Source organism: Mesoplodon mirus (assembly GCF_964341445.2).
Source record: "Mesoplodon mirus genome assembly, chromosome: 13".
Classification (NCBI taxonomy): domain Eukaryota; kingdom Metazoa; phylum Chordata; class Mammalia; order Artiodactyla; family Ziphiidae; genus Mesoplodon; species Mesoplodon mirus.
In genome coordinates, this window is record NC_138989.1 from 24,313,917 (window position 1) to 24,454,771 (window position 140,855).

The 140,855-nt window shown below is 49.8% G+C and overlaps 3 protein-coding genes and 1 long non-coding RNA gene across 13 annotated transcripts; 2 read left to right on the plus strand and 2 right to left on the minus strand.

Annotated features, from left to right (window-relative positions):
- Positions 1-3,426: 3,426 nt before the first annotated feature.
- On the plus strand, positions 3,427-58,089 carry LIMK2 (LIM domain kinase 2). Of its 3 annotated transcripts, XM_082641413.1 has the most exons (16): positions 3,427-3,537; positions 15,854-15,953; positions 42,781-42,916; positions 43,457-43,566; positions 44,129-44,317; positions 45,504-45,609; positions 45,915-46,111; positions 47,111-47,297; positions 48,119-48,205; positions 48,843-48,974; positions 49,219-49,275; positions 51,384-51,449; positions 52,385-52,559; positions 53,287-53,342; positions 54,407-54,564; positions 56,391-58,089. In XM_082641413.1, the coding sequence occupies exons 1-16, from the start codon at positions 3,522-3,524 to the stop codon at positions 56,533-56,535; spliced, it is 1,917 nt and encodes a 638-aa protein (XP_082497539.1). In that variant the 5' UTR covers positions 3,427-3,521; the 3' UTR covers positions 56,536-58,089. The 3 variants fall into 3 exon arrangements, with proteins under 3 accessions (XP_082497539.1, XP_082497541.1, XP_082497540.1); XM_082641414.1 differs by lacking the exons at positions 3,427-3,537; positions 15,854-15,953 and adding an exon at positions 33,679-34,101; XM_082641415.1 differs by lacking the exons at positions 3,427-3,537; positions 42,781-42,916 and having other exon boundaries at positions 15,878-15,953.
- Positions 58,090-59,261: 1,172 nt separating this feature from the next.
- PIK3IP1 (phosphoinositide-3-kinase interacting protein 1) lies at positions 59,262-70,279 on the minus strand. 2 transcript variants are annotated; one of them, XM_082640514.1, is made up of 6 exons: positions 70,066-70,275; positions 69,012-69,128; positions 68,802-68,921; positions 67,718-67,918; positions 67,539-67,617; positions 59,262-60,907 (listed from the first exon to the last, which is right to left on the minus strand). In XM_082640514.1, the coding sequence occupies exons 1-6, from the start codon at positions 70,136-70,138 to the stop codon at positions 60,703-60,705; spliced, it is 795 nt and encodes a 264-aa protein (XP_082496640.1). In that variant the 5' UTR covers positions 70,139-70,275; the 3' UTR covers positions 59,262-60,702. The 2 variants fall into 2 exon arrangements, with proteins under 2 accessions (XP_082496640.1, XP_082496641.1); XM_082640515.1 differs by lacking the exon at positions 67,718-67,918 and having other exon boundaries at positions 70,066-70,279.
- Positions 70,280-70,442: 163 nt separating this feature from the next.
- On the plus strand, positions 70,443-105,181 carry LOC309814538. Of its 2 annotated transcripts, XR_014295722.1 has the most exons (7): positions 70,443-70,533; positions 84,831-84,976; positions 86,156-86,906; positions 90,927-91,142; positions 92,713-92,835; positions 95,725-95,903; positions 104,796-105,181. It is a non-coding gene; the product is annotated as an uncharacterized lncRNA (long non-coding RNA). The 2 variants fall into 2 exon arrangements; XR_014295723.1 differs by lacking the exon at positions 92,713-92,835.
- Positions 95,776-113,161, minus strand: PATZ1 (POZ/BTB and AT hook containing zinc finger 1; the record flags this gene model as incomplete). 6 transcript variants are annotated; one of them, XM_082640509.1, is made up of 5 exons in its annotated part: positions 111,605-113,154; positions 110,159-110,222; positions 103,577-103,748; positions 97,623-97,760; positions 95,776-96,191 (listed from the first exon to the last, which is right to left on the minus strand). In XM_082640509.1, the coding sequence occupies exons 1-5, from the start codon at positions 112,873-112,875 to the stop codon at positions 95,776-95,778; spliced, it is 2,061 nt and encodes a 686-aa protein (XP_082496635.1). In that variant the 5' UTR covers positions 112,876-113,154. The 6 variants fall into 6 exon arrangements, with proteins under 6 accessions (XP_082496635.1, XP_082496634.1, XP_082496637.1 ...); XM_082640508.1 differs by having other exon boundaries at positions 95,776-96,194; XM_082640512.1 differs by having other exon boundaries at positions 96,017-96,194; positions 97,623-97,695; positions 111,605-113,155.
- Between the last annotated feature and the right edge of the window lie 27,694 nt (positions 113,162-140,855).

The window sequence follows — 140,855 nt, forward strand, 5'->3', positions numbered from 1 at the left end:
TTTGTCCTGTTCAGTTTCCTACAACTTCACTTTTGCTATTTGCATCACTGTGGTATTAACAAACTCTTCTCACTCTTGTATTTCCTGTAAATTGGTTGTTAAATCTAGAGGCTTGGCCAGGTTCAGGCTTGACTTTTTTTTTTTTTTTTTTTTTTTGTGGTAAGACTATGTCATGACTGGTAGTGTGTACTTGCTGCATCATACCAGGAGACACATAATGTCTGGTAGTCCCTCTTTGTGATGTTAGCAGCCCTTACTGATCATTGTTTTTTTTTTTTTTTTTTTCTTTTTTTTTTTTTTACCCTTTTTTATGTATCTTTTTTTTTTTTTTTTTTTTTTTTTTTTTGCGGTATGCGGGCCTCTCACTGTTGTGGCCTCTCCCGTTGCGGAGCACAGGCTCCGGACGCGCTGGCTCAGCGGCCATGGCTCACGGGCCCAGCCGCTCCGCGGCATATGGGATCCTCCCGGACCGGGGCATGAACCCGTATCCCCTGCATCGGCAGGCGGACTCTCAACCACTGCGCCACCAGGGAGGCCCCTGATCATTGTTTAGAACAGCACTGTCCAATAGAATTTTCTGCAGTCGTGGAGATGTTCTCTGTCTGCACTGTGCAACACAGTAACCACTAGCCACGTGTGGCTATCAAGCACCTGAAATGTGGCTAGTGTACTGAAGAACTGAATTTTTTGTTTTATCTCATTTTAATTTAAATAGCCACATATGGCTAGTGGCTACCATATTGGACTGTGCAGATTTAGATTAGTTCACAGGGGTTGCAAAATGATATAATTGAAAATAACAATGTGTTAAGAGTTTAGAAACAATACTGCACTTCTGGCGGAATGGGAAAACAAAATTACAGAGAACATGGGGAGCAGTGGGGTTGTGGGGGACAGCTGGTGGTTGTAGGAATGGCAGAATGTTACAAGGGCAGAAGGTATTCAGGAAAAAGCAGTCCTGGAGCGAAGGGAGTAGGGAGAGAAGGCTGTAGGGTGAGATGTGGTTAGTTCTTGAGGGCCAGGTTTGGCTGTTATTTTGTAGGCAATAGGGAGCTATTGTAGGTTTTTGAGCACAGAGGTGACAGAAACATAATTTTGGAACATTAATCAGTCCGTTTTAGGTAGGATGATTCAGGGAGAGGAGAAATTAGAGGTCCAAGACTGGCTTGGTCTGAGGCACATGGAAGTGACACTGGGAGTGTCTGGCTGTGGACCAGTAGACCAGTTCCCTGAGGATGGCAGAGCCAGACCTTAAGGTGTTTGTCAGGGCCCAGGTCCTCATTTCTGAAGGCCCAGAGAGTTGATTGTGAGTCAGGCAGCAGGATCTGGCCTCAAGGACTGACCAAGCCATGGTCAGGTAATCAAACTGCAGACAGGAGACCTGGTACTAGAAACCCAGGAGGCTTTCTCCCTGCGCAGGCCTTTTCTGCCCTCCAGAACTCCCCTTGAGTTCACAAGTGATTTTGGAATGTTCTTTGTGTCCATGTAGAAAAGGTATCTCTGGGTTTTATCATTTCTATAGACCGCTGTTCTCTTCCTTTACATTTCAACTTTCATTTCTCAAAGTTACCTGAACTTCCCTGGGAGCAACCTAGGGGGGAGTTGTTTATCCTCCCGCTCCCTGCTGGTGAAGACCATGAGGCTGGAGGTGGAAAAGAAGTGTAATGGGAGAGAGTGAGGCGGGAGAAGAGACAGACCTGGGTGCCTTGCTGTGGGGCAGAGGGAGAGGGAAGACTCGCAGGGGCCTTGGTTCCAAGGCTGCCAGTGCCTGGGTGTCTGGGAAAATACAGTGTGACCTCTTTCCATGTGCAGGGCAAATAAAAGCCTCACCCCTTTTTGCTAGCCATGAGGTGGCTTGTCAGGAGAGTCCCCTGGATCACCATCACTTTAATTCAATACACAGTTTTGTCTTTACTGTAATCAGAGCAGAGATTTCCTCAGAAAGTAAAGCCGACTGCTGAAGAAGGTTCCCAGGAATGAACAGAAGTCAGGCACATCGCCCACACTGCCCCTCAGCACTTTCTTCACACTCAGGACTTCAGGGGCCACCTACCACACCCAGAGGAGAAAAATCTGACCTGCATCTGGTTTGGAGTGCACGGTCAGAGCAGGAAGGAAGAGGATTGTGCTCACCTTTGTGTACTTGAGTGCTAGGTTGAACTTCGTCCTTGGTGGGAGTGTCGTGATCCATTTCCTTGGGCCCCATCCCTGTCCCTTCCTGGTCATTTGTACACTTTTCTCATGACCTATATCTGATCTAAGGAAATAACAGTTGCCAAAGACCCAGCACAAGAGAATCAGATGGGAGGGACCTCAGGGACCAGCTGATGTGGCCGAACCTTAGTCACACAGAGGACCCCAATCCCCTCCCAAACCAAGTGAGGGGAAGTGGTTCTCTCAAGGCCCCTCAGCCACCTAGCGGCTTCGAGAAACCAACCTGCTGTCCTAAATCCTGGTCCAGGGCTCTTCTCTACAAAGAAGAGTCCGAAGGGCAAATCCAGACCACTGGTACATTTCCTTTGACCTACATGGCATTTTTAGAATTTGAATGTTACCAACATTTTTATTTATTTATTTTTTTTTTTTTGCGGTACGCGGGCCTCTCACTGTTGTGGCCTCTCCCGTTGCGGAGCACAGGCTGCGGACACGCAGGCTCAGCGGCCATGGCTCACGGGCCCAGCCGCTCCGTGGCATGTGGGATCTTCCCGGACTGGGGCACGAAACCGCATCCCCTGCATCGGCAGGCGGACTCTCAACCACTGCGCCACCAGGGAAGCCCCCAACATTTTTAAAAGAGGGAAATTTCACCTAAATACTTGGATTTTTGGCTTATCTTGAAAAATTGGAAGATCTGGTGTTTGGGGTTCATTTATGTACCTACTTGGCCTGCTAAGGATCTGCCACTGAGTGTCAGCTTGCTTATAGTGGCACAGACAAGTGGCTTCTCTGAGCTGGAAGCTTCTAAGAAAAGCCCACCCTCAACCCCCCCCAAAGCTATTTGTGGGTAAACCTGGTTTCTCCATATTCATATTCTTGATTCCAGACACTCTACTGAAAGAGCTTTCGACTGGGGATTAAGAGCCTGTGTTCCCATCCCAGCTCAGCTCCTAATGAGCTGAGCCATTTTGCGGTTCGAACTTGTCCCCTCTGGTCCTCAGCTGTCCCCATCGGTAAAATGGGCAGAGGGTCCTCTGTGTTGAGATCTACAGCCTGCGCAGAATCACCCTCACCAGTTCGGGCACCCACAGAGGGCGCAGAGGCTAGGGGGCACCAGGGCCGCCGCAGAGCCCGAACCAGGGGGCGGGGCTAGGCGCAGGGGGCGGGGCCTTGCGCCGGCTGGGCGGGGCGTCGGCGGGCGGGCCCCCGTGCCAGGTGCGGTTTGGTCCTCCCCGGGCGCCGTAGGCGGCGCATCTCGCTCGCGCCCCGGGCAGAGGTCCTCGCGCGCCTGAGGCGGCGGCAGGAACTGAGCGGAGACGCCGCTGTAGCGGCCTCCTATTCCCCATTTCCGCGCCTCTGGGACCATGGCCGAGCAGGCGGGTAAGGAAGGGCTGCGCCGTCCTGTCCCGGCCCCGGGGCGCCTGAGGGGAGCTGGCGGCCTCTCGGGGGTTTCGGACTGAGTGGACCCCCGTGGGTACCGGCTCCTTAGAGGGAGAATTTGGGGAGTGAGCACAGCGCTCCCCGAAGACTCGGAGGTTGTGGGGAGCGGGGATAGAGGGCTCGCGGGGAGGGCGGGCAGGCGGGGTTGGCGACTTCCCGCGAGTTGAGGTCCTTGGGAGGAAGAGATGCTGGGGGGCCCCTTTTTTTGTGGACCTGGAGACTGCAGGTCCTCAAATTAAAACTCTTTCTAAGGAAGCTGAGGGGACCGGTTTCCTTTGGAGTCACAGTTTGGGGGAATATGGGGAGTACGGCATCCTCAGAGTTTGGGTAGGTTCTGAGGGTATGGAGTTACCCCGTGTTCTGGATTTTCTGTGGGAAATTGAGGAGAGTCTGAGTTTCCCACGGGATCCAAGGCTTCTGGAGGGTATCTTGGTGCCTGCGGTCTCCTGGGTCTTGGGGTTCTTTGCAGGAAGTAGGGCATTGTGGGCTCCCTTGGGGTTTAGGACACGACTGGGGGTAGGGAGAGGTTGGAGTTTCTTCCTGAGGCAGGTACGCCCCCTGGGGCTCTGGGCCCTCCCATGGCCCCTCTGAGACCAGAAAGGAATGTGACCAAACACCTGGAAGGAAGAGTGTCTAAGGGTGAAGGGTAGCTTCAGGGTTAGGTTGGCTGGGCCTGCGGTCCCCTCCCAGTCATCTCACACCACCCTGCAGCTTCCTGCCCTCCTTGCCTGTCCCCCAGTACCAGGAACTTTTTGTTTTCCAGAAAGTTGTGGGAAACACCCACCTGTGTGGGTGGCCCAGCCTCTAGGTCGACCAGGGTCAGCGTCCAGAAGCTTTCTAGAGCTGGCAGGAGGGAATAGTGGAGGAGGGAGGCTGTCCTGGATATCTGCCCCCGCTTCCTGGCTTTCAGCCTGTGGACAGTCACTTCCTCCATCCTGAATAAAAGGAGCAGGCCACCAGTGGGTCACTTCCTCACCATGGGAGCATGGGATTTTCTCCTCATTCTTAATAATAGGCTTTTAGAGAAAAAGGGCTAGGGGTAGACATTCTCCGTCCCTTCCTATTTTACTTTTTTTTTTTAGTTTCCAGAATTCTTTGTCTCAAATGATTTCTAATGATTTTTTCTAACCTTTGAGTAACATAGGTTCCCTGTCTTGAACCTTGATTCTCAGAAACTTGCTAAAGATCTTAGAGTGCAATAGTGTTTATTAGATCTTTCTCTGAGTGAACCAAAAAGCTGTCTAGAGGCATCAGTGCCTCTAGATGCATTCGTTTGTACATTCTTCCATAAGAATATATGTTGGGTACTTCTGGGCCACACACTAAGCCAAGCGCTGAGGAGTATAATGATGAGCAAAACGACACAATTCTTGGCCTTTGTGGTGCTTACAGCCCTAGCGATGTACAGTAAATAATTGAGGTGACAGTTGAGATAAATGCCATAATAACTGAGATAAGCAGTTGAGATATGTGCCGTAAGATTGCACCAGGGGCAAGGGAAGTGGATAGGAAACACATTCCTTTATAAAGCAAGTTTATGCTGAGCCCTGAGGATAAGTAGAAGCTAGTCCAGCTAAGAAAGGGTGAAGAACTTTTCAGGCCGAGGGAACATAAAAAAGCCCTGAGGCAGAAAGGCATGTGGTGCCTTTGAAGACTGAGAGAAAGCCAATACGGCTTTTTTATGGATGAGGAGACTAAGGTTCAGAAATTACTTGTTCAGGGTTCCATAGCCAAAAAAATAGCAGTGGTCAGAGTTCATATTTTCTAGCTTCAAATTTGGTGCATCATCCTCTCTGAATCACAAACACCAGAATGAGGTTGCCCATGGAGTCAGAGAAGGAAGCGGGACTTAAACTTTTACTTGTTCTTGAACACAGTCAGAGCTGTGTTCTGAGACAACTCAGATTCCTGTGTAACAGGAGAATCAACAAAGAAATCAAATATTTGCTGAGTACCGGTGATGTCTTAGGCACTGGGCTGGGCCAAGTGTTACCTGTTATAAATTTTAACAGATGCTAGAGATAATGTAACTCTCCTCATTTTACATGTTAAGAAACTGAGGACTAGGGAGGAAAATGGATTTGTCTAGGGTTACTCAGCTAGTGGTAGAGCCAGGACTAACCTAGGACTTGTCCAGTGCTCTTTCCAATATTCCAGGGTCCTTGAGGCATACAGGGTCTGGCACACAGTATTTGTGGAAATGAATAATATGTGGTTTGTGCCTTTGAGAAATTCACTATTTAGAGTAATTGAGGAAAAAATGAACAAATCAAGGCAAGCTATTATAAGGCCTATAGGTGATAACATTAGGAAATTTCAAAGATGAGGGAGAACCTTATTCATACATTTATCCTACAAATATATATTGAGTTCCTACTGTGTGCCAAGCACTTCTAGGCCCTGGGGGATACAACAGGGAGCAAAATAGATCAAATCCCTTCCCTCGTGGAGTGTATGTTCTGGTGGCGAGAAACAGACAATAAGTAAATACATGAATATCATATGTCAGGGATAAATGCTCTGAAGAGAGATGAAGTATGATAAGGGCATAGGTGCAGTGGGAGGTCAGGGGAGCCTCTCTGGTTGATGACATATGAGCAGAGAAATGAAGCAAGGGTGTGAGCCATTTGCATATGTGGGGGTAGAACATTCTGGACAAGGAATAAAAGAGAATGAGCAAAGACCCTGAGCCAGGAATGTGCTTGGCATGTTTGAAGAACAGCAAGGTGTCCAGGGTGGCTACCAGATTTGGTCAGGGAATGCTTGAGGGAGGTAAGATTTGAGAGGTCTCAGGTAGGTTAAAAAAAAAAAAGGGCAGCGGGGTTTAAGGGGTAAGGAAGAAAACTGTGGGAGTAGGATTGCAAAGGCAGGTGAGTTTCAAGATCTTCACAAGGGGTGGTGAATTAATATGTGTGGTGGAGGCAAAGATTGGGAGGTGTGGGAAGTGGAAGATAAGGCTGAGAGGGTGGGTGAAGCCAGACTGCAGAGAGTTTAATGCCAGGCTTGTAGACTTTTCTGATCTGCAGCAGAGACCATAGGTTTAGAGGCAGGGAGAGTCATGATGTGGGCATTTTGTGTTTATACTATCAATCTGGCTTTGGTGGGCAGGATGGATTGGACAAGGGTGAGGAAGAGCACCAGTCTGGAGGTGGGTGCATACAACGGACCCTGAGCTGAGGTTGTTAGTGATAGGAATGGAGAAGGAGGCACTGACCAGAGGAAAATGCCTCATGTCATGGGCAGGGTTGTGTGACTTGAATGGCTCTGGATATGGGATGGAGGGAGCAAGGTAGGGTCCAAGAAGACCACAAGGTTTTAAAGCTGAATAGAAACCCATCATGTTCAAGAGGCAGTATTAGGCTTTCCACATTCCTGGTGGGTTGTCTGCCTCTTCTGGAGGCTATGCTGATTTCCAGCCCAGGACTGGCCTCTGATCAGTGCAACCTGGGGTTGGGGGCTTGGGCTCAGGCATACTAGGGAGGGGTGGAGCCCACCCCCAGGTATCATTTCGGCATTTCAGTGAGAGGGCGTGGAGCTGTAGCAGTCTCTTACAAGTCTATATTCTTTCCCACTCCTGACCTTCCTTTATACAGTAGCAAGAATTAGACTCTTACCTATTAATTCACATCCAACAGTAGCTAAAACATGAAACCATTGCTTGGTTCTATTAAAGTACAACTTGAGCGTCCATCCTGGGATTCTATTTTGTCAGATCTCTCTACTTGTAATTTATTTTTCCAGTAAAGAAAGTCTAAAATGTAGTGGAAGACAGACTTTGGAGTAAGCAGACCTGTGGTCTAATCCCAGCTCTAACACTTGTTAGTTGAGCAGTTCAGTTTCCTTTTCATTAAAATGGGAACAATAATAGTCCTTTGATACTAGTCCTTATTTCATGGAATCTTTATATTCAATTAGTTCATGCTTGCCTAGTGCTTAGGACACTGCCTGGCATATAATAAGGACTCAAAGTAGTTTTTTCCTGCCATTGACAATGGGTTTAGAACTGCCATCTGGAATTATGAATTGGTTAACCAGTTCTCTGATAAAGAGATTCTTTGTAGGCCTCCCCCTAGATTAGAAAATGCCTGCTCATTCACAGCTAAGTAAACTTATGGTTGGAAGTGAGAACCTGAGTGCCCGAAAGCCGAAAGTGGCAAGAACCATCTGTCTTGTTTGTTTCTCTACCAAGTGTCTTATTATTCTACCAAGCTTGCCCTGCCCCCAGTACCTGGTTTGTCCCTCTCTGACGTGTGTTATTTTTTTACGTATCCTTGCCCCTCATACCCATGAGCACTCGCCGAGGGCCCCATAAGTTCGTGGCCTAGTCTCTGTCTTGCACATGGACACATAGAAGACATTTGCTGAATTTGTTTTGAAAACATTCCCATCAGATTTTAGAGGCTAATGTATTTAATAGCTCAGAGTTTTCCCCAGCCAGTCGCCTAGATATACATGAAAGAAAGAAGAAAAGCTACTCACAATTCAGTTGCCAACTAAGTGCCAGGCACTGTGGGAGGTATTTTCAGGTAATATTATGTTATTTCTCTTAATCCTCTTGGTAATGCTGTAAGGTGGGTGATAACCTCTTTTTAAAGATTAAGAAACAAGGGGGTGAAACAGGTAAAGGGGATTAAGAGGTACAAACCTCCAGTTATAAATAAGCCACAGGGATATAATATACAGCGTAAGGAATAAGGTCAGTAATATTGTAATAACTTTGTATGGGGACAGGTGGTTACTAGACTTTTTGTGGTGATCATTTTATAATGTATGTAAACATCAAATCATTATGCAGGGGCCACCCTGGTGGCGCAGTGGTTGAGAGTCCGCCTGCCGATGCAGGGGATACGGGTTCGTGCCCCGGTCTGGGAGGATCCCATATGCCGCGGAGCGGCTGGGCCCGTGAGCCATGGCCGCTGAGCCTGCGCATCCAGAGCCTGTGCTCCGCAACGGGAGAGGCCACAACAGTGAGAGGCCCGCGTACGGGGGAAAAAAAAAAAAAAAAAAATCATTATGCAGTACACCTGAAACTAACATAATGTATGTCAACTATATTTCAATTATTAAAAATTACTGATAGGAACTGGGGGAGAAAGTTATTTGTTTACTTTCTTAAAAAAAATAAAGATTAAGAGTCAGGCTCAGAGAGGTTAAATAATTTGCACAAGGACACAGAGCCAGGTTTCAAACCCAGATCTAACTCTGGTTCTTCTGCTTGACCCTTACAAATTTTTCCTAATAAACTAAGGAGCGGCAGAAGAGAACAACAGCAAGAATAAAACCTCTGAGATGCCTATGTCTGTGCCTTGACCTGAAAAATGAGAGGCCCCTGTTTTAGTGTCACAGACTCTCAGAGTTAGGAGTAATTTGATCCCTCCTTTTATGAAGGAAGAATCTAAGTTCCAGAGAAGTCCAGGAGCGCCTTTAAAAATCATCTAATCTTTCTTCCTTAGACACTCCCTTTGGTAATATTTGATGAGCTAGTGAGGAGGAAAACTCTTTGGGATACAGGGGAGAATATCTAGAGGAATGTTAATCATTACTGTTAATCTTGTTGACAGTCACTTCATTCAAATGTGATCTCTTCTCTCTTGGTTGTTCCATACCAGTTGCTGCCCTGCCCCTCTGCTTCCTGCTTTATCCTGGAACAAGTTGGATTTATATACCTGACCTGCCAGCTCCCAGGGGGCACAACAGTTACTGTACTTGTTTTGTGCTGCACTGAATTGGCTGGGTTTTGTTCCAGGTTCTCATAGTCTAGTGGAACATGAGAAGCACCAACGATTTTTTGTCTCAAGTGAAAGGATAGGATCTGTGCATGTTGGTTCAGGCCAGGCTTTATGGTCTCACGAGCTCTCAGTGCTTGGGGATTTCTCACCACTTTGAAGCTGAAAAGGACTAGTTTGCAGAAACCCAGTTCTTAGACCAAGATTAAGGTGAATGTAGTGTCTTGTGGGAAACTCACTGGCCCTGAGCTGGGGTACCAGGCTGAGCCCTTCCATGGAATAACTGAGCCCTTTCAAGTCTCAACTTGTCTGAGGCTGCCTAGGGTCATAAAAATGCAACAGGTCTGGTAGTCTCAGAACTTGGGTTTGAGCCCCTCCTGGACCAGCTTTCTGATGGTTAGACAACTCAATTCTTCTCCAAGCCCATTTTTCTTTCAGAAAAATGAAAGGCTTAGGTTTGAGTAGATGATTTTTAAAGGCCCTTCCAGCCTTACCATCCTGCTACCCTAGTGCGTACCCCAGTAGAGTCACAGATTGTTTGAGGCTCATGTCACCAATTATTAAGTTGGGAGAGAGAAGGGTATAGAAGCTGAATATATTTTATACCAGCATTCAAAAGATCCTGAAGGTGAGAAACTTTGTAATGAACCATTTGTTACACTTCTCACCTTGTTTGCATCGCACACTTAGCACTTCTTAAAAGCAACAAGTCCCAATAATAACCATGAAGGCATGGTTTTCTGATTATTAAACACCTGACTAGGGCTCCGTGTTGTTTGAAGCTGCTGGGGACATTTACTTAGTCAAGCTCCCTTTCTAGACTCTGACAATCAGTAGCCACTGTTGATAAGTCTGCAAATAGGAGAGGTAAACACAGTCGAGGGAGAGGTGAACAGCCTGGTACAATGAGGTATTTTCCTAGAGGAAGACTTTCCCAGCCAGACTGGACCCTAGATTGGTCTTCCACTGGGCCTCACAGAAATCTCCAAGACTTTGTATTATTACATTTCTCTTACATTTCCTAGAATGAAAGTTGTAAGAAAGTTAGGATCATTGACTTTTAGGGCTGTGTAAGGGAACTGAAGAGGCCAAGAGTATTTTTGAAGAAAGTCTGGGTTTGGGAGGCTGAAGGCTCTGGGTGAATAGCCTCGCTCGGGTACAATGTGACAGACTGAGGCATGTGCGTCTACATGTAACTTTACCTGGAGGTAGTCACGGGGGAGGCAGGACACATTCCAGGTGAATCATCGCTGCTGACCATTGGAGCTTATCTTTGGAAATTACCTTTATAGCTGGCGGTTGGGTCCAGTTTTTCAGTTGGATTTGCCACACAAAGAAGTGTCAGTTCTGCACCAGACTTCATGCTAGGCCCTGGAGATTTGAAGATGATCAAGATGTAGTCTTTGCCCCTTAGAGCTGGGGGCGATGGATGGTGCAGAGAGGAAGGGAATAAAGGAGACAGAAACATAATGAACTGTAGTTATAAAACAAATGATATAAAACAGGTAATACACCAAGTGAAACAAACACTTCCTGCCTTTGGGGGACCATCAAGGAAGGATGGAAGTCTGATTAAGGGAGGAAAAGGTGGGTAAATAAATATCCTAAACACACAGAGTAGCTATAGGTGTGAATGTTAGGATACAAGACCGTGAATTTGTGTGGCAGGAATAAAAAATAAATCAAGATGTGACTAGAGCATTCGTTTGTACAGCAGGTTGAAAGATAAAGGTTCTTTGGGGCCACCTTGTGGAGGGCCATCCCTTCTTTCAATAAATGTTTCTTGAGGGACTGTAGTAGGCCAGGGACTGGTCTTAGTTCCTTAGTCCTTAGGAGCTAACAAGAGCCAGCTTTAGTGATGAGTGAGGCGTTTGTATTCCTGCCTCAGGACCTTTACACAGATCTCCCCGCCATCCCAGTCTCCAGTGTTACCCTTTCCTCCTCCTTTTGCCTGGTTAATTTCTATTCATCCTTTAGAGCTCAGCTTGGAAATTACTTCCTTAAGGAATATGTTCTTGTTTGCCCTACCCAACCCCATTTGCTTAGTTATGAACTGGATATCTTCTTCCTACCACTTGCCCCAATTATAATGAAAATAATTATGTTATTGTTTAATATCTGCTCTATGTTTAATCTCTCTTGTTTGCTGCTCTTTCCCGAGCATGGTGTTAGACACATAGTTGGCATGCAATAAATACTTGCTAAAAGAATGACTGAAGCGTGTCCATCGAATTTAGCAATAAGTGGTCACTGTTGACCTTGGTGAGACAGTTTCAGAGAAATGGTGGGGGTGGAAGTCAAACTGCAGTGGATTGGGCAGTAAATAGGAAGTGAGGAAGCGAAGGCAATGATGTGTAGACAACTTTTTTTTTTTTTTAATTGAAGTATAGTTGATTTACAATGTATCAGTTTCTGGTATACAACAAAGTGATTCAGTTATATATATATACATATATGTATATTCTTCTTCATATTCTTTTCCGTTATGTTTTATTACAGGATATTGAATATAGTTCCCCATGCTGTACAGTAGCTCCTGTTGTTTATCTGTTTTATATATAGTAGTATGTATCTGTTAATCCCAAACTCCTAATTTATCCCTCCCTGCCTTTTCTCCTTTGGTAACCATAAGTTTGTTTTTTATTAGACAACTTTTTTTTTTTTTTTTTTTTGCTGCGCCGCGTGTCTTGCGGGGTCTTAGTTCCCCGACCAGGGATTGAACTCACATCCTTGCAGGAAAAGTGCGGAGTCCTAACCACTGGACCACCAGGGAGTTCCCTATTAGACAACTTTTTAATATGTGTGGCTGTGATGTGGGGAAGCAAGGGTGGTAGCTAGAGGAGAAAGTGGGGTCCAGGTTTTTTTTTTTTTAATGGGAAAGACTTGAATTTATTTAAATGATAGTTGGAAGGAGCCAGTGGAGAAGGGAGTGGTAGTGGAGACTGTCTTCTGAGAGGTGGGATGGGGTGGAGTCAACAGTTGAGTTCTGTAGACATTGAGGAGTCTGGGTGAGCCAGCTAAGACTGTGCAGCACACCAGGAAAAGAAGCCAAACAACTGAACTTGGGCTGTGCTGAAGGACAGAAGGATTGGAGGGACATTTCAAAGGTGGAACCAGGTGGCTATGAGAGGAGGGAGTAGAGGGTCTTGATTTTTGTGCCCCTAGTGCCTAGCACAGAGCACATAAGTTACATAAGTGTTGAATGGTGTTGAGTCCCTCAAGACTAGAGGGGGACTTACCTGGTGGCGCAGTGGTTAAGAATCCGCCTGCCAATGCAGGGGACATGGGTTCGAGCCCTGGTCCGGGAAGATCCCACATGCCGCGGAGCAACTAAGCCTGTGTGCCACAACTACTGAGCCTGTGCTCTAGGGCCAACAAGCCACAACTACTGAGCCCACGTGCCACAACTGCTGGCACACGGGTGCCCAGAGCCTGTGCTCCGCAACAAGATAAGCCACTCTGGGCTTCCCTGGTGGCACAGTGGTTGAGAGTCCACCTGACGATGCAGGGGACACGGGTTCGTGCCCCGGTTCGGGAAGATCCCACATGCCATGGAGCGGCTAGGCCTGGGAGAGGCCACAACAGTGAGAGGCCCGCGTACCGCACAAAAAAAAAAAAAAGGAGAGAAGCCACACCGATGAGAAGCCCGTGCACCACAACGAAGAGTAGCCCCCACTCACCGCAACTAGCGAAAGCCTGTGCGCATCAACAAAGACCCAACGCAGCCTAAAATAAATAAATTTATATTAAAAAAAAAAAAAGACTGGAGGGCAGGGCAGGCTCTGGAGGGTGTGGCCATAACAAGTTATCTCAAATATCTTCACAGTGGAAAGTCCTGATTCTTTTTGAATTTTGGAAACAACCAGAGGTCACTCAGAGCCAAGTTGTTGAATTGTTGAGTAAGTGGGTGGTCAGGTCAGAGACTATTCCTTGCCAGTTAAAAAGTAAAAGCAAGAAACAAGATGTGGCTTAAAATAATGAGATTTGCTGGTAGCAGCCTGAAAGCCCTTTCATGTAAGAGTTCCCAAACTCTGGTACTTCCAGAATTTGGAAGATTCATTTGGATATCTGTGTTCATTAAAAACCCTCTCACTAAAGGGAACCCTCTTGCAATGTTGGTGGGAATGTAAATTGATACAGACACTATGGAAAACAGTATGGAGGTTCCTTTAAAAAACTAAAAACAGAACTACTGTATGACCCAGCAATCCCACTACTGGGCATATACCCTGAGAAAACCATAATTCAAAAAGAGACATGTACCATAGTGTTCACTGCAGTACTATTTACAACAGCCAGGACATGAAAGCAACCTAAGTGTCCATCAACAGGTGAATGGATAAAGTAGGTGTGGCACATATATACAGTGGAATATTACTCAACCATAAAAAGAAACGAATTTGAGTTATTTGTAGTGAGGTGGATGGACCTAGAGTCTGTCAAACATAGTGAAGTAAGTCAGAAAGAGAAACAAGTACCGCATGCTAACACACATATATGGAATCTAAAAAAATGGTTCTGATGAACCTAGGGGCAGGACAGGAATAAAGATGCAGACATAGAGAATGGACTTGAGGACACGGAGTGTGGGAGGGTAAGCTGGGATGAAGTGAGAGAGTAACATTCACATATGTACACAACCAAATGTAAAATAGATAGCTAGTGGGAAGTAGCTGCATAGCACAGGGAGATCAGCTCGGTGCTTTGTGACCACCTAGAGGGGTGGGATAGGGAGGGTGGGAGGGAGGCGCAAGAGGGAGGGGATATGGGATATATGTATATGTGTAGCTGATTCACTTTGTTATACAGCAGAAACTAACACAACATTGTAAAACAATTATACTCCAATAAAGATGTAAAAATAATAATATAAAAAAGAAAACCTCACTAATTCACTGTCTCACCCATAACCCAGTTTGAATGAGTGTCTCAGACTTTTCTGCCTTGGAGTTTGTGAGGTTGATGGTGCACTGTCCGACCACTACCGCCCAAAAACCACAAAGGCCCCTCCCTCTTGAGAGTCTAGGAAGTTTAGATACAGGAGGTGATACATGTATGGGAGAGGAGCGGGTGGGTCGGGCTTTAAAGCCTTCTGCCAGCTCATTTAACTCTCCTCTGGGCTATGAGGACAGCTGTCTGTGTCCTGGCTGCCCCAGAATGCCGCCAAGCAATCCTGAAGTGCCCGAAGCCGTGCATTGTCTATTCATGGCCCCTGTGCCTGTAAAACAGGGTCCGGTGACTGTCACTGTGCCTGTGGCAGTCTGGAGTTACCCAGAGAGAACAAAGCCGCACACACGGGGCGCACAAGGGAGTCTTGTAACAACCTTGTCCCGCTTTCTAGGGCTGAGTCAGGTACCACAACTTGATCTCAGCTGCCCTTTTATTTCAACAAGTTAACATCTGAGCCACACCAGGAGTATTGTGCTCTGTCCCTTTTGGAGGGATGTGGACTGACTCTGTGCTACTGCCCATGCTAATCTCTCAGCCTACACAGCTCTTCCCCATCCTTTTTCAGCCTGTAGTAAATCTTGTCCATCTTTCAAGGCTCAGCTTTCCCTGCAAAGACTTTCCTGGCTCCCCTGAGTGGAATGAGCAGGAGCTAGAAAGAGCACAGGCTTTAGAATGGGGCAGACCTGAGTTGGGATGCTAACTCTGCCACTTGGCCTTTCACCCCCGGCCCCAAGCTTCAGTTCCCTCATCCGTTAAATGAATATAATAATACCTGTCTCACAGGATTGTTTTGAGAATTAAATGAGATTCGGTCTGTGAAAGCATCTAGCACAGTTCTTGGCATATAGGAGGGATTAAATGTTTGTTCTTTCCCTTCTACCCTTGTAATTTCTTTCTCTGAACTAAGATAGCACTTTGCTTCTACCCCTGAAATAACATCTCAGTGAAAAAGTACAATATGGAAGAATGTTTCTTTTCCAGTGGATTTCCTCTTTGAGGAGCAGGGGTAATTTATCCAACAGCCTCCAATGTAGAGCTTGGACCCATGGGTCCAACAAGAGGACCCATGATGTTGGTTGAATGAATGATGGACCCATTGGGGTGATGGAAAATCTGCACAACCAGGGCTTTTGAGGAGTAGGGAAAGGCAGCAACACGTGTGACCTAGAGAGCAGAAATTTCTGGGTGCTGGCTGGGGACCATTGTAGGAAAGGCTGACCTGAAAAGAAAGACTTTGTTCATTTCATCTACTCAGAGCTATAAGCAAGGGCTGAAGGAAAGGAAAAGGCAGGTTTTGTTTCAGTAGAAAAAGGAACAACCAGAACCGTTATTTAAGAAGTCTCATTTTAAAAAATGAGGCTACTTTTGAGGCCAGGAATTCCCTGTGGTGGGGAGATGAACAGCTGGATGAGCGCTCACCAGGGATCTTGTGGAGGAGGGAACTGTGCATCCAGCAGAGCATCGCCCAGCCCTTTCAGTATGAGAGTCCCGTTAACTTGGTCTTCTTCTACATGGTAGGAATCCCATCCCTGCACCCCTGCTTCTTCGGCCTCTGAACCCCGCCTTGGTTTTGTGTGCAGGTGAAGATGCCTGGAGGTGTCGGGGCTGTGGAGACCATGTCGCTCTGAACCAGAGGTTGTACAGGACTGTCAGCGAAGCCTGGCACAGCTCCTGCTTCCGGTAAGTGGGTCCACACCCCTGTCTTTGCCAGTGCACTGCGGGCCAGTCACTATTTCATCTTCTGGAAAATAAAAAACGAGCTTCCTACTAGAGAGTTTCCATTTTGGGGGAGCTCAGGGAGCAAAGGGATATGCCCAGGAAGAGCACGTGAGCAAACACCAGGTGAAAGTAGAAGAGCCACACATAGGCCAGGTGCAGCTAGAGGTGGGGGGTTTGGGATGGGAGGAGACCTTTCCGGGATGTCCCAGCACCCTCACTTTATAGGTGAGGAGACCGAGGCCGAGAAAGAGCGACTTTCCCACGCCTGCACTGCTGATTACGCAGTTGCCTCAAGGGTTGTTCGTAGTGCAGCTGGCAGAGCCAGCTCCTCTTCACCACGGGATGCCTCCCTAGTTTCCTGCTTTTTGTTATTAACTTTATTATAGCTCTTAGATTATTGTTTGGAGGCAGCTCGGTTTCTTGAAAATAACACAGACTTTAATGTCAGATTTGTTCCTCTTCTCTGAGACTCTGTTTCCTCATCAGGAAAATAAAGGTGTTAATCATCTCTGTCACAGACTTGTTGAAATTGAATGAAGTTATATATGCCAAGGGTCCAGCTCATGGTAGGCACCCACTGAATGGTTGGAATCCTTGAGAGTGGGAGCTTGTCTTTGTATTCTCTAGAGCATAACACAGCGCCTGGCCTGCAGTCATTCCTTGTCGGAGGCTGGGTGGGCATTTGTGGCCCCCCGTGGTCTGAAGTGGCAGGGCTGTGCTGAGATCTGAGAATGAGACAGACTGTAGATGGGCACCATGTGCTGTAAACTCCAGCTCCCACACACAGCTCATGTTGGAAAGCATCCCCTGTGCTGATATCAAGAAATTTAATTGACCTTTAAGCACTTGTCTCCACCCAGGGAATTACGTGGGGGGTTGGCCTGAAGAGCTCTGGCCTCTGGAAGAGTTGGAGCATTTTTCTGCCCTTTCAGCTCTAACTCAGAGCTCTCCAATCTTCTCTGTGGATCTGATTGCTTTGGTTACTCCTCCTTGGTTACCCTCAGGGAATTTGATTCTACTTTTACTTTGCCTTTTAGTAAGATAGGAGCAGAGTATCAGAGCTGCAGGGGCCTCTGACTAGTCTTTTCATTTCACAACTTAGGCAAACGAGCAGCATCAGAACCCAAAGAGTTCCCAGACTGAGACTCTCCTTGGCCTCCAACCCGTACAGTCGTATTTGTTCCTGCCGTTTTCCCATTGGTATGAATATTTTCTAACCAAAATAAGCAGGAATGGGTAGGACAAGCTAATCTTTGGGATTTCTGGATTCTCCTATAACTAGAAGAACCGCCTACTCTATGATACAACTCCTTCATATCACAGATGCGAGGCCTGAAACCAAAAAGTCAAAAAGTTAGGCCATGGATGAAAAGAGCTGGCCCTAGAACTGAAGATGCTAGCTTCTTAGAGTGCACTGTGTGTGTGTATAAAAGAGACAGACACACAAATACATGCTCATAAAGAAGTAAGGCACGTTATCCTGGTGGGAAAGAGTTCAGGCTATGGAAGAGACTGGTTTCAAATCCTGCCTTTGCAGTTTATTAACTGACCGTAGGTGACTTACCTGAACTTCAGGTACCTCATCTGTAAAATAGGGATAAGCATAGTACTCATCCCACAAGGTTGTTCAGGAGGATTAAATGTGATAACCTACGTAAAGTCCCTAGCATAGCATCTGACACATAGAAAACCTTTAATAATAAGCAGTTGTCACTTTATGTTATATTGTGAATGTGTGTCTACATACACCTACACGCATACGTGTATTTCTCTTAACACACTCATTGGTCATCTGATGTGGAGCCTTGGGGATTAAGGTTAACTTTGAACCACCCTGGCACAGTTAAATCAAAGATCATGCCTGTGGGGGAAGCAGGGCATCTCGGTTCAGTCTCTTATTTGCAGCTTTGCCTCAAGGATGGAGTTTTTCTGATCCAGCTCTACTGAAAGGATGCATCTCCTGACTCCTGAGCTTTCCCATGAAAACTGGATGGCATGGAGCCCTCAGATGGAGCCTGGTGATTTGCCCTGGGGAGGCTGGCTGCTTTGGAGCCAATTTGACTTTTTCCCAAATTGGAGGAATATCTTCAGGGCTGGGAAGTATTGTACTTGTCTGGCCTCAGAAACGACCTGGGTTCTGAGGAGCCTGAGGCATTAGCCTGAATAGTCTTTTAAGGTCTCTTCCACCCCAGCTTATCTGTGATTCTCTGATGAATTCAGAGTGTCTGGGTGCAGGCCTGCTAGAAGCAGGACCCTCCTTCCGTGCTACCCAAAGTAATTCATTCTTCCTGACTCCATTCCAGCCTCGCTCTTACCCAGCTGGGCTCCAGTTACAATAAAGGAAATGACTTTTCTTCTCCCCTTCCCCCATACCTTTGTTTTCCTAGTCACAGGGTGGGGCTGGATATTGAATGGAGAAGTTGCTGGAGTTTGGCTCAAACTCCTCCCCCCCGCCTTCTCCTTACACTAGCCCATCCCCTGTCTGCAGCCACATCTTGCCTCTTGCCTCCGATAGCCTTCCGCCAGATTCTCAGGTGCCCAGACAATAGGAAGCCACTTAAGGCTGGGACCTGGGGCTGTACTTTGGAGGCCAGCTAACGTACCTCCTGGAAGTCCGTAATTGTGCTAGTGCAGTTGGGCGCCCAGCCAGGATCTCTCTGATCTCTGGATGCTTGGCTGACCAGCCCTCCCGCTTCCTCTCCTCAGCCTTCGCAGCGGGCCTGTTTGGACTCCGTACCTCTGACCTTCCTTCTTGATCAGTGCCATTGGTTCTAGAGCTGGGGCCATTCTCTCTGAAGCTCTCAGGAACTGGCTCCCTCTCTCTGGGGGAGGCCAGGAAAGCAGCCGGACTGCACATTGTTTGTAGTTGAGGTTAAAATGAGAAGCTATGAATGGTGACCTGGTCCCTTGGCATGTTGGCAAACCAGGGAAACTTGATGAGTTTTCTGACGATTGTCCTTGATTGTCCTTTCCCCCTAGTCAGAGGTGTTTGGCCAAGGAGGAGAGATTGTGGGAGGAGGGGAAAACTGCCTCTATTAGTCTTCATGGCCCCTACCTGGAACTCTGTTGTTTGACCCAATTCCTGACAGCATTATCACAGGGGAAGCTCCACCATTCTTAAGGCTCCTGGGAACTTTCAGGGCCTCCTTTCTCAGGATCGCGAACAGCTTTCTCTTTGGAGAAGTGTTTCCTAATGGCGATGCTCTGGAAAAGGGATGATGCAGATAGAAAGCTGTTGTCGCTTCATCAAGCTACAGACCATTTCCTCTAAATTTGTGACTCCAGGAAAGGCCGGTGAAGAAATCACACACGTAGCGACCGAGACTGGTATAATGGGCTGGCTGACGACAGTGTTTTCTGCGGTGCTGAAAGCTGTGCTCATTTTCTCATCCACACCCCCATCCAAACAAGCGCAGTAAACTGATAATTACAGTAACAGGTACCATTTATTGAGTGCTTACTCTGCACCAGACACTGTCCTAAGCATATGTCATGTACATTATCTCATTTAATTCCTACAACAACCTAATAATGGTGGTACTGGTCTTACTTATTTTACAAATATCGGGAGATGGAGGTTACTTGCTACAGTCACAGAGCTAGTAACTGGCATAGTTGGGATTTGAACCCAGGCGTCCTGACTCCTTGCTTACCAGGGTCTTTTCATTCCTGACTAGGGCAGTCATTTACCCTCCCTGAGGCTCGGTTTCCTCTTCTGTACCTTCAGGGTGAAAAGAAATCACCCTCCACACACTGGTGGTATTGGTTCAAAGGCTTCATGAACTCTCTAGTGTCAATGAAAGTGCTGCTAAATTTCTCCTGGGTCTCTGGCTCCTGGTGTGGGAGTCAGTGGAGCAACCCTGCCCTCTGCTGTTGTACTGTTGCTGTTGCTGTCCCGTTGATTGACCCAAAAGCCTCTGATTCTAGTTTGTCTAGTTTATCTCTAAGGAAACAGCCAGCCAGCAGGTCATTAAGGCTGGCTTCTGGACAGGGGCCTGGGGCCTGCCCCTCAGAGAAGGGGAAGGACAAACACCTGGGCCTTCTTCTGCCCCCACAAGGGACTCCAGCATGAACAGAGTGGGACTTCTAATATGTAGCAGCAGCTTGTGACCTTCAATGTGCCTTAATCCTGCTCTGTTCTTTGGAAAAAGAAAACTAAGACCCCGTAGAAGCCCCACATTGGCTGTCCAGGGCAGAGATGGAGGGGGTGGGGGTGAGGCCAGGGATGGACGACTGATGATTTACTAAGCATTGTATTGGGAATTTCACTTAGATTATCTGATTCAACCCTCATGGTAACCCTACAACCCCATTTTACACAGGAAGGCCCAGAAAGGTAGAGTAACTTGCCCAGGGTCACACAGAGCTGACACTCGAAGTAGGTCTCTCTGGCTCCAAAGAAGGGTCTTCTTTCCACTGTGACTCCCACGAAAGAACAATAGACCTGGAGTCAGAAGACCTGGATTTGAGCCTTAGCTGAGCCAGGCCAGCTATGTAACTGTGGGTAAGTTCCTTAGCTGTGATGAGCCTCAGTTTCCTATCTGTAAGATGTGGTGAAAGTAACCCACCTCATGAAGTCGCTGTGAGGATCACAGAGGTAACAGATCAGAGAGCACTCTGAAAACATTAGGATGGGGTGATGTAAAGGGTCAGCAGCAGCACGTAGCAACACTGTGCTCCTGAGCCGTTCTCATTTCATTTTGAGCATCATCTACTGTTTTAAAGCACCCAGTTAGCTGCTGTCGGGGACACAGATTGGACCTACTGGTCATATCTCCCAGTTGGCTCCCTCAGACAGCTGAAAAACAGGTCAAAACTTGGAGCGTTCCTAATAATGGGCTGTAGTCTGGCTTCCATTCTGTCTCTCCCTTGGAACATTCCCTTGGGGGTGTCCCAGAGGATAGACTCAGCGGTCCGTCCACTGGCCACTCTTCAGTCCTCATCCTGTATGGCCTCCCGAGCTGCCCTGGAGGTAGTCAGGTGAATCAGAGTTTGCAGTCAGGCTGCTTGAGTTTCCATCCCAGCTCCTCATGAGTCACCGCCTTAAACTTTCTTTGCCACAGTTTCCTCATCTATAAAAGAGTGAAATGGTTCCCACCTCAAAAGGTTGTTGTGCAGACTAAATTTGAACATGTATTCGAAGCCCTCAGCAGAGTGCCTGGCCGTAATTAAGACTTAATATATGTTAGCGTTTATTATTAGTGTCTCGGTCACTCTTGAAACGTTCCCTTCCCTTGGCTTCCCTGACATTCCATGCCCCCCTCGTTTCCTCCCACTTCTCTGGTCATTCCAGTTTGCTTACCCCCCTCTATCCAGCTCTGAAACATTGCCATTCCTCCAGGTGGGCTCACTGTTCCCTACCTGGGCAGTCTTACCCACCCCCATGGCTCCTGTCCTCCACACGCTGATGACCACGTACTCCACATACTGATGGAATCGGTGTGCAATCCAGACCTCTCCACTGAGTTCTAGACTAGCTATCCTGCTGTCAACTTCACATGTCCATTCGGAGGTCTTGCAGGCATCTCAGACCCAGCTGGGCCTTCAGTCTTCCCCCCAGAACTGGCTCCTTTTCCATTGTAACCTGTCCCGTTGAATGGCGTCACCATCCACCCACTGCCCAAGCCAGAACCCAGGTGTCCTTCACGATACCTCTTCTTTCTCATCCTTATATCCAAGCCTGTCAGTTTTATCTCCAGATTATACTTTGAATGCGTCCACGTCTTTCCATTTCTCCTATCACCACCATGTTCCAGGTTACCATCATCCCTCACCTGATGACCACAGTAGCCTTCTAACTGTCCATGGTCACTCTGGACCCCCAATACATTCTCCACAGAGCCGCCAGAGTGAGTGATCTTTAAAAAGAAAAAAAATCTGGGCTTCCCTGGTGGCGCAGTGGTTGAGAGTCCACCTGCCGATGCAGGGGACACGGTTTTGTGTCCGGGTCTGGGAAGATCCCACATGCCGCGGAGTGGCTGGGCCCATGAGCCATGGCCACTGAGCCTGCGTGTCCGGAGCCTGTGCTCCACAACGGGAGAGGCCACAACAGTGAGAGGCCCGCGTACCGCAAAAAAAAAAAAAAAAAAAAAAAAAAAATCTGACCACTCTGTCATCTCTCTGTCCTCATACACTTCAACGACTCTCCAGCATTCTTGGATAAAGGCCAAAGTCCTTTCTGTGGCCTGTAGAGTTCCCCATGGTCTGACCTCACCCCATAGCCTCCTGTTTCCTCTACTTCAGCCTTGCTGCTCTTCACAGGTCCAAAACTCGCCCTTCTTCCTTTTGACAAGGCCTTTGATCCTGCTGCCTCTGCCTGGAATGCTCTCTCACCCTCCTTTCGCCTAGTTAACACCTGCTCATCCTTCAGGTCTTTACCTGAATGAGGAACTGATGTCTCAGGGAAATGGTTACAGAATAGGTTGTGGCCCCTGTTTTATGCTTTCATAGACCTTCCCTTGAAGCTTTTTTTGTGGGTTTAATCTCACATTTATTCATTTGCTCATCTCCTTAGTGACATCCTGAGGTCTCTAATATGCTAGCATAACTTGGTCAGGGACCACAGGGTTTTTTGCCCCTTATGTGTCACCACTGAGCACATGTTGGCATGGGAGGCATATTTGTTGAATGAATTGCCTGGGGTGGCCAAGAGATGTGATGAAAGTGAGGCCTTTCCCTGCCCTTCCCCTTCCCCACATCCTTCCCTTTAGCAGCCACCGTGGCTGCAGTTACTGTAAATGGCAGGGAGAAATTGGTTCCGGACATTGGGTTATTTGGGACAATTGCCTACAAGTGTCGAGTGAAAAGTGAAAGATTTGTCTTCTGCCCCCAAAGGAGCCAAAGAGGCTGACCCAGGAGTCCTCCTGTCCAGCAGCAGGTCTTGAGCTGTACTCTGTAGGTACAGTCCAGACAGGAGCAAGCCCTGGAGAAAGAGAAATGTTCAACTGTGGCCCAAACTAGATATGAACTGTCCTGAAATCTGACAAATCCCAATTCTAATCGCAAGTTTTTAAATTTACTTGTTTTTCAAATTTTTAGAAATCTTTGAAGGATGGCATTAGCTAAAGATGCCCATTGAGTATAAAGTGGGGGAAAAAAAGTATCTGTTACTTGTGGGTGATTTATGGCAGGGAGGCGGTGGATGGTTTGGCGATTCCCCAAGAACTTGGAAATGAAGTTTGTCCTCTGGGAGTTAAACTAGTTGGATCTGTGTGTAACAAGAGCAGTATTCTGTGGTAGTTAAGAAAGACTCTAGAAGCAGATTGCTTGGGTTAGAATCCTGGTCCTGCCATTTATTAGCTGTGCACCTTGGGTAGGTTACTTACCCTTTCTGTGCTTTGTTTCCTCATCTATGAAATGGAGAAAGTAGCCTAGTGCCTGCCTCGTCATGTTATTGTGAAGGGTGAGTGAGTGAAGCCATGCGTGGCCCTGGTGGGACCAGGGCTTGCAGAGTGAGTGCCCGTGACTGTTAGCCATTTGTTAGTAGCTCCCAGGGAGCCCAGTGTCTGCCAGGGCTGAGTAGTACATGAATTGGTGATTGTTACATATCTAAAGAAGTAATGATTTTTTTTCAATTAAAAATTAGTTTAAAAACCAGTAGAATAATGAGTGGCCAACAGTGAAACAGTAAGTGAAAAGTCAGGCAAAACTAGAAGTATGCAAAACTAGAAGTATGTCCACATAGAGATACTGAATCTGGGTTTAGTCACCAGAAGGGCGTTCTTTGTTGTAGGCGGGGCTGGTTTGGCTAGCTCATGGCTGCCAGAACGAAATTTCTCTCCATGGCTCCTCATTTCCCTGTATTTTAAGTCCATGCTCACAGTGCAGCCTTCTGATGCCTAACTCAGCTTCCTGGGATTCTTGATGACAGGAAGGATCAGGGAGCAGCACCTGTACAGGGGATGTGATGTTCTGATTTCAAGTGCCAATTCATAAATGGACAGGGGTTAATAAATGGTTAGGATAGAAACATCCTAGAATGTCTGCACCTCTCTGGATACTATGAAGTCCTGTTCCGGGACCTAAAAGGTCAAAAATGAGGCCTGAATTAGGGTCCTGGATTCACCAAGGTGACCCTAGCCTTGGAGAGGTCTCTGGGTGTTCAGCCAGTCAGCATTTCTCTGACCACAGCCCTTCAGCATTGACCTACTGGTGTAGAATGTTTTGCTCACCTAACTCCTTGCTCACCTAACTCCTTCCTCTTTGCTCACCTCTAACTCCCTCCTCCTCCTACAGAGGAAGAAATGGAAGCCCAGAGATGTTTAATGGCTTGCCTTAGATCACACAGCAAGTTTGTTGTCAGCCAGGTTAGATTTTCAGGTCTTCTCTGCCAGACATTTCCCGGAGATTTGTCAAGGTATGGAAAGCACTCTTTCCCCGTGCAGTCAGGGGAAGAATGTGTAAACACAGCATTTGACACTGAATGTTAAACATTCAGTTTTCTAATATTAGTGTTACAGAGCAACAGTGGATAATTATCTACAAGGCGTTGCGACCCTGTTCTTTTATACCTCATGCAGGCAAATCTCAGGTGTTAAAAGGACCACCTCGGTGGAGACGTGGCCTGAGGATGAAGCCGTGGTCTGCTGTTAGTGAACACTGGTTGCCCAGCAGGCTTCAGTGGACGTACACACAGCCAGCTGTGGACTTGAGACAAATGTCTGTTCAGGGAGAGGAACTGGCAGCTAAGGACCAGCGCTCTCTTTGGTGTTTCAGACTTTGTGTTTTCTTCATTGGGAGCCTCTGCTTGCTTAAATACCTCTGATAACTCCTCACCACCTGTGGGTGACCTGGCTCTTGGTGGTCTGCCGTGCCCTCTTCCCCCATCCCAGCCTCCTCTCTGCTCGCTCTTCACATGCACCCTGGGCTGCGGCGGATGGACCTTCCCCTGTTCCGCCTCAGTGCTTTTGCACATGTTGTTCCTTCAGGTGGAATGCCTGTTGTCTGCCTGGCGATCAGCCTGTTAGACTCAGCCGATGCAGCCAGTCCTCTGTGGAGGAGCCTCCCCAAATACACCCACACTCCTCCCCACCAATCGGAGGAGCCTTTTTCTCTCTCTTTGTTACTCTCCTTGTATAACCTCAGTCGTGGCCCTGTCAGTATCTGTTTACACGTCTAACATCACACTCGGAGTATGAAATTCTCTGAGTCCGGAGCCACATCCAGTTCATCTTTGTTTCCCAGAGCTCGGCAGAGTGCCAAGAACGCAGCGGGCACTCAGTGCTTGTTGGGCGAATCATGTTTTTATCGAACAACCATCTTTCTCTTTTGACACTTGGATAAAGCCCTTCCAGTGCACATCATCCCCATATCTTTGTTCTGCAGTATCCTCCCAGGCAAGAGCTCTTCTTCTGAAATGGGGGCATAGAATAAGACCTCTGTCTATAAATGTCATTCTGGAGTCTAAAACCAGCAATGCTGCAGCCTTGAGGGATGGCATGCCTTGTGCACTGACCAGCCCACTGTGCTAATTTGCCTTGTAGTTTTCCCGCAAGGGCTAGAATCCCTCCTCGCTTGGGCAGTGCTGGAAGGGTGCTAACAAGCTCTCTGTCTCCACACTCCTCCCTATTACCAGGGGAAACCTCCCAGTACCTCAAGCCAGGTTTGAATTAGGGTGGTTTTCTTCTACGTGTCAGTCACCTTCTGGTCCTGCCTCGCTGAGGCGGCCTGGTGGTGATCCTGGTTAGAACAGGGGGTGCCCCACTCCACTCCCATCAGCAGCACTGACTCTTGCAGCAGCACCGGCTGTTTTTGTTTTTGTCAGCCCTTGCGTTTTGTTTTGTTAACTTGTTTCAGTTCCAAAGGCTGCCTTTTCATGAGAAGACCCTATATTCTGGAGTCACCTTTTCCCACTGTACCTTGAGCAACACTGCGGTGTCAGTGAGGAAAAGACAGAGGCAGCTACTGTGTGTTACATGTGAGTAAGAACAGCGCCAGGAGGGTGGAAGTCCCCAGCGAGCCAAGGCTGTACAGAATGTCAACCACCAAACATTTCTGTACTTAAGCTGCATCCAGAATAAGAAGATGAACAAGCTGCCTTGCAGTCATTTCCTCATTTGTAACAAGGGGATGCTAGTGATTTGTGCTGCCTGCTTCTCAGGGTTTGTGTGAGGGTAGAGTGGAATCAAGTGGAAGAGCACACAGGAAAGAGGAAAGCGGTGGTCTCAGCTTTCAGCCTGCATCAGAAACACCGGGGCTTCTATAAAATGCAATACTTGGGCTCGCTCTCAGCAATTAGTATTATATCAGCCTGGGGTAGGTCCAGGAATCATCACTTTCAACAAGCTGCCCAGGGGTGTCCGATGCCGCAGTTCTTTCGACCAAACTTCAAAACACCACTGTAAATCAAATAGCAAGTATACAATAGTTATTTGAGGCAACTTTAGTGTCTTGGACCTGGAACCCAAAGTCTTGGGTTAAATCCCAGCTCTGCCAATTCCTAGACCTGTAACCTTGGATTACCTTCTCTTTGGACTTCAGTTCTTCATACATAACAAGGAGATGACATCCCAACCTCACAGGGTTATGAGAATTAAATGAAAGTGTATGAGAACAAGCCCACCCCAGTGTGGGGCTCATAGAACTCGGTCAACGTTTTACAGAAAGGGAGCCACGTGTCCACGACTTCTGGAACGTGGTGTCGTGTTAACAAACACAGGGCAAAAGACAGTCCTTGGCATCCAGCTTAATCAGGTATCCTGGAAATCTGGAGAGAACCTTAGAGATATAGTCCAGTCCCTTGAAACTCGGAAGGGAGTGTAGAAATCCCAAGATGTATGAGGGTACCCAGGCACATGAAATGTGTTTAGATTTTCAGACTGGAAAAATTATTTCCTAATATTTTGAAGGAAGAAAAAGCGGGGAGACCTTATTGGCACAGCAACAGTTAGTTACTTTTGAGAAACTGTGGAGATGGGGTAATACCCCAAGTATAGTTTGTTCCATACCTGCCGTGTACCAGGCGTTGGGGATCTAATAGTGAAATAAGAATGGAGGTCACTAACTGGCCCAGTTTTCAAAAAGGAGGAAAAAAGGAGATCCTGGAAAAAGTGAACTTAGAATTCTTCTGACTTGACTCCTTCACAGAATTCTGAATGGGACTTTGTGGACAAATTCTGGTGGAATTCTGTGGAATTTTGCAGATGATGGAATAGGTAGACAGTGAGCATTTAGGAATGGGGCTGATCACGAGGATTCAGCAGTGGTGGATCAGTCATGACTTGTTAGACCTGACTTCATGTTTTCACTGGGTTGTTGGTCACGAGACCCTCTTGATTTCCACAAGGCAATTGCTTTCATGATATCCTGACAATAAGAATGTGGGCAGAAAATCTAGAGAAATCAGATGGAGGAGTTCAGCATACCCAGCACTTCGGGGCCCTGGGTAGGTGTTGGAGAGGCTGGATTCCTGAATGCCTCATGAGGGTTCCTGTTGAGGAAGGGGCATGGGATTGGAGGTCAGCAAACCCAGCTTTTAATCTCAGTTCTGCACTTCCCCGCAGTAACCTTGGATGGATTACCTAACATCCCTTGGCTTCCCTTGCTCTGTCTGTGCTGTACGTATTCCTTTCGAGGTTGTTGCAGGGACTAACGTGGGTGATGAGCATAAAAGCCCTTTGTAAATTGAAAACGCATTGTAAACCTTAGCTATCACCACTCTAGAATTTGCTCGTAATGGGGGTGCTGAATCATTTACTAGGCATCTGCAAATATCAGGTGTGGGCCTGGTGTGGGCCTAGTGTATTCGATCTGGAGGTAGACAGGTACGGGCTCCGAGCCCCTCTTGTGTGTGATGTGTTGGGGGTGCGTCAAGGAAACCCTTTCCAGAGGATACTGAGTGCTCTTTTGGAGGTGGGCCTGGAAAAAGGAGGAGACAGAGGCTTCCCTGGTGGCGCAGTGGTTAAGAATCGCCTGCCAATACAGGGACATGAGTTTGAGCCCTGGTCCGGGAAGATCCCACATGCCGCAGAGCAACTAAGCCTATGTGCCACAACTACTGAGCCTGTGCTCTAGAGCCCGCGAGCCACAACTGCTGAGCCCATGCTCTGCAAGAAGAGAAGCTACCGCAATGAGAAGCCTGCACACCGCAACGAAGAGTAGCCCCCACTCACCACAACTAGAGAAAGCCTGCGTGCAACAACGAAGACCCAATGCAGCCAAAAATAAATTAATTAATTTAAAAAAAAAAAAAAAAAGGAGGAGACAGATACCAGCTCCTGGCTGCAGGAGCTAAGAGAGCAAAGGCTTGGGACTGCCAGGGAGAGCCTACGTGGCCGGGTCAGGAAGTAGAGTGGGGCAGGAGGTGGCCAAAGTGGTGACCCCAGGAGGGAAGCCGGAGAGAGCCCTGGGGGTCCCGAGTGCAGGGCACCCAAGCAGGCTTTGCCTCTGGACAGGAGCACTAGGAAAAACACGTGAGAAGGTGTTTATTCTAAACCATGGGACTTTTTTTTTTTTTTGGCTGCACTGGGTCTTTGTTGTGGCATGTGGGTTTCTCTTCATTGCGGTGAGCTGACTTCTCTAGTTGTGGTTCACGGGCTTCTCTAGGTGTGGTGCACGGGCTCCAGAGTTCACGGGCTCAGTAGTTGCGGTGCACAGGCTTAGTTGCCCTGCAGCATGTGAGATCTTAGTTCCCTGACCAGGGATTGAACCCGTATCCCCTGCATTGGAAAGTGGATTCTTTTTGTTTGCTTTTTTTTTTTTTCTCTTCGTTGCTGTGCGCGGGCTTTCTCTAGTTGCGGTGAGCAGGGGCTACTCTTTGTTGCGATGCACGGGCTTCTTATTGTTGTGGCTTCTCTTGTTGCGGAGCACGGGCTCTAGGCACGCAGCCTTCGTAGTTATGGCAAGTGGGCTCAGTAGTTGTGGCTTGTGGGCTCTAGAGCTCAGGCTCAGTAGTTGTGGTGCATGGGCTTAGTTGCTCCGCGGCATGTGGAATCTTCCTGGGCTGGGGCTCGAACCCGTGTCCCTTGCATTGGCAGGCAGATTCTTAACCACTGCACCAGAGAAGCCCAGAAGGTGGATTCTTAATCACTGGACCACCAGGGAGGTCCCAGGACTTCTGTTTGTTTTTGTCCATTTATCATTTTAAAAAGCAGCACTTAAGTGTAAGAAAAAATGTAAGCAGTATCAAAAGGTAGAAAATGCATGCTATTTCCTCCATGCTGCTTGTCTCACTACCCTGAAGAGAAACCAACAGCCACATGGTAGAGTCTGCCAGGTGGTCTCTAAGGATTACACGCATAGACTTTGGAAACGGTGGGATCATACTGCACACTCTCTCTAATACCTGGATTTTTCACATAACCCCTTACCCAGGACAGTTTCTGTTTCAGAACCCTAGGGTCTACCTCATTATTATTATTATTTTTTAAATGTTAATTAATTTATTTTTTGGCTGCATTGGGTCTTAGTTGCTGAATACGGGCTTTCTCTAGTTGTGGTGAGCGGGGGCTACTCTTTTTGCAGTGTGCGGGCTTCTTATTGCAGTGACTTCTGTTGTTGCGGAGCACAGGCTCTAGGCGCGGGCTTCAGTAGTTGTGGCACATGGGCTCAGTAGTTGTGGCTCATGGGCTCTAGAGCACAGGCTCAGTAGTTGTGACGCATGGGCTTAGTTGCTCCACAGCATGTGGGATCTTCCCGGACCAGGGCTTGAACCCGTATTCCCTGCATTGGCAGGCGGATTCTTAACCACTGCACCGCCAGGGAGGCCACTACCTCATTATTTTTAACATCTGCGTAGTATTCTGTCACATGGAAGTGAGATTGCATGTAGCCCATCCCTGCTGATGGGCACATGGATTGTTCCTCATCTTTCAGCATGAAACCATGCTGGACACAGGTCTTGGCACGTTTGTAGGAATATTTCTCTGGGCAAAATTTCTAGCAGTAGACTTGCTGGGACCCTCATCTGACTGCTGCTGTAGTATGGAAAGTGAGCTGGAATTGAGGGGGAGCAGAGGCAAGAAAAACAGCAGATGGGGAGGACGCCACTCCCCTTCCAAGGTCCCCGAGCTCCCGTCCCTGGATGGAGTCCTCCCGGCCAATAGAGGGCCCCACACAGACACAGTTCCTTGGGCTTCAGGTTATCCGACCAGAACTGCCTTCTGAGAAGAGGTTGGGGTGATTCATTCATTCACCACTGCTCCCCAGAGCACTCACTTGGGGCCGCTGGCCCTGAAGGCTGTCCTTGCCAGCCTCGCAGCCGCCTTGAAGCCCAGTGTCTCAGCTGGTTCCGAGGAGTCGGTTTGCTGGGCTCTCCGCCAGGTTTCCAACTTGTGAAATGTGCAGGAGATTAGTACCTCCCCTGCCATCTTATCCCGTCCGTCACTGCCAGTCCAAGGATCCCTGCAGTTGCCTCTGGCAGCTGCAGCCTCTGAATCCTGTGCCAGCTGCTCTGGTACCTAGAAGAGCAGCTTTCCACCCAGAACCAGTATCCAGGGGCAGGGGTTGGAAGTACAGCCTCCATTGTGACCTCCCGCCTCCCGGTTCTGGGGGGTTTGGAGCCCTTTGAAGTTGGCCCTGAGGAGCCACACGCTTGGGTCTGATCGGCCAGCGGCTTCTCACGTCTGGTGGTTTCGCATCCTTCACGGTTCCTCCTGCGGTCTGGATTTATGGGGGTCAAGTGGACTCCACCTTGGAGGGGCCTCCACTTCAGGTCAGCACTGGGGGAGGCGGCCGCACCTCTTCCAGGGGGAGGCAGTTTTATGGCACTGAGAGGTCCTTACACTAGTTACCCACACACCCACCCACCCACTGAGTCCTTTGTGAGGGGAGTAGGGGGGATGGAGAGCGCCTGCAGCCTCCTGCTCGCATTCCTAGACACCGACTCACTGCCACTGGAACAGCAGAGCTGTGTGAAATGTCAAGAGGAGTTATGCTCATGGGCTCCCTGGCCCCGTCTCTTTGTGGCTTGCATTTTCTTCCATCTGCACTCTGTTCATCAGATGGAAATCAGAGGGTGCAATTAGAAGATAATTTGCTAGTTCCAGACTTAATTTGGGGCCCCCTTCTTGCCTGATCGAATTACAGGGGAACATAATAGATTTTTGGTGAGAAATAGTTGGCTCTGTCGCTGGAAGAAAGAGAGCTCCCAGCTCTCAGCTGGGCCGGCCTTTGGGTATACTGTGTGTTGTTCCCCCCACCCTTCCACTCTGCCCCACCTCCTCTGTGGCTCTTGTGTGGCCCCCAGGCAAGGATTCTGATCCCCTCAGGGCCAGCTCAAGAGGTTTAAACTCAACTTGAGGCCCAAGGAAAACAAGGAGCCCTCTGCAACCTCATAGGGCTGAAAAACATTGAAGCTGGCAGCTATTTAGAGACCTCACCAAGGCCGAGACAGAGGCAGCGACTTGCTGAAGGCCACATAGCTAGCCCATAGTGGTAGTAACAATAGTCTTAATGATATTAGCAGCTAACATTTATCAACCCTTAATGTGTTCCAGACTCTGTGCCAAGGGCTTATGTGCAGTGCCTTGTCGTATTCAAACCCAGACAGTCTGGCTTCGGGCCCAGGCTGGGCTCCAGCATAGCAATGGTAGAGCTCAGGTTCGACAGCCTGGGTTCAAATCCTGGCTTCACCTCTCACGTGTACAACTGGGTGACCTCAGGCAAGGGATTTAAACTCTCTGTCCCTCTGTTCCTTCCTCTGTAAAAAGGGGGAGATCACAGGACTGCCAGCTGGTGTGGGTTAAAATTCACTTATGCTTGTAATTGCTGCATGTAGGGCTTGGGACAGGGTGAGTGAGGGTGAGCACTCATCCAGCGCTCACTGCCTGCTGGCTGCCTCTGGGGCTGGAGAGTGCGGTCTGTGTGGCAGGAGATAGACGTGGCTGAGTTCTGCAATAATGCCAAGGGCTGGTCTTCATGATTAGAGGCCGGAAACGGTGTGGTTGAGTGTGCTGCCTGTGGAGCAGTGGTCAGCAGACTAGCCCACCGCCTGTTTTTGTATGGCCTGTGATTTTTACATTTTTAAGTGGTTGAGGGGGGAAAGCAAAAGAATATTTTGTGGCACGTGAAAGTAACATGAAATTCAAATTTCAGTGTCCATAAAGTTTTATTGGAACAGAGCCACATCCGTTTGTTTACATTTTATATATGGCCACTTTCATGCTGCAGTGACAGAGTCTGTATTCGTGTAGGCCTGCAAAGCCTAAAATGTTTGCTGTCTGGCCCTTTACAGAAAAAGTGTCCCAACCCCGGCTCTTACTGGATTTGAAACCCAGCTCCCCCACTTACCAGCTGTTTGTCTTCAGGCTAGTGACACAACCATTCAAAACCTCAGTTCCATCATCTGTTAAATGGGGGTGATAACATCTACCCTGTAGATTGGCCATTTAAGTATGATAGATAACAGATGCAGAGCATTTAACACAGGGCCTGGAATGTCCTAAGTGCTTGATAAATGCTAGCTTATAACAGGGTGCAAACACCCTCTCATATCACACTATCCCTGTTCCCAGTCAGTAGAGGAATGGGAAAAGGCTCCTTTGACACCCAGCCACCACCTTCGCCACAGGCTTTCCTGTCACAGTGACAGGGTGACTTCAGTGGAGAGGAGTGTGTGCCTGGTGGGAAAGAGCTGGTGTCGCTCCCTCAAGTCCGGCAATGAGGTCTGGACGTGCCTACGTCTTCTGAGGGCTCTCCCAGTGGTGGGCCCTCGTTTGGTCAGTCCTGCAGCTGGGGCTCTTCAGGCAGGCCCCACTTCAGATCCCTGAACAATCATCCTCACAGACACCGTGGGCCTTGTCCTCCATCGTGCCCTGTTGTTCAGTTTGAGAAGCCTGGTTACCATGGACACCGTGGAAGAAGCACCACTGCCTGCTGAGGCCGATGGCTGGCATTCTAGGAATTAATGAATGAAAGAAGGAAAGAGAGAGAGAGAGAGAGGGGACAGGTGACCTGGGATACAGGCTCTGTGCTCCTCCTACTTGCAGGAGGGCTTTGAAAGAGATCTTTCCCCTTGAAGAGGCAGAATGAAGCTCAGGGCTGAGACCTTCAGCTCTAGAGTCACATGAGTCTGCATTTAAATCCCAGCCCTGCCACTGACTAGTTTTTTGGCCTCGGGTAAGTTACCTAATCTCTCTGTACCTCACTTTCTTTGTGTATACCGTTGAGATAACTCCCATGTCAGAGAAATAAGAGTGTCATACGGTGCTTGCCACACGGAGAAACAGCAGGCGTCAGTTAACACCCTGGGCCTTGTTTCCTCATCTGCAGTGCAGCTCTGCCCAGAAGTGGAGTGGCGGTCTCCAGGCCAGGCAGAGGGAAGGAATGAATGGGGACCCTAGTGCCAGCACCAAGTAGATGCCAGCCCAGAGGGCAGCTCTCTGGACCTGGGTCTCTGGACCAACCTCTCCTGCCAGAGGGGCCCCCCTTTAGGAGGTGTGGCTTGGCCTGGAGCTGGTCTCCTGTGCTTTTCTTCACCTCTGAGCAGAGTTACCGCCCTTTGGGCAGCTCTTCAGGTTGGGGACACTTGGGGCAGATATGCTCACCCCCTCTCCTGCCCTGCCCTTCCCCGAGCTCAGGGACGGACACCCAGCCAGTCCTGGTTATTGTCTGCGGCGCCAGCCTGCAGTCTCCCTCCAGCTCAGCTCCACCCCTTGCCTGCAAGGTCTGTTTCCTAATAGCTGCTCCAACCACACACCTCGTTCCGCGCGGAGCCCCTCCCCTTCCTCCCTCCTTCCCCCGGCAGGGGTGGGGCTGGAGAAGAAGGCTAACTTGACAGCAGCGCCTCTTTCCTGGCTAGTCACCGGCCCCTGCCCAAGAATCCTTGTGTGTGTGTAGCCTCCGCAGAGAGGTGCTTCTCCCGAGTCCTGAGGGGCCATCCAGCCTCCAAGAACTGGGGGGCAGCATCCCAGCCATGAGCCCCTGCGGGTCTCTGCTGGGGGGCAAGGGGCCCGGAGCGCTCACACCTCTCCGGCCCCTCCAGAGGGAGAGGTGAGCCGGGCAGCCAGCCCACAGCCAGCGGTGCCGGAGCCCCGGGCCTGTCATGGTGGCCGACTGCCGGCTAGAGGCCCTGCCAGACAGGTTTGCAGCTGAGCTTGTGTATCTGATGTGGGAAGAAGATGGGGAGTTACTTGTCCGTCCAGGCTTACTTCACCTCCAGAGACCCCTTCCGGTGAGTTGGGCCCCGAGTCCCCTTCCCATCTCCTCTTTGGGCTCCTTGTCCTGAGGGGAGGGCAGATGCCTCCCTGAATCTACTTCTCAGATTTCACTTGTCCTTTGACCGTGTGTCAGGCAGAAGCCAGTGGAAGCTGCTTCCAAGCAGAACCAGGCTGGCGAAGGCTTCCCCCATGTGCTGGGAATGGGAGGTGAGGGGTGGGCCCCGAAGGCAGCTCCTGGGGAGCTTGGCCTCTCCTTCCTTCCCAGACACACCTGGAAGAGCCTCTGAAAGGTGCCGCCGACCCGGCCTGCTCTTGGTGTTACTGCTTCCAGGGGAAGAGCACAGCTAGGGTGCTGTTCTTCCAGCTCTCACACGTCTTACCTGCAGGCTGTGCCGCCTGCCCAGGAATTTGTCCCAACAAGCAGGATGGGCAGGTTTTGCCAAACAGCATGGAAGCTGGCAAGGCCTGGGTGTGGGCAGCCCAGTCCACGGTAGGCACTCTCATTATACACATTTGTTCTCTTAATGGCAGGCACTTTTGCCTCTGGCCTTTAAGGGCTCCTGTGCTCCCTATGAGTGCGGTTGCTGGGGAAAGGCCTGGGCAAGTGAGACTGGGGCAGCTGGCTTTGGAGTATCCTGAGCTGTGGGGCTGGCCCCCATGCCTGCCAGGTCCCCAGGCCTGAGCTGCTGTGGGGCTTTTCAGAGGGAGATGTGGAAACTTCCTCTCTACCTCTGACCTGCCTTTCTCTGCTCTCTGCCCTACCCCCCCTCAACAGAAACTCCCCAGGGGGGTTCTGGCCCTCTGGGTCCCTCCAGAATGGAGCCATTCCTGGCTGGGGTGGGGCTTGTTTTCATTCTTTGGGAGCAGCCTGTTGTTCCAAGGTCTGCCTCCCCCTCACCCGTGGTCCTGGTCGATTTCTCCGTCTGGCTTCCCCAACCCAGTCCCTTGCCCCTAACTCGCTGCTGGGATACGTAGTCAGGTGGCTGTGCCCTGGGCAGAAAAGCAGAACACCATGCGGTTTCTGGGAATTACTGGACCCTGGTAGAGTGGTGGGAAACCCCTGGATTTGAGGGAGGGGGGAGGGAACTGGTCCTCAGGGCTGACTCTTCCAGGCATCCTGCTATGCACTTTATCCTTTGATCTCTCAACAGCCTCAAGACGTTTTGTATCCCCATTTTACAGATGTGGCAACTGGTTTCAACATAGTTAACTTGTGGGGTCTCTCTGGCCTGCCTCATCTGTCTTCCTGAGTTTCTTCTCTCATCCTCAGGAGGCTGCACCTCCCCCTGCACGTACCCCCCACAGGATCGTTCTCAGGTTTGCTTTCCTCTTGAAGCAGAGAGAGAGCAGAAAAAGGGTCCCCGTAGTGTGCCTGGCATATGAAGGGATGGCAGAGATTCTCCTCTGCAGAGCCAGTGGGAAATGATCTTGAGTTGTACCATGTGGAATCAAGATGCCAAGTGTTTGAAGTAGCCACTGGGTTAAGCCAGGGCCTCATTAATCCCTCTTACTCTTAATCCTGGATAGGCAGCTTGGGGGAGGGGTTGTTCCCTTAGAAGCAGGAACATGTGCCCCTTTTAATCTCCGGGGACAAGACACAACTTCTGAGGAGCTAGAGCAGATAATGAACTCTCATCCTGGACCTCTGAGGGCCAGGCCACTGAAACCACCCAGGTCTGCCTGTCCTTTATCTTTTTCTGCCCCAGCCCCTCTGGGCAACCTGACAGTCCTCCCCCCAACTCTGTTTGACCAGCTGGAGTGGTGGTGGGGGGACGACTGACTGACTGGCCATAGACCCTCTCTGCTGCCCCCTCCCCCAAATGGGAGGCCACATTCCTGAAGCCACTTCTGAAGAGCTAGCCACACACGGGGCTCTGTGCCCCACAGGAGGGACCACCCAGACCCTCCACTCTCCCAGGTAGCAGTCTCATCAATCACCACTGTCCCTGCCTGGTCAGAAAGATGCTTCTGCCATCAGCCCTCTCCTTTACTACAGGATGCCCTCATGGCAGCCCTCTGATGCCTCCCTGGGCCTCAGTTTCCTCCTCTGCAGAGCATAGGGACTGGACTTCCTGGGCTCCTGAACATGACCCTTGCCAGATTCATGGAACAAATTAAGTCCTTGACCCCAGGCCTTGAACACACAGGAGTTCTGGGGCTCTGGTTGCAAGGAGAGTGACGCAACCAGATTCCACGGGGACATGATCTGGTGTGACAGTGCGCAGGGGAGGGAAGAGGGCGCTGGGGATGAAAGATGTGATTTCTGTGCCCCCAGCACCCCTGCCTGGCAGGTCGCACTCAGCAGAGGGCACTGTCTTCCGCTGCCGGTGCCACCAGCTTGGGGGGTGAGATGCAGTTACAAGTGTCCTCCCAAGTAAGAAAACACCTCAAATTGGAATTTACAAAAGAGGTAAATTAAGGAGTGACTTTTGTCTGACATCTTTAAAGGTTTTTTCTTTTTATAGCTTTTCCGTTTAATGCCCAACATTGATTTAATGGGTTTGGTTTACACATTGTCTCTTAAAGAAAACAAGTGCATCTTTGTATTCTAAAGCAACCCATGTTTAAAGGGAGAAACTATTCTTAACCCAGCCCAGCTTAGCAGTAACATTTGGCAGCCACCTTGGGACTCTTTTTCTCCTCATCTGAAAAATGAAGGACTTGGATGAGGTGAATGGTTCCCAGCTCCTCAACCTATGTACCTCCTCAGAGACACACAAGCTCTTTTCCATTATTTCCAAATACCGGAGGCTCTACCCTTAACTGCAGCACGACGGCACAAATTGCTTGAAACTATTACAGCCTTCCTGGCTTTTGGTTGGAACTGAATCAGTGCACTCTGGCAGCACTTATTTCTTGCTGATCAGAGGCTCATTATGTGTTTGGTTAATTTTTTCAAACAGGATATCAACATATCCATAATAATTACAGCTTAATTGACAGCCTGTTTCAGTCTACAGGGTCTGCAGGAAGGAGGGGTAATAAAGGGGTCTGTGGTGGTAGAACGCTGGGCTCTGATGGACCAGAGTCTCTAGGCCCCTGTTCTCTCCACAGCCCCTGGGCCTGGGGGAGGCGTAGCATCCCCAGTGGTGACTTTCAGGCAGGGGCAGAGACCTGCCCGCTCTCCCATCCACTCCAGTCACAGCTCAGAGGCAGGGGCTGGAAGAAGCTTCTTCCCAACAGTTTCCTGCTCATTCAGAGGCTAAGGATGAGCATCCAACCAGGCCCTCAACCAGGACATGGGAGGGCTTGTTCTTTAACCTGTGTAAATCCACTGTAATTGTGGCTGTGTGCTGCTTTTACCACATAAGGTTGAAATTTTACCTGTAAACATTTGGTCTGGAGAATTTGCATGTGACTGAGAGCCAGGCCTCTGTCTTATCTCACTTGGCTTCTCCCAGCACCTTGCCTATTTGGTCTTGCACACCCTAGATGCACAGTAACTATTTCCTAATTGGTAGGAATTGATTATAATCAATTGATTTCTAATGGGCTAGATGAATAATTCATTTTGGGACTGTCTCTATTTCCAGAAATCTGTTTGGTTCTGGGCCAAGAAACATGTCCGTATTGCTTGGGCATGGCAGGGCAAGGGGTCTGTCTCCTTTTGCCCTTGGTGTTGTCAAATTAAAGACGGAGGTGGGAAAGTGAACTCTTCGTGGGCACCAGCTGTGGGCCAGGCTCATGCTAGGCATTTGTTTCTCATCATCTCTAGGCATTTAATTCTCATCATCACCAGTGTGCAAATGAGGATACTGAGGCTCAAGAGTCATGAAGTAACTGGCTTTATGTGACACAGATAGTAAATGGCAAAGAAGGAATATGGACTCAGATCTTGAAAAAAGTTATTTGTGAGACTCTTAAATATTATTTTTTTTAACCGGTGTGTTCCCTGCTGACTCAAAAGGCCTCAGCTTGGATCTGAGCTGCCCACTGAACTGACCATCAGGGTTTGGTCCACTTTGTACCCACCCAGGCTCTCCGTAGTGCTCGGGAAAAGTTCTGGAGGTTGTCAAGGCGTGTGGACTGGAGGGTTTCAGCTCCACTCACTGACTGGGAGAGTGTGGTGGCTGATGCCTCCACCCCAGGTCTGGGCTCCACCATCAACCCCACCACCTCTGAGATGGATGCCCTCTGGCCTGCAGCCAGGACAGATGTTAACTTTCACTTGAAACTTTAAAAAATTGAAAGCTGGGAAAAAGCCTTGGCTTTGGGGAGAGCATATTGTGGCCGTAGCCCCTGAGAACCTGAGGTGGGATTCTTTTGAGTCGCACCTTACTTTCCCAGAGTGTGTTTTGGATTCTTTTCTTAAAAGGCAGAGTCTGCTGGGGACCAGCCTGCTGGGGACTCAGCGGAGGAGGAGAGTCGCTGTGCCATTTAACTGTTGGGTCCTTTTGGCTTAAGGAGGAGTGTCAGCAGGTGTTAACACTAGAAGGAACGCGAGCTCTCAGGGCTCCAGCCTCCGTGTTTTCAAAGATGCAAACCCCGAGGCCCAGCTTAGTGGACGTGCTGCATCGTCAGGTGCAAGTGCACATTGGTTCAGATCCCAGCTCCGACATGTGTGTACTGGGCAACTTTGCAGAAGTGACTTGACCCTGCTTTTCAGTCTCCTAGTCTGTGAAACAGGGATGATCCTATCACCTTGCAGGGTGTGGTCAGGGTTAGAGATCATGTAAGGCACCTCATAACAGCACCCAGAGTATGGTTAGCATTCCTGTAACAGGTCACCATAGCTGCTGTTAATGTCTAAGCTAGGACTCTAAGTCTACCCTGGCAACTTCCCCGGTGGCCTGGAACCACTTGTGTTCTGTGACAAAGCAGCATGGGGACCCACAACCAGTCCTCCTATCAGCTGTTCACCTTCCTGTTCTTCAGAGACACCTGTGGTGACTGACTTTGGCCATGCAGCTGGCTGTGCCCGTCAAAGGCATTCCTTGACACAGATATGTGCATCGATGGTGTTGCTCTCTGGCCAGGTGTTCTTCCCAGGAGGCTGGCATGGCTGTCTCCTGCGTGCCTGCACTCGCTTCTCTCCCTGCCTCCTCTCTTGGGCCTGGCCAGGGCTACTTGCAGCAAACAAAAGCAGGATATTGGCAATGGAGAGAAGCACGTGTTTGGTGCTTCTGTGCCCCGCGGCACACATACCATTGCGAGGGTGTGACAGGGCCCAGGCCTGCAGTTGGGTGCAAATTCGTCTGCACCAGCTTTTCTCCCCTGCATACAGGAGAGGGGTAGGGCCTGGTGACCGTGAGCCTTGGAACTCTTGTGCTCCCACCTGGACTGCTGGTTCTTGCCACTCCCACCGTTTTCACTTTGGAAACATTTGCTAAGGGCTTACTCTGCCAGCCCTTTGCAAGGTGCTGAGCCTACCGGGAGTAAGTGGGACACTGTTCCTATCCAGTGAAGGAGGAAAGCAGATACCCAGAAACTTTACATCAGCAGGTGGCAGCAGGAAGGAAACCCCTGCTTCTGGTGCTGGCCCCGTGTGAGGCACCTCACAGCCGTCCAGAACCTAGTTTAATCCTCACTGTTACCCCGAAAGTAGGTGGTGATGTTGCCATTTTCACAAATGAGGAGTAAAGCAGCTAGCCTAGGCTCACTTAGGGGGAAAGTGGTGCTGAGACTTGAACCTTCGATCATCTAGGGAAAACTCTAATCCCCTCATTTTACAGGTGGGGAAACTGAGCCCAGAGAGGGAAAGGGGCTTGTCCAAGGGCATGTAGTCTCTCCTCCCAATTCAGAGCTTATCCAGTGTGCCTTTTTTTTTTTTTTTTTTTTGGCTGCGTTGGGTCTCTGTTGCTGCGCGTGGGCTTTCTCTAGTTGTGGCGAGTGGGGGGGGCTACTTGTTGCAGTGCGCGGGCTTCGGTAGTTGCGGCACGCGGGCTCTAGAGTGCAAGCTCAGTAGTTGTGGCGCACGGGCTTAGTTGCTCCGCGGCATGTGGGATCTTTCCGGGCCAGGGATCAAATCCGTGTCCCCGGCATTGGCAGGTGGATTCTTAACCACTGCGCCACCAGGGAAGTCCCCCAGCATGCCTTTTATGTTGAGAGGAGTTGGAGCTGCAAGCCCAGGACAGGGTCTTCTCTACCTCCTATAATTTGTGGTCCTCACTGAGCCCTTCTGGGCACTTCATATTCTTACTCTTCACACCAGACCCAGCTCTCAGGACCCTGAAGTTCAGCATCCAAAGGACAAGTAGGAAATGCTAAAGGTGGGAATGGCTGGTGGCAGAAGCCCCCATCGTGGCCTCTCACCCTGCATTGTTAATCAAGTTTTGATTAGAATTTCTCTTCCCCAACTCATTATAAAGCTCTTGGAAAGCAGAGTAGGGAACCTTGTATATATATCTTTTCTATCTACAGTGCTTGCCAATTTACTCCCAAGTTACTATAATAATACATTTGCCTTGCCCTTCACAGTTTGCAAAAGGCTTTCCTCTTGCATTAACTTATTTAGTCTTTATAGTGGGTCTTTGTAATAGATGCTGTGAGTCACGTGTTGTCAATGAGGAAAAGCTACTGAGAGAAGTTGTCCAAAAGCCACCCAGCTGATGGCAGTAAGGGGCCGATAATGTGAGCTTCCATTATCATCATCATCATCTTTAACAGCAGTGAACACTTACTGAGTTCCTACTGCACTAGACCTTTTATAGAAACTGTGTATACTTTATTTATTTATTTAATTAATTTTATTTTTGGCCCCGCCGTGCAGCTTGCGGGATCCTAGTTCCCCACCGGGGATTGAACCCATGCCCCCTGCAGTGGAAGCACGGAGCCCCAACCACTGAACCTCCAGGGAAGTCCCAAACTGTCTACACTTTAATACAGATTATTTTATTTTCGCAGCAGTCTATTTTACAGATAAGGAAGCTGGGTCAGAGAAGTGAAGTCACTTGCCCAAGATGACATAACTAGTAAGCAGCAGGGTCAGGATTCAAACCAAGAGGCAGCTCCATCCTGCCTCTCAGAAAGCAAGGATGTGGCCAGTGTGGGTGGTGTGAAGCCTTGACGACAAGAACAGAGAGTCTGTTAACTAGGAAGAAAGAGGTGGGATGGGCTTGTCAGGCCGAGGGGCTCTTAGCACTGGGCGCCAGGATCAGACGCGAGGATGAGCATGTCTGTACAGACATGGCCCAAGAACACCCCCCAGCCTGACCGAAGGTGGAGTGTCACGGTGACTGGAGCAAAAAGGAGGCCTGGGGCTAACATGCATGTATTACACAGTGCCATTGGGGTTTTGGTTTTTTCCCCCAATATTTTATTTTGAAAATTCTCAAATATATAGAAAAGTTGAAAGAATAGTTCAAAGAACACTCATGTATCCGTCACCTAGATTCATCATTTGCTAACTTTAAGCCACTTTGTACACACACACATACACACAATGTTTTATTATTTTTTACTTAATATTTAAAAGTCAGTTGAAGGTTCCCCTTAATTATTACTTTACTATTTTTTCTTCTACAAATTCTTCTATATAGCCAAAGTATCATTATCACATCTAAGAAAATTGACAGTAATTTTACAATATAATCTAATGTATAGTCCAAATTCAGATTTCCTCTATTGTTCCAAAAATGTCACTCTCGTCTGTTTTCTTTTTCCGTCCAGATTCAAATACAAGGTTTAGGTATCGCATTTGGTTTCTGCGTCTCTAGGCTTTTTTAATCCCTGGGCCTTAACTTTTTGGAAGAGTAAAGAGCAGTTGCCTTATAGAATGACCTCCCCTTTCTGGATTTGCCTGACTGTTTCTTTATGCTTAACATATTTTTCTCAAGCATGCTACATCATAAACTGTTATATATAGGATGGATAAACAACAAGGTCCTACTGCATAGCACAGGCAACTATATTCAATATCCCGTGACAAACCATCATGGAAAAGAATGTTTTTTTAAAAAATGTCTATATGTGTATAACTGAGTCACTTTGCTATACTGCAGAGATTGGCACAACATTGTAAATCAATTATACGTCAATTAAAAAGATTTTTTTAATTAAAAAAAGAATGCTACATCAGTGATGCTGTTGGTAATGGGTGGGTTTTTGAGCTTCTTTGATTCGTCGAGATAGCTGTCTAGACCAGAGGTTCTTTTTTTTTTTTTTTTTTTTTTTTGCGGTATGCGGGCCTCTCACTGTTGTGGCCTCCCCCGTTGCGGAGCACAGGCTCCGGATGCGCAGGCCCAGCGGCCATGGCTCACGGGCCCAGCCGCTCCGCGGCATATGGGATCCTCCCAGACCGGGGCACGAACCCGTATCCCCTGCATCGGCAGGCGGACTCTCAACCACTGCGCCACCAGGGAGGCCCTAGACCAGAGGTTCTTAACAGGGGCCGTGAGTAGGCTTCAACCCTTGATACACATGTACCCCATACCTAAATTCTATGCACATTTTCCTCCTATGCGCATTTTTCCAGGAGAGGCTTCTTGGCTCTTATCAGATTCTCCAAGGGCTTCAAGACCCAGAAAGGTTGAGGTCCCCCAACGGAGGCAGGTCATACAGAGCTGGTTTCTGGGGTCCTGTTCACTCAGACTGGCTTCCGTTGGGAAGATAGCAGCAAACTGTAACATTCCCTTGTCCTGGCTCTGGATCAAAGAGGTCCCTCCATTTTGTTCTTACACCTGGGAGCCAGGGGCGGCCTGTGTAGCGTAGTTCCAAGGATCTGGGAGAGCTTCTGTTCTCATCTTGCCTTTCAGATGTTCTGAATGCCAGGATTCCCTCACCAACTGGTACTACGAGAAGGATGGGAAGCTTTACTGCCACAAGGACTACTGGGGGAAGTTTGGGGAGTTCTGCCATGGATGCTCTCTGCTGATGACGGGGCCTGTCATGGTGCGTGAATTCCTCCATCTCTGCCCCTCTTGGTCATCAGAGTCCATTGTCAGTACCTCCAGTTCCCCGTGGCCATTCATCTTCTGGTCTTCCCATCCGCTGAGGCCTCTACCTTTATTTATTCAGTCATTTAACAGATTTTTTTTTAGTACCCATTAAGTGCCAGGTAAGGTCCTTCCCTCAAAGACTTAACAGTCCAGTGTTGGGGTGGGTGGGTAGGCAGGCAGGGAGGAGACACAGTACGATGGCATGAGGGCCTTAAAGGAGAGCATGAGCCTTTCTAGTGGGGATGATTACTTCTGGGAACCTGTTCTCATGGCTGAGACCGAAAGAGTTTTTTGCAATCTCAGAAATGACAGGGAGGCACCCATCTGACCCTTTCTCTGGAAGCGTGAGGGAGGGGAGTGCCAAGGTAGATTATGACTGGGGTCTGTAGATCCTTGATGGGAGGTCCTTCACCCACCCCTACCTTCACTCCAACAGCAGTGACAACTCACTTCCTCCCCATGTGTGTCTACCCTTTTCCCCACCTACTCACAGGTAGCCGGGGAGTTCAAGTACCACCCAGAGTGCTTTGCCTGTATGAGCTGCAAGGTGATCATTGAGGATGGGGATGCATACGCCCTGGTGCAGCACGCCACCCTCTACTGGTAAGATGATGGCCCCGTGTCCATCCTTCCCTACAAGAGTGGCCAAGAGAGAGGGACAAGTGGCACTGTGAGTTGGGCAGAAAGATTACAGGGGTATCAGCATGCTGGATTCCTATCACAACAATGCTCTTAACCAGGTCTGAAAGCTGTGAGCAAGATGAGTAACGTCTCTGCCCTCTGTCCTTACCTACTGGGAGAATAACCACACTGCCCTGCAATCCTCCCAGAGGAAGAGAGTGCCTGGGAGGGCGCTCTCGGAGAAGAATCCCAGAACATTAAAGGCAAAGACCCCTTAGAACTCACACAGTCCAACTGCCTCTGTCGATAAAAAAAGTCAGTCTGAGGCCCAGTTCTTAACTTGAGGCAGAGGCAGAGTGAAGAGAGCCCAGGCCGTCTCTCCCCCAGTCCCAGCCTACCCCAGAGAACCCAGGCTGCTTATTCTTGCCAGCTGGAATCAGGCAAGGGCAGTGAACATGGGGCTATGGATACTGTTACTTGAAGCCACATGGGGGCTTCCAGGTGGGGCTGCAGGTTCTCAGCCCCCTTTCTGCTCCTCCCGCAGTGGGAAGTGCCACAACGAGGTGGTGCTGGCACCCATGTTTGAGAGGCTCTCCACAGAGTCTGTCCAGGACCAACTGCCCTATTCCGTCACACACATCTCCATGCCGGCCACCACCGAGGGCAGGCGGGGCTTCTCTGTGTCCGTGGAGAGTGCCTGCTCCAACTACGCCACCACCGTGCAAGTAAAAGAGTGAGTGTCTGGGGCAGGGGTTCTTGAGCAGAGCCCACAGATGGGCCTTGAGGGGATCGGAACCCCAGAGTCTTAGCAGAGCTCCCCACATCTTCATCTCGTCTCTTCCTCCTGGGCTCACTGTGCTGTCACTGTGCCTGGGCCTTGGCACTGACTGTTCTCCCTGCCTAGGCTCCTCCCCACCGGATACTTAACGCCAGAATCGCTCACCTTTCAAGTGTCAAGTTTCAGATCACGTTTGCTCTTTGAAATTATCTGGCTTGGTTATGTTTGTTTATCATGTGTCCTCCTCACGAGTTCCTTCTGGAACTTAGTCTTATTCAATGCTGCGTGTCCAGGGCCTGGAACAGTGCCTGGCACATAGTGGGTGTGCATGGATTATTGTTTCGTTGGTTGAGTGAGTGAATGGAGGAAGGAGGAGAAAGAGGTTAAGACTCCATCCTAGGTCCAGGCCAGCGACCAGATGGGGGAAGAGTCTGTCTGCCTAATAACAGTAATGAGGCACTGTGGCTGCCAACCCTGCAGACGGTGACTGTGCACTTACTGTGTGCTGGGCACTGGGTGCTCACAGCAGAGGGGGGAGGTCCTGGGGTTGGGGGAGTGAGGTGAAGTCTGCTCTAAGCCTAGAACTGTGTTCAGGGCTGAGGTGGGAGTCTGTGGCTGTGTCTGGGGTAGATTGGGTGGTTGGGAGTAGCCAGAGGGGGTCTGTTAGGTCATGGAGAGCCTGGATTATGAAGACTTCAGCAGGTCTATTGAGGGATTTAAACAACTAGGTGACACAACCAGGTGACCATTTTAGAAGGATGGCTGCAGTCGAAGTGGGACGGGAGAGCAGCAGGCCTAGAGGTGCAGAGACCAGTTAGGAGGCTGATGCAAGATCCAGGCAAGGGATGTTGGTCACTGTGGTGATGGAGGATTCTTCAGGATGGTGAGGGTTGGGGGGCAGTGAGGGAACCCCACATGGGGAGGGTGCTGTCCAAGTTTCTGGCTTAGGCCTCTGGGTGAGTGGGGGTGCCCTTTACCGAGACAGGGCACCCTGTGAAAGGTGTGGCCTTTCCCTGTGAGTGGCCTGGGCCTTGGGGGCCAGTAGGGGCCTGGAGCCTGATGAGCCCTCCCTGCACAAGAGAAATTGGTCAGACACTTTTTAAAGATGCCTTCACCCCGCCTCAACTCTTGTCTGGCCCAGGGTCAACCGGATGCACATCAGTCCCAACAACCGCAATGCCATCCACCCTGGGGACCGCATCCTGGAGATCAATGGGACCCCCGTCCGCACACTCCGAGTGGAAGAGGTACAGTGTGTCCTATGGGGGTGGGACACGGAAAAGACCCTCCAGGAGATCAGGCCATGGCCTTTACCTTTTCCCACCCCCAGTCTATCTCTTTGTCTTGCCAGTGAGCCTGTGACCACTAGTGACCTCCTCTGTCAGCCTGGCACGTTACCAGGGCAGCAGGGATGGCCTGCCAGACTGTCAGAGGGCACTGTGTGGCTAGTGGCAGCTGGAGGCCACACTGGGCTTGGGTCATCTGGACTGACGGTGGGTGGCCTGCAATGGGACAGCCTGTGGAGCCAGCCTTACACTGCTCTTGGCCACAGGTAGAAGATGCAATTAGCCAGACGAGCCAGACGCTTCAGCTCTTGATTGAACATGACCCCGTCTCCCAGCGCCTGGACCAGCTGCGGCTGGATGCACGGCTCTCTCCCCACATGAAGAATGCCAGACACTCGGACACCCTCAGCCCCCTGGACACCAAGGAGAATCTGGAAGGGACACTGAGGAGACGCTCCCTGAGGTGCCACTTCCCACCCCGGCTCTGCGCTGTCCCATGCCCGGCCCTCGGACGAGGTGGAGCCGGCTCTCAGAGGCCAGCAGAGTTAGGAAGGGAACCAGCTGGCCAGGGACGGGCTATGAGGATTGTGCTGACCCAGTTCCCCCGCCCCAGGGATCACAGTTCATAGCCGGGACCCAGCTGTCTGCCAGGTTTCCCTAGAAACCAGAGGGTCAGGCTCTGTCCACTGACCTGAGCTGGACAGGAGGCAGCAGTGCTGGACCCCGGAGGATAGCATGGCCTGTGGGGGAAGCGTGGGGCTCAGAGGCTGGAGAAGGGGCACAGATAGGGTTAATAAGTGTAAAGACGTTGAAAACTAGAAAGCAAGAGGTGAATTAAAGTTTTAGGTTTTCAAGTAGGAACAGGGAATTTCCTGGCGGTCCAGCGGTTAGGACTCCGAGCTATCACTGCTGAGGGCCCGGGTTCAATCCCTCGTTGGTGAACTAAGATCCCACAAGCTGCGAGGCATGGCCAGAAAAAAAAAAATGTCATAAACATAGTGGCTTTATTGCTCTAAAAATCATACACACTTATTATTTTAAAATTCGGGAAATGCAGAGAGGTACTACAAAGATGTGCAAAATATCCGAAATCCCATTTGCTTGTTTGGGGTGGTACTAGGCTGTCGCTCTAAGCCAGTCAGGGCTTAAATCAGGCAGGCACGGAAGGCGGTGGATTTCCATCAACAGTGCTGTCAGCTAGTAGAGTCTAGTCCATCGTTCCAGGTGAGAGATACTCAGGGTTCCCACTTTGAATGTGATTTTACCATGCTTAAATGGGCTGCAGATGTCTGCAGCCCCTAGATGACACATCTGTCTGATGTTAGAGTCCCCTCCCCCATCACAGCACCCTAACTACAGACATTGGAACAGACAGGGCGGACCTGAGGTTCCTGCTTCTAGGCTTTCCTGGCGGGTCTCTGAGGACTGCCCTGTCCCTACCCTCATCCTTCCTCATCATCAGGCGCAGTAACAGCATCTCCAAGTCCCCTGGCCCCAGCTCCCCAAAGGAGCCCCTCCTGCTCAGCCGTGACATCAGCCGCTCAGAATCCCTCCGCTGTTCCAGCAGCTACTCGCAGCAGATCTTCCGGCCGTGTGACCTGATCCACGGGGAGGTCCTGGGAAAGGGCTTCTTTGGGCAGGCAATCAAGGTGAGCACTGGTGGCAGCTGTACCACCTCTCTGCCCCCCAGCCCTCTCACCTTCTTTTGGGGATTTCTCATCACATGGCCTCCCTGATGCCCTGCAGGATACCAGACCTCACTCCTGGCTGCAGGTGATGGTGTGAGGGCCGCACCCCTGCCCTCCCAGGCCACCAAAGGGCAGCATTGCTGCTGAAGTGAGCTTGGTGGACCTGGAGCCCCGGGTGGGGACGAGCTCTCCCGTGGCCCTCCCGCCTCCAGTCAGTGGGTGTCTTTAGGTGCTCAGAGGCCTCGGTGCTGGGAGTGGCTCCTGCCTCCCTGCTGAACAGTCTTGGGGACTAACCTCTCTTTCTCTCCTCCTCCTCTGCTGAGAGCTGGGAGGGGGGGTCAGGTAAGCCATGTGTCTCAGCCTTCGGGGCAGTGGGGCTGGAGAGCTCACTCCCGACCCACCCAGCTCCCTGGTGCATGTCTGTGGCACTGACCCTCCTGCCCCCAGACTCCTTTTCCCCTAGGGGACACGCTTCTATGTCAGGTGACCAGAGACCCTGCTTGGCTTGGCAGCAGCCCACCCCCGCCACCTCCTCCCTCATGTCCCTTTTCTGTATTCTTGCTTCTCTTCTGTGCATGCCCAGCTCTCCAGGGAGGAGGGTGTGCTCCCCTCTTAGTCCCCCCGGGGCCCGTGCTGTGTGTTCTACACATGAGCTCTGTCAGTTTGATCCAGTTACTTCAGTGTGTCCTCCGGGGGATGGGAGGGCCAGTTACATCGATTTTCACACAGTTCCCCAGAACCACCTCTGGTCTCTGCACCAGTAACAGTCACCCTCCTTTTAGGTGACACACAAAGCCACTGGCAAAGTGATGGTCATGAAGGAGTTGATTCGGTGTGACGAGGAGACACAGAAGACTTTTCTGACTGAGGTAAGACGGGGAGTGTGGGGGTTAGGAGTTTGATGTCAGTGTTGGAAGATGGAAGTTGTTACTAAATAATGATTTCAATCCCGGCTTTTGGCACCAAAAAAAAAAAAGATTTCAAGAGGAAACAGTTTAGAGTCGCTTTCTTAAGGCAGAAAAAATCATTTAGAGGAACGTCCCTGCCCCCTCTAAATTACAGCATAATTATTTGTGCAATAAACACTAAAGACAGCATGAGCTGGGTACAGCAAGATGTGGTTCAGAGGAGCTCGTGGAGTGTGGGGTGATGGACATGAACACAGACCAGTTCAGTGCAGCTCGATGCTGTGACCCCACCTGAACGCCGTGCCGGGGGAGCCTGGCACCTTGAGTGTTGACACGGTTCTCCCACCTCTCTCCATTGCTCCACTGGGTGCTGCCCTCCAGGCCTTGGGTCCTCCTACTCCAGTTCCCCTGATACAGCTCCTAGAAAGGAAGGGTCCCAGGGGTGAGGCCTGGGAGGCCATCCCCATCCACCTGGGGCCTTCTTCCACAGCACATGAGATAGGAGGTGGGAGATGCAGGTCACATTTGTCAAGCTGACTCCCTGGAGGGAAGGGGTGAGAAAGAAACCACCCCCCCTCCTTGGCCTCCCCTCCTGCAGGTGAAGGTGATGCGCAGCCTGGACCACCCCAACGTGCTCAAGTTCATCGGCGTGCTGTACAAGGACAAGAAGCTGAACCTGCTGACGGAGTACATCGAGGGGGGCACGCTGAAGGACTTTCTGCGCAGCGTGGTGAGCGTACCACCCCCAAAGTTCCCGAGAGCCTTGGTGGGTTGTCTGTGGGACACCTGTGTCACCACTACTCTGGAACCGTGATGGCCAGAGAGGCCCACTGCTTTGCCTACAAAGGGCTGTGCTGGGTGGGACTGGACACAGGCAGGGAGGGTTTGCTAGCAGATCATGTTGACCCATGGGGCCCGGACCACAAGTGGGACAGGGCCCAGAAGCCTCTGATGGGCATTCCTCCATCCTGTAGGACCCGTTCCCCTGGCAGCAGAAGGTCAGCTTTGCCAAAGGCATCGCCTCTGGAATGGTGAGTCCTGCCAACAGCCCTGCCAGCGGAGCAGGGGTATTGGGATTGGGGGGTCAGGAGAGGTGCAGGAATGGCGGGCAGGCACTGAAAGGCAGAGACCCTGTCCTGGGCAGCCTGCATGGGCTGGGTCCTTCACCTGTTTATCAAGCTTCTCTTTGTGCCAGTGAAAATTGCCCACAGCTGGCTGTTCTCAGCTTACAACTCTACTCTCAAAGAATTCCCAGTCTTCAAGAGCAAACAGGGTATGGGCAAGGCGAACTGGAGAAGCAAACTAGCACGAGGCGGCCTGGCCCTGCTGTCACAGGGGCGTCCAGGTGCTGAGGGCCCTTGGAGAAAGCAGAGAACCTCACTGCCCAGGGATTCAGAGAAGCGGGAATTGTGTTCTAGTTGAGCCCTGAAGGACGGGTCAGAATTCCATGAAAGTTCCTCTTGGCAGAGAGGCCCCAAGGTTGGGGTGATGAGAGCAGCAAAGAGCTGGGAGGAGAGAGGAGGAAATAGTCTGTTTCACTGGGAAAGAATGGTGCCAGTCACAGCGATGGGGACAGTGACAACTGCCGAGTGCTTTCTCCAAGCTGGGCACTGTGCTGAGGGACTAGCACCCCTCATGACAGCCCTGGTTCCAGATGAGAAGCTGAGCTACACAGGGATGGAGCTAGGGGCTTGGGTCAGTTGGTCTGACCCCCCAAACCCGAGATTTTAATGGCTGCTGTTCCATGTGGGGTCCATGAAGACGGTATTAGACAGGGGGGACATTAAAATCCCTGCGTTTAAGCTAAGGAGTCCGGACTTTATTTAGGAAGCCAAAAAGACACACATACAAGATTTTTAAGCAAGAACATTTCGTGACCAGAGCTGTGCTGTTTTGAAGGTGACTCTGGTGTGGTCAGTAGGTTGGCAGGGAGTTGGGAGAACTCAGGGCAGGGAGACCTGGGTCGGGAGTCGTGAAACCTTTCAGGTTTCTGAATTACAGTGGGGCTGTGGGACCAGGAGACTGGGAGGCAGGGTGGAGTCAGAATGGAGACTGGTTGGTAGTGAGGGAGCAGGGGTGGGGGGAGGTGGGCCCGGGGCACCTTGAGGTGCCTAGAAGAACAGTGGTGTCGTTTACCAGACTGCCGGGGGCGGTGGGGGCGGCGGGAGTCATGGTCGGGAAACGGGTTTGGGAAGAGCTAGGACAGGCTAGGCATCTGCTGAGGCTGATGTGCTGGTGGTTCGTGGGGGTGAGCAGTGAGGAGAAGGTAGCTTTTGACATTGAGGAGGCCAGAAGGAATAGACAGGCGTCTCGAGGGCAGGTGTCTCAGGAGAGGCATGGGCAGCCTTGGAGGAGGGGTGGCAGGCAGGTCGGGAAGAGCTCCCTGGGCCTGTGAGCAGCTCCAGGAGCCCAGGGGCTGGAAGCAGTGCTGTGGGGGCTGCAGGGGGCTGGGGGGTGGCTCCTTCCACTCTTGCTGGAGAAGGGAAGGAAAAGGAAGTGGCTCCAGGGTGACAAGAGCCAGAGGCGGAGGCCTGGAGGGGGGAAATAGCAAGTAGAGACCAGCTTGGAAACGTTTGGATAGGAAGAGGGAGAGGTCAAAGTGAGAGCACCGAATCCTCACCACTAGACCACAGGGAGCAGGGAGGGTGCTGAGTCTCAGGGGAGGGGGATGTCGGGAGCACAGAGCCAGCTGGACCAGGAGGAGGCCACTTGCCCTTTCACAGCAGGAAGGATCCAGAGTGGCTGAAGCCAGAGACTGGGGTGAGGGTGGGGGTGTGAGGGGGCAGGAGCAATGCACCCAGGTGGGGCATCTAAGTAAAGTGGGTAGAGGGGATGGAGTCTTGCAAGGGCCAGGGCCCAGGGGAGTCAGAGACTTGAGGAGAGAGCATCCACTGGGTTGGGTCAGTGAACAGAGGATGGGCAGGAGATGGTGTCAGGGAGAGGGGAAGCCCCGGCGGCCTTTGGCTTTCTGTTGGCGTTGGGACAAGGGAGTGACAGTAGGAGGGCTCTGGAGTCCGGGTTGGTTCTGAAGCTGGGTGGGGATGACCTGGGAGAAGAGCAGGTTCTGTGGCCCCCAGTTTCAGAGTCACCATCTGGTTGATTAACTGCCCATTGGCCTCAGCTCATACTTCTGTTCCAGGCCTATTTGCATTCCATGTGTATCATCCACCGGGATCTGAACTCGCACAACTGCCTCATCAAGCTGGTATGTCCCACCACTCTGGGCCTCCCCAGGGCAGTCCTCCTGGCCTCCTTGTCACCAGGGAGACTGTCTCCTATTGCTTTAGACCAGAGGTATCACCTAGGGCTCCTATCTTGCCCCTCTTGCTGTCTCCAATGCCCTCCTCTGTCTTTCACGGGCTTCCTAACACATGCAGACGAATCCCACCTCCTCCCAGTAGCAGCTTTGAAATCCTTTGGTTAGAAGGGACTTGAGAAGTTCCTTAACTGTACAGAGAGCCCTGTCGCTTTTCCTGGTTTTGCCCTGTGATGGTGAAAGCAATTCACTGATGACCCTGTTTTACAGCCTTGGCACCTAAAGCCTCAGCCCGAGGCCACAGAGCTAGTAAATTCACAGTGACTGGTTTGGGGCCAGCCTCCGTCCCCCTTGCTGGTCAGCTTTGGCTGTTACAATGTTACTACTCCTGTTGACTTCCAGTGTGGCTTCCTGGGTGTCCACTTACTGGCCCTGGCTGTGCCCTCTGGACTTACACCAAACAGTCTTAATCCCTTTTCCACATGACTGCCTTGTAGCTGTTTGAAGAGCTTATCTCCCCTACGTCCCCCCACTGAATGCCTCCACCTTGTCTTTTTCTGTCTTATCCTGGTTCTAGCCAGGGCCTTAAATCTTTCTGGGAACAAGGCAGGATGAGAAAAACACAAAACAAAAGAAATCCTCTGTCCTGCCTCTGAGTTCCACTCTCCGGGTCCCAGAATCTTACCCCTCCAGGCTCCAGCGCCTCTGCTGAGAACACCCCCAGGCCTGGGGAGCCTGCTCTGTGCAGAGAGCAGACAGTGAAAAAACAAACGCCAAGCCCCGTTCGCTAAGACACCCCTTTGCTACACTCCTTTTCTCCCCTTCCCAGTGGCTGCTTTTGAGAATGTCCCCACCAAGTGCTAACCTGGCCCTTGTCCTCCCAGGACAAGACCGTGGTGGTGGCCGACTTTGGGCTGTCACGGCTCATAGTCGAGGAGAGGAAGAAGCCCCCAGTGGAGAAGGCCACCACCAAGAAGCGTACCTTGCGCAAGAGTGACCGCAAGAAACGCTACACGGTGGTGGGAAACCCCTACTGGATGGCCCCTGAGATGCTGAATGGTGAGTCCTGAGGCCCCAGAGGGGAGGCGGGGCCGCATCTCTCCTGGGGGCTTCAGGGGAGGCCTGTGAAGTGTAAGGCCAGGTACCCAGAGCTGAGGGCTAGATGGTTTTTATCCCCTGCCAGGCTGGACCTCATAAACTCCTCCCTCCCTGAGCTCAGGCCTGCGAGCTGGCCAGTGGCGCATCCTGGGCCCACGCTGAGGTCTGACTGTGGCTTTTGTGCCCCAAGGGTAGCTGAGAGCTCAGGCTGTTTATTGCCTTTTCTTCTCTCTGTGTGCTGAGAACTGAAGTGTGGCGCCCCCTTGTGGATAATGCTCAAACCAGCCAGAGATGCTTACTGGGATTCTTGAACGGCACAGGGCTGTGAGGCCTCAGAAATGGTCCGATACACCCTTTCTGGAGTCTGCAGCCCAGAGAGGTTCAGGAATCTGCCCAGGAGCACACAGCAGGCAGTGTCAGGGTCCATATGATCCCTGGTCCAATTCTCTTTCACTATCCAATGCAGTTTCATCCTGGGCAGTGTTGTTTCTCAAGATCTCTCTAAGGCAGCCCACCCAGGACTGAGGAAAGGTGATTTTCAGATGGTGTCTATCCAGGGCAGCCTTGGGGCATCCCCACAGAACCTATTCTAACCCTGTTTCTTGGCTGTAGCCTGACCTGGCTCTAGACTCAGTGCAGAGCAGAGAAGGGACTAAACCTAATAGCCTGCTCTCCTGTGTTCCCCAAGGAAAGAGCTACGACGAGACCGTGGATGTCTTCTCTTTTGGGATCGTCCTCTGTGAGGTGAGCTCCGGCACGGAGGCCGGGCCTGAGGCAGCAGGCCCAGCAGCTCGGCCCCCTGGTCAGAACCGGGGCTCCTCCTCCTCCTAAGATGAGTAGCTGCCATAAAATCAACACCAGTGGAGGGCTGTGTAGTTTATCACAGATCTGTTGACACCTTCGAGTCTCATTGGTGCCGTGAGAAGGATTGGGCCGGGCTTATTCAGGTGAGGAAGCTGAGGCTCAGAAAGGGGCAGTGGCTTGCTCTTGGTCACACGGCCAGTAAGGGGGTGGGCAGGACACGAAACTTCACCAGGAAGGGCAGGAGGTTGTCCTTCTAGCTCTTGGGCCAGATGTAGCCTTTCCCTCTGTGCCACCTTCCCCAGGCACTCGTGCTGCCCCCACCCTCAGCCCAACAAGGGGAAGCAGCCACTCCAGGAAGCGCTGGCCCGTGTGGCACATCACTGGGCTCTGTGGGGTGCAGAGTGAGTCACGGAAAGAGTCCTGCCCTCAGGAGCTTAGCTCAGTCTGTCTTGAAGCACTGAGTCGAGTACATACATTCAAAGGCTTCTGTGCTTCCTACGGAGTGAGATGTGGTAGAGGAGACAAGAGGGACGGTTGGAATAATGAAGGAAGGTTTTTAAAAATATTGTTCTCTAACAGAGATCACTTGAGCACCTACTATGTACAAAGCACTGGTCTGGCGCCAAAGGGTTTCAGACTTGAATCAGACCCAGCGCCAACCTTCTCAGGGCCTAAACTCTGACAGGGGACACAGACAGAAGAGGACAGAGCAGGGCAGGGTCGGGTGTGTAGAAGCTGCCCTTCCAGAGGCCAGTTGGGAATATTGTGCTTCTGCTGCAGTGAGGCCTCTTCCAAACCCTCCTCAGTAACCACACTCTCAGTCGAGAGACAAGTCTGGATTAGCAAGATTTGGAAAAACGGGGGAGGTGGAGCCCTCCAAGCTCGGTTTTTACCTCCCTCTTCTGACCATCCTTCCTGTCCTGTCCACACACCAGCATGGCCCTCTCCTGCCATGCGGCTGCACGTCAGCAGCCCATTCCTGACCACTGTCTTCCCACCTGCAGATCATCGGGCAGGTGTATGCAGATCCTGATTGCCTGCCCCGAACACTGGACTTCGGCCTCAACGTGAAGCTCTTCTGGGAGAAGTTTGTCCCCACGGACTGCCCCCCAGCCTTCTTCCCCCTGGCCGCCATCTGCTGTAGACTGGAGCCCGAGAGCAGGTTGGTATCCGCTCCTGTCCCCCAACCCGCATGGTCCTGGGATGCTCGCCCCTGCCTTCAGCCATCCTCAAGCCTTTCCCAGGAACTGGGGTGGCAAAAGCCTTGAGTTCGAGGATGGCTGTCGACCACCAAAGCCGCCTGACAACCCTGACATGCCAGTCGAGGGGACGGGAGACGAGGGTATCATAGCAAGTGACCTGGATATAACCCAGAGACAGCTGTTAAAAGAAACTTTTAACAGCAGGAAATTCACCCAAACCTACACCATGCTAACAGCATAAGTGTCTCCATGTTTCCATATTCCCACGTCCATGTCCAAATACATATGTTTTGTACATTTATAATGTCAAATAGAGAAAAGTTTTACATTTTGCTCTGCATTTTGTCACTACCCAGTATTCCAGATTATCATTTTTGTTGACTGTGAAATTCACTAGGAGACTATGAACACATAATATACATAATGTAGATGTTCAGGTTTTTCCAGTTTCTCCTTACAATAGGTGTTACTACTGTGAGCATCTTTATGTGTTTAGCCATTTTCTTCCTTTAAAGAAATCTTTTAAAATTACCTTTATTCTTCTCAGGTTATAGCTTTTATTATTACCAAAGTTATTCTGAGTCTTTTTAAGTTCATGCATTAGAAAACTAGAACCTTTGTGCTTCTGCTATCAAAAATTATGTTTCTTTTAAAAAACAAATTCAAACATTACCAAAATATATAGGACAGGAAGTATACGTTTTCTATAATCTCCTGAGCAGTGTGCCCCTCAGCACTCCCCACTCCCCAGCTCCATCCCCCCCCCAAGATAACCAGTTGGTACATAACCTTTATTTTTAAATGATTTCCGAAGGTCCACTTTAGACTTGGGATTTGCTGGTGGGAGGCTCTGAATCTTGTTCCTTCATGGACCAAAGGACCAAAATCCTTCAGTCACACCAGAACAAGAGGATGAGGAGAAAATGTTAAGCCACACAATATTCGTTTGCTAATATCCCTTCTCAGTCATTCTAAATGTCTGTCTTTAATTCAGACAATATTACTGAGTGCCTACCACGTGCCAGACGCTGTGCTCATAAGCTCTGGGATGCTGCAGTGAACAAAACCAAGGGGCCTGTCCTCCGGGGACTCACATTCTAACAAGGGGGAGTGATAAACAATAGATATGACAAACTGTGTTGCATATGAGGAAGTGACAGATGCTATGGAAAAAGGGGTCAAGCCGAGGAAAGAGGATTGTTTAGGGTGCAAGTTATAATTTTTAACACGGTGATAGAGTAGGCCTTGCCAAGAAGGTGACAAGATATCTAAGCAGAATCAAGGAGGAGGTGGGAGAGTAAGCCTGAGGTGTCGGGTTTCAGGGCAGCTGAGCTGTCTCCAAGGCACTAGGAGCCGGGAGTTCGCTTTACTCCTTGGGAAGGGCTACCAGAGTCTATGAAGTGCCCCTCCCGGGGCAGATCCATTGATGTGGAAACAGTCTGAGGACTGGAAAGGATCTTTAAAAGGGTACTTAGTCCAGTCCCACCTGTGATGGTTGCATTTTCTCCAAGACCTGGGATGGTCTTTTTTTCTGCTGGACTTGCTTTTTCTGAGCTGCCAGACCAGCCTTCTCCCAGTGTTATTATCTCTCACCTTTACAGCAACATCCTACGCAGTTACACGACCCCTCTTTCCCACAGAGGTACACCAAGGTTAAGGGGCTTGCCCAAGGTCAGACACCCAGGAAGCAGTGGAGCCGCAGGCCTGGGTGCCTTCTAGGCCACCCTTTCTCTCCCCCCGCCACCACCCCCGTATCTCACCTGTCTCCAACTCCTTTTCTTTCTAGACCAGCATTCTCCAAACTGGAGGACTCCTTTGAGGCCCTCTCCCTGTACCTTGGGGACCTGGGCATCCCGCTGCCTGCAGAGCTGGAGGAGCTGGACCACACTGTGACCGTGCAATATGGCCTGACCCGGGACTCGCCCCCCTAGCCCCGGCCCAGCCCCCTGCGGGGGGGCGTTCCACAGCCAGCACTGCCCCCTCTGCGCCCCATCCCTGCTGTGGGCAGGGCCTTCCGTGCTTCCTGTGGATTGGCAGCTTGTTTAGAAGCAGAACCGGCCATCCCTACTACCTCCCCAGGAGGCGAGCGGGTGCAGCACCGGGGAAGCCACCTCCACAGGCTCTGAGGCCTGGTTACTGTCTGTAAATCCAACACTCGCCTGAAAGCTGTGAAGAAAAAAACAAACTAACAAACAAAAAAAAAGCCTGGTCCCCGTGCCAGGAGGAATCTGTTACTCATGACCACGCGGGAACTCCCTGGCAGTGGATTCCGGGAGGCTCTTGCTTACACTAATCATTGCGACCTGGACCTGCTGGGCAGGATCCCAGGTGCACCTGCCTGTGGGCTCTGAAGCCTCTGGTCCAGCTGGTGCAGAAGGACTTCTCATGGGAGCGTGGCGGAGTGAGCGGCCATCCAAGGATGTGAAGTGACAGTGGTGCTACCCCCTTCCACGCCACATCCCGCCCTCCCCTGGGCAGGGTCAAGGGAGTAGGTTTTGAAGGGTCCCTTAGTCGGTTTGTAGTGGGTCCGGCCAGGAGTCAGGGGAAGGGCTGGTTTCTGTTCACCTCCCGGGCCCAGGGGCCACATCAGCTTGAGGGGGAGCTTCCCCCCGTGTTCTCAAACTGAGCTGCTGGAGACTGGCTGGGAACTTCCTTTCTGCCTCCCACAAGCAGTCAGCCACAAGTGCAGGAAGAGGCTGGGGCTGGAAGGAAAGAGGCCCTGCCCACTAGAAAGCTCTAGGATCCTGGCTGCTGTCACTCACACAGCAGTCTCCCGGCCCTGTCCTTGTGGCAGCCGATGCTCACCCCTCACTGTGCCTGATCCAGGCAGCAGCTTGGGTGGCAAGAGGTGGTGGCAGAGTCCCAGAGCGGAGGTGCTGGGGGGGACATCTCCCCGAGCCGGGCTCTCTGGCTTCTACCTCCTGTGTTGGCTGGCCCAGCCCATGAGCTCCTGGCCCCAACATCCTGAGCCACAGCTCACAGCTGTGGGTGCTGAAAAGCCCAGGGGACACCCTCTATCCTGGCTTCCAGAGCTGGGGTGGGGGTCTTGAACACAGGTAGATTTGCCTCCCCATAAGTGTGACCTTGCCCCATATTTAACAGATTAGGAGTGGGTTTGGGATCTTACTGCAATGGTGGTTATATTGGGGGTGGGGGGAGGAGGCGGGTGGGAGTGATGCAGGAGAACGGTTGCTGTTCAGACTATCTTGTTACATCAGTGGGGTGTTATGTGAAATGCTGTACATAGACCTGATGAGTTGTGGGACTAGATGTCACCTCTGGCCAGAGTTTCCTTGCTGTCTAGACCATACTTAAGTGTGGAGTGTGCAGGTTCGCTGTAGGGTTGAGCCCTGGGCTCCCGGCAGCAGGAAGGCCAGCATTGTTTGGCTGGTGGTGCCTCAGTGGTCCCCACAAGTGTGTGGGGGGGGTGGGCCCAAGTGGGGCCATCGAGCAGACCAAATAAATTAAGGAGTTAACATAACCGATGATGCTGAGAGTGAGAAAGTGACTTGCGGCCTGGTTCAGGGAGATGCACGTGGAGGGTGTGCTGGCCACTTTGACCCCACGGCAGGGACTTCTCGTGCCCCCCACCTCTGATTCCCCTCCTTACACAGACACCAGCCTGCTCCAGAGAACATGCACGACCCACCTGAGGCAGCCCCGGCCTTGCAGCAGGTCTGACTCTCACCTCCTGGCTAAGTCATCCCTTCAGGGCCATATGCCGCTGCCCTCTGAAATCTGTGTGCTCCCATAGCCAGGCTATCCTGGAGTCCTCTCTGCAGGGCTGGGTGCCACCTTCATTAAGGGAAGAAATGCAGGCAAGTCACCCCCACCACTGGTGTTTCCCTGCAAGTGCTCAAGGGGAGACCTGTTTCTCGCTTCTGCACATGGGGTCTGTCATGGAGGGTGACGGCTGGGCAAGATGTTGCGATCTGGCTTGTAGGATCCCGGGCACACTAGGCATCCACATTACCCAAAGGTGATTTCTCCAAAAGCTGGAGTCCAACTGAAGGGCAGGATCTGGTTCCTGGAAAAACTGATGCTCTAGGGTGCCCCTTGCTTCTAGAAGTATAGAGCAGTGTCTGGATATGGGCAGAGGTCACCCTAAGTGTTCCTAGAGGCTGAGAACCTACTGCTAAATCCCTGCTAAAAAGCCCAATGAACTCCCGTTGGTAGCTTCTTCTGGAGCCCTAGGAGTCACCCCCACAGGGACCTTCCACAGCCCAGAGCTGCTCCTGGGAGCCCGGAGACTCTTTCCCCATCTGCACACCTATCCCTCCTTCGGCTGCTACAGCACCACCACCCACCACCCCTCCTCCAGCCCCGGCCAGGGGCTGCCTGGATGTTCGTTTTAACTATCTCCACCTCGGAAAGAATGCTGACGGGGAGAGGATTTGCAGTGACCAGCCTCCTTTGGGATGCCACACACCCTCTTTCCTGCAGCTTCGACCTGAAAAGCTCCTGATGGTGACGCCCAAACACAGAGGCTGCAGTTCCCAACCATCCAGCTGCTGCCGCCTCCTAGATGCAGGGCCCGAGTGAAGAACAGAGAGCCAGAGCTTGCCGTGCAGGTGTTGACAAGGTAACCAAAAACTTCCCAACTTTTGGGAGAAGGGTCCTGATACCCCACAAAAACTTGGCAATATGGAGTCGTCTTTTTTTTTTTATTATTTTATAAGTCAAATGCAGAGCAATTTCCTGCACTTTATAGGCAGGTGTCAGAATGAGGTATATAAAACATGTACACAGAGAAATGCTTTTATAGAAAAGTAGAAACCAGTAATGTTCTCTTCTGCATCACTACCAACAAGGGACAACCTGAGGCTAGGTCCCCTCAGCAGATCACTTCCAGGAACGGCCTGCCGGAGAGTCTGGGCCCCACTAACCCCTCTCCATGTGAGGCAGTGGCAGGGCTTTGGGAAGGAAGCTCTGTGGACGGGAAGCAGTGCTAAGGCCTCTGAGTGTGATATCAGGGCCTCAGGGCTGGCCGTGCTGGTAGCTTCCTCTGTGACCCTGAATGTCAGTTTCCACTTCTGGCCCCTGTCCAAAAGGCTTCGGGAACCCTAAGGCCCCTTCCAATGGTTCTATGATTATTTTACAAGTTAGGGGTTGTGGCCCTCACCCTATTGACCCCACAGGAAGGCACTGGCCTGGAGGCTACAGAGCCACCTGCAGATTTGGGCCTAGGCAGGTGCCAAGTCCTGAAGCCCCCTCCATCACCCTGCCTCCGAGTGGGTTTCCAGGTTAACCTCTCAGAAGCAGTTCACAAGGCCTCACCCACAGTGTCATTCCCGTAGGTTAGCTGGCTGCTGTCTCACCCCTGAAGAATGAAAGGTCACTGTCCACCCCGAAGAGAGACCGTCTGGGGCACCCCAGGTCCACTTGGGTCCTGTGGCCTGAGGCAGCTGCAGATCCTTCTTTACCCTCTTCCTAAGTGGAATGTTCGGTGCGATTCTTCCCTTCCTTTCCTTTCAAAACAGGAAGAGTCCCTGGGCCCAGCCCACGGTTGTCAAGGCACATCACTGCCAGCAGCCCCCCGCCTAGATCCCGTTCTCAACCCACAGTTCTGACTTTCGTACAGACTCATTTCCATTTCTCAGAGGTCTGCAGGGAATTGCATCCCAAATATTTAAAAAACTAAATATCTTTTTTAAACACCGCCTCTCGACCTACATGACCTGAACTGTGAATAACAGTGTGTACCCACTCAAGCCCAAGGAGAACACATGGGGAGGCAGAGGCTGAGGCCATCTTGGACAATAAAGCACAGAGGAGCTGGGGGAGCTCCCTGTCCATGCCTGGTTCAGTTCCAGGGCACTGGAAGCCCCTGTTGGCAGCACTGCTGCGGGGACTGCCGTTGCCTCCATCCATGGGCAAAATCCTGCTCCATGGGATGGAGAAACAGCATTGGTAGGACCCCACCCAGCCTCACCCTCAGCCCACAGTGCCACCTGCTTGTCTTAGGATTCACCAAAAACAAACCAAAAAAATAAGTGGGGGGTTTTTAACCACAACAAAAAGTGTAGATCCTCCCAGCTGTAGGTGGGTAGGCGGTCCTGCACCAGTGTCTGCATGGGCTCCTGCCCATCATGGGGGACTCAGGCGCCTGGAGTGCCCGCCTGGCCCATGAGGGGGGCACTGCCCTCTTGAAGGTCAACTGGAGTCTGGCTGGCGTGGACCACAATGGTCTTCTCATCCACGATCTCACAGGTGGGGTTGGTGAAGGCAGACAAGGGCAGGGTGATTCGTTGCATCTCCCTCTCACACACCTTCCGTTCATGCTGCTCTTTCAGGTCCTTGCCCCTGGCAGGAGAAGAGGGAAGCGTTCAGGCTGTGCCTCCTGCACGGCTCTGCTCCTAAGGTGGCATCTTGAGGCCCAGCAGGGGCAGGGGCTGGCCATGGTCACAGCCAGTCAGTGGCTCATGGCCTAGATTTCTTTTCTGCCAGACTGCCTTAACTCAGCAAGGAGCCCCTAAACCTCATCTGCATGAACCTCACACAGCTGCAGTGGGGCTCAATGAAGATACTGTGTAGGAAAGAGACTCTTAAAGCAAGGTGGAGTTTTGCTTTTTCAGCCCAAGGTGCCACAAGACCCAGAGAATTTTCAGCCCTCACCTATAAAATTGTCCAGAAAACTGACCTGACTAGCCTGTTCTGAGACATCTTATTCAAAATTTCCAGAAGCTGTGAGCCCTGGCTAGAAACAGGGATCATGCAGGGGCCAAAAAGGACTCTGAGGGCTGCTCAGGTCAATGGGAGACAATGACCATGGGACCCTGAGTTTTCACAAGCCTTCCAATTCTCATGGTGCTCAGTGACCCAATCAGGCCCTGGTATTGCCCCATTTCACTCACATGAAGTGCTCGCTCCATGCTAAGAGCTTTACGAGTGTTATCTCACTTCATTCTGAACCCTAACGATTAGGTATTATCATTCATTTTATAGCTGAGGAAATAAGTCCAGAGAAACTGAACTCTCCGAATGACATGGTGGGCTCAAACCCAAGTCTGTCAGACTCAGGCTGATGCTCAAGAGAAGTTCTGACCCGATCAGGGTCACCCCCAAAGAAACAGTGGGGCAGGGACTCACCCACCCAGTCTTCCAGCTGCACATGTTCTGCCCACCCCATGGGACCAGGCCACCCCCACTGCAAGCCAAAGGGCTTGGTGTGTGCCTAGCACACTGCACACCAGAACCAGCCCCCAGCACACAGGTCAGCATCGTCTGACACAGCAACTAGACACGTGGGCTCAGCTGTCAGAGGAAATCTTCCCGGAAGGAGCCCACCCCAAAGAGGCCTTGAAACAAGTAGCCAATGGATGACTTGGTGCAGCAACACAGGCCTGTTTCAAACTCCCTGGGGAGACGGCCAAGATCAGATGGATTACACAGCCATCACCATGTGAGGTGCGATGACAAAAGTGTCCAGAGACTGGAGAGTAACACTGAGAAAACAGCAGGGGCTGGACAGGGAAGAGCTGGCACAGGTACCTCATAACTGTTTTTAAATAAACCAGTTGTCTGTACTTGGGGCAGCCCAGCCTTGGCTGTGTGACACTTGGCCTCGGGGAGCCTTGGTTTCCTCATCTGTGAAATGGGGATAATATCTGCCTCCAAATAAGATAATGGATGGGAAAGCATTTCAAAAACAGTGGAACTGCTGTAAAACTCATAGGAGGCTGTTATGATTTGCCCTGACTTGACTCACCAAGCAACGTTATCTTAATCTGGGTTCCCAAGGGAACTCTCCTACTGACCAGCCAAGGTGAGTATTATTTGTGTGACCTCAGCCACTCTCCTTCTCTTGGGGCCTTCATTTCATCATCTGTAAAACAGGGAGTTGGACTTGATAACCTCCACGGACCCTAACATTCTGTGAGATCCCACACATGAGATGTGCCCTGACTCCCTATTTCTCACTGTAAGGTCACAGAAGGCAAACCTGTAAGCTCATCTCCCTGATTCACCCTGGGTGGCCAAGTTTCTGAATGTGTAAGCCTGCAGCTCCTATGCATCCTCATCAGGCTCTGTACTGGACACCACCAACCCCCGCAGCAGAGGACCTCCCAGAGCACCCAGAGGGGCCATGGAGGGCCATGAGGACAGGGCGGTCTGGACCAAGTGCATCCCCACTCACAGGCTGAGATTCACTTTGCCCCTGGGCACTGCTCATTGGTTACAGCTGCGGCCGCATCAAAGAAAACACCTACCTCTGTAATAAAACAAAATGCTAGATTCTTCAAGTCTGCCCGTGTAGGGAGAAACTTGGAAGGTCTGGGTTTAATTTTATTAAGGGAGCCCCCAAGCCAGCAGAAGACCAAAAGGCCATTTACAAAAGAAGCAGAGTATGTGCCAAGAGTCTTGGGCCAGGCCTGAATTTCAAAATCTAAGGGGCTGGAGGAAGAGGGAAAGCAGGAACTCATGCTTCCTGAGGACCCACTAAGGTGCCAGGAAATGGCCTTCCCATCATCCAGCATGAGAAGAGCTACCTATGCACCTACTGGATGTCACACACTTTATACATGTACCATCTTTTTTCAATTTCCACCCAACTTTGCAAGACTGCAAATATCACCCACATTTTATAGAAGAAAGTGAGGCTTTGGAGCCAAAGCCCTGTTTTCCTCAGCTACCTCCTTTATCAAGCATCTAGCTGTGGTCAGCCGAGCTGTTGATAATGGTCAGGCTGCATCATACACAAGTCTTTAGGGCAGGGGTGGGGTCCCCAACCCCCAGGCCGTGGACTGGTATGGTCTGTGGCCTGTTGGGAACTGGGCCACACAGCAGGAGGTGAGCGGCGGGCAAATGAGCGGAAGCTTCATCTGCCACTCCCCATCGCTCGCATTACCGCCCGAACCATCGCCCCCCACTCCACCCCCGTCTGTGGGAAAACTGTCTTCCATGAAACCGGTCCCTGGTGCCAAAAAGGTTGGGTACTGCTGCTTTAGGGGGAAAAAATCAATTTGGATTAATGGGGCAGAGCCGGGCTGGAAGAGCCGCCAAGGGTAATGAAGGAAGCAGGTGCTGGGACTCATCTGGATGACAGTGTCTTCCATTTAGAAGCCTCAAAACACACCCAACCCCACGTGCCTCCTGTTAATGGTACCTTTGAGTCCTGGAGGTGCGGTGGCTGCCCCCAGCCCCTTCTGAGGTCTGAGAGAGGCCAGCAGGCCTGCTGCACTGACCACCAGGTGGCTCAGCCCCTTCTCACCACCTTTTAGGGGTAGGGGGGGCAGCCAGGCCGTTGTCTGGCAGCCAGGAAAGAACAAAAGACTTACTCACTGACTCAGCTCCTCTCTTAAGCAGGCAGAGTGGGGTTGACTTACAGTTTTTCCCTTGCCTTTGTATCAGAAAATAAATACTCCATCCAGAGCCAGAGCACAGACGCTGCAGGGGCAGTGGCAGGGGCAGGAAGCTGCAGACTGGACACCTGAACCTCGTGGCCCAGACAACCAGGACAAAGACCTGCCAGACTGAGCCCTCACCGCCCCCACCAGCCGCCCTGCCTCCCCTGAGAGGAAGCCTGGTACCTGCCTGCCCCTCCCGGCCAGGGGAAAGCTCTCTCCCTGGCCTTTGTGGGGAGGGGGATAGGGGGGCTCATGGCTTGCAGTAATTCTATCCTGACTGCTCTGGGGCCAGGACCAGGAGCTGGGCTGGCCAGAGAGAGCAGGTGTGGACGGAGCTGCTGCCTGTGTCTGACATCCTCTTCGAGGGGGTAATTGGAGGCACCCGAGACCTCCTTCAGGTAGCACGGGTTCCTTCAAATTATTATGTAACTCTGAGCCACTGCTCCCTTCTCAGTCAGAAGCGGTGCTGTGCCACACTGCTGCTCAGGACAAGTTCCTCAAGGCAGCTAAGGTTAGGAACACCAACTGTCTGCCCAAACTACACTAATTTCATCCTCACAACAAACCTATGCGGCATCTATTAGGATCTCTGTTTCAGAGATGGGAAGGCAGATGCAGAGAAGTTTAATCATTTATTCAAGCAAATGGTGGATTTGGGATTTGAACCCAGTATTGCCTGCAGCCACCACCAGGTAATATTGTCTTTTTTTAGGCAACGTTAGAGCTGAGAGTATCATCACTAACCTCCTGGCCCTATTTTACATATGAGGAAATCAGAGAAGGTAAGTGACTTGTCCACTGTCACACCCAGAACTGGGTGTTCCAGAACTAGATCCTGGTTCTTTTAACTTTTAAACCCAGCTATTTTATTTTGAAAGTTCCAATTTTTCCTACTGTCCTATGCAATCCAATGCAAATTGGCATGAAGTTCCTGGGCCTCACTGGACTTTTGGGAGATACTGGCAATCCTTAGACACACGTTATTGGCTATGTAGCTTGGACACAGCACTTCTCTGGCTCTCAGCTCCTCACTGTAAAACGGTGTAAAAGTGGTCCTTCTAGTATGGTCCTGAGGCTTGGGCGTGATCATCAGGGAAGGGCATTCAGTGGGGCCTTGCTTATTAAGAAAGCATACAATAAATGCTGGCAGCTAGTGGTTATTTAACCTGATTGGTGTTGTACTGTTTACACATAATACTTAACGGTAATCTGGGGTGGGTACGTGTGTGTGTGTGTGGAGTGGGGATACAGCCCCACTGAACAGACAAGAAACAAGAAACGGAGGTGCAGGGAAGTAGCAGGACCTGCGCTCAACAGCGCTTTCCAAAACACTCTGTTTTCTGACTCTGGGGAGAGATGGGGGCTGAGAGCTTGCCTCCAGCCCACATGCGGTTTCCTATTGTACAGTCTGTGCTCAAAGCACTTTTGCCAAGGGAAGGGGTGGTCCGATGGTTAGTGACGGGGAGTCTGGTGACTTGGTGCCTCGCCCTGAGTTTACAGGAAAATAAATACAAGGCCTTGGGGCAATCCTGTGACAGCCTGAAGGAACAAATCTAGAAGAAAAAGGCTTGGCTTCCTCATTGGGCCTGAGAACTAAGCTTGCAATTAAGGACGTTTAGCAGTCAGTTCACGCACCTGGAGGCCTGGACACTGTCACGGGATTGGAGGAGAGCCAACTGCTATCCAGTGGCTGAAGAAGGAGGAAATATTTCAACAGCTAGACTCAGCCAACACAGTTTGGGTCTGACTACGAACTGTAACCAGGGCCTCCCCATCATTTCCTCTGACTCTGTGAAATGACAAGCAGGTGCCCCTGGACCTGCCACATCAACCATCCCACTGAGGGCAGCAACCTTGCACTGGGAGTCAGGAGGCACTCTCAGGTCAATACTTCCCCTCTCTGAACCTGTGCTTCCTGAATCACAGACGATCAGAGAAGCATTGGGGTCCGGAGAGTGCTAGTGCAGTACCCACGTATTACAGAAAAGAAAAATAGCTATGGTTTATGGGCCAGGCAGTCGCATGCCTCAGCTACAGCAGTGCCCTGGAGTAGCAAACAGAAGCAACTTGCCCAAAGTCACACAGATCGCTAGTTAGTGGTAGGGCTAAGACTTAACTCCACCAAATGCTAGGTGTGTGACCTCAAGCAAGGTACATATCCTCTCTTGCCTCAGTTTCCTAATCTGTAAACTGGGGGTAATAACAGCATTTACCTCATAAGGGGTGATTGCGAGGATTGAGTTAAAGTGTGCGTATCGTTTGAAGCAGTGCCTGGCCTCTGGTAAATGTTCGCTACTGCTGCTATTTAGTTGTTATTATTCTTACCCAACACTTCCCCTTTTCCATCTGTAAAATGAGGAGGCTGATTACACTGCCCTAAAAACACCTCAGTTTATTTAATGCTGGGTGACCCACTGGGGCTGTGGGCTCAGACGTGGTCTTCACCACTGGAAAATGCAGGTCACCACATCACTTCCCTTACAGGAAGCCTTCCCAGACCATAGAAAAGAAACATCACACATACTCTGGACTAGAAGTCAAATCCCCTGATTTTGCCCAAGATTTTGTAAATAATTTTCCCAGAGTTAGCCAGTGCTGTAAAAATGGGCATAACTCTGGCTTATCATCATGCATCCGTCACTGGCTTTGAGAGCCTTTTCCACATGGCATCTCAGGGGACCTCTCAAAATAAGCATTCCTCCTTCTGCCGTCCCAGCCATGGGTCATGTCCCTGAGTTTCCCAGGTAGCCTCTCTGGCTTTCTCATATGTGGTGTGGAGTAGCTAACAGACTCCCTATCCTCTTACTCACTTCCTTCCTCCTGTCCTAAAGGAGATCCCACTGCTTACGGCTCAGGACATTCAAGCCCCAACTGCAAAAGCAGTGGCTGGGAACTTTTTCGAGTAGCAGAATTTTATAACTCACAGAAAGAATTCAATCTCAGGGCCCCTGCAATGAGAGGCCAGCCTGATTTCTGCAGGGCCACTCACTTCCACACCAGGCACGCTGGATTAGACAGCAGGGAATGTGGTGTCAAAAGAGCTGGGTTTGAGGGCTTCCCTGGTGGCACAGTGGTTGAGAGTCCGCCTGCCAATGCAGGGGACATAGGGTCGTGCCCCAGTCTGGAAAGATCCCACATGCCGCGGAGCGGCTGGGCCCGTGAGCCATGGCCGCTGAGCCTGCGCGTCCGGAGCCTGTGCTCCGCAACAGGAGAGGCCACAACAGTGAGAGGCCCGCGTACCGCAAAAAAAAAAAAAAAAAAGAGCTGGGTTTGAATCCAGCCAGTCCCAGGCAGTATAACCTTGAACAAGCTTACTTCACCTTTCTGATGAAGGCTTCCTCACCTGTAAAATGGGGAACAAGAGCCCCTACCTCAGGAGGCTTTTGGGTGAGGAGTAAAGGCACCCAAAGAAAGGGTTTGTCCAAGGTCACCTGGTAAAGACTAGAACCAAGTCTCTACATCTTGAGCTGGTTTTCCTCTTCCAACACCTCACTTCCTTTATGGGTAAGAATGCCACAAAGGAGTCTGCTTTGACTTTGTGGACCTTCCTCTCCTCTCTCAGAGAGCCCAGAAGAGAAGCTACTGACCTCTTGTAGGTGTAACCGAGGACGATGCCAGCTCCAATGCCGATGATGATCACCATCATGGTAAGGCCCAGCACATAGCCTGCCAAAGACAGGACACAAGGTATACCATTATCTCCACCCCAGATAATCAGCAAATATTTCTCAATAAATCCCACAAGAACAGGGGTGGGCAGTCATACCCAGGGTTCCCAGGTCCTTTTTCTCCTTGGAGTTCACCCGCACCCGCTGGCTGATCCCAATCACTGGCTGCACGGCAGCGGCCTCACTCTGGGCAGGCAGGGTGTTGGCAGGAGCAAACACCTGCACCTCATCTCCTCCTGGCACTTCAGACACCTCCTCGGTTTCTGTTGTAGAGGTTGGCAGGCCCTGGAAAGTGGTCTCTGGAGGTGAAGTGGGAAACAGCTCTCATCAGAAAGTGTCTTGAGTTTGGGGGGAGACGAGGGGGCCCACCTTAGAACGCACTTATTTCAAGACCTAGGGGCAAGACCAGGCCTAAGGGCTGCACCATAGCTGCGACGAGGCCAAGGTGAGGGGAAGGCTATGAGAAAGGGCCTCTCCTGCCTCCCACGTCTTCATATGCTCAAATCCTTGCCATCTTCCAAGGCCCAGCTCAGCTGCCACCTCCTCCAGGGGTCCCCCATCTATGCCAGGAAACAATCCATGACTCCTCTGAGCAGCTCAGGTTTGTTGAGCCCAAGCTTTATGCCAATCCCTATGTTATATGTTTACATATCCCATTTAATCCTAGAGAATCGTCTTGCTGCGCTGGGAGCCACAAGTCTGCACTATGGAGTCTAAGAAACTTGGATTGAAACCTGGACCCTGACACTGCCTTTGGTAAATCGCTGAACTTCTCTTTGAGGCTCAGATCCCCCAAACTGGTTCTTAATGATGGGGGGGGTGCTGTGAGCAGAGTGCCTAGCACACAGCAGACGCTCCACAAGAGGTCAGTAAACGCCCAGGGTCTCACTAAGGGCGTGGACCCGAGACGCGCGACTCTGCGGCTCCCCAGGCCATGCAAGGGGCAGGGAGCTCGGCCGAGGGGATGGGCCTCGCCGCCCACAGTTGTTTACTAGGCGCTCGCGGAGGATGAGCTCATTCCAGGCGGCGGCGCCGGCCAATGGGCTTCGGGCCCCGCGGCCTGGAGACAGCCCTGGCCAATCGGACGGCGCGGGGCGGGGCAGGGCCGGCCGGCGTCGCGCGGTCGCACGTGTGCTGCCGGCTCTCTGGCTCCCCCCTGGGCGCGGGGTCCCGGGCGGGTACCTGGGCAGCGCAGGTCCTTGCAAGGCCGCTTCTCGGGAGCGCCGGCCTCGCCGCTGACGTAGCACCAGGGACCACGTGGGTCCTGGTCCGGGTTCCGGCAGTAGCTATGGTTGCCGGCGCCTGGGAGGGGAAAGAAGGCGCCATGGGCCGGGGCCGGGACGCAGCCGCCGCCCGCCCGCCCGAGGCCCGCCTCCCGGGATAGGCACTCACCCGACTCGGGGACAGATACCGGGCCGCTCTGCGCGTCCAGCCAGTTGAGACAGAGGAGGCCCGGTGCGGGAGAGGGCTGGTCAGCCCGGTACAGGTGGCCGTTGTCCCAGAAGCAGCCTGTGAGGAAGAGGAGTCCCCCGGACAGGACACTGAGTGGCGGGCAGGGGAGCCCGGGCCCATCCCAACTGGGAGACGCTACCCTCATGTGGAAAACCCCGCCTGCCTCGCAGGGTTGTGAGGGGCCGTCAAGAGAAGGGAGGGAGAGCGCGTGAAGAGCCCCCAGCCTGTGCCCGGCCCCCAACGCTCAGTGTTAGCTTTTTTTCTTTTCTTTTCTTTCTGTTTCGTAAGCCGGAAAGCACTGCACAAGTGCAAGGGGTTGCTGCTCTGGAACTTGTGGCCAGTTTGCAGGAGGGTGCTGGGGAGCCCTGGGTTCAGGTCTCTCTGTGGAGACGGTGGGAGTTTTCGGTCGGTGGGCAGCCGGACCCGAAATCCATCCCTGTGTTGTCATTCCATGTTACATAAACTCTGGTGTTCCCTTCTCCGCGGATGTGGCCACACTTCCACAGGCAACACTCCCTCCCAAGAGAATTCTACAAAAGCCTTGATTCAGTCACGGAAAAGAGAGCCTCAGACAGAGGGAACCAGCCTCATCGCTGCCTGGATGTGACTCCAAACTCCCACTCCCCTCAGCAGGAGAGCCGCAGGAAGGGGCTGGGGGAGGAGGGCCTGCGCTCTGGTGACACCGTGCAAAGCCCCTGAAAAGAACAGTACTTAGGAGTAGGGGAGATGAACCCCCAAGTTCCATCCACTCATGAGCCACAGGCAAGGAAAAGGAAAGAGAAAGTGGCTACTTGCCTTTGTTCTTAATGGCAAAGATGGAGCTGCAAGCTCCTGGCAGGGAAAGGAGAAAGGGGAAGAAAAAAAAAGGCTTTCATGGGACAACAGGAACCTGCTAAAAGCTTCGTTTCCTGTCATCTTCCTTCCTGCTTGGGAAATAGGGAGCTCTACCCTTTCTGCTTCATTAAGTTGCAGACAGGAAAGATAGTAATCTCACCTCCAGATCCATAGGCTTTTGCCAGGAGCATGTTGCTGAAGACGAGGATTGTTTGCAGCCAGGCCAACAGCATCCTCACCTCCTTCGTCCTGCAGGTGACTGACCAACCAGGGTCCAACCGGGGTCCCCTTGGCGGCGGCTCTGCCTCCCGTTCCCAGCCTTGCAGTCAGACCTGCCCTTGTTATGCTCTTCTGGTAAACAGCCTCTCTTTAGAACTGGGAGCTTCCCAGCCAGCTTGCTGCAGCGAGGTGGTGTTTTTTTTGTTTTTTTTGTTTTTTTCTCGGCTGAAAGGCGCCCCCTGGGTCCTAAGCCTCCTATGCCAGGCTCATCACTCTACCCTGAGTCAGGAGAGGAACTCAGCCAACCGAAGAGAGGCAGAAAAGTTCAGCTTGTGCTTAGCAGTGGTTCAGCTTGAGACCTGCACTGTCTGCATCCCCGGGGCCTTTCATCTCTTCTGTTTCCATTTGTGTGAGTACAGAAAGAATCATTTTGTCAAGAGGCATCACTGGGGGGTGGGGTGGGGGGTGGGCAGGGAGTTTAGAATCACAGTGACTAAGGCAGAACCACTTAGGGAGAACATGCTAGCTACACAACCAGGAGGAACTTGAGACTGTGGATGGGGCACAAATCAGAGCATCCAGGTGGAAGCAGCTCTTTATACCCATTCTTGAAAAAAAAGGGCCTTTGTAGCTTATACATGTTTATAAACACTGACTCTTTTTTTTCTTTTTTTAAACAGTGTAACTTTGCCAGGGTCAGATCAGTCACATACCTTTGCTTATATTTGGGGTTTGGGGTGTCATATATAGTAGGAATAATAAGTAGGAATACAGAAGGGGTCTCTTTAGTTGGAAACACATGTCTTGCAGACACATTGGGTTATCTGCTCAGCTATATTTAATAGTCTGGCCTTCCTACCAGCCCTGAGTTCCTATAGAGGAAGTTAAGTAAAATGTTTGCCTTTCCCCCGCCACCCCCACCCTGTGGGAATTCCATCTGCAGCCGTTTATATCTGTCATTAAACCTCACCACATCCATAGGACTGAGACCTTCTGGAGTTAGGCAACACAGCTCTCTTCCTGTTTGGCTGACAGCTCCAGTTCCCAGGCAGCCTCAGTAAACTGAGAGATAGAGCAGAGTGATTTGCCAAGATTACCTTGTGACTCAGGCAAATCTCAAAATAGAAATGGGAGACTGGATCTGAGGGCTTGCATCTTGCAGGCAGTAATTTAGGGAGGAGGGAAAAGAAGAAAACTTTACTACATAAATGTCAAAAGTTTTCTCAAGGAAGAAAGCTAATGTCAAAACCAACTAATCTGAAGTGAATTTGGATTCACTACACTCAGATTTCAGACATGGAAAGGACAGAAGGATACATTTAGTTTACTCTTTGGAGATGTTTGCTGACAATGTTTGATTCCTTCCATCCATTAAATAAGACTTGCTGCTTTGTTTTTGCAATCACTCTCCTAACTCCCCACACAAGCTTGTGATCCTCTGACTCCTGACTTGGTGTCCACTGGGAATCACACCATATGGAGTCTGTAAATTTACTCTCACACCCACACATATATACACAGATACGCCAAAATCTTATAACTTAATAATTCTAACATAATATTCAGGTGTCTTTTTAACGCTTTTATTAATTTTACAAAAAAAGAACCTCCTACAACTACATGCTAGATATAGTTCTTTTTTTTCTTTTAATTTATTTATTTATTTTTGGCTGCATTGGGTCTTCGTTCTGCGTGTGGGCTTTCTCTAGTTGTGGCAAGCAGGGGCTACTCTGTTGTGGTACGCGGCCTTCTCATTGTGGTGGCTTCTCGTTGCGGAGCACGGGCTCTAGGCACGCGGGCTTCAGTAGTTGTAGCATTCAGCCTCAGTAGTTGTGGCTCGCAGGCTCTAGAGCACAGGCTCAGTAGTTGTGGCGCATGGGCTTAGTTGCTCCGTGGCATGTGGGATCTTCCCGGACCAGGACTCGAACCCATGTCCCCTGCATTGGCAAGCAGATTCTTAACCACTGCACCACCAGGGAAGCCCTAGATATAGTTCTGGATACTGAGGTACTGAGAATATATCTGCGAACAAAATATTTTGAAATCTCTGCCTTCATGAAGCTTACATTCTAGTTGAGAAAGACAGATGACAAATCTATAAAATGTCAAGTGGTCTTAAGTGTTATGAAAAAAAGTGAAACAGGGTAAGAGGGAGAGAGTAACAGGGTGGTATTTCACTTGCTAAAGAAAGCTTACACTATTTTCAGGGAACCAGTAGGATATTTCTACAGGGAAAAGGCTGAAGGGGAAGGTTCTTTGCACAGTTTTCCTTGCAGATCCTGAATACTCTTACACCACTGCAAGAGATCTATGATGCATATTTTGTTTCATTACATAAAATACATTGGCTTGAGAAAATGAGAATGCAGTTCTAATTTCAGAGAAGCAGGGGGTTCTTTTGGATCCCTCAGCACCTAATCTGTTGCCTTTGTATGCAGTGAGTGCAGTGATGAAATGCTCCTCCTTAGACTTTGAATGGCTACTTCCGCTGGATTGTAATACTCTTCCTTCTGATTACAATAGAGACAGGCTGTACTCAGACCAGCACTTGTACCATTTTCAGTTTATCTACTGTGCCTATGTACGGGTACCAGGACTTCCTCCTCAGAAGCCCAAAGCTTCTTTACCTGTTGCTGTTATCATCTAATTTTTCTGTTTAAAAAACTGCTATCTTCCCTAACTTACACACTTTGATATAACAGCAAAACCATATTTTGTGCCGTGTGTCTTTTGAGGAACAACACTGCCTGGAAGAGATATAAGACAGGCCAGAGGAGATTTTTATCAGCTTAGTCATCTCTGCTTTTTCTCCCTTATAACTAAGACATTTATCAGGATGATTTGATTTTTTTTGAGAATGATGGACTTGTTGCTCAATCCTTCAAAGACATATTCTGTTATAACCAGTTCAGTACCTTCCTTCCTCAAGGAAATCAGATCAGGTTCAGAGATGTGCCTGTCATCATCATTGGTGATGTTTTGGTCTTTTTCTTAGAATACAAATTTGAACTTTGCTTCATGTGTTAGTGCAATATGTCCATATTTTATGGCCTATAGTTATTCTAAATCTCAGATTTCTTCTGAAAATATTACTACAATAATAATGTGATACAGCACTACCCAAATAGTCACTTTGGATTGTTTATATCCTGAAGACAACGTTGTGAAATATAATCATATTTTACTATTTCAGAGATGTTTAACTGTTGGTTTCATATGAAATCAGTGCTAATCCAGAGAGACAAAGCTGTACAGTTAACTCAGGAAAGAGCCTCCAGAGCATTTCCCAAGAAAGCTGGACGGTTCATTTTGAACTTAGAAGAGCTCTAAGGAAGCCATAACGCTGTTAAAAGGCTTAAGAATCCTTTTGTCAGCAAAAGGGCCAAGGTGTTGGTAAAAAATTCTTCGTGGTAAGATCTAATGAGTTGACTCCCGATATTCTCTCCATATTATGTGCTGTGGAAGTGGCCACTGAGATTTTGCTGAGAGATATTTGGGTGTACAATTGCAAACTGGGCAGGAGATGGTTTTATGAAGTTTGTTAAGGAAATCATAGTCCAGCCAAAAGATCTAAACTTCAAGGCCATTTCTAAAGTATGGCCTTCAGTGAGTTAGATTATGTCCATATTGGTACATAGTTAAGTGTTTAATAAACGTTTGCAATAAAGGGAAAAAGCAGAGTATGTGAGGAAAAGAGTCTAAGCCAACAGAGAATAGTAATTTTTTAAGGGTAGGCAATAAAACAGCCAAGAAGGCTTGTGGATCACAGGCTACTTTCAGAAGCAAGACATTCCATGTTGGGGAGATGGGGGGCCACAAGAGCAGGGAACTTGGGAACATCAATCACATCACTGGTTTTGGGAAATAAAGGGAAGAGTAAATTCCTGAATGAGAGCTGATTTTGAGTTAGAGGCCAGTCTTAGAAAACATGGCTTTCACATTGAGGAAAACAGCCTTCAGCGTTGAAGGGAGAGAAGTAGAGACCATAAACTTAATTGGCTGGTAAGACTAGGCTGGCGATGTTTAAGGTAAATTAACTTGGTAAGCTACAATTGTGCTTCTTTTGTTTTTTTGTTTTTTTGTTTTTTTAAATTTATTTATCTTATTTTATTTTTGGCTGCATTGGGTCTTCATTGCTGCTGCACGCGGTGCTTTCTCTAGTTGCAGTGAGAGGGGACTACTCTTCCCTGCCATGCCCCGGGTTGCAGAGAACAGACTCTAGGTGCACAGTCTTCAGTAGCTGTGGCTCGCAGGCTCTGGAGCGCAGACTCAGTAGTTGTGGCATGCGGGCACAGCAGTTGTGGCTCACGGGCTCCAGCGCGCAGGCTCAGTAGTCGTGGCACATGGGCTCAGCTGCTCCGCAGCATGTGGGATCCTCCCGGACCAGGGCTCGAACCCGTGTCCCCTGCATTGGCAGGCAGATTCTCAACCACTGAGCCACCAGGGAAGCCAGCCCTGTGCTTCTTTTGGAAGGGAATTTAATGTTCTCCAATCTCAGTAAACTGGATCTGCAGCTTTCAAAATTTATCAACACCCAGTATGAGCTTTAGCACGGTTATTTAAGCAAAAGAAGCAGTGTAATTAAGAGTGCAGGCTTTGGGAAGACCTGGGTCCCAGTCCCAGCACTACAGTATGACCTTGGGTAAATTACTTAACATCTGTAATTCCAAGTTTCCTTAGCCTCTGATTATAGGGGTTGAGAATACAGGCACAAATGTCAGGATTCAAATCCCAGCTCTGTCGCTTACTAGCTGTGTCATCTTAGGGAAGCTACTAAACTCCCTGACTCAGTTTCCTCATACGGAGGGAGAGAGAGAGAAAAATAGTACGTACATCTTTGGATTGTTGACATTCATTGAGCCCTGAATAATTGTTAGTTTTTAATAATGTGTCAGTTTTTGTGTCAGTAACCTCTGACTTAGAAGTACTGAGCACTTTTGCTATCTTCCAGAAACTTGCAATCTGGTTATAAAGATCAGGCTAACACGTATGAAAATAAAAGCAATATAGGGCATTTATAAGTAGGTGTTAAAGAGTATGACACAAACAATAAAGGTTTATTGATTCACTGATTATTTATTAAATGCTGTGCACAGGCAGGCACTAAGCCGAGTACTGAGGATATAACAGTGACCCTAACCAGGTCCTTGTTCTTGAGAAGTTCACAGTCTTGTGTTAGAGCAGGTACCAGTGGACAGGCAAAACAACACAGAGAAATCAGTGCTACAGTAGGGATTACCATCGGGGGCTACAGGGGCTCACAGGAGGGGCATATGGCCTAGTTTCAGGAGGTCAGAAAAGGCTTATCAGAAAAAGTAAAATCTGAAGGGCAAAGAGTTAAGTGTTCTTTTTCTTTTTTTTTTGGCTGCGTTGGGTCTTCATTGCTGCACTCAGGCTTTTTCTAGTTGTGGCGAGCAGGAGCTACTCTTCGTTGTGGTGCGTGGGCTTCTCATTGCGGTGGCTTTTCTTGTTGCAGAGCACGGGCTCTAGGTACGCGGGCTTCAGTAGTTGCAGCACGTGGGCTCTAGAGCAGTGGCTCAGTAGTTGTGGCGCACGGGCTTAGTTGCTCAGCGTCATGTGGGGTCTTCCCGAACCAGGGATCAAACCCGTGTTCCCTGCCTTGGCAGGTGGATTCTTAACCACTGCACCACCAGGGAAGTCTGGAGTTAGTGTTCTTGGCAGGTCAGACGATGTGCAGAAGCCTGGCAGTGGAAGCTGTCACCGTGGCTAGTGGAGCTTTCAGGGTGGTGATTAAAGTGAGGCCAAGGAACAAACGCATGAAGCCAAAGAGGGAAACACTTGCTGACCAGGTTACGGAGGTCCCTGAATGTGGACTTATCCTGAAGGCCATGCAGATCTAGTAGAGAGTCAGACTGTTGTCTTAGTGAGTTGAGTCAGGCCACAGTGTGGAGGATTAGAGGAAGCCAAGTCAGAGCCAGAAGACCGCAAGGAGACCGCTGCAGTGATCTAGGTGAGAGAACAGTGGGCCTGGACCCAGAACTGAGTCAGGTCACCTGGGTTTGAATCCTGCTCTGCCACTTAGTAGCTGTGTGACCTCATGCAAGTTACTTAACCACCCTGTGTCTCTGTTTCCTAATCTGAAATGGGAGATGATAATAAAATTTACCTTAGAGACTTGTTGTGAGGATTAAAGCACTTAGAACACACCTGTCCAGCTCATAGTCTGTGCTCCGTAAATGTAGGCAGTGAGGCTGAGGAGAGGCAACGCATTGATGAAGAAGAATGAGCAGGACTCTGTGACCGAGGGGGTGTCGGGAACAAGCAGGAAGACCTAAGGAGGCTGGCTTTGGTGTGGGAGCTCGTCAGGTGGTGGTGCCACTCGCTGAGATCAGGAGCCGGAAGAAAAGCAGGCTGGGGGAAGGCTGAGAAAATGTGGCCAAAGGTGCGTAACTGGCAACCAGGAGAGTGTGGGTTCGGGAAGCTGTTTCAGGAAGGAGGGAGGGGCCCACATCGCTAAACGCTGCCAGGAGGGTCAAGTAAGAGAAGAGCTAAAAAGAATACACTGGGGACTTCCCTGGTGGTCCTGTGGCTAAGACTTCCCTGGTGGTCCAGTGGCTAAGACTCCATGCTTCCATTGCAGGGGACCCCAGTTCGATCCCTGGTCAGGGAACTAGATCCCACATGCTGTAACTAAGAGTTCTCATGCCGCAACTAAATATTCCCCCATGCTGCAACGAAGATCCTGCGTGCCACAACTAAGACCAGACGCACCCAAGCAAATAAATAAATTTTTTTAAAAAAGAAGAAGAATAATACATTGGTTGTAGCAGCAAGAAGGCCATCGGTGACTTTGTCAGGAAGGATTTGGGGGCTTGGGGGCTGGGGCTAAATGAATGGATTATGGAAGGAAAAGGAGATGATGAAGGGAGATGTGAGAACAGACAGCTCCTTCAGGAAGTTGAGTGAGGAGGACCGGGGGTGGCTGGAAGGGTCATGGGCAAGGCAGACGCTGGACCCAGTGAACTGTCAGGCGGGTTTCCAAGTGGTGGTGCATCCATTCTGTCAGTAGCCGTGCCAGGGAGGTTTAGAAGGGGAGCTGATTTGGGGATGTGTCATGGGTTTGGCCTCTGTGGTTTTGAATTTGACATAGGGGCAAGGGGTGCGTGTGGAAGTACCCAGCAAGCAGTTTGATATGGGACCTGTGTTGGCTGACTGGACAGGAAAAACCTGAGTAGGACCCAGGTGAGGGGGGATGAACTAGGAAGCTACTAGAACAAAGGCAGGCTGGCAAGAAGGCACAAAGGAGCTTTGGGTGCAGCCTTAGAGTTCATGAGCATGGTGAGGGTGTGTGAACTCCATGAGGCCAGGTGCTGGAGGTAAGGAACCAGGCCTCAAATCCAGACTTCAGAGCTTATCAAGAGCATTCGCCGTGAACAGGGGAGGTCAGAGGTGGAGCCCAGGAGCTGTAAGCTGTCAGGGAGAGGGAGCGGGAAAGGAAAGGCCTGAGTTTGGAGCTGGAGCCAGTGACCTTGGCCAGTTGCTAGGCATAGTCTAGGCAGTCATATGGAGTGATGGGCTCTGTGGGCTGACTTTAGGGAGGCAGCACTTTTGCCGTAACCTTTACTGTGTCTTCAAAATGTAAAAACATTCATCTGTCTATTTCAGGTGTGCCAAGCCCTGATCGTGGTGTTTGCCATGAATTACTTTTAATTTATATGTGATTGTAGTTAGCATTACAATATGTAAATCAGGTATTTATCTGTTAAATCTATCCTGGATGTGGGAATAACAAGGTAGCTGGGAAAATATCAAAATTCAAAAGGTGGGGCACTTCCCTGGTGGTCCAGTGGCTAAGACTCCACGCTCCCAATGCAGAGGGCCCAGGTTTGATCTCTGATCAGGGAACTGGATCCCGCATGCCGCAACTAAAGATCACGCGTGCCGCAATTAAGCCCCCGTGCAGCCAAATAAATAAATAAATATTTTTTAAAAAAGACAAAATGAAGATACTACATTTAAAAAAAAATTCAGGGCTTTCCTGGTGGCGCAGTGGTTGAGAGTCCACCTGCCGATGCAGGGGACGCGGGTTCGTGCCCCGGTCCGGGAAGATCCCACATGCCGCGGAGCAGCTGGGCCCGTGAGCCATGGCCGCTGAGCCTGTGCGTCCGGAGCCTGTGCTCTGCAACCGGAGAGGCCACAGCGGTGAGGCCCGTGTACCGCAAAAAAAAAAAAAAAAAAAATCAAAAAGTAGAACAATTTGAATCCTGGTATTTCACTCCACTGTTGCCGTTCATTCTCTCAGTCAGCAAACAGTTGTTGAGCAGCTTCTGTGTCAGGGGCCGCTCTTCCTTTTACCCTCAGTTCCCTCCTCTCCCTCTCCCGTTCTACACCATCATATGCACTGTTCTCTTCACCCATCTTTTCCCACAGGTAACTCTATCCCATCTCCTCTTAAGAAATATCCTTTAAAGAATTTTTATGTCTGGAAATATTAAAAAAAAGTTGTAATATATAATCTTCAGACTCTTACAGTAAAATGAACCAAGAAGAAGAAAAAATCCCAAACACGATCGTAGAGTGACTGTGGCTGGAAGGAAACGCAAGGATGAGGGGAATGAACATCTTACTACGGTGAAGCCCAGATAACAGAACCGTGCGTGTTAGGGGGGAGTCGAAAGTGGACTCGGTTTGCCCCCGTCATGGCAAGACCCTGACTTCAACGCTAGGAGGTTAAGTACCAGCTTCAAACACTCAATGTGTTCTGTGAGTTTCCAGTGATATTTCTACCTGGCGCTTTCTTCTACATTTACCTTAATGGCTCAGCTGGAACTCAGCCATCACCACTTAATGATCTTGAGTTTTATGCAGTATTGGCAGCAGCTCCTTATTGTCCTGATATTAGAAGTAGAAATTCTACCCAGTTGCAGCCAGGCTGTTGCTACCCAGGCAGTGGAGGGGCATTTCCACTTTCTAGGAGCTTGTCCTTTTCAACACTGAGAGGCCTTTTGTCACCTTCACAAGTCATCAGATTTATGAGAAACCTTCCCATTCCCAGAGTGGCTCTGCCATCAGCCATTTTACTCTGCTTTTTACTCTGACTTTCTTCTCTCTTGGCTATAGTAGGAAAATCTGCTCCAATAAACATGACGTTGTTAATATATGTAAAGCATTTAGAAGAATGCTTCATATGTATTAAGAGCTATTATCATTAATATTATTGTTGTTACTGCCGCCATCTTGGATTAGAAGCTGAAGCCCAGCCGAGCCTCTGATTTTTCTCTGGTTATGCTGAGTGGCTTAAGAAAATCCAAATTATCTAGAAATGGGGTAGAAAATACTTGGTTTCCTCTCCATTTTGTGGTCATGGTCAGCCCAAAGAGCCTTAAAAAGATCAAAGTATTATCACTGTAGTATATTTTCTTGCTGGAGCTTTAACATCCCCTGTCTGGATTCCTGACTTGGCAGTGGGATGGATAACCCAGAAATCTCTGCATAGAATGATGCACAGCCATCCAGTGTTTACCAAACAGTAGCTCGATGTGGGACAGTAATAAACATCATAACTCACATTATTGAGCACTTTAGTATGTGCCAAATAGTGTTCTAAGTGCTTTTATATATACTATTTCATCTATTCTTCATAAAAATCCTGTGTGTAGGACTATTATCCTCATTTTATAAATGAAGAAACAATCATAAAGAGGTTAGGTAACTTGCCTAAAGCCACAAAGATAAGTGGAAGAGCCAGGCTATGTACCCAGGCAGTCTGATCCCATAGCCTTTGCTAATAACCACCTCACTGTGCTGATAAGGAGAACCCTGGATCTGAGATGGTCCAGTTCTGATCTCAGCTTCTCAACTCCATCCTTTAACAAGTCTAATGATCTTGGGGAAACTACTCAACCTTTCTGAACCTGTCTATTCATCTGTAAGATAGGGATGGTACACTACACTGGTGCTCAAGATGGAAGAGGAAAATTGTGCCTCCTTGGGGTCCTAGTCTGGGGTGGAGAAGAGGACTAACATGGGACCAAACCATTACAATATAATATAAGAAATGCCACTGTAGAGGAATGTACAGAGAAAGGAACATCTTCCGAGCTGGGGCAGGGCGAAGTCAGAGGAGCTTCAAGCTGCCAGTAACGTTTGTGTTTGGTATTGAAAGACAAGATGGGGGAGCTCCTTGGCAGTCCAGTGGTTAGGACTTGGCGCTGTCACTGCCAGGGGCTCGGGTGCTATCCCTGGTCAGGGAACTAGGATCCCGCAAGCCGCTCAGTGCGGCCAAAAAAATAAAAGAAAGACAAGATGGGATTGAATGAGGTGGACAGAGGGAACAAGTTTCCAGGCAGAAGGAATAGCATGAGTACAGGTGCTGGAGCCTGGAAGAGCTTGGCAGTCTGTGTTCAGGTAACGGCTAGAGGATCAGTTTGCAGCTGGAGATTGAGGATGAGGTAGGAACTGATGGTGGAGAATACATTGCAGAGCGGGGCACACAAGCCTTCAGATGTCAGTATGTCCTGCGCCATCAAGACAGACACTTTTTTTTTTTTTTTTTTTTTTGCGGTACGTGAGCCTCTCACTGTTGTGGCCTCTCCCGTTGTGGAGCACAGGCTCCAGACGCGCAGGCTCAGCGGCCATGGCTCACGGGCCTAGCCGCTCCGCGGCATGTGGGATCTTCCTGGACCAGGGCACAAACCCATGTCCCCTGCATCAGCAGGCGGACTCTCAACCACTGTGCCACCAGGGAAGCCCCAAGACAGGCACATTTAAAAACAAAACTTAATGAAATTAAGTAAATTTAACAAAAAAAATGCTCTACTTTTTAAATTGAATGATAATCCAGGTACCATAAAATTCACCATTTTACAGTGTACAATTCGGCAGTTTTTAGTGTGTTCACAAGGTTGTACACCTCTCTCTAATTCCAGAACATCTTCATCACTCCAAAAAGAAGCCTACTACCTGCTAGCAGTTACCCCCCACCCCCATCCTCCCCGGTCCTCATCCTCCGGCAACCCCTGCTCTACTTTCTGTCTCTATGGATTTGCCTATTCTGGACATTTCATATCAATCACACTAAGTTTGACCTTTTGTTTCTGGCTTCTTTTACTAGGCATAATGTTTTCGGGATTCATCTATGTTGTAGAGTGTACCAGTATTTCATTCCTTTTTACGGCTGAATAACCTCCTTTTGCATGGTTATACCGCATTCTGTTTATCCATTCATCAGTTGGTGGACATTTGGGTCGTTTCCACCTTTTGGCTGTTATGGATAATGCTGCTATGAACATTCATGTGCAGGTTTTTGTTTGATACCTGTTTTAAGTTCTTTGGGAGTGTATACCTGGGAGTGGAATTGTGGGTAACTCTTGAGTTTAACCATTTGAGGAACCTACCAGACTGTTTCCACAGTGGCTGCACCTCTGCATCCCACCAGCAGCACGAGTTCCAACTTCCCCACATCCTTGCTAACACTTGTTATCCCCCCACCCCTTTTTAAAATTATTGCCATTCTAGTGGGGAAAAGTGACATCTCATTGTGGTTTTGATTTGCATTTTCCTAATGACTAATGAAAAGATGTTGAACATCTTTTCATGTGCTTTTTGGCCATTTGTTTACCTTCTTTGGAGAAACGTTTATTGGCAGTCCTTTGCCCATTTTTTAATTGGTTTGTTTGTACTGTAATAGTTCCTTATATATTCTGGATAATAGACTTTTATCAGATATCTGAGATATTTTCTTCCCATCTGTGAGTTGTGTTTTCACTTTCTTGATAGTCCTTTGATGCACGAAAGTTTTTAATTTTGATGAAGTCTAGTTAATATGTTTTTTCTTTGGTTGCTTGTGCTTTTAGTGTTATATTTTGTGGGGTTTTTTTTTTTTTGGTGTTATATTTTGCATGTGTATATCTAGCTGTCCCAGCACCATTTGTTGAAAGAATATCCTTTCCCCACTGAATGGTCTTGGTACCCCTGTCAAAAATCAAATGACCATAGATATATGAATTTATTTCTGGACTCTCAGTTCTGTTCCAGTGATATATATGTTTATCATTATGCCAGCACCATATTATTTTTATTAATATAACTTTGTGAATGCTCTCCTTTTATTACCCTAGATGTGCTTCTTTTTTTTTTTTTTTTTTTGTGGTACGCGGGCCTCTCACTGTTGTGGCCTCTCCCGTTGCGGAGCACAGGCTCCGAATGCACAGGCTCAGCGGCCATGGCTCACGGGCCCAGCCACTCTGCGGCATGTGGGATCTTCCTGGACCGGGGCACGAACCCGTGTGCCCTGCATCGGCAGGCGGACTCTCAACCACTGCGCCACCAGGCAAGCCCTAGATGTGCTTCTGATATGTAGTACATTTGTGTATTGTGATTAGTATTTTGTATTTTCATTTTTTTTTTGGAGCATGTACTTCTGTGTGGATCATTTATATAATTAGTACCCTTGTCATTTAAAATAATTATGAAGTGTTTGTTTTATTGCCTTACTGTGCTGGCTTGCTTTTGTCAAACTCTTATGTCACCTGTTTTCTGGGTTGGTTTTTACTCTTTTAGATAGCCTTGTTTGCACTGTTTTTTCTGGACCCAGACTCATTAGCTATCAAGCCTCACCCCCTGGATGTCAGGGAATGCTGGCTGCGTTTTTTAATTCATGCTCACAGAAACCTGGACCACTCCCACCTGCCTCAGCCCAGACCCAGTACTTCCTGCCAGTTGTGAATTGAATTTCTGACCTCTTTCTTGAACCAGAGCTCTCCAGAGGTCAGGAGTGGCACCAGCCTTAGGATCTGCTGTATACTTTTTTGTAAATTACTGTCCCTGAGATGTCATACTGATGAGGAGACACATGGGAAAAAACTATCTTTTGAACTTCTCTCATGCTGCCAAAACAAGCACCTACAAGTGCTGTTTCCATATGTAATATGTCCCTGTCTTTAGAAAGGAGGAGCTCCCAGAGAGAATAGAACTTGTTCAGGTTGCCCAGTGACCACACAGTGCTACTAGGAACAGAATTCGTCCCTCACTCCCATGGATTCTCATCTCATCATCCTAACCAAACACTCCTTTCCTATTGGGCAACAGAAGATAGAATTTACATCTCAGTAGTTTCCCCAGGGGAGATCTTGAGTTTCTTCTTCCCTGCTCTTGTGAATAACCAGGTAAGGAGACCCAGTGAAATGACTTGCACGCATCGTGCTGCTCTTTAACAGATCAAGATCATTGGCTCTGGCAGCAGACCTGTGAGAGGAGGGGCAGGAGAGAAAGTCCACAGCTTCAGGGTATCCTGAGCTCTTTAGGGATTTTGGATGAGCAGAGATGCCCAGTTTTCTCCCATAACAAATAGGGTATCTTCTGTGAAACTTGGCTCTAGCGGTTATTGACCAACTTGTTGGTATATATAAACTTTTCCTATGGGAAATTTCAAACAGATGCAAAAGTCGAGAGGATAATGTAATGAATTACCAGGTACCTGTCACCCAGCTTGTGGAATTATCGATACATGGCCAATCGTGTTTCATCCCTACCCCCTTTCCCTCCCTCTCCCCACTGGATTATTTTAAACCAAAATTAGTATATTGATCAAGTTTTCAGTTTCTACTTATTCTTGAAGCGGTTTCCCTCAGATGTTAGGATGTGAGCTCTCATTTAGATTGCTTTTAGCAGCTTCATTGGGCCCGTCGTTCTCTCTCTGGCAGTGTTGTTGTACTGGCAGAATCACAGGAATTTTTGGCCTCAAACTCTGTTCTTTTGTGCCTCCCACTCCCGGTGTCCTGGGAACCTGTCATGCCTCTTCCCTGTGATCCCAGTGCCTGGACCTCCTCTCATCAGCTCTCCCAGGTCGTCCACCCTTATGTTGGAGGCTAAGAATTTCTCTGTATGAGGGTCTAGGCTGGCATGTAGAAGGTGCTTAATAACGAGTTGTTGATGACTGACTGGATGTATTCTGTTTGGCTTTCCACTCACCTGAACCTCACACTCAGCTGTTTTAACAGTGCACTTGGTTTTTGTATCTTAAATGAGGAGGAACTTACCTGAGCCTCACCACCGCTTCTGTCCAGCTGCAGAGTCTGGATTTTCCTGGCTCCCCCTGCTGGCCACTCCTGGGCAGCTGCATGCAGGTGCCTCTGGTGGCATAAGACTGGAGCCAGAGCCAGGTTCTGCCAAGGGAAAGTAGAACATTGTTGTGAAGTGCCCAGGCTAGTCCAGGCAGGTCTCAGGAGGAGAAGAACAGCTTGAGAACCGTTCTGGGAAGGGCAGCTTTCTGGGTAAGGGACAGGGAAGGTGGGCCACTGCCCACGAAGTCAGGAGGGCAGGGTTGAGGCCTCAGCACTGGAAGACCACATGGGCCCGTAAATGAGCTGGTCGTTGTGTGGGGATCGGGGCCTATACTGACAATAGAGGTGGGCTCCTTCTCCCCTTAAGACAAAGCAGCCTGGGGTCAGACATGGTCACCAGGCAAGCAGAGGGGCTACAGAGTTTTATCTCAGCCTCCGTGAAAATTGAGGCCAGGAGGGTGGTGAACGTAGGTGGGAGCATCCCCAGAGTTCACGGTCTCATGTGGGATACATGACCCCACCTCCTAGCTCTTAAGACAAGTAATGACTCTGTGGAACTCTGGGTGCATGTTTCTGTGGGGGCTCCTCCCTCCACTGTCTGTAAATATAATAAATTCCCCACACCTGTCCACCCCTTCCATCACATTTCTTGGTTATTTACATGTATTTGTCTTTTCCACAGCACAACTTCCCAGAAAGTGGGCTGTGGCAGAATGCATCTCGCCTGACTCCAGCCAGCTGCAGGTGTCTAGAAGAGGGTTGAAGATGGTCAGATGCTAAGGGCAGAGCCCCTCTTCTTCTCTCCACCCCCAAGCCCCAAGTGCCAGGGTAATTGCACGCTGAGCTGAACATGGAAAATAGGCTTTTGTTCCCTTTCAGGGTATAGCGTTTCCCCAATACACAAGGAAGGGAACCCAATCCAGAAGAACCCCAGGGCATAAAAATTGCCATTGGACTTGGGCAGGTATAACTATGAAGCAGTCCTTATAATGAAATGTTTGGAAGGAATTGATTTCTGTGCAGGGTGGTGGGGATGGAGCGGTGGACAGTGTACTGCATTCTAATGGGGGAAGGCAGACCATACACTTATATAAGTATACAGTATGTCAGGGGTGCTAGGTACTAAGAAGGAAAAAGAATCAGGAGAAAGAGATAAGGTAGGAGTATGTCGTTTTAAATTTGGTGGTCAGGGAGAACAGCCCTGCTGAAATGAGGCAGCAAGCCCTGTGACTACCTGGAGAAAACATATTCCAGGCAGGGGACAGCAAGTGCAGAGGCCCCGAGGCAGGCACGTGCTTGCTTGTGAGAGGAACAGCGAGGAGACCAGTGTGTCTGGAGCCAGGCGAGGGAGGGAGGGTCAGAGAGAGAACCAGGGGCCAGGTCATGAGGGACCTTGTACCCCTCGGTGAGGGATTTGGATTCGCTCTGACTGAGACGGAAAGCCGTCAGAGGGAAAGCCGTCAGATGGAGCCCAGAGTAACATGAACCAACTGATGTCTAAAAAGACTCTCTCTGGCTGCTGAGACTGATCATGGGGAGGCAAAGGCGGGGAAGGGGGACCAACTGGAGGACAGAGAGAAGTGAGGTGGCCTGGATGGGGTAGTAGCAGAAGTGAAGGAGCACTTGACTTGCAGATACGGTTGAATGGACAGCCAGCAGGGCCTGCAGGTGGAGTGAATGTTGGGTGTGAGAGGAGGAGAGAGCCTGGGCTGCCTGCAGAAGCCTGGCCTGCATCCCCAGGAGTATGTGCTACCCTTTACTGAGGTGAGGGGGCTGGAGCACAGTAGGTCTGAAGGAAAATTCACCAGTTCTGTTTTTACGTTCTGCGAGTGAAGGTATCCACTTCAAATAACAGTAGATGTTTCAAAGAATAGGCTCCTCAAAGGAATAATAATAGCTAATGACATTTACATTGTGCTTTACAGTTGACAGTGTTCCCAGTCATGTTATCTTACTCTGTTTTCACGTCACCCACATAAGGGAGTGCATTTTCTTTCCATTTTGCAGGTAAGAAAGCTGAGATTCAGAAGGGTTCTGCACAAGAGAGCCAATTTTTGGATGCTACCACACAGAGACAACAGCCAGTCAGTCTTGAAGAGCAGCAGCCAACCAACAGAGAGATGGCCACTTCCCCATGGCCTCCCAGTCCCTGTCCACAGCCCCGCCACAGACAGGAGCAGGGGGGAAGTGGCAGAGGACAGACCGCCTTCCGCCACCCTCCACTCAGGCCACCAGGGCCATGGCCACATCTAGCTTCCCTGGGAGTGGAGGCCGAGAGCTTTGAAGGAGAGCTTGACCTGGACATTTTTTTTTTTTTTTTTTTGCGGTACGCGGGCCTCTCACTGCCGTGGCCCCTCCGCTGCGGAGCACAGGCTCCGGATGCACAGGCCCAGCGGCCATGGCCCACGGGCCCATGGGCCCACGCAGCACGCGGGATCCTCCCGGACCGGGGCATGAACCCGCGCCCCCTGCACTGGCAGGTGGACCCCCAACCACTGCTCCACCAGGGAAGCCCTGACCTGGACATTTTTGAGCTTTTTTTTTTTTTTGCGGTACGTGGGCCTCTCACTGTCGTGGCCTCTCCCATTGCGGAGCACAAGCTCCGGATGTGCAGGCTCAGCGGCCATGGCTCACGGGCCCAGCCGCTCCGCGGCATGTGGGATCTTCCCGGACCAGGGCACGAACCCGCGTCCCCTGCATCGGCAGGCGGACTCTCAACCACTGTGCCACCAGGGAAGCCCGACCTGGACATTTTTAAGTGAGTATTTTTATTCATATAAACATTTTAAATGAATCTGAAAAACCAGAAGGAGACTATTCTAATTTTTGAAAGTAGTTGAGAATCTATGGTGTCCGTCATTAAGCTACCCAGTGAGAAAGAGGGCTTAGACATGGTGTTACTAAGGGCAGTTACTGAAAGATATAAAAAAGGATTCGCATTTATATAGGATGCGATACTCCAATAAACCAGTTGCAAGTTCATTTTCTTCCACTCTTTTTCCATGCATCTTTTTAACATTGTTCAGATCTTACCACCTAGGCAATTTTATTCTCTCATAACCTGCTGTTTTCTCATAACCACTTTTTTTTTTTTTTGCGTTACGTGGGCCTCTCACTGTTGTGGCCTCTCCCGTTGCGGAGCACAGGCTCTGGACGTGCAGGCTCCGGACGCGCAGGCTCAGCAGCCATGGCTCACGGGCCCAGCCGCCCCGCGGCATGTGGGATCCTCCCAGACCGGGGCACGAACCCGTGTCCCCTGCATCGGCAGGCGGACTCCCAACCACTGCGCCACCAGGGAAGCCCTCATAACCACTTTTAATATAAACATTTCCCTCTGTGATATTGAACATTGTTGTAATCATTTTTAAGTGGCTGTATATTAACCAGCTATTTAGGCTGCTTTCATATTTTACGTACATCTTTGTGTCTTAAGCTCTTTAGTATCACTTTGTTAGATAGCTTCCTACAAGTAGAATTACTGGTTTAAAGGATATGAACATTTTTAGACTCTTGATAAATTCTAACAAATTATTTTCCAAAAAAGTTCTGCTATCAGTACAGGAAAGTAAGAGTGAGCCCTGGAGCCAAGATCTGCTGACTCTAAATCTCAGGCTTTTTATTCTGGGCTAGATATATGAACCTTGATTTTCTTATCTGTGAAATGGGGATGACTGCCCCAGTCACAGTCATGAGAATCAGAAAAACCGTGTGCTGAATAAATGGGAGGGAGTTACTATTTTAATGAGAGAAGATTTGTTATTTAAAGCTGGCTGCAGGGACTTCCCTGGTGGCGCAGTGCTTAAGAATCCACCTGCCAATGCAGGGGACCTGGGTTCGAGTCCTAGTCCAGGAAGATCCCACATGCCACGGAGCAACTAAGCCCATGCACCACAACTACTGAGCCTACGCTCTAGAGCCCACAAGCCACAGCTACTGAAGCCCATGTGCCTAGAGCCCATGCACCGCAATGAAGAGTAGTCCCTGCTCGCCACAACTAGAGAAAACCCGCATGCAGCTACGAAGACCCAGCGCAGCCAAAAATAAAATTAATTAATTAATTAAAAAATAAAAGCTGGCTACAGTGGTCCTCTTAGGAAAATGTCTTTGTTCAGACATTGGAGCATGGTCTGCCCCGACCAGCTCTTCTTCACTGTCTGATTGCTGGCTGACTTTTTCTAGCAGCTCCTACACAGTCTGAAATGGCCCTTTTCTCCCTCGATGACATAAGGCACTTGTCACTTTGTCAGCTGGTATTTGGACTTCAAGAGCAAGCTCGCCCACCTCCTCCCTTCTCTGAGCACCCCCCACCCCAGTTTCCTCCACACCCATCCCTACATCTCCGAGTCCTAAGCATGCTCCAGGGTCCTGCTCTAATGCCACCACCTTCTCAGACCTTCTCCAAACCATCATAGCATTTACTTTCCCTCCCCTCTCATATCACGTTCTCTCTTGTGGTTCAGACATTTGTTTATGTGTATGTCCCATGTCCTGTCCTGCTTTGTGTGTTTAAGCTCCTTGAGAGCAGGAATTCAGTCCTTCCTGGCACAGTCGCCCACTCAGAACATCTGTCAAATAAATCAGCAGCTGCTAAGTGCCAAGCACTGTTCAAGCTTTTGGGAATACAGAGACGAATTATCTTTGCACGAACCCCGTTTGCCGTGAAACCTGGCCTCATATGGGGAGATAGATCCATAAAGCATGATGTAAAAGTAATATGTGCAGAACAGGGAGCTGGCACAGAGGAGATGGCACACAGTGATGGGGCCCTGGGACCCACAGTCAGACAGTTCAGGATTCGGGTCTTAATTCTGCCACTGCACAGCTGTGTGACATGGGCAATTACTTGGCCTCTCTGGGCCTCAGTGAGATTAAACAGTACCTACTCCACAGAGTTCTTGATGTACGTGAGGCCCTGGCACAGTTCGTGGCACAAAGCAATGATGTGAGGATGAAAGTTGCCTCCTCCTGGAGTGGGCGGGGAAAACTTTGTAGACAAGGGGCCACTTGAGCTGAATAAGATGAATAAGAGTTCTTCAGGGAGACAGGAGATAAGGACTTTACAGGTGGAGGAAAGGACATGAAAAAGCAAATAGTTTATCATCATCCAGAGAAAAGCTTAAAAAAAAATAAACACAGGCCCTGCCACGTGTGGAGTTTGTGCTTCTCAATGTGGACACCAGGACATCCAGCAGGCTCAGGGCACAGATTCAGATTCGGAAGAGGAGAGAATCAGAAGAGAACGAATGCCCTTGAAGAAGGGAGAGGTGAGGACAGTCTCGCAGGTCCGTCCTCAGAGCCACAGGCCTCGGCCTCTGCCCAGTGTGGACTGGCCCCGGGTGGGGCACCAGGCTGAGTGCAGGCCACAGGCTTTTCCTGAAGCAAAAGTCAGTGATTTTCCTGTTGTGGCATCCACAGCGATACAAAAAGCTTTATTCAGAGGTGCCTACCTCCGCACTGCCTTGTCTTCAAAAGAGTCTTGTTTTCTTAGGACAGATTCATCTCTTAGATGAATGTCTGGCGTTTCCTTTCACATGGTTTAGCGAGAGATGCAGGTCCAGATAGACATTCTGCCCCCCTCACTCTCCCCAGTGAGCCTCAGGGTCCAACAGGCACCTCGGGAGATCCCAGAAGGGTCAGGCTGGTGGCCACGAAGAGAAGGGCAGAGGTGGGGTGTGTAAAGACTGGAGTCCTGGAGGCCTGCTGCCAGGTGCTGGGCAGCTGGCATGGTTATGGGAACTGGAGGGAACTGGCGGGGCTCTGGGGATAACTTGAGGGCGAGTCTGGCCTCACCACTCAACATAAGAGAGGGCACGCCTGTGGAATTTCTTCCTGCAAGGCAGTCAAGAGAACTGAAATTCTGAGGTCACTGCCAAAACTGGCAGCTCTCACTTCACCCCTGGTGCCTCTGAGCACAAGCCTTCGGGGAAAGCCAGGAAGAACGAGAGCAGACAAGAACAGGACTCAGTCACTGACCTCATTCCCCACTTCTCCCACTCCCACATCTGCCAGCTCCCCACCTACCCTCTTCCCTCTGTCCTGCCTCCTCTGCCTCTGAACCCAAAAGAGACATGAATGAAAACAAAATGACCAGAAAACTGGGCAGGCAGTTCTTGTTCTGGGCGCACTAGGCTGTCCTTTGTGTGGGCTCTGTAGTTCCTTAGAACGACCTTGTTTGGGGGACGTGGCATTGCACTCTGCAGGGATCAATGGATTGATCGGCAGACCAAGAAATCACAAGCTCTGGGTGTCGGATCCATTTTACTCACATAAACCGTGAGCTTATGTCCCATAGGCTGGGACCCGAATCTGGGGGAAATCTGAGCTCTGAAGCCAGGAGAGGCCCGCCCGGAGAAGCAGAAAGAGAAGCTGGTCTTGAGTGGTGGTTGGCAGACTCGGGCTCTACAGGAGCCAGCCTGCACCTGGTTTTGTACAGCCGCTGAGCCTTATATTTTTAAATGGTTGGGAAAAAACTCAAAGGAAGAATATTTTGTAACACATAAAAAGTATATGACATTCAAATTTCAGTGTCCATCAATGAAGGTTTGTTGGAACCGAGCCGTGTCTCTGCCTGGCTACTCCTGTACAGCAGAGTGGAACAGCTGTGACAGTGGCCACACGGCTCACAAAGCTGATGATGTTCACCCTCTAGCTCTTTACAGAAGAAGTTTGCCTGTCCCTGCTCTTGGGCATTTTTGTGCGGGTGTAGTCTGGTGGAGGAGATAATAATGTGGGCAAACTAAAAGGGAGCTTTCTGAGTGTTTCCTGATTTGCTTTACAGGTACCAGCCTGTGTAATCCTCACAGCAGCTGCGAGAAGAAGAGCTGCACCTGCCAGAGCCCACCCAGTTAGAAAGAGGTGGTGCTGGGATCTGCACCCGCTGGCCATCTCTGGAGACCACCATGAGACAGGGCCCCTGGTGACGGCCCGGGGAAGGGGCAGGTGCGGCGACGTGGAAGGTCGGAGGAGGGCAGAGGCAAAGAAGGCCATGGAAACAGTAAGACTCAGATGCACAGGGCTGTGAAGGAAGAGCCTTCCAGGTGGAGGGTGTTCCAGGGTAAAGGCTCAGGGCTGGGGCCAGGTGGGACTTGCTGAGAAGGGGAGGGTCTGAGTGTGGAGCCGAGAAGCAAGGACATGCCCCAGTGCAGGGTCGCAATGAAGACGCAGCTCTGGGCCTGGGTTCAGATCCTTACTGTACCACTCAAAGCCATGTGTTTGGGGCAAGTTGCTTAATTGTAATAACAGCACGTACCTCTTTGGGAGATTGGAGGGCAAACAGATTTATAAGTGTAAAGTGTTTAGAAGGGTGCCTGGCGCTTAGTACCATTGTTATTATGCTTATTGTTGTTAAGCAGAGGATGTGACTGCAGGTTGGCCCAAATAAAGGCCTGATATTTGAAAAACAAGAGCACAAGTGGGGGCTTGTGCTTGGGGCATCCCTAGTAGAAAGTGTGGGATTGGAGCAGGGAAATCCAGAGGAGGCAAGCTGCTGTGGAGAGTTTGTTTTGGGGACCCCCACAAGGCTCTGGAGAGAGAAAGGCAGAGACTAGAAACGGGGCCAGGGAAGGGGCCAGGGTTCCTTCACACCCAGAGGATGCACCGGATGTGTGTGATTCAGCCTTGTTACAACCTTCCAAGTCTGTGCTGTCGTCCCCACTTCACGGAGGGGAGGCCAAGGCTTGGAGAGTCGCCACAGCTGTAAAAGTCTCTCAGAAGCACCTCCTGAGACTGGCCACAGGCCCACAGGCCCCGCCCACTCCCGGCTGTCAGTGGTCATGTTTCTTTGTAACCATGTGTTCCGGAGTCCCTTGGTGCCACGGGACTTCCCTGTGGGTAATCACTGCCCTTGGGAGGTGAGGCCAGTGCTCCTGACTTGGCCCAGGCCATGGGGCAGTGGCTGGACAGGCTTCCTGGTGTGACAGGTCTGCCCAGAGCAAGCCGGCCAGGCTGCTGGTGGTGCCAGGAACACCTTCACTCAGCGGGGGCCTAGGGTGGCTCTGGAGCCGAGAGGGTCCGTCTCAGGATGAAGAGTGTGTTCACTCACTCAGCTCTCTGGGCACTCCCTCTGGCACTGACCCTGACTTCCTCTGTGGCTTTTTTCTGCTGCCCTGTGCTGGCCCCTGTCCTGGGGGACTGGGAGAGTAGAGAGCCTGCTCTGTGCCAGCCACAGTAGTGGGCATTTTCATGGGTATAGAGACACTGTTACTGGAACTTGGGAACAGAGGTTCTGGAGTCAGAGGACAGACCTGAGTTTGAATCCTGGCTCTACCCGTTCCTATGTGATGGGGGTGGGAGTCGGGTGCAGGAGGGCTGGGGTAGGGTGAAGGTGGGGGCAGGGCAGGGATGCTTCCACCTCTCAGCCTGTTTGCTCATCTGCAGGAGGGCGAGTAATGGAACCCACCTCACAGGCTGTGCTGAGAATGAGGCACAGAGCTTAGCTCAGGCCTTAGTCTTCACAGCCTGTTTTCCCGGTGAGGAAACCGAGGCTCAGAAATTTGCCCAGGGTTGTGGGTGGGCAGATGGTGGGGGCTGGACAGCCAGAGCTTAGGGCCTTCACCTTTGACCAGGACAAGAGGAGCCGCCCCGCCGTTATGCACCACGTTCTGCACAGCTTTTCTCCCCACGGCCCGAGGAGCCCGAGGAGACGCCAGGCAGGGGGCCAGGGGCCTCTGCTTGCTGCCCAGGCCTCAGTGAGTAGTGCTTGCTCTGTCGTCCCACTCCTGCCAGGTGACAGATACTGTGGATAGGTGCCTGCCTGTCCACAGACGTGACCGGGGCTTTTGTGGGGGCAGGACCGAGAATGTCTCCAATGAAGACCTTGGTTCAAGGCCTGGTTCTCTGCTTTAATGCCCGCTGGGTGTCCCCAGCTGGCAGATTCTGTAGTGGTCACAAGGCTGCCCGTCCATGGGGCCTCAGCATTCTGGGCCTGCCCTTTCCTCTGACACTCACCCCAAGGGGCCCAAAGCCTCCATCCCACACGCTCCACAGAGCCCAGCAACTTACCCAAGATTTCATGTAGATGCTTAGGGTTTAAAAAAAAAAAAAATCCAGCTGGGGGAAGTGTGGAAGGCGGGGGCAAAATAGCTGAAGGGGATTAAGAGGTAGAAACCTCCAGTTATAAAACAAGCCACAGGGATGTAATATACAGCTCAAGAAATATGGTCAATAATGTTGTGGTAACTTTTTATGGGGACAGGTGGTTATTAGACTTATCCTGGTGATAGTTTTTTTTTTTAAGACTTTTAAATTTATTTATTTATTTATTTATTTTTGGCTGTGTTGGGTCTTCATTGCTGCATGCGCATTTCTCTAGTTGCAGTGAGTGGGGGCTGCTCTTTGTTGCGGTGCGCGGGCTTCTCATTGTGGTGGCTTCTCTTGTTGCGGAGCACGGGCTCTAGGCGCATGGGCTTCAGTAGTTGTGGTGTGTGGGCTCAGCAGTTGTGGCTCGCAGGCTCTAGAGCGCAGGCTCAGTAGTTGTGGTGCATGGGCTTAGTTGCTCCGCGGCATGTGGGATCTTTCTGGACCAGGGCTCGAACCCACGTCCCCTGCATTGGCAGGCGGATTCTTAACCACTGTACCACCAGGGAAGCCCTGGTGATGGTTTCTTAATGTAGGCAAACCTCAAGTTATGCAGTACACCTGAAACTGACATAATGTATGTCAACTATATTTCAATGAAAAAAAAGACATCCAGCTCAGTCTTTGCCTTTAAGCCAGAACAATGTTATTACTAATATTAATGTGGGTCTAAATCATTTTGTGCTTTGTTTGCTCCTCCCGGTCTGTTTATTTTTCTCCCCTTTGTCACTTTTTTTCTTTTCTACCTGTTTGGAGCTTAAATGCTGTCTCTGTTAGTTCGGGATTTCCCTCGACACCCAGGCTGCCAACAGTCTGCCCGAGCCCTCGTGCTCTGACTCTTGCTCCCATTAGTTCTCCATTGTGCTTACTTCTTGTCTATTTGCTGTTCTCTTTCCCCTTCTCCTCGTACATTCACACGAAGGGTACAGCAGCCTTTTACTTAACCCCTGGGTAACAGGGTTAGGGGGGACTCAAGTTGCTGAGCTACTTAGAGCCGCCCTGAGAGTTTTCTCCCTGCCCACATCCCCCATTAGGTCCTAGCTTCTTTGGTCCTCTCTGGCTCCAGGTCTCCCTCCCAGAGTCCCACCCCCGCCTCTCACCAGCCTGGACCACCTACCTGCTCGCCCGCCATCACTATCCCTCCCTTGCCTGTTTCTCTCCTTGGATGTCTCCCTATCTGAACTCTGTGGTTAAATTTGCTTACTGGTTCCCTCTCTCCCTTTAAGCTCCACAAGGGTGTCCCATGCACCATTGTACCCCAGGGTCTGGGGCACAGAGCAGTGAAGACCAGGAGAGAGCGGGTGGGTGGATGGTGGCAGCTGAGTCTGCAGGGGAAGCACCCACCTGTCAATCCCAGTGGGACTGGTGCAGTGAAGAGGAAGAGAGGTCTCCTGGGATCCCACCTCACCTAGGTGCAGGGGCACAGACTGCCCACCCTCTGGGTCCCAGAGAAAAAACCAGACTCAGGGGAGCAGGCAGAGTAACGTACTAACATTTTTAATACAGTCTGATCAGATCAACTCACATCACAGGGTCAGCCTCGGCTTGCTCACATGTGATACAACCAAGGTGTATGATGTCCCCACCTGCCAGCTCTCCTGCCTTCCAACAGCACTGAAACCTCCTCCCTCCCTGACCAGACTGGCATTTTTAAAATTTTGCATAAAACTATTTCTTCCATAGACTCCAAACAATCAACTAGCCAAGTTAATTATGGTACATCTAAACAAAGTTTAATCCTAAACCCTAACGTGTGACTGCGGTTTACAAAGAGCTCTGTATCACCTGGGATAGCTTTCAGTAGCAATTCACTACAACTGGTCCTAAAAAATAATAACAATAATAATAATAATTAGAGAATTAAAACCCAACAGCAAGTTGAATGGTTAAAATCACCTAAGAACTGAAATTTGGGGTAGGAGTGTCCTCGATTGCTAAGCTTGTCCTAGTGGCAAAATGTTAGCCTTCAAGCGGGGCTCAGGAAGGTCTGGGGCCCTCCAGGTCAAAGGTCAAGCTCAGAGGGCTCTCAGAGGACACTCACCCCATGGTCCACGGGATGCTGTAGACTTCCAGCTTCCTTAAAAACAGTTGGGCATCAGCATTGTGTAAGTGGGCGGAGACCCTATTGTGGTATCTTTTGAGGGAGATGAGAAGGGGGAATGAGGGATTAGAGAAGGGGCAGGGGACCAAAATCACCGAGGTCCCAGAATGCTGTCAGGTGCAGGTGTGGAACTGGGGTCACTAAGACTGAGCACCAGGAGCTCCAGCTTCCGCCCATTAGAGAAACCAGCCCTGGTGTTGCCTTGGAGGCCCGTGTAGTGTTTTCTGCCCTCACCCCATACCGGATCTCGCAGATATTTCTGCCGAGTATCAGATGAGAATCTATTTCTAAAGACCATTGGGGGTTAGGGGTGGGTGACAGGGCTGGAGGGGGAGTTAAAAACGAATAAAAATCTCTCAGCTACAGAACCCAAAGACACCACTTCCCTCCGCATTCACAGCATTTCTCAGTGGTCCCCGGTGGCCGTTTCTGCGGGGACGCAGCATCTGCCTCACTTGCCCTCAGGCCCCATGGGCTGCTGGTCGACCTCGGGATCTACCAGAGATGATGCAAACGCCGACTGAACAATCTGAAACCCAAAGGACTCGAGGAGAGACATGTTCTGCTGGGGAGAGAAAGGTGAGCCAAGGGCAGGGCCCAGGTCCCCCAGGGGGCCCCCGAGGGCCCGGACATGCACCTTCTGGATGTGTTTGTTCAAGTAGGACTTGGAGCGGAAGAAGCTCCCGCACTCGGGGCAGGGGTACTTCTTCTCCCCGTCAGACTCCATTTTGTTTTTGGGGACCGCCATGTCACAGGAGAAGGATCCATTGGTGCTCTGTTTCTCGGGCGTCTTCAGGTCGCTGGCATCCGAGAGGTCACCGTAGGAGTCGGAGCTCTCAATCGGATCCTGATGTGAGCATTTCTGGCCTTCTAGGAGGAAACAGAACACAGAGGAGCGGTGAGGCCAGGCTATGGGGATGCCCCCTCGGAGGGGTCGCCAGGGGCCAGCTCACAGGCTCGTGGAGGGCAGCCGATGGCCAGCCACCGCCCAGCAGAACCCACAGAGGTTCAGCTGGTCAGTCAGGGAGCCTGGCGTGCCTACAGGGGTGAGACAGCAGGGCCTGGGGCTGCCAGCCTCCCTCGCCGCGGACTCTTCATGCAGGCGCACGTGTACTGCTCACCACCATCTCGGCCTGCTTCAAGGAAGGGTATGGAGAGGGGACCTCCTCTGTCTCCACCCAGGACAACCCAAGACCCCCAGCTCCTAGGCGCTCTCTTGGGTGCCTCTGAGGGTAAAACAGCTGTTGTGATGATGCTGAGCAGGTACGTCAGTGGCCTCACCTCTGCACCAGACTGGCTGCACCCTAGCAAGGCAGAACCAGAGCCGTGGGCTCCTCAACCCAGGCAGACCCTATCGACGGCTGAGTCAGAGCCAGTCCTTGACCCAACGCTGCAAACACAAGCCCTGCCCTCACTGCCTCTGCCTGCCAGAAGCCTTCCAGGCCAAGTTGCCAAAGCACACAGCTTAGAAGGAACTAAACAACTCAGTCGGCCAGCTGTCCCTACGCAGGGCCGAGAACAAGCTGGTCCTCGAGACAGCCCTCACTGATCTGCCTTGCCCGGCCCACACGTGAATCCTCCACAATGAGCTCCTTCCTGCCTGGGTTCAGAGCGCCATGCCAGAAAGGGAAGTCTGTGATGGGAGCGTGGAGCATGCCATCTCTGCCATCTGCCAAGCCCCTGGCATCATCCCCAAGGCGACAACAACTTGAAAAACCACAGAACAACCCGAATCAACAAGTGGAGGTGGGGCCTAGGGAGCTCTACGCAAACCAACTCGGAGTCGGCACCGTGCATCTCACAAACGCGGCCAGAGGCTCTCCGGAAAGGGCTGGTCACAGCAACCAACCACCCCTACCGAGGGGGAAGCCAGACCTTGGCTCCACCTGCCCACAGGGTCAAAGGAGAAGAAAGCATTCAGCCACAGCTCCACGTCATCCTTAAAGGGCCACAGGCAATGGACAGGCCCAGAGGCTCATCATGCAGGGCTCCTCTTCCTGCCCTGGGCCCGGGGCGTCCCTGCAGGGCTCTGGACGTGGGGGCTGGCCAGGAGCGAGGAGGGTGCTGGGGAAGAGGAGGCGGGGGCTGGATCTCGGCAGGGCCCTAAAGCCTCACTCACCGCCCTGGAGTGAGATTCCCCACTGTAACTTTTGTCCTGGAGGCCACTGCCACTCAGATCTCGAGCCTCCTTGAGGCGGCCAGCAAGCCGGCAGCCTTCACGCCTCCCCACGCCCGGCCCAGCGCCCCCACAACACAGCCTGCGCAGAGAAGCAAAGTGCAGAGCAAGGGGTCGCTTGCCTTTGTTGCCATAGGTCCTGGCGCAGTGGAACGCTGCTCCCCCATTCGGGATGGGCTCCTGGTGCCTGGAGACCTGGGGAAGGGGAACACCGTGGTGGGTTTTAACATGGACCTTTAAGTAGGAGGCAGAGGAGAAACCTAAACAAGACAAAAGGAGATGAGATCCCGCAGCCGGCACACAGACACCTCTCTGCTTCCCCCACGCCTCTCCTCTGGCCGCACTGGCTAGCACTCCTAGAAAGGGCCCCTCCTTGGCTCAAAGGCGCTGCAACCACAGGAGCCACCTGGCTCAGGAGGGAGGGTGGCACTGTCCTCGAGTCGGCTTCTCTGCAGAGCCCGCTCTGCAAGGCTGTGGAGGCTGCCTGGAGGGATGGCCTGAGATCCCACTCCGGCCAGGGCCAGAGGCCAACTGCCTCGGCTCGCTTGGCACCTCAGTAACAAGTGGTCTGAACGGATGGTCCACAGCCCCAGACCAGCTGCAGGGGCCACGGCTAGAAATGCTGTCAGGAAAGTACATGGGGCTCCAGGGCAGCCACGGGACTCCAGCCGGCAGAATGCTGCTGAACATGTGTGAAGGCAAACCATCTGCACAAGAAGCCAGACGGAGGCAAGATGAAATCCCAAAGAAATGCCTCCGGGAGTCCCCCTTCTTCTACCTGTTAAGACATGCTCTATTTTGCAAACTTTCTCACCTTCAGAATAACTGGGTTTAGTAACTGTTCAGACCTTTTGAAGAACAATGAAAATAGGAAGTTATGTTAAAGGGGGTGTGCAGTCATCTCTTATTCACGGTGGTCTTCTTGGTTCGGTTTTGGAGGATCCAACAGGTTCACTTAAGGAAGAAGAAATAGGCACAATCCTTGTCTTTATTTTGGGGGAGGGGCAATCCAACCTTCTGGGATCTGCTCCAGACCCACCCAGATGCTCCAGTCAGTTTGAGCCTCGAGATGCCTTGGGCTGGGAAGAGTGATCTCGGGCCAATTTCCACAGCAGCCACGAGTCCAAGGAGATGGAACCAGGTGGGCCAGTCAAAGGATTTCCACTTGGGTTTCCGCAGGAAGGAGCTGGGACATCAAATCCTCCCACAGTCAAGGATCCGAAAGTGCCTTCGGCAGGAACCAAAACTTTTCGGCAAAAGGCCCACTTGGGGCGCTATGCCTAGATGGTGTCCCTTTAGTCCACTCCAGATGCAGCTGACACATCCTCGGGTACTTTCATTCCCTCGTTAAATTACAGTCACGGGGTAGCAGTGGGATCCACTACTAATGGGCTAGAGGCTGGAGAGTACTGTGTAATGTCTGCACAAGACTTGTTTGAAAAAAGTCTGAATTGGCCTGGGCTTTCAAATGCTACTGGAACTACAATAAAGGTCACCTTCAGAGAGTGACAGAGGTGTGCAGGCCCAGCGCACTGCATGCATCGCTCTGTGCTTTGCAGCCACATGTACAGCTGCTAAATGGCAGAGCCTGGACTCTAACCCCAGGACCACGTGCCACCATGTGGTCCTTCACCACTGGGCAGACTCTCTAATAGTCTCTGTGTCTTGGTCCTGGCCCTAGAAACATCCTTTCAACTTTTGCAGTAGGCTCCATTATCACCATTTACATTCCTGTATTTCTCGGCCATGTTGGTGGATTAGAATGAAAGCTGCTGGTAGACAGGCTGACCTGTGGGAATCTTATTCAACAAACATCCCCCCGATGGTAGCAGCTGGTGGTTCTGGAGGGAAATGGGGGGCTGGGTGAATCTTCCTTCTTTTCCTGACAAAGAAGACCCTCCTGGACCAGATGCTGCTGTCCTGCCCTGCCTGGTAGAGCACGATGTCCTGCACTGTGACGAAGTCGTCTGCCTGGGGCCAAGCAGGGGACAGACTGACTTATGAGGGTCCCATATAAACACTCCTCGGAGGGAGGCTGTGGTCAGGAAGGAGCAGATGAGACTCACAGGACAGAGGATCTCAGCCCTGCCCCATGGATGGCGCTACGGCCCTGGCAACCAACAGAAATATCAGGACTTTCCGACTGATGCGATGATACCACTTTAGAAGGGAATTTTTTTCTTTGTTTTTTAATCCCTTGCGGGGCCCTCTGAAGTGGTTTGAAGCACTCTCCACGGTGCACCAGGGCAGGGCCACTGCAATCAAGAGGGACGGGAAAGGAGGGAAGGAGCACCAGGAATATTTACTCCTTGTGGGAAGAGCTGTGCTGGGGAACACAGCAGATGCTCAATGAAAACTCACTGTTTTCTCCCGAAAAATGGTCTGGGGACCACGTGGCAGGGTCCCCTTGACGCTGCCCCAGCTGCAGACTACTTACTATCTATAGCAAAACCACATGGCGAGCGGTAGGCGTGGATCCACAGTTGCCACCTAAAGCCCAGAATTTAAACACAGAGCAGCTCAGCAGCCAAGTTTTGGGGTAAAACAGAAGCCGAGTTTCTGTGAATGTATCTTTGAAGCCAGACGCATTTGGCCGGAATTCTAAACTCACCTGCCTGTTCACCACTGATTAACCAAGAACCAAAGAGGAAGCTTTATACAAGCATCAGAGTGATGGGGACACTGAGCACACACGTGACTCCACCACCACCGACAGGCCACCCTCTCTCACGCTCCAGATACGGAGAACATGCTACCACGAGGCTACTGTTTCTCCACTGCATTTTCTTGCCTGGTGTGCTGTAATTCATACTCTGGAAGCAAACCCTCCTTGGCAGCTTCCACATCTGTGCAGGGGTCAGGGACGGCTTTCTTGTCCACACCTTGGTGGGGCTGTGCCCAACTGAGCCGTGCTGGAGGGGGGGCACCAAGTAGGCTTGGGTCAGCTCAGTCCAGGGGACGGCAGGCTGTCTGCATCTACCACTGGTGCTTGCCTCTGGCTGGAGAGAAGGCTTTCTCTACCCTTTAAGCAGATATTTGAGTGCAAGTGTTGTCTCGGTCAAAGACAGATTCCCAATACGCTTTCCCGCTCCCTCCCTCACACCAGTACATACACATCTACACAAAGACCCTGCTAACAGAAACTTAAAAGAAGGGAAATCGTGGCAATCTACCAGGTCCTTCCCACTCTTCAACTCAACTGATTTCCTCAACTTGAACGTGGGAAACAGGCTTTTGTAGCCATCATACTCCTCCCACTGCAAGTTATCTTCTCTGCAGATGGGATGGTCTACATCCTGATATGTCTCCAGGACAAAGACAAGGTCATCTGTCTCCAGTGTGGGGCTGGGCCACCGGCTGCATCTCCTCTCTCCCATTCTTCACAGGCAAGAGTTGTTTGTGTGGCTGCAAGTAGGCAGATGGATGGGTGGTTAAGCTGATTGCTTAAGAATTGCTGGGACTGGAGGATCTCAGGGCACCTGGAAATTCATCTGATCCTGCCTCACCCGCTAACCGGCTGGCTGAACGTTAGCCTTTGCTTGAACCCTTGTAGAGAGAACATCCATTTATTCCTGCAGCTCCTCCTGTAGTCACAGCCTTGAAAGGATGGCCCAGAGTTCCCTGCATTCTGATTCCAGTGTCTCAGTGTCTTTGGCGGCCTATCCTCTTCCTGGAAAAACTGCCTTCCCCTTCCTCTTCTTTTTTGGAGGGGAAGGGAGGCGTCTTTTCCCACTTCTGCCGAAGAAATGAGTCCATAGGTAGAATCCTGCTCCTTCTCTTCTGATGAAGACCAAAATTGTTTTCTCTTCCTTCTGAGGATCCAGGGTGGTTTAGACTAGAGCCCTCTTCTGTCTTCTTGGAGGAATGGGACTTCCTGCTCTGACTCTGGGACCCAAAGCTGGGTTTTTCTGTTTTAGCTTTTGGGTTTTTTTTTTTTTTTGGCCATGCCACGCAGCTTGTGGGATCCTATTTCCCTGACCAGGGACTGAACCCAGGCCCTAGGCAGCGAGAGCGTGGAGTCCTAACCACTGGGCTGCCAGGGAATTCCCCCAAAGCTGTTTTGCTTACGACCCAGATCTAGCGTTGGATTTTCTGAGGAAAGGTGGGCTCTGGTTCTACTCTCCCGGCACCCCCACCCCAGCCACGTGGCCTGTGGCTGCTGTCCAAGTCCTCTTTACCAGACCAGGGAAAACAAATCCTGACGTACAATAGTTGTTGGCTTTGCCACATCAGCTGTCTCCTAACTGGGTCGACTTTCCCTGATATTCCCGGCTGCTCGCAGCTTTTCTTTCCTCCTGAGCGGGGCCCACAGGGGCTGTGGCCCTGGGTCCCCCACTCAGCTCCCCGCCACTTTGTAGTCCAGGCTTTATCTCAGTTTCCTCATTGGCGTCCTCCTCCGCCCTAACTGGTTTACCACCTCTGGTTTCTGACACCAACTCTCAGGCTGAGAACTTCAACCCTGAAACCCCGACAGTACGCCCACTGACAGCACCGTTGCAGCAGGTCTCGAGTTAGTTGGGGACGCGGTCAGGAAGCCATGGGATGAAGCGAGACAAGGAACCATCTCTTCCTAGAGCTGGGCAGCCACAGCCTGATAGCTCTCTCCACACACAGCCCCACTGCTAGCTCCCCGGAGGAAGCTCCTGCCAGAAAGGGCTCTATTGACATATCAGAAAATAGGACAGATGCTTAAGCAGCTTTTCTGACCACCTCCCTGCTCCCGCAGCAGGTTTCCTGGTGGTACAAAGGTTGACATCGAATGGCCCTCAAGGCAAACCCCGGGTGTGCAGTCCCCGGGAGGAACCCAGCTCAGGGCACCAAGAGGACACCCAGCCACTCAGCAGACTCCCTCCACCAGCAACCTCAGGGCATGTGGAGATAGCACAGGACTCAAAGTTTCCAGCCAAGGACTGCAGGGGGGTTGCACCTGGTTCAAATCAGAGTGTCAGCGAGCTGTGTCTTTCCTGACAGTTACAAAGTGTAAGGAGGGCCTCCCAAGTGTGCTTCGGCTTGCAGGGTTCAGAGAACTTTCACCTACCTTGTCTCCTGGGATCCTCACAGCAACCCTGTGAGGTGGGCAACGGGGATGTTCTCAACCCCGTTCAGAGATGAAGAGACTGAGCCTTCGAGAGGGGAAGGGAGAGTTCAAGGTCACACAGGAGGGTGAGGTGGGAGGGGCCAGCTAAACCCTGGGTCCCCTGCCTCCTAGCTTAGTGCTCAATCCACTAAGCCACACTCAAGACTTCCAGAAGTGTTGCGACAAGAGTGTCCCAGGAGATAGGACTCTCCAGCGACGTCCCCGCCTGGCCAAAGCAAGCGCACCATGCAGAAGCATCCTCACGCTCACCAGACAGCTGCCCCAACTCCTTCAGCAGATAAGGCGCAGCCTCCTCCACTGACGCTGCTTGCAAAACACGAACCTCAGCCCTTCTAACAGCCAACGAGCCCTGGCAGAAGCTCAGGGACAGGCCAGACTTCATCCAACACCACACCAGGGCCACAGATGCCACCTAGGCCAACCTCAGCCGCAAGCACGCTGCCCTGCTCAGAGCACCTGCCACTTTCCGCTCTCATCAAGGCCACAATCTACCTGGGCCTGGGCTCTTCTGACCATTTGCGCTAGAAAGTTTTGGCCCTTGTCCATCTCCAGACTCAACGTCCTTACCTGGCTGCTGACTTTCACGTGCCGGTGGATCAGCCAGCAAAGCTCTTGAGCAGGACCCCTCATTCTCCCACCTCTTGAGGCCTAATGACTCCCACCAACCTCAGTAGTTCAGCGCATCCATCCTGCCCCCTGGGCAGCAGGTGTGTCATGGGCCCAAGCCTGGGAACAACACTCTCTGCTGTTCCCACTTGCTGAGCCCCTGGCAACTCCCATTCCAAGCACCCCAGGTTTCTTGGAAAGGAAAGGGTGACAAACAGCTAGCTGGGGGATAAGATGTTTATCGCTCAGTGGGAAGGGAGGGAGGGCTGGCCGTGCAGAGTGGAGCCTGAGGCAGGGTGGTCAGACACCCCCCGGCCTCCCACACGGGCTCAGGCCCATCCCCTGGACATGAGGAAGTAGCAGGAAGATTACCTCGGTTACAGATACTGCAGAAGTTGCTGGGCCCCTCGCTGTGCTTCTTCAGGTGGTCTGCCATGTACGCTGCCCTCAAGTACTTCCCGCATACCTGGCAGGGCACCTTGTCTTCATGACAGGCCAGGTGGGAGCGCAGACGGTCTCGGGTGGCAAAAGAAGCATTGCAGGTCTGAGGGCAGAAAGGAAAACGGGGTGAGGTAAAAGCTGGCGTCCACACCCGAATCCGTACCGAGCACACTGTGGCACAAAGCCATTTCCGGCCAACACAGGGACTCCCTGTATAAAGAGAACTTCAGAATGCGGCCAGGCTTCCTCCCCAGATGCCAAGTAAGCCGCTCCTACTCCCCATGGTCTTCCCCACAGGACCCCTGAGCTAGGATCACTGGTTCCCACTGGCCCCCAACATGCACATTACATGGCAGGCTGAGTTCTGCAAAACAAAAGAGCTAGGGGTTTTCATTCTTAAACATTTAAGAACTGATGTTAGTTGCATTGGCTGTAAGTGAATTTACAGAAGAGCTATTGGCATATAAACGGAACAGTCTTCACCTTCTCCACCCTGGGTTTCCCCTGGTTCCTTTATACAAAGAATCTAATTTACTCACTTTATTCAAAAGCAACATTAATCGTGGCCACAGGGAAATGGAAAGGAAAGGCAGGACAGAACACAGAGATTACTCTTCATAGTATCCGTGTGCGTTTGTATTGAGAAAGCAGCCCATAAAGTGACTGTCAATTTTGCGAATGTGAAAATTAGCAGAGAGTGAGGGCCGGAGGCTCCGGGGGCATCTGCGGAACCCCAGTGCTGGTGCCAACAAGGATGGCACCACCCTGCACTGACCAGTGCCCCCCCACCGTGCCAGGCAGGCCCCAGACTCCACCTTCAGAGGCCTTCATCGCATGCAGTGCATCCTCACGGTGGCCCTCGAGGCAGGCCGTGGTCTCACCCCACCGGCCAGGAGCTGCAGTCAGTACCACACCCTGGGAAGGCAGACCCGGGTCCCCTGACTCGGTCTCAGCCCTGGGTCTACCCCCAACATCTCTCCCCCAGCCTGGGCCTGCATGGCTTCCCAGCCTTGGAGGTCACAGAATGTCGGGAAAGCCCTCAGGAGAGTTGAATCTGGTGACCTTCACTATTTTGGATCCACGGATGTCTCAGGAGTTCTAGTCAAGGTTGACTCATTTCTTTTCTCTGTACCTGTGTTTACCATTTTAGAGCCACAAGAGAAAGCAACATTCACCTTTAATTGCATCACAGACCGAACGTTAACCCATTGAAGACCCGCCACCCTGTTAACTGGCTAGAATGGAGGTGTTCCTGTGGCTCCACTGAACAGAAACAGATCCCGAGATCCTGAGACCTTAAGGTAAGCGTCTGAACACTGTCACCACGTACAACGTCTATCTATTGCTTTACTGTACAATCAGAGCGAGAAACAAATGCATTCGATGCTGTGGAGGTAGAAGACACCATGGTTGCTACCCCAACCCCAAATGTCTGCATCAGGACCAGCTGAGCTCTTCTTAGTCGTTATCTTTTGAATAAATGTTACATATTTGAATAGAACAATTTATGCTAATAAAATACAGTTGACCCTTGAACAGTTTTCCAGGGTTTGAACTGACCCTTGAACAGTTTTCCAGGGTTTGAATTGAACGAGTCCACTTATACGCGAATTTTTTTCAACAGTAAATACTACGGTAGGTGGTACACCATCTGCAGTTTGCTGAACCCGCGGATATGGAACCGCGGACGTGGAAGAATCGCATACACAGAGGGCCGACACTAAGTTGTATGTGTATGTGTATTTTTGACTGCTCGGAGGGTCGACGCCCCTAACCTCCGTGTTGTTCAAGGGTCAAGTGTACTGCTTTCATGTTTTATAGATTGAGTTTATTCATCTGACAAATGAGGGAGCTAAGTTTAGAGAGTAATTTGCACAAAGCACAGGGCTCAGCTACTAGAGAAAGCAACACCCTGCCACAGCAGGGCCAGTGCCCTACCAATCCTCCTGGCCACCCTGGGGTATTCCCCTCCTCCCCGATTTACAGCCGGGCAGACAGAGGCCCTGAGAGGACTCGGGGCAGCTGGACTGAGAACCAGCCCCTGAGCATGTGTTCTTACCACCTCCAGCCTCAGCAGAGGTAGCTTCTGGTGAAAGGTGTGGATAGTTTTTATCAGTGTACTTGGTAGCCAGGGCTGTCCTGATAGAGGTGACAGGATCTGTGCAGGGAAACTTGAGCACTTAGGTGACTCAGAAAGCACCATGGGTGCTTGGTCTCATGGCCACAGGTGGGCCCCCCGTCAGGTACCTTGTGACCCAACCATAGGCCACAGTGGGTGGAAAACTGAATCTTCCCCCAGCCCCACCAGACTGTAAACCAGAGTAAGGGGTGCCATGAACACCTGCGGGAGAGAGGGGTGCACCTGTCGATTTATCTGGGGACGAGAGCTGGCTTGGCCGGACAGCGACTTGAGGACCACCGCCACAGTGACGAGAGGCAGGGTGGTCTACACTGCAGAACTCAAAGGAGCCAACAACGGACCAGGTGTTAAGAAAATGCAGCTGAAAGCGCACATTCAGGATCCCACCTTCTGTGGCCCCTGGGAGAGGGTGCCACTAGAGGGATGAGATGCCTTGTTTTGCTCGCCAGCTTTCTTTTGGGATGTGTCCCTTAAAGCACTGCCTGTCATACTTTGCTAACGAAAGATAATGGACAGCCAGACTTCAATTATCCACAAGTGGATTATCCATTTGGGGGATTAGCTAAGCAAAATTAAAGCTGCAGACCAGGCTGAGTCCTCCCGCCCTGTCCTCCACTGATTATCTCTCAAGGAATGAAAGCAAACTTTAGCCTGAGCAAACATAATTAGGAATGTAAATCTGCTGCTGGGAAAACAAAACAAAACACAAATGCAACAAAAACTATCACTGTGTTACAAAGCCAAATTGAAATGGTGGTTGGCTTCTCTGTGCCAGGATTGACCCTTTGTGGCTGGAGTACCCAAGGCTTTCTGGAGGAACTGTGAAAGTGCCCAAGTCCGAGTCTAGGCCTGCCAGAAGTTCAGACAACACCAAACATAAAAGGCCTGGTCACTTAACCCAGGAGAGAAAGGAGAGAAAGGCTGAGGAGAGAGATGGATCTCAAAGAAGGGGGTGCCCGGAACCTCCATGCTGGGGCCACTCAAGAGAAAAACACTTCCTGTCCTGGAGGCAGGGAGAAGGCAGAGGGACCCTGACGGGATCAGCACCCCCATCGATCGCCGGTGGTGCTGGGAACCGACATCTCGCCCCAGCCCTGCGCACAGGCAGCCTGCTATTGCTGGAGGCACACCTGCAGGGTCCTGGCCCAGCCCCCACAGAGGTTCATCACCACTCAACACTGAGCCCCAGCCAGGCTCCCTTCCCTCCCTACCAGTTTCTCCCCGTCCCAGACTTCCGAATGCTTTTCTTCCCAAGGGTTGAACAGCTCAGGAATGGGGCCTCAGTGGTACCAGGGACACCGGTGCACACCTACTCTTGGTGGCCTTTGAGCCTGGCAGCCTCAGGGGGTATCTTAAGTAGTCTTTTCCATAGCCTTAGGAAAGTCTGAGGGCAATGCATGTGGGCTCAGCACCATGGGCCTTGCTGGCCCCCTTCTTCTCGAGGGTGTCAGCTCCCTTATTCCCACTTCAATTCCTAATGAGTTATCCCTCCAGCCCAAACCCTCCAACCAGCCCCCGAGAAGTGGGGCCACTGGGAGCAATGGGAGAGGTCTGAGCTGTTCTAGCCTCTCGGCTTCAGGCTGAACTCCATCTGGGGTCAATGTCCCAGCCCACAGCACTCACAGATCAAGCAGCATTGGGGCATCTGAGCCATCTAAGGACACTGAGGCCAAACCCCAAGGAGACTTGCGTGTCACTGCCAAGCCTGAGCCCCCATGCCCCCACGTTCGGAGGGCCTTTCCCCTCAAGCTGTGGCACCCGTCTCTTAACTGGCCCCTACTGTCTCCTCTGTGGCATCAGGAGGGACCGAGAGGTATGGCTCATGCCCAACTCTGCCAGAGGCTAAAGGAACCAACTCCCAGAGAGCTGTCTCTTCACCTCTGATACTTTCAGCAGACACACCATGCAAAACAGATGCCCCTGCTGTTTAACAAAGCCCAGGCACACCTGGCCAGCCAGCTCAGAGCCTGAGAGGCAGCACGTCTTCACCTGCACCTGCCAGGTCACTGTTAGGGGAGTTCTGGCTGTGGGGCTGGAGGCAAGGCCAGCAGGATTGTGAGAGTGTGTGTCGGAGGGGCAGGTGCAGGAGCAGGCTCGTACACCAAGGGACAGTGATGTCAGTGTTATGACACAGACCAAGGACAAAACACACAAAGCCTCAAACGTTAGAATGAAAACTTTTATCATCACTCCTATTATCCCCGCAGAGCCCGCGGGGGCTGAAGGGCACACCACTGGGATCCGACGGAGGTCTACATCTGCTTTATCAGCACCCAAAGCCATATATTGGGATGACCCAATGTAAAGCTACTGGTTAATCTAGTTCCTGAGCAGACCTGCTAATAAACCTCAAAACCACAAAAGTCTAATTCACAAGCCAGAAATGAAAGCGGACCTGTGTGAGTGGGAAGGGACGAGGGCAGCATGGTTGGCCCAGTTGGAGTTGCACCGGAGTCTCCTCTCCTCTGGAGGAGGATTCACTCCCAGAGTCAGGGGAGGAGTGGCCAGGCCCCATTCTAGAAACCCCTTAGGGGAGGTGATGCCAGGGGAGGGGAAGCATGTAAAAGCCGGTGGCTTAGTTCCTAGGAAAGCATCAACCTCCAGGCAAGGACAGACACCCAGGGGTACCATCTGCTAAAGAGGGAAAACAAGGCAAGAGAGCCCAGAAAGAAACGTGGAGACCATGGGGAGGACCAAGGAAGGAGCCCTTTGCTACCCCTATTTGGGGTCCTTGAGCTGGGAAAGAGTCCAAGTCACCCAGGGAGGAGCTGGGCATAGTGGGCAGGGACCACTCTCCTGGCCTCTCCCAAAAGCAGGGGGCTCAGACCACTGCCACTGCCGTTCCCCTCCACAGAAAACCCTCTCGGGAGGCCCCGGCTAGCCCACAGGCCACTGGGTAAAGGCCCGGCTGCCCTCTGGGGCAGTCCAACCCTGCCTCAGATAGCCCGGCGGGGCTGGGCAGAAGAGAGCGTTGCTGGAGGGTGCCGGGCCCAGGTTTTCGAGGGCTGGGAAGGATTTTTTTAGAGAAAGGGAAAAGGCGGTGTCAGGAACCGAATGGGACGACCTCCACAAAGCAGGCTGGGCAAAGTCCCATGATGGCAGGTCGCTAGGAAGAGATTCCAGGGGCGGCAGGCCGCTGCTGCTCCCAACCCACACCTGGAAAAAGGGCAGAGAGTGCAGGTTACCCCCCCAGGCCACCGGGCATGCCCCCACTGCCCTCTGGGCTCCTCCTACTCTGCTGGGCTGCTCAGCACACTACCTGGGAGAGTCAGAATGTGCTCCGTGATGAGAGACAGAGGGAGAGGAGGCAGCGAGGCACAGGCGCATCCCAGCAGGCCCACCCCTGGTCGCCTGGCCGTCTGGGAACACCACCGCACCTGGCCCCTGGGGGCTCTCTGCCCCACCTACAGCACGTCCATCCCTCCCTATTATTGGTCTCCCCAGACCCTCCTCCTTGCCACCAACAGGATAAAGAGAAAGAGGTCACCCCATCAGACATTGCAGTAAGCACCCCACAACTCTGTTTCCCACTCAGATGGTGGGAACTTGGCCCAGGAAAGGGGGGACGACCAAGGAGAAGATAGAAGTGTGTTTTCCACCCACACAGGAATGCTCAGTGGCCAGGAGAGGAAGCTCAATTTTCTGGGCATCACAGAGCCCCCAGATATTGTTCAAGCAGACAAACCAAGGGTGAGAATCTTGCCCAGCCTCCCCTACCTACTGCTACACAAAGAGCTCTCAAGGACAGGAAACCACCTCGCTTTCCAGTTCTCAGAAGCCCTTGGCTGTGTGCACACGTGGCTCAGGATGGGTTAAGCAGGTGCCAGTGATCGCACCACTCCCTGCCTCCTTCACCCCCACCCCTGCGGCCTGGTGCCCTGAGCTGAGGGGACCCAGAAGGAGCTCCAACTCAGGTCAGGCTGCCAGGCATACAAGGGGAAGAGTTGTTGGCTGGACCACCAGGAGCCCTTAAGAAGCCATTCCCACCCCATGGTGGCCCCTGCAAACTGCTGGGAACCAGAAGCCGGACCCAGTGGGGTGCCAGTGCCCCCAGGACGACACTTGTGCAATGTGGCCCACCATCCAAGGAGCTGGCAAACGCCAGGAGAGGAAAGCCAAGCAACAGAGCAAAGACAGACGGGTTGGGAACCAGGACCCAGCGACCAGGAAGGAGGGGACATCAGCGGTGGGAGGGAGGGGGCTGGGGGAGAACAAAGGAGAAGAGCAGACAGACGGTGGGGGGACAGAGGGGGAGGTGTGCACAGCGGTGGTCAGCCAGCCAGCCCAGCACGCACAGCAGCTGGCTCACGGCCGTAGCTGTGAGGACAGCAGCATTCTCTTTCAGCCCATCTCTGCCCCGGCCCAGCCCCTACCTGACACTTGTGAGGCCGCTCAGAAGTGTGCACCTGCTTGATATGTCCGTTCAAGTGATCAGGCCTAGAAAAGAGAAACAAGAGAGACTTTAAAACAAGACCTTAAGAGAGGGGGCTACAAACTTGGCCAGACCCCTGCCCCCACAAGGCTGGAGAGGACTCCCTCACCCCACCCCAGCATGACAAAGAAAAGTCACCACCCAGCTCTGGCTCCTGAGGCCCAGGCCTCTCTGCCCTGGATTTCTCTAGAGGGGGAAGGGGAGTGAGCGTTTGTCTCTGACCTTGCCTACCCGCCTCCCCCCACCAGAAACTCAATGATTTCTAGGATCCAAGGAGGGGGCTTTAGAATGAGACTGGGCTGCCTTGCTGCAGCCTTTCCGGGAGGGGGTATGTGTGATTCATTGTCCAGACTAAAGCCCCTTAGAAACTCAGCATTCCCCTCCCCCAGCCTCTCCCACCACAGCAGCCAATGAATGCCACCCGGATGGAATTCAGTCCCCAGAGGCCAAGGGATGAAGCCTTAAGCCCCCAGCTGGGCTGGTAAACCAGATGCCCGACAGAGCAGGTGGGCAGGGTCTGCCTGACCGGTAAGACTGGTTCCTGCTTGGGGCCCCTCTGAGGGAGTTCTCCATCCCTACGTTCATACACACAAGGCCCTCAGTACCCAGGCAAGTTAAAACGAGCCTTTTATTCTAAATATTCTCTTAAGAGGAAAAACAACCCTCTGCTTGCAGACAAGACTTCAGTTCCTTATCAGGCTCACTAAAAAGTCAATCTAAAACGACATCCTGCCCTCCTTCCTCTCTGTCCAGTGAACATAAAGGGGATCTGTGGGTTCAGGTGGGCTCTGGAGCCACCAGGTCAGAGCAGATCAAAGGCTTCGCTGTTCAGAAGAGACTCTGGGTGCCCAGCTCTGTGCCCCATGATTCCGGGGCTGTGAGAGGCAAGGCCGGAGTCTACTGACCCAGGATAGCCAGTGCTGTGCGGGGGGGACATGGAGGCGTGGGAGCATAAGGAGTCCCAGATGCACTTGTTTCAGTCCCTCCCCCGGCGGCCATTCAAGCGGGGAAAGTCGCTGGAGGAGCCTGGCCTCCCGCCCCCAGAGGGGGCCCCTCGTCTGGTGCCGGAAACACAAAGGGAGCCCAGGGAGAAGAATGGTGAGGCCCGGTGGCTGCGGCCTGAGGAATCCGGCCCCTTCCCACAGGCCCCAAGGAAGAGAGACGGTAGGGCACGCCTAGTGCCAGAGAACTTCCCTGAGGGAAGAGAAAGCAGCTCTTGGCCACATCATCTCAAAATCAGGGCCGTTAAAACACACTCCCCAAACCTGACATGGCCCTGCAAGGTCAAGTGAGCCCCCTGCAAGCCTCACACCCCCAGCTCTTGGAGAGGAGCTATTCCATGAGTTAGGAATAGGACAAGTCATGGGGGGTGGGCACCATTCCTCACCTGGAGAAGCCTTTCCCACAGCTCTGGCAGATGTAGGGCTTGCCCACGGACCCATCGTGGGACCGCACGTGGTAGGACATGCGATCTTTCCTCTTGAACCGCAGCCCACACACGGGGCAGGAATAGGGCTTCTCCCCCGAGTGGGACAGCTTGTGCCGATTGAGATGGTACACGTCACGAAAGATCTTGCCGCAGATCTCGCAGGCCACCTGCTTCCTGGTCCGGCTCCTCTTTCGGGGGCCGTCGGGGTCCTCAGAGATGGGTAGCCCATTCTCACCCAGCCTCGGAGGAGGAAGGTCGATGTAGCCCAGCTGGAGGCTGGTGACACCATGCTGGGCCTCGTGCTGCCGGAGCCGGTTGGCATCAGTGAACACCTTCCCACACAGGCCACATGGAAGGATGCCTGCCTCCCTCAGGCCCCCTGGGGACCCGAACATTGAGTCCAGCAGGTTGGCCTTCCTTGGGCGGCCCCGGCCTCGCTTGCCAGTCAGGGGAGGGGCACTGGATGCCACATTGGGGAATGGGGAAGTCAGCAGTTGGGGGGACAGGGGTCCGGCCACCATGGGCAAGCGGTCCACCCCAGGTAACACAGGCAGGGAGGCTTGGCTCGCAATGGCTGCACCAGCCGCCCGAGCTGCCTCCTCCTCAGGCTGCATGCTGCCTGCGATGCCATTGCTGTTGGCTGCCAAGGCTGCCCCATTGGTCATGTCCAAAGGGAAACCCAAGTCCGAGGTCCCAGGGGGACGAAACAGCATGATGTCGGCCCGGGCAGGGGGCACCAGGATCTGCACATTGGACTGTTTGATGACTTCCTGGCAGATCTCAATGACCGACCTCATCAGCAGAAACTTGGCGGCCGTCATAAGCTCGGGGAAGCTCTCCAGGCGAACCACAATGCGGGAAGTGTAGGCGAAGTCCAGGATGTCCCCGAACACCTTGGAGCTGATGGTGTGCATCTCCAGCTCCCGGCTGCCCCCAGCCCCGCCGCCCGGGGCCGCCGCTGCGCCCCCCACGTCAGCGGGACCCCCGTCCGCAGCTCCGCCGTCGCCCAACTGGGCGCTGAACACCGACTCAAAGTACTCGCTGCAGGCAGCCAGCACCGCGCGGTGCGCCGGGAAGCTCTCGTCGCCCACCCGCAGGAGCACGTCGCAGAAGCGCCCGCCGTTTTTGCGCTGCTGGTTCAGGTTGTGCAGCATCTCCGTGCTGTGTCTGCTCACCTGGTAGGTGTAGCAGCCCGACGGGCCGCAGGAAGCGTCGTTCACTCGCTCCATGGCCGCCGCCCCCTCCCCACAAACCGGGCCGCGTCACTTGCCAGCCCCACTCCCTTCCCCTAGGCAGCAAGAAGCGGGGTGCAACGAACGTGTCTACACTCCCCACACGTGCCGGCCCGGGGCTCTGTAGTCTCGCAGGTGCGCGGAGCGCACACGCCCCCTGCCCGGATCGGACTGTCTAGACGGCAGGGCACACCACCTCCCACATAGCTGCCCCCACCCCTGCTGGATCGTGCACTCCTCTCTCCTCTCCGCCCGCCCGCCTCCCCTTCTCGGTCTACCTCCGGGGGGTACGCGAGCACAGAGGTGCGCCCCTCCCGCAAACGCGCCTGCCACCTCCCCTCCCGCCCGCCAGGCGGCGCCGGCGCGCAGCCAAGGGGGCGCGCGCGCGCGCGCGCGCAGGGAGGAGGAGGAGGGGTTTGTCGCGCAGGCGCGCGCGCCGCGGTTTTTCCCGGGCCCGCTGGGGGCGCGCGCTGCGTCCCCTGCAAAGCGCGAGCCGGGGCGGGGGCGCCGGAGCGGAGGAAACAAAAGGCTAAGGCTAAGGCGGCGGCGGGGCGCGCACCGGGGCGGCAGCGCGGGCCGGGTCCCGGAGCTTGGCGGGCGGAGTCGGTAGCGAAGGCTGGAGCGGGCGGGCGGCGGCAGCGGCAGGGCGGGCCCTTTCCCGGGCCGAGCGAAGGCGGCGGCGGAGCGGCGGCGCTGCGGCCCCGGGCTCCGTGTGTTCGGAGCGGAGGAAAGATGGCAGCGGCTGCACTTCCTCTTGCACTTTCACCCCTGGGGGGAGGAGAAGGAGGGGGCGATACCAACAACACCCCCCCTCCGCTTGCAGAAAAAAAAAAGAAACGGCGAGCTCGGCTTGGGGGGCCCCCGGCGCCCCCGGCCCTGCACGTGCGCACCCGAATCCCTGGCCCGGACCGCCCAGCGCTGCAAACTTTCCACTTTCTTTGTGCCGAGCGCCCCCCCCTCACCCAGCCGAGGATGCACGTCCCCCCTCCCCTATTTATACACCCCCCCCGCAGCTCCGCTCCCCCCCGCTTCCTGCCCCCCCTCCCCAGTCCCCTGCTCCGCCAATGCTAGCGCAGACTGAGCCCCCGTCCGGCCCCCGCCTCGCCACCCCGCCCGCGGGGCCGGGGGCTGCAGTCTCAGCCCCCCCGGACCAATGCAAACGAAGCGCCTAGCCAGCAAACCAGCTCCCACTGCCCCTCCCTCCCCGCCAAGAGTGGCGGAGAGCGGACGGGGCGGGGGGTGGGGGGAGACCGAGGGGCGCAGATGTGGGCCCCCCAGCCAGCGATGTACACCCGTAAGTCGAGCGGGCGTTGGCTACCCTTCGGAGCCCCCCTTCGATGCCCGAAATCCCCAGAAGTCGCCTGCAAGCGCCTCCCCGCTACCAACCCCAGAGAGGGCTCGGGGTCCTGGCTGGGGGCAGGCCGAACCTTCGGAGCTGCTTCTGGACCCCGCGCACTGACTGAACCGAAGGGGCTGCGCGCCCGGGAGAGCTGGGGATACGAGGCCATCGTCCACCCTCTCCCCCAAACCGCCACACGCCAAGCTTTGTGCCCCAGGGAGCGGAAAGTAACCAGCTCGGGGAGGCGACAACATAGAGGCAAGGGCGATGGGAAGGGGCAGGGATCCCCGCGCACCCCAGGGAAATGGGGGTACTGGACCCTCCAGGGAGCACCCTTTGGCCTCCTGAGATCGGGAGCATCCCCGGCGCCCGCAGCCCAGCGAGTCGCCGAGCTCTCGGGCCATGAGCCCCGCCGGCGGGCCTGGGCGCTTTGTCCCGGCCGTCCGGGAGATGCTGCCGCGCGCGGGTTGGACACAGAGGTTCATCTGCCTGGGAAGAGCTGGCGGCCGCTGCCAGGCAGCCCAACTTGGAACTCTGGGCTGCAGGCACCGCGTGTGCGGGCGGGAAGTTCCCACAGTTGCAAAGAGGGAGCGAAGTATGTGTTCCAAACTTTCCACGGTTCCAAACTGAGCGCTTCCATTAAGAAAAGCGGTATGCGGGGGAAAAGCATTCTGGGTATTAGCATGCAAATGAACGGGCCAGGCTTCCAGCTCCGCTCGGGATTCCCACCGCCGCGCGCCTTGCTTGCGCAGAGCCACGCGCGCCCACGGGTTCCGGGAGTGGCGCCGCGGGAGGACCAGAGTTCGAATTCGATACTTCTGCTCTCTGGTTGCGTGGTTTGGTGACGGTCACTTTGCCTTTCTGAGCCTTAAGTTAAACACAGTTTCCTAATATGTAAACCGGGGACAGCAACACCTGTCTCTTGAAGTGGTGAGGTCTGTACAGCACATAGTTCTGGGCTGGGTGTCTCTCCTTACACAACTCCGCCCTTCCTAGGTCGCAGTAGGTGCCAAATGCCTGTTGGAGAAAATAAATGATGAAGCTTAGAGGGCTGAGGGAAGTTTCCCGGACCCGGAGCCAGGCGATCTGTGTTCTAAGCCCAAACTAGCTGTGCCACCTCGGGCTAGTGCCCTAACCTCTCTGACCCACAGCTCAGATTCTTTGGTGGATTCTGGGAACGGGCAATTTTTGTGTTTGAGAGCAGCCACAAAGAAAGAGGGATCTGGGGCTTCCCTGGTGGCGCAGTGGTTGAGAGTGCGCCTGCCGATGCAGGGAACACGGGTTCGTTCCCCGGTCTGGGAGGATCCCACATGCCGCGGGGCGGCTGGGCCCGTGAGCCATGGCCGCTGAGCCTGCACGTCCGGAGCCTGTGCTCCGCAGCGGGAGAGGCCACAGCAGTGAGAGGCCCGCGTACCGCAAAAAAAAAAAAAAAAAGAAAAGAAGGATCTGATTATTGAGGGCCTACAGTATACACACAGACTCTCTCCAAGGTAAATATATTCCCATTCTACCAATGAAGAAACGAAAATGAATGACTTTCCCAAGGCCACACAGATAGTGGTGGAGCCAGAAATCCAACCGGTTAACCCGGGTGTGCCCCTTCCTTGCCAGCGGCTTCTGAATCCCCTCAGTGTCAGAACCCCCCACATGAACCAGGAATTGGTTTTCAGTCTGCCGTGCTTAGAAAACAGGGTGCTGAGATGTTCCTCCCAGAGGGGTCACGCTGTGAACGTGGGTTCAGAGTGCTCTCAGATCACTGATCCACAGTGCTCTGAGGAAAACAGGGAAGATGCACCAGCCCCATTTTGCAGAGAGGAAGCCTGAGGCTCAGGGAGCTTGAGTGATTGGCCTAGGATCCCACCATGAGGAAGTGGCCAGACACAGATCCAGATCCCAGTCCTGACCGCAACTGGGAGCTTTTTCCTGCATGTCATCTTGGCGGTGTAATTGTGTGGGAGGCCTGTGATGATCTCCCAATTTCATCTATAACTGAACCTTCAGTCTTGCCTCTTAGGCTCTTTCTCTTTCTTTTTTTTTTGTAATTGAGGTGAAATTCACATAACATAAAATCAACCATTTTAAACTGTGTAATTAAGCAGTACTTATTACATTCCCAGTATTGTGCAAACAAGACCTCTGTCAAGTTCCAAGACATTTCCGTTTCTAAAAGAAAATTCTGTCCCCAATCCTCACTTCCTCCAGCCCCTGGCAACCACCAATCTGCATTCTGTTTCTGTGGATTTACCTGTTCTAGATATTTAATATAAATGGAATCATACAATATTTGATCTTTTGAGTCTGGCTCTTTTCACTTAGCATAATGTTTTCGAGGTTCATCCACGTTGTAGCACTGTTATTCCTTTTTACAGCTGAATTCCACCATATGGATATACTACCTTTCCTTTATTCATCCGTTGATGGTCGTATGGTTATTGTGAATAGTACCACTATGAACATTAGAGTACAAGTATTTGTTTAAGTATCTGTTTTCAGTTCTCTTGGGTGTATACCTACCAGTGGAATCGGTACCGTATGATAATCTATGATAATTCTGTGTTTAACTGTTTTCCACAGTGGCTGCACTATTTTATATTACTACCACACACATCTTTTTATGAGCAATTTTAGAGCTGATCAAACCTCCCATTTTATGAATAAACATGCTGAAGCCCAGAGAGATTAAGTAACTTGCCCAAGGTCACACAGCAAGGTTCAGACTAGAACCAAACTTTCCGGAATTCCTAGCCTTCCACCCACTAAGAGCCTCCCAACCTCCTTCGAAGACCTGAACTACTTGCCTGAGCATTCACTGATTTGACAAACCTGTCCAGTGAACAACTAAGTTAACTGTATTATGAAGCTCCTTCTCTTCCCTCAGCATCTGTTGAAAGAGCCCACCACCATGTTCCCAATTTCCAGGCCGCACCTTGACAAGATGCAGAGCTCACAATCCCTGCGTCTGCCTCCTGCTGCTGGCCTGGCAGGCCCTCTTCTGTTGCCATGGAAACCACGCACCTCCGTTTTGGCAGTGCACCAGCTGGACAGCGAACTGAGAGCATCCTTGTCTCCCAAGCTAAGTGGAGCTTCAAGGTTACTTGCTCACTAGATCCGTATTTATTGAGCACCTACTAAGCACCAGTTCTTCGGATTTTCTAAAATTTGTTTGTTTTAGATGCTAAGGATACAGCAGTGAACAAATTAGACCATGGACCATGCCCTCAAGGAGCCCACAGCCTAGGGGAGGAGACAGACAAAAAAAAAACAAGGACATGAAAAAGCCTTCTCCTGGCTCTCCTCCCCCATTCTTCAAATTCTCCCATCCTTCCAAGCCCTGCTCAAACCCCACTTCCTCTGGGGTATCCTCTCCACAAGCCCAGATCCAAGTGATAACTCCTCTCATCTCTCACAGTGCTTTTTTTTTTTTCCCCTGATCACAAAAATGATATGTGCATTGCAGGAAAATGTAGACAATGCATGAAAACACAAAGGAAAAAAAAGATTCCTTATAATTTCATCACCAAGAGTTAAGTGCTGCCAACATTTCCTTCTGGTCTTTTTCCCCTTCTACATATGTATAATTTTTTTTGTTTTAAATAATTGGGTCCTATTTTATATACTGCTTTATAATCTTGCCTCGTAACAATATATTTTCTTCCCAACATGTTTCGGTGTTCCTGTTTTGCAACAGGGGGTTAACAATAACAGCGAACATTTATTGAACACTAACTGTCAGGTGTGGTGCTGAGAGCATTACTTGGTTTACCCTCTGTGATTCTTGAAACTCCCCTGTGAGGTACCTACTCTGGGGTTCTCATCTTACTGATAAGGGCACTGGGGAACTGCCAGATGAGGAAGGGACAGGGATGGCCGAGTGTGCATAAGACAAAGTGGCACCTAGACCCCGGCCGCTCCTGGGGCCTTCCCCATAAACCCAGGCTGCCAGGCTTTGGTTGAGTGATTGGCCATGAGCCAGGGACCCAACAGGAGGGGGTGATGGAGGGGCACCCTCCTTTCTGCCGGACAAGAAGAAAGCACCCTTCTCACCTTTATCAGTCTTGCTTAGAAGGCCTGTGACGCCAGTGCGCTTCCTTTGCTGACTCTTCAGTGCTGGGCTGTGTTTGGCTTCCTAATAACAGTAGGAAGGTCATTCATTGAGCCATCATGGCACCTTGTGCAGGAGCGGAGCTCAGGGTTTGGAGCCAGACAGACAGTGTAGCTTTGGGTGAACTGTGCCAGAAGTTTAGTGCCCCCAGCCCTCCTCTGAGGATAGGCTTACTGCCCTCTTTTTATAGGTAATGTAACTGGGAAGTTAGATGGTTCGTCCAAGCCTGTGCTGGTGGAGGGTGGGGTCCAAGTCGAGTACAGCCCTCCCTGAGTCCAACAGCCAGTCTCTTAACACCGAACCCTGGGCCTCTTTTCTTTCTTGACTATTGGGTTTCCTTTGTGACTGGGAAGTGTGCAAATCATCTGCCTGTTCTGGAGGCCTAGCTTTTTGAGCTTCACTGAGGATCCTGAAAGAGGCCCAGGAGTTCCTGCCTCCCCACCCCAACCCGGCTTATCTCGACCCCACTGTGCTGTGGTCTCCAGGGCCTGACACGACCCTATGGGCCGTGGTTTATCATCAGGCATATTTCCTGCCTCTTTGTCACCAGCAGGACTTTCACTTAATCGGGAACAAAAAAAAGCAAAAAACCTTTCTTTCTATGTAATTGTTTTATTTTTTCTATATGCAAATCTATGAGGATTTTCTGTTTTGTTCCTAATTAACTGAAGGAGAGTTATGGTGCCACTGGTGACATGGGGACAAGAAACATGGCAGATGATACTGTCTCACGTGCGCACGTGTGCACACACACGTACGTGAAAGACAAGTGGCCAACCAAAGAAAATTGGCTCCAGAAGCCAGAGAAGGAGTTAATACCCTTAACATGGAAAGAGTTCTTAAAGTGCAATTAAAAAGTAAACATCCCCCAAATTAGGGTATTTGTTTTACTGCTTTTTTTTTTGGCTGCATTGGGTCTTCATTGCTGCGCACGGACTTTCTTCAGTTGTGGTGAGCGGGGCTACTCTTCGTTGCAATGCGCGCGCTTTTCATTGTGGTGGCTTCTCTTGTCGCGGAGCGGGCTCTAGGCACGCGGGCTTCAGTAGTTGTGGCGCGCAGGCTCAGTAGTTATGGTGCACGGGTTTAGTTGCTCCGCGGCATGTGGCATCTTCCTGGACCAGGCATCGAACCTGTGTCCCCTGCACTGGCAGGCGGATTCTTAACCACAGCGCCACCAGGGAAGTCCCTGTTTTATTGCTTTTTAAGCATTTTGTGAACTTGAAATTTTTCAAAATAAATAAATTAAGTAAAAAAAGAACTCCACACTGCACAATATTGTGAATGTAGTAAATGCCACTGAATTACGTATGTCAAAATGGTGAGTTTGGGGAAGGGTGGGGGGAAGAGATAGGGAGTTTGGGATCGACATGTACACACTGCTATATTTAAAATGGAGGGCTTCCCTGGTGGCGCAGTGGTTGAGAGTCCGCCTGCCGATGCAGGGGACACGGGTTCGTGCCCCGGTCCGGGAAGATCCCACATGCCGCGGAGCAGCTGGGCCCGCGAGCCATGGCCGCTGAGCCTGCGCGTCCAGAGCCTGTGCTCCGCAACGGGAGAGGCCACAGCGGTGAGAGGCCCGCATACCGCAAAAAAAAATAATAATAAAAATAAAAATAAATAAATAAAATGGATAACCAACACGGACCTACTGTATAGCACAGGGAACTCTGCTCAATGTCTTGTGGCAGCCTGGATGGGAGGGGAGTTTGAGGGAGAATGGATACATGGATATGTATGGCTGAGTCCCTTTGCTTTGCACCTGAAACTATCACAACATTGTTAATTGGCTATAGTCCAATATAAAATAAAAAGTTTTTTTAAATGGTGAGTGTTTTTTTTAAAGGAACCACTTTTTAAAAATAAATTTATTTATTTTTGGCTGCGTTGGGCCTTCGTTGCTGCGCGCAGGCTTTCTCTAGTCGCGGCGAGCGGGGGGCTACTCTTCATTGCGGTGCGGGGGCTTCTCATTGCAGTGGCTTGTCTTTGTTGCAGAGCACAGGCTCTAGGCGCGCGGGCTTCAGTAGTTGTGGCACATGGGCTTAGTTCCTCCATGGCATGTGGGATTTTCCCAGACCAGAGCTCGAACCCGTGTCCCGTGCATTGGCGGGCGGATTCTTAACCACTGCACCACCAGGGAAGTCCAAAAATGTTGAATTTTATGTTATGTGGATCTTACCTTAATTTAAAAAAAAATTTTTTTAAGAAAACCCTAAAGGAAAAATGTGCAAAGGGCACAAGGAAGCAACGCACAAAAAGAGGAAATGCAAATGGCCTATAAAAACCAAATACTATTTCCAGTGTACTAATTGCTCTCTGTTTAAATGTGGCTTCCCCAGACACCATAAGTAGTTAACTCCTCCTATATTTCCAGTAGTGCCCAAAGCTGCTCCTTTCCCCTTTTCACAATACCTCTGACACCAATACTTCTCAGGGTAATAATTACTCCTTGCTGCAAGGGCCCAAGAGGACGCTTATACCCTGCTGCTGAGAGGGTACGTTGGTGCAACTTTCTGGAAAGCAGTCAAGGGCAATATGTTTTAAAAGCGTAGGAAATACACTTACCCTTTGATCCAGCAATTTCATTTGTTGGAATGAAATGATGAAATAAGCACAGCTGTGCTCTAAGATGTATGTTCAGGAATAGGCTTCCCTGGTGGCGCAGTGGTTAAGAATCCGCCTGCCAATGCAGGGGACACAGGTTCGAGCCCTGGTCCAGGAAGATCCCACATGCCGCGGAGAAACTAAGCCCGTGCACCACAGCCACTGAAGCCCGTGCTCCGCAACAAAAGAAGCCCACACACTGCAAGGAAGAGTAGCCCCCGCTCACAGCAACTAGAGAAAGCCCACGCACAGCAACAAAGACCCAATGCGGCCAAAAATAAATAATAAAATAAAATAAATAAATTTATTAAAAAAAAAGATGTAGGTTCAAGAATGTTCACTGGAGCACTGTTTCTAATCATGAAAACTGGAAATCATCAGTTGGTTGCATAAACAAAGGTGATGGTGCTTGGGTTGAGTTAAGCTTTTAGCTGGAGATTCCATGGTAATATGTGGCCCAACCACCAGCTCCTTTTGAGCACTCTGTGTCAGCACAACCAGACTATAAGGCAGGATGGTCCCTGGGTGGGTCACTCCCGTTCCCCAGCCCTTGGCACAGGACACAGATCCTGACGCACCCTCGGTGCTCAAAACAAAACATGTTTGTTGAACTGAACTGACCTCAATGGAGAGACCACAGGGTGACTTCCCATGGATCTCCATGCTGGTTCTCTATCTCGGGCTTTTCCCACATCACTGACCTCCTCTGAGCCCCAGTTTCCTTACCAACAAGCTGGCTCAAAAAAGGTAACTCTCATTATTATGGCTTGCCATGGTGGTGGTCAGCCTGGCTTGGATGCAGCCAAATTCTACACAAACGGAATCTTGAACTAGTACTGATTCTTGGGTGAAGTAAGATGAAGAAAGAAAAAAGATTCAGTCTATCATTTTTATTTTTGTTATTCATTTTTCCCAAAAAGGATTATTTGGAAAATGAAGAAGAGCAGAAAGATAAAGAAAAAAAAATTACCCACAGCCCCATCACCCAAACAGAAGTACTAAAATGTTGGTGTATTTTTGTCTAGGCTTTTTCCCCCCCATTTTTTTCTTATCGTGGTAAAATACACATAACATGAAATTCGCCATCCCAGCCATTTTTAAGCGTACGGTTCAGTGGTTTTAAATACATTCATAATGTTGTGCAGCCATCACTGCCATCCATCTCTGTAGCTCTTTTCATCTTGTAAAGCTGAAACTCTGTACTCATTAAACAATAACTCCCCATTCCCTCCTCTTCCCAGCCCCTGGCGACCACCAATCTACTGTCTGTCTCTATGATTTTGACTCCTCTAAGTGCCTCATATAAGTGGAATCATACTCTATTTGTCTTTTTGTGAGTGGCTTCTTTCACTTAGCATAGTGTCCTCAGGGTTCATCCATGTTGTAGCGTATGTCAGAATTTCCTTCCTTTTTGAGGCTGACTCATATTCCATTGTATGGATAGACCATATTTTAGTTATCCATTTATCCATTGATGGACACATGGGTTACTTCCACATTTAGCTATTGTGAATAATGCTGCTATGAACATGGGTGTATAAATATGCTTTTTTTCTATTCCAATGCATAGGTTTTTTTAAAAAGTGATACTAATGAGTATATACAATTTTATCCTGATTCTTAAAGTACCAGTATAGCATGAATACACTGCATGTTACCACTGGGGCTGGAGGTAGGTATGTTTGTGGGGCAGCTTCACCTCTTACCTTAAACGTTTCTGGAGTGTTTTATTTTATTTTTATAGTGAAAAGGGATTACTTTTGTAATTTGAAAAGCAATGAGGAATCCATAATATCATGAGTACTTTTGAAGTCATTACATAAACATTAAAAAATAAAATAAGTACATATTTTCACTCCCTGCAGAGTGTCCTACTGCGTGGATGGTAGCACCTTTACTCTTTAATCAGTTTCCATGTTGGAAATTTAGGTTGTGTTCTTTTTCTTTTTCTTTGCTGTTAGAGTCAGCACTCAGATGAACATCTTTGCACATCAAACATAGCAGAAGTTTTTAAATGATCAACTGATTTTGTACGTTAGGCTGGAAATAGAGGGAGACAGTTTGTCGGGCCAATGTGCTTTCACAAGGTGTTTTTTATTGGGGAGAGGGGTGGGATATAAATAGAATTTGGGCAGGGGGCTTACAACAACAGAAATTTATTCAGAAGTCCAAAACTTAGATTTTAAATGATTTATTTTGGCTGCACCAGGACTGACTTGCGGCACGTGGGATCTTAGTTGTGGCATGCGAACTCTAAGTTGAAGCATGCATGCAGGATCTAGTTCCCTGACCAGGGATCCAACCCAGACCTCCTGCATTGGGAGCATGGAGTCCTACCCACTGGACCACGAGGGCAGTCCCCTAGGACTTAGATTTTAAAATAAGAATTATCATGTAAATTACCGGAGTTTAGCTAAATGAGCCTTACCTCCACTCTGGCTCAGAAATTTGGGGTGTCAATCCAAACTGGTTAGTGGTGACTCACCTCAGTCCTATGCTGGGGTGAGGGGTTGGGGGCGGGGTGGGGGGGGGGACGGGACACCTGCAGAAGCTTGCAATCCGCCGTCCACATTTACAAAACCCCTGCCAAGCCCCTTGCGGTTCCCTCCTAGGGCGACTCCCAAGCTCCCCGTCTGTGCAGGCCTGACATTGTAAGATTCATGTGCAGAACCTGGAAAGTTGAGGTGATGGGGTAAACCCACATCCTCAGGGCTTCAGGTCTCCCTTGATTCTGAAAACCCCTTTCTAGCAACTGAGGTACAGAAAATAGAAAGAGCATCAGCTTCTTGTCAGGCAAGGAGGCCTGAATCCCCTTCCAGCTGTGAGATTTGGGGGCAATTTACTTTACTTCCCAGGGCCTAGGGGGTTCTTACGGAGATGAGTGAGAGTATTGTTATGCACATTGTAAATGACTAATCAAATGGTATCTATTTTGTTAGAGAGTATTGTTATGCACATTGTAAATGACTAATCAAATGGTATCTATTTTGTTAGAGAGTATTGTTATGCACATTGTAAATGACTAATCAAATGGTATCTATTTTGTTAGAGAGTATTGTTATGCACATTGTAAATGACTAATCAAATGGTATCTATTTTGTTGATGTCTTTGTTGTTGTTGTTGTTGTTGCCTGCAATTCAGTGTTAAATGCCCTGATGAGGGAAGCACGAGAATTAAAACTCATATCAGGGATGATGGAACTCAGCCTTGGGGTGCCAGGGCAGGCTTCCTACAGGGAGCCATGGTCAAATGCTGAGCGGTAAAGAAGGAAGGGCCCAGGGTGTTTCACTTCTGGCAGCTGGACCTTTCTGAGTGAGAATATAGCGGGGATTCCCAAACCTGTTGGGATGGGGGTGGGGGTGGGGGGTGTTATTTGAGACTCTGGGAACAGCAGCCTGGCGGGAACTGCTACTTCACTCTGCTAGAGGCACCTGGCATACAGTAGACCCTCAACCTTCACGGCAGGCACAGGGATTGCTGGTTTTCTGGTTCCTGGCTTGTGCTCTAAAAGAAACACAGGATTGGAAGTCGGACCTTGGAAACTAGCTGGAGTCTCCAGTCTCTGTGACCTTAGTTAAGTCCCTTCCCCTCTCAAGGATTCAGTTTCTTCACCTATAAAACCAGAGAGTTGACCTAGATCAAGGGTCTCAAACTCACATGCCTCCAGGGGCCAGGCTGACTTGGTGAGGTGTGTGAGGCGAGCGGGAACTCCAGGGTGAGGCAGGTGCCACCACACAAGGGCAACCAGGGTCCAGCGGGTCGTGGGAATAAGGGCCCAGTGTCATCAGGTCTTTCCATTTTTCATGAGAATCTAGAAATCTGGAAATCTCCCATTTAAAAATGTGTGTCAAGTAGTCCAAAATTTTTAGTGAACATTGTGCTGCTGAAACAGGCCAGAGGGCCAGAGAGGGCCCCCAGTCCCCAGTTTATCATCCCTGGAGTGGGTCCTTTCAGAGGAATCCCGTTACTCACAGTTTGCCATTGGATGTGCCTAGAAATGGCTCTTGGAATTCCCTGGTGGGCATTTCTCCCCCAGTGGGATGTAATATATGATCTTGGGCCAGGAGGTCAAATGCTTTGAGCCTGCAGGCTGTACTCCCATCTCAAAGGCCTTCTGAGATGGGGCCTGGGCCTGAAACAAGTCCCTGGTTGCCTCTGAGAAACTTAGAGCTTTCTTAGAAATTCCTAGAAACCCAGCAAAACCTCCTATCCTTGAAAGGCTCATCTGATGCACCAGATCCAGTGTGGCCGGCAAATGAAATGTGGTCAGTTGGAACTTAGATTCACAGGATGTAAACCTAGACTGAGCCTTAGGTATCATCTACTTCAATTCTCCTTTAACAGACCCCAAGTGGGAAGCAATCTGCCCCAAATCCAAAGGGACCCAGATCCCTGCAAAAGGGACAGTGGTCACTCGTGAGCACGTAGGAGCCAGACAGGCCTGGGTTTAAATCTTGACTTTGTCACTTGCCAACTCCTTTTCTTTTTTTTTTATGTTAATTTTTTTTAAAGTTGGACTTTATTTGGATGACCGGTATACCTTAACATTTGGGACTGTTAGTCTAATGCAGATTCGAATTTAGAGATGCCAGCTCCTTTTTCTAGATAAAAAAGTCTGCTCCATAATCCACTTCTGTTTCTTGCCTCTCTCTACACCTTTGCTTTTGCTGTCCCTCTATTAGGAATTCCCCTTTCCCTACATTTTTCTCTTCTAGAAAAACATCCTTCTTGTTGTTCAACAGTCAACACAGATTTCAGCTCCGTTGTGAAGACTTTTGTGCATCTATTCATTTGTATAGGTAATACATTCAAAGTTCATATGGAATAAAATCTTTTTTCCTTTTTTTTTAAAGATTTTCTTTTTTTTTTGATGTGGACAATTTTTAAAGTCTTTATTGAATTTGCTACAACATTGCTTCTGTTTTATATTTGGTTTTTTGGCTGCAAGGCATGTAGGATCTTAGCTCCCCAACCAGGGATCGAACCTGTACCCCTTGAATTGGAAGGCGAAGTCTTAACCACTGGACCGCCAGGGAAGTCCCCATCTGTCTTTCTTTTTTAATTGAAGTGTAGTTAATTTACAATGTTATGTTAGTTTCAAGTGTACAGCAAAGTGATTCAGTATATGTTCGGTATGCATATATTCTTTTTTCAGAGTCTTTTCCATTATAGATTATTACAAGATATTGAGTGTAGTTCCCTGTGCTATACAGTATGTCCTTGTTATCTATTTTATACATAGTAGTGTGTATACGTTAAGAATGAAGTCTTTCTTGATCTCTAGCCTTTATTCCAGTATCTTTTTTTTTTAATTTATTTTTGTCCACGTTGGGTGTTTGTTGCTGTGTGCGGGCTTTCGATAGTTGTGGAGAGCGGGGGCTACTCTTTGTTGCGGTGCGCGGGCTTCTCATTGCGGCTTCTCTTGCTGCAGAGCACAGACGGGCTCTAGGCATGTGGCTCGCAGGGTCTAGAGCACAGGCTCAGTAGTTGTCGCGCAAGGGCTTAGTTGCTCCGTGGCATGTGGGATCTTCGGGGACCAGGGCTCAAACCCATGTCCCCTGCATTGGCAGGCGGATTCTTAACCACTGCGCCACCAGGGAAGCCCTATTCTAGTATCTATGAATTCTACTATCATTAAACTACCACAGTTCCCAGTGTGGGGTCTTGCAATGAAGGGGGAATGGTTGTGAAAATTAAGATTCCTCTCTGGGATGAAATACCATGCAGCATTTGAAATGAAGTGGAAGGGACTTTGGAAGTGGAAGCTCTTTTGGAAACAAAAAGCAAAGACGTATTCAAACTAGCTTAAGTGAAGAGAATATGAATTTACCAGAAGGGCACTGTGACATCTCACTGAATCCAAAAGTAATGGGTGCTTCAGGAGGCCTAGCACAAGGCATGGGAGTCCTGAGAATCAGTTAGAACTCTTTTGGTTGCAGGTAACAAAGTCAACTCAAGCTCCTTAAATAAAAAAGGACTTCACGGGGCTTTCCTCGTGGCGCAGTGGTTAAGAATCCACCTGCCAGTGCAGGGGACGTGGGTCAGGGAAGATCCCACATGCCACGGAGGAAGATCCCTGGTCAGGAAGATCCCACATGCCATGGAGCTACTAAGCCCGCGAGCCACAACTACTGAGCCCATGTGCCACAACTAAAACCCACACACCACAACTACTGAAGCCCACACGCCTAGAGCCCATGCTCCTCAACAAGAGAAGCCACCACAGTGAGAAGCCCGTGCAGTGCAACGAAGAGCAGCCTCCACTCACTGAAACTAGAGAAAACCCATGTGCAGCAACGAAGACCCAATAGAGCCAAAAATAAAATAAATAAATTTATTTTTAAAAAAAAGAACTTCACTTGAAAGACCCCACTGTGTCTCCTGGAACCCACAAGCAGGAATGCCAGCGGGCCCAGAAGGAGGGAGAGGAGCACTTTGGGGACCAACGAAGGCCTTTCTCGCCATCATTTGTCACAGACATGCTTTTCCCAGGCTGCGTGCAGACCAGATTCTCTGTTTCTTTGGTCTAGAACATGTCTGCTCCCTAGTTTCCATATGCCACATGTGTAGTTCCAGACGTGGAGAAATTCCTGGGGGAAGGTCTCACTGGCCAGACTTGGATCTGCTGCCACATGGGTCCAGTCAGCTGTGGTCAAAGGCAAGATCACATGGTGCAAATATGGCTGCCAGGAGCCAGCCCTCATCTCTTCTTTCTCCCAAGCAATCTTGCCCTCTACAGATTGGTTTTCTCTATCTATACAGGCACATGGCACAAGAGGGCTACAGTATGGATCCCAAATTTTGTCATTTTCCTCATCCCAGTCACACTAGAAACCAAGCAGAACTGCTGAACCCCAATGCTTAGTCCCTTGGAAAGAGAATTGGATGAGCCCAATTCAGGTATCTTATTCACCCTGGTACCATGCCCTGTGGCCAGGAGAAAGGAAGGGGTCCTGTCCTAACAAATGGCTCCCCACTGTGGGGAGAGGGCAGTTCTCAGAAAATGTGGATTGTTATGAACTGATCAGATACCTTACAAGATGAGGGGTCTTCCTGGTGCAATTACATCGTGTCATAGCTGCTAAGCTGCTAAGCTTGAAAGCATCTTCACAAATGAGGGGCTAGCTTTGCTATGTTGCATTGAAACACCAGAAAAACTGGGGCATCTTTTCCTTTTAAGGACATAAGGATGAGAAACCTTTGTGCACACTGACTAATTCAGTTTGGCCAACATATTGAGTATTTACCTTGAGCTAGACACTCTACTGGGCCCTGACCATCCAAAGACGATCAGATATCATCTCCACTCAGTAGAGCCTGCCCCTGCCCCCAATACTGTGTTTATATTAGTCAAGTTCATTTAGAAATCTGTTATGTCCGACACAGCCTGCTTTGCAACTTCCATCTGACTGCATTAGGAGGCACTAAATTGCATGAATTCATCTGAGAGTTGAGATCACAGGAACTAATAATGTACTTGATCTTCTTACTTGGAATCATCATTTTTTAAAACAAAAATATTATGAAGGCCATTGATGGTGGTGAAATTAATATCCGGTTGGGATTTCCCAGGCAGCCGCAGAGGCCTGTCATTATGGAGCAGAATCTGGGCCAGACACACTCGTGATCTTCTCCAGTGTCTGCCTTGGCTCCTCATGTTACTAATGGTTCTGCTGAAGGCATGAGAGGAACACACTCAATGCAGGACGCATACCCATCTGGATACCAGTCCAGATCCTTCCATTTATAAGCTGGGCACTGTGGGTGGCTCATCTCCCCTCTCTGAGCCTCAGAGAAAAGGGTGCAGAACCAGGGACTCGCTGCTGCAAGTTCTGGGTGGAGCCAGGGATTTCAGTGAGCAGCAAAAGGAAATTTGCACATATTGCTTCGTTAGATAGTTTCTGAATTAACTACGGACAGCTTACGTATATCTTATGATTTTTAAAACAAATTTTAAAGATTCCGAGTAGAATGGACAAAGACAAATTAAAAAAGAAAAATTGATGGGACTTTCCTGGCAGTCCAGTGGTTGAGACTTCGCCTTCCAATGCAGGGGGTATGGGTTCGATCCCTGGTCGGGGAGCTAAGATCCCACATGGCTTGTGGCCAAAAAACCAAAACATAAAATAAAAAAACAGAAGCAATGTTGTAACAAATTCAATAAAGACTTTTAAAAAAATGGTCCACATCAAAAAAAAATATTAAAAAAAAAGTTGAGCATCAGCTTTTAACATATGTAGGTACATGTTGCTGCTAATATCATTTTGAATTAAAGCTAAGTAAACTGCTGCTGTCTCAGCCAGGTTTTTTTCTCTTCTTTTATCTCATGTGCCTCACTCAGAAGCCGAGATCCCAGGGGTTTTCTCTAGGCTGCCCCCAGGGCCAGCTCTCTAATCTGCAGGAGCCGGTGCAAAATGAAAATTCAGGGCCCCTTGTACAAAAGACAGGAAGAAAAGTGCTGTTGAAAGTAATAGCATGTAAAGCTTTCTCCTTTCTTCTGTGGTCTCCCTACCTATTATCTCAACTTGTCATGGTGTTTTTCATTTGCTATTTAATGTTGTTCTAAGGAAAGAAAAAATAAAATTGTAAATTATCAGCACGAATTTTACCATTTGTGTTCACATTGTGCAATGCCAGTTTTATTTTATTTTATTTTTTAATATAAATTTATTTGTTTGTTTTTTTTTGGCTGCACTGGGTCTTCGTTGCTGCATGCGGGCTTTCTCTAGTTGTGGTGAGTGGGGGTTACTCTTCATTGCGGTGCATGGGCTTCTCATTGCGGTGGCTTCTCTTGTTGCAGAGTTTTAGGTGCGCAGGCTTCAGTAGTTGTGGCATGTAGGCTCAGTAGTAGTGGCTCACGGGCTCTAGAGCGCAGGCTCAGTAGTTGCGGTGCATGGGCTTAGTTGCTCCGCAGCATGTGGGATCTTCCAGGACCAGAACTCAAACCCATGTCCCCTGCTTTAGCAGGCAGATTCTTAACCACTGTGCTACCAGGGAAGTCCCTCAATGCCAGTTTTAAATGCAAACATCTATGAGAGTTTAACTCACGTGTGGAATCACTGAATTACACAGTTTGCGTTTTGTAACTTGTCCACGCGTTTGTATTTGGTGCTTGCCACAGCAGTGGAAGTGCTGCACAGAATATACTCAACTGTTTTTATTTCACTTCTTGAGACATGCACGTTCCAGCCACAGCTTACTGATGAGTCAGGGAAGACTGGAAGGAAAAGGAACTCTGCGTTGCTCTGTCTTTTCTTTTCCTTCTGCTGTCATCTTCAGCATAAGTAGTTGGCTAACACAAAGGCACATGAGTAAGAGAGAACATGATAGGGTTCTTTGGTCATTCATCTTTCTTAGAACATTGGCGCCTTCTTTCTGCATTCAAGCAAGTCCCAACTCAAATGGAAGGCATGGCCTCTCAGGGCTATGTCCCCACTTATTCTCAGAGTAACCCTTTTACCTTGTGCTTGCCTTGAGTCTCGCTGAATTCCCATGCAGCGTGGGTCCACTGGAATCTGTGCTCACCAGGCATCGAGAATGCTGGGACAATTCTCAATGTATCAGTATACATCCTTATACATAAGCAAACCCATGTTGTACTTCTCTCCTCTGCTCACTGTCCATGGGCCTTCACTTACAAAACACCAGTTCAAAGATAAATTATTAAGAATTTCAAGACAGTGACAGCAGAGCATTAAACTCCAAGGGTGAGGCCCTTATGGGGGAGGGCCCCGTGGGACTATATATGTTGCACATCCGTGATGCCAGTGTGGCTGCTCCCCACCTCAGCACAGTGGAGCCCACACTAGCCACAGCAGTCAAGTGCAGAGAGCTTTGGATGGGGAGCTAGGAGTCGTGTTCTGGCTCCAGTGATGCTGCTAGTTTGGGCAGGACCTCACGAGGTTCCAGATACGCCTATAAGATTATTTTCTGCCAGCACCAAAGCCCACCCCAGCCTCCTCTCGGTCTCAGGTCTCAGCTTAAACACCACCTCCTTATAGAGGTCTCCCCTGACCACCCAACAAATCCCACCCCCAATATTGTTTCTATCACTATACCCTCTGTATTTCCGTCATAACACTTCTTCAAATTGTGATTGTATATTGATTCGTGTGTTTGGGTTTTTTCCTGCCTCCACCACCAGAGTGTCAGCTCTTCCAGGCCAGGCAATATGTTGGTTGTAGCACAGAGCAGGTGCTCGGAAAACACCTGTTTGAAGGAGAGGTGAACTCCAGGAGTATTTCCCCACGGGGATTCTGATGAACCACAATTGTTAATGAAGAGAAAAAGTGCTCATGATATATATTGAGTTCAAAGAAACAAGGGAAACAAAACTGGATATAAAGAATGATTCCCGGGACTTCTCTGGTGGTGCAGTGCTTAAGAATCTGCCTGCCAATGCAGGGGACACGGGTTCGAGCCCTGGTCCGGGAAGATCCCACATGCCGCGGAGCAACTAAGCCCATGCGCCACAGCTACTAAGGCTGCGCTCTAGATCCCATGAGCCATAACTACTGAGCCCACGTGCCACAACTACTGAAGCCCGCCCACCTAGAGCCTGTGCTCCGCAGCAAGAGAAGCCACCACAATGAGAAGCCTGCGCACCACAATGAAGAATAGCCCCCGGTCACAGCAACCAGAGAAAGCCCGCGCGCAGCAAGACCTAACGCGGCCAAAAATAAATAAAATAATTTATATATTTTTAAAAATCATTATTTAATTATTAAAAAAAAAAAAGAAACAGACTCACAGACATAGAAAACAAACTTATGGTTACCAAAGGGGAAAGGACGGGGAGGGATAAATTAGGAATTTGGGGTTAACAGATACACACTACTATATATAAAATAGGTAAACAACATAGCACAGGGAAGTATATGCAATATCTTATAATAACCTATAATGGAAAAAGATATGAAAAAGAATACGTATATATATGTATAACTGAATCACATTGTTGTACCGTGAAACATTGTAAATCAAGTATACTCCAATTAAAAAAAAAAAGAATGAGTCCCAATTTTGTCTAGAGAAGAGTAAATGCAGAGAAAAATGTCTGCAGGATACATGGATAAATCCTAAGTGGTAGGATTATATGTGATTTTCATTTTCTTCTTTTTGTATATCCGTGTTTTCTGTTTTGAAGATTTATTTCTGTATTGAATATTTATTATTTTTGTAATGAGAAAATAATCAAACTACTCCATGTGTGCATTGAAAGAAGCCCTAGAAGGAAATTTAAAAATAATAAAAAAATAATGATAGTGGATACTGGAGCTGTAGGTGTTTGATATTGTTTTCCTTATACATTTTTGTATATTCCAAACTGTCTACAAGAAGACTTTTTTTTTTTTGACCCTGCCATGCAGCATGTGGGATCTTAGTTTCCTGACCAGGGATTGAACCTGGGGCCTGGCTGTGAAAGGACCGAGTCCTAATCATTGGACCACCAGGGAATTCCCAAGAAGACATTTTTTTAAATCATAATTTAAACATAATTAAAAAAATTAAAATCAATCAATTAATTAACTAAAAAGCAAACAACGAACTGAAGAATCCTACCTTTTCCAGGGATGCATTCCATTTCATGGGTCTAGGTTCAATGGAGTAGTGTGTTCCTATTGAGATAGATTTGGGAAAGAGAATGGTCAGGCGACGGTCATAGGATTTTACACTTTTGACACAGAAGGGCAACGTGGGACCATCCATAGAGGCATAGAGTCAAAATCCCTCATTTCAACTGACTCCTTAAGATGTGTACAATTACAGTCCATTGGTATTTCTATTACTATTTTTAATATATAATTTTTAATTTCAGAAGCAATATTCTGTACATACTTGTTTTAACAGGTGAAACTATCTTTTTAAAAAAATATTTATTTATTTGGCTGTGCCAGGTCTTAGTTGCGGCACTCGGGATCTGCGGCATGCAGGATCTAGTTCCCCAACCGGGGATCGAACCCAGGCCCTCTGCATTGGGAGCAAGGAGCTTTAACCACTGGACCACCAGGGAAGTCCCCATAGGTGAAACTATCTTAATCATCTCTTCCCACTGGCCTCTCTTTCCACCCCATGAGTGTAACCAGGTTTTGCAGCCCAGTGTGTGTCCTTCTACCTCTTTCTCCACATCCATACACATACCTGTGGATAAATATAACTACATGTATGTATAGGATTTTTGAAAAACAGACTTTAACTTTTAGGACCGTTTTAGATTTACAGAAAATCTAAGGAGAGAGTATAGAGAGTTCCCATATACCCCACACCCAGTTTCCCCTATTATGAATGTCTTATATTAGTAAGGTACATTTATTACAATGAACGGACATTATTGATACATTATCCTTAACTAATGTCCATGGCTTAAGATTTCCTTCATTTTTACCTAATGTCCTAGATCCCATCCAGGACACCACATTATATTGAATTGTCATGTCTCCTTAGGCTCCTCTTGGCTGTGACAGCTTCCCAGACTTTCCATGTTTTTGATGACCTTGACAGTTTTGAGGAGTATCTGCCAGGTATTTTGTAGAATGTCCCTCTACTGGGATTTGTCTGATGTTTTTCTCATAATTAGACTGAGGTTATGGCTTTGGAGGAGGAAGACCACAGAGGAGGAAGACCACCATTCATCACATCATATCCAAGGTACATACCATCTACATGACTTATCACTGTTGAGTTTGACCTTGATCACCTGGTTGAGACAGTGTTTTCAGGGTTCTCCAGGGTCAAGCTACCACCTCCCTCCACATATGCTATACTCTTTAGAAGGAAGTCACTATGTAGAGCCCACACCTAAGTAGTGGGGACTTCTCGTGGACAGAGTACCTACATAAATCATTTGGAATTCTGCACAGATTTGTCACTTCTCCCCATGTATTTATTAACCAATAATTTATAACAGTATGGACTCATGGATATTTATTATTTATACTTTGGCTGTATGCTTTTCTTTTTTTTAAATAAATAAATAAATTTATTTATTTTTGGCTGAGTTGGGTCTTTGTTGCTACACATGGGCTTTCTCTAGTTGCAGCGAGTGGGGGCTACTACTCGTCACGGTGTGTGGGTTTCTCATTGCGGTGGCTTCTCTTGCTGTGGAGCACGGGCTCTAGGCATGCAGACTCCAGTAGTTGTGGCTCGTGGACTCTAGAGCGCAGGCTCAGTAGTTGTGGCGCACGGGCTTAGTTGCTCCGTGGCATGTGGTATCATCCTGGGCCAGGGCTCGAACCCGTGTCCCCTGCATTGGCAGGTGGATTCTTAACCACTGCACCACCAGGGAAGCCCTATACTTCTTTATTTATCTTATTGCTCAAATTGTTCTAGCTTTGGCCATTGGGAGCTTGTATCTGCAGGATTTTATCTGAGGTTTTTTGTTTGTATTTTCATAAAAATTAGGTAAACTGTACCTATTACTCTATAAATTAATTTTCCACCTAAAAATAAAAGTATCATGTATATCCCACCTAGTTAAAAAGAATAAAGATCTTACTCATTCCTTTTTAGTATCTATGTATAATTCTATATTGTTCATATACAGAATGGATTCTACTATTTTCTTACTGATGGACTTTGGATTGTTTCAGGTTTTTTTTTTTTTGGAACTGCAAACAATACTGCCATAAACATTCTTGTACTTATTCAGGAATTATATGATAGATTTCCCAAAGTGGGAATGCAGGGTCAAAGGGCATGTATGTTTTAAAGTTTAGTAAATACTGTCATCTTATTTCCCAAAAGGATTATAACAATTCACCTTTCTGGTAGCAAGGAATGAGAATGCTCCTTTTTTCCACATTCTCACTAGCACTGGATGTCATTTCTCTATTTTTATCAATATACTGGGGACAAAATGTTATCTCATTGTTTCTTTAATTGGAATTCCCCTGGTCAGTAGACAGGGTAAGCAGTTTTTCCTATGTTTACTATTTGGGTTTTCTCTTCTTGGAATTGCCTGTTCATATCCTTTGCTCTCTCCTCTGTTGGATTGTTCGTCTTTTTTTCACAACAATTTGTAGAGGCTTTTTTTGTATAGTAAGAATGATAAACCTTTGTCTTTCATATGTGTTGTAAATATTTTTTACCAGTTGGTTATTTATATTTGATGTTGTTTTGAGTGTCTCCTGCAGTCCAGGAGACGTGCAAAAAAATATGTTGTTTTGTAGTTAAATTTGCCAGTCATTTCCTTTAAGGCCCCTGGGTTTGGCTTATTTTAGGAGGCTTCGCTCACCTAAGGTTTTATAAATGTTTTCCTAAAGTTTCTTCTGATACTTTTGATTATAGTCCTTTTAAAAAGATTTAATATTGTACCATTTCATGTAAAACGTGACACTCTTACAATATTATAATGCCATTTACACCCCCAATATTGTCCTTTATGCTGAGAGTCTTATATTTCATGAGCATATACAAAACTCACAATACAATATTACTGTTTTTGCTTTAAATAGTTGTCTTTTTAAGAAAATGCAAAAGACAAAATTTTCCAGTTTTACTAAGACATAATTAATATGTAATTTAAGACAATTTTTAAAATATTGATCTACATATTTGTTATTTCCAGTGCTCTTCATTCCTTTTTTGCTCATCTGAGTTCCATCTGGAGAATTTCCTTGAGCAGTTCTTGTGGCTGGCAGTGAACTCTCTTCAACTTTCGTTTATCTGAGCACGTCTTCATTTCACCCTCATTTTCTTACAATTTTTTTTTTTTTTGGCCTCACCACTTGGCTTGCGGGATCTTAGTTCCCTGACCAGGGATTGAACCCAGGCTCTTGGTAGTGAAAGTGCAGAGTCCTAACCACTGGACCACCAGGGAATTCACTCCTAGAATATTTTTACTGGATAGAATTCTATTGTATATTCTAGAGAACACTTACTCTATTTCAGCACTTTAAAGACCTTGCTCTGGTGTCTTATTGCATCTGTTTCTGATGAGAAGTGAGTTGTCATTTGTATTGTTTTCCCCCATATGTCTTTTTTACTCTGGCTGCTTCTTATACTTTCTCTTTATCCATGGTTTTCAGCCCTTTGGATATTATATTCCTAGGTGTGTGTTTGTATTTATCCTACTTGAGGTTTGCTGAGCTTCTTGGATCTGTAGGATGATGTTTTCTGCCAAATTTGGGAAATTTTGGCCCTTATTTCTTTGCATGGTTTTTCTACCCTATTATCTCCCCTTCCCTTCTGGGCTCCTGATACAGGTATGTTACAGTTTGATATTGTCCCATGGGACACTAAGACTATGTTCATTTTTTTCCCCCAATTTTTTTCTCTTTGTTTTTCAATTTAGATAATCTCTATTGATTCTTCAAGTTTAAGGTTTTCTCTGCACTTATTAATCTTCTGTTGACTTTATAAGGTGAAATTTTCATTTCAGGTATTGTACTTATCTGTTTTATAAATCCCATTTTTAAAATATTTTCCATGTCTCTGCTAAGATGTTCCCTCATTATGTCCCCTTCTTCCTTTAAATCCTCAAACATGTTTATAATAGTTGTGTTAAATCCTTTTCTGCTCATTCCAACATCTAGGTCCTCTTGGGGTCTTTTTCTATTGATTTTTTTCTCTAGACTATGTATCTCACTTTCCTTCATCTTTGCACAGGTAATAATTTTTTATTGTATGGAAGACATGAATGATACATTGTAGGGAGTCTGGATTTTCCTGCATTCTTTTCAAGGGTTTTGAGTTTTGGTCTGGCAGGTAGTTAAGTTACTGATGGAGCCTCTTTTTCCTTTCAGGTTTGGTTTTAAGTTGTGTTTGGGAGAGTCTCTTTTGGTTTTGTCTTTGGTCCTTGGGCATGGCCTTTACTCTAGGACTTAGTTCTTACTCCTAAAGCATAGCCTTTTGGGAGTCTCAACTGAATGCCCCAAATGTTCAGCACGTCCACTATGCCTGGGCTTGAACTCCATGTTCCAGTATTGAGCAAATTTTGGTATCTCTGTTCAGGTCTCAGCCCTGAGCAGTTGCTCTCTGCTGAGCCTCACAGAGTCTCACTCTGTACACACAGAGCCCACAGCCCAGCCTTCTTTGGCCAAAGAATCAAGAGGAATTCCCGTGTAGACTTTTGCCTCCTCCCACCCACTGTTGTGCTGCTCCTGTACCCTGACCTGCAAATTCCTGCTGCTTCAGCAGCCCCAAATACTGATTTCTGCCTTTTCAGCTCAGGGAGACTACTCCTTTGCTTGGGATCCACTGCAGTTGGGAAATTGTCACCAGGCAGAAAGCCAGGATAAACATGGGGCTCATCTTGTCTATTTCCCTTTTCTCAAGGATCACAGTCTGTGTTGCCTGTTTTCCAAAGCCTGAAAGCAATCGCCTCTGATTTTATCCAGTCTTACAGTTGTTTAGAATTAAAGGATTAGTTCCTCATCATTGGAAGTGGAAGTCCTACTTTCTCTGTCTTTTCGTAAACATATTTTTGGAGGTATAATTGACATACAGTACATATGTAAAGTGTACAGCTGATGAGTTTTGATTGATGAATATCCCCATGGAACCATCACCATAATAAAGAAATGAAGATAATGAACATATCTATAACCCCTAAGTTTCCTCTTGTTTTTTAAAATTGAAGATGTCTCAGCTATAAAACCAACTGAACCTGGTGCCTTCTAAAATGATTGATTACTTTTCCAAACTCCTTTAGAGTTACATACTAGTCTATTTAGGTCTTCTTTCTCTGCTGGGGGAATTGTAGTATTTTATTTTTTTGCCAGGAATGACAATATTTCCTTAGATTTTCTAATCCTTTGGTATAGAGTTATACAGAATAGCCTTTCAAAATAATTTTAATTGCTATTATTAGTGGTTATATGTCCTTTCTGACTCACGGTTACTGTTTATTATTATTTTTCTATCCTTTACCCATGTTTGAGGCTTGCCAGGATATTTTTCCTTTCTATTTTATTGGGCCTTTCAAGTCCTTTCAACTGTTTTGACAAATTGTTATTTTATTATTATTATTTTATTTTATTTTGCGGTACGTGGGCCTCTCACTGTTGTGGCCTCTCCCGCCGCGGAGCACAGGCTCCGGACGCGCTGGCCCAGCGGCCACGGCTTACGGGCCCAGCCGCTCTGCGGCATGTGGGATCCTCCCGGACCGGGGCACGAACCCGTGTCCCCTGCATCGGCAGGCGGACTCCCAACCACTGCGCCACCAGGGAAGCCCTAGTTTATTAATTTTTTTTAGAATTTTCTTTCTACTTTACATGGTTCTTGTACTAATTTTAAATTTTGAACATGTAACTCATTTATCTTTTTTTTTTTTTTTTGCAGTACGCGGGCCACTCACTGCTGTGGCCTCTCCTGTTGCGGAGCACAGGCTCCTGACGCGCAGGTTCAGCGGCCATGGCTCATGGGCCCAGCTGCTCCACGGCATGTGGGATCTTCCCGGACCGGGGCACGAACCCGTGTCCCCTGCATTGGCAGGCAGACCCTCAACCACTACGCCACCAGGGAAACCCTATCTTTTTTTAAATAATTAAAACCTTTAAGACTACACAATTTCCTCTGAGTACAACTTTAGCAGTATTCCTATGGTTTTGTATGAAACGTTTTATTCATAAGATTATAGATAATTTGAAATTTCACTTTTTATTATTTATTTATTTATGTATAGTTGAGTTACAATATTATATTAGTTTCAGGTGTACAACATAGTGATTCAATTTTTTAGTAGAGTATACTCCATTTATTTATTTGATTTATTTTTATTTTTTAATTTTTTGGCCACGCTGTGTGGCTTGCAGAATCTTAGTTCCCCAACCAAGGATTGAACCCAGGCCTCCAGCAGTGGAAGCATGAAGTCCTAACCATTGTACCACCACGGAATTCCCAATACTCTATTTAAATTTATTACAAAATAATGGCTCTATTTCCCTGGGCTGTACAATATATTTTTGTTGCTTACTTATTTTATACATAGTAGTTTGTATCTCTTAATACTATACCTCTATCTTGTCCCTGAAATTTCACTTTTAAACATTTATTTAGGAGAGTGTTTCTTAATTTCCAAGTGGTTACATTTTCCTCATATTTTTGTTGCTGATATTTAGTTTAATTGGATTCTGTTCAGAGAAAACAGCCTATATAATCTCTACTACTTGGACTATTTAGAAAATTTTAAAAATACAATTCAATGGTTTTTAGTATATTCACAATGTTGCACAGCTATATCCACAATCAAGTTTATAACGTTTTCATCGCCTCTAAAAGAACCCCCTTCCCTTTAGCAGTCATCAACTCACCATTCCCACCCCACTCCCAAGTCCTAGGCAGCCACTAATCTACTTTCTGTCTCCATAGATTTTCCTGTCCTTGACATTTCATATAAAATAAATCTTATAATATATGGTCTTTTGAGACTGGCTTCTTTCACTCAATATAATGTTTTTAAGGTTTCGCGTATTGTAGCATGCATCAGTACTTCATTCCTTTTTATTACTGAATAATATTCCATTTTACTGATATATCACATTTTATTTATCCATCATCAGTTGATATGTGGATTATTTCCACTTTTTACCTATTATGAATAATGCTCTTTTTCTTCTTGTTAGCATTTATCTGGCACATCTTTAACCATCTATGTATCAATCTATTTTCATTCTTTAATTTTTAACCTTTCTTTGTCAATTGTTTAGGTGTTTTTTTCATATTTAAGATCCAGCTAGATTTTTTTAAAATCCAAATTTCTGTTTTTGAAAGGGGAATTCAGTCTCTTTATTGTATAACAGATATATTGGATGTTATTCCTTTCATTCTATTTTATGCTAACTATTTACTATTACTATTTTATTATTATTACTATGTACTATTTACTATTTACTATCTACCTTATTATTTTCTCTTTTCTTTTTCCTTACTTTTGCTGCCTTAATCACATTCCTTATCCCTCCCATTATTTTAGAAGATCTCCTATACTTTTCAGTTCTACCACTGTTACCTTCCCATTGCTTGCTAACATCAGAATCGAATGTCTATTTCTTTATTAACATACCACAATTAAATATGAGTAAGTCTTTGGAGGCACATTTATTTCTCTATTCTACATCCATTTTGCTAAACTAGGTTGACATTTCTTAATAAGATTTCTCATTAGTTCATTTATTCAGTTTTGAGCATACTTAGAACAAACAATACACGTTTTGGGATATTTTTACAATTTTCTCAGAAGAAGGTTAAGGAAGGAAAGTGAATTATCTTTTAGCAAAGTACTGTTTGCTCTTTACCCAAAAAATGACTGCCCGTGCTGACCGTATTCACAATCTCAGGTGAGCAGGCTGTCTGTTGATGTTTAGGAATGATTTCCTGTTTTGGGACATCCTTAGCACACACACTCGCTCCAGCCCAGTGGCACTTGTGAAGCCCACAGATGTGTGCTGTGCTTCCCTCTTCCCTGCCTTTGCTCATCTGCCTGGAATGTTCCCTTTTTTTCATCTCCATCTTCCTGGGCACATCTCATGTGGAGCCGTTTTCTGACCTAAACCAGATGTAAGTACTTCCTTTTTTGAACCCCACAAGGTACCTTGTTTATATCTCTTCTGACACTTGCGTCACTCACTGGGCTTTGTATTACTGAGTTTTGGGTATCTTCATACATTTACTCCTCTCCTGCGGGTTAAAAGGCATCTTACCTTTGTATTCCCAGTGCCTAGCACAGTCCCTCTCACATAACATGTACTAAACTGAAATGACTAGACTATTATATGGGTCAAGGAATCACCCACTTGAATGGCAGAAGAGGCAGACTTTTACTTAGTGAAGACTTTTGTGTATTTTCATTATTTTGCATCTAAGAGACAAAGTGTTTGTAGAGAATTGTTTTCATCATGCCCTAGATGTGTACATTCTTGAGAATCCCCCATCTAAAAGCAAAACATACATCACTCACTAGGGGCATTAATACCTATCCTTCATGGAGGGCTTCC

Bases quoted from the DNA above. Each gene is read 5' to 3' on its own strand.
- PIK3IP1 (XM_082640514.1), bottom strand. From the start codon at position 70,138: ATGCTGTTGGCCTGGCTGCAAACAATCCTCGTCTTCAGCAACATGCTC. The intron at 67,618-67,717 runs GTATGACTGCCC...TGTCTTTGGCAG, and splicing joins AAAGGACCTGGGAACCCTGG to GCTATGTGCTGGGCCTTACC. The intron at 60,908-67,538 runs GTCAGTAGCTTC...TTCTCCTGCCAG, and splicing joins CTCGGTTACACCTACAAGAG to GGGCAAGGACCTGAAAGAGC.
- LIMK2 (XM_082641413.1), top strand. The intron at 51,450-52,384 runs GTATGTCCCACC...TTGTCCTCCCAG, and splicing joins ACAACTGCCTCATCAAGCTG to GACAAGACCGTGGTGGTGGC. The intron at 52,560-53,286 runs GTGAGTCCTGAG...GTGTTCCCCAAG, and splicing joins GGCCCCTGAGATGCTGAATG to GAAAGAGCTACGACGAGACC.